The sequence below is a fragment of the Catharus ustulatus genome, chromosome 2 (assembly GCF_009819885.2).
Source record: "Catharus ustulatus isolate bCatUst1 chromosome 2, bCatUst1.pri.v2, whole genome shotgun sequence".
Classification (NCBI taxonomy): Eukaryota; Metazoa; Chordata; class Aves; order Passeriformes; family Turdidae; genus Catharus; species Catharus ustulatus.
The window spans coordinates 49,418,387-49,526,264 of NC_046222.1; the positions used below are offsets into that span (position 1 = coordinate 49,418,387).

A 107,878-nucleotide genomic window follows, 5' to 3' on the forward strand; every position below is an offset into this window, starting at 1 on the left:
TAACTCAGTGGGAACACATTTGAGGACAATTATATTTTACTGCATCTCATGCAAAAAGTCTGAGGTTATCTGCACAGCAGGTCATCAGGCAGGCTCTGGCTGGGCTTTATCTAAATGAGGCACAAATGTTCTTAGTACTTGCTCTAGAATTTTTTATAGTAACTTAAAGCATGCAAGTGGAAAAGAACAGATGTTGCTGTTGCCATCACAGCTTTCTGATTATATATATATATATATATATAAAATAAGTTTTGTCACCAGAAGAAGAATTGCTAGAATTCAAACTTCCACATTTTAGCTGCAACTTCTTCCCACAGACTCTGAAGTGAAGCTAACTCCCAAGTAAATATTTGTCTTAATTGCTGAATAATAAAATGGTGTGTTTTCATTTCACTGTAATTTGTTTAAAAGACTATGGCATAGTATAAATTTGGCCTGTCTTACTATATTTGAACTTAAATCTGTTGCAAGGTCACGTTGCAAAGAAATACAACCATGTCTATTCGAAGGGTACTATATGTAAAACTGTCCTGAGTAATCTGCACCATATTTTTTTTTAGCTCTTTGAAATTCACTTTTTGAGAAAAAAACCTGCTGCATTCAAAACCATATGCAAAGATTTCTGTTCATTTTTTGGGTTAAGGCACCAGCACTAATACATGGGAAGAGCCTTCATGGGCACTGACATGTTAAAAGAAAGATCCCCAAGCCTTTTTTTTCTAGCACCCCACAAAACCAAGTGCAGGAAGGAAGCAGGTTTCAGCAAAGAAACATATGTAAGTGTGGATCTCATAATATCTTCAGGTCCAGCTGGCAAAGTTTCTGGGTGAGCACCGCAATCCAATTTCAGCCTTTTTTTTCACTTAGAACAAGTATTTCAAAATGTGATTATGAAAAACATCATCTTCACTCACACCGTACATCCATCTTGTTGGTTTACGGGCCTGAACACAGCAAGTACCCACAAAAATGGGTATGTTAAGAAACACAAAAGGCTTACTCATTTGAGGGGAAGGGGATGCATCCAGGCCTGCATTTGGAAGTCTGCTCCTTGTGTTTAAGTTGAGCATTCAGAATTACCTGTTTAAAAAAATCTGAGCAGCAATGGCTGGCTTAAACATCAAGAGAAATATACAAGCAGCTTTTCCCACTGACTTCCCCATGCATTTTCTTTCAGCTGGATCATTACAGATGTCAGTGTGCACTTCCAGCTCTTAACTAGTTTAGGTCATCTCCCATTGCTATGGGAAAGCACAAGCAATGAAGTTCACTATGCAGGGCACAATTTGGCTGAGCATAGCACACTTTGCCTTACTGCTGAGCTATATACACAAGGCATTTGAAATGTCAAAAGATGTAATTTAAAATTAAAACCACAAACCTGGGCTTTGCAGAAGTGGCCACAAAGTTATGAAATCACAAAACCTAGTTACTAGTGGGCTTCACAACACTGATGATAAATAAAAATATGGAGGTAACAATAGTAGTAGGAACAAATACATCCTTAAAAGAAGGTTTTTTTACATTGTTGTTAAAATGCCTAGTGTTTAGCCCCTTGTTTGTTTCTCATATATTACAGATCCATGACAAAGTTTGTGCCCATTGTCAAAGAATATCCTTGGATCTATCCTAATCATCAGGTAATGCCCCTAATCAGCAGCACAGGATAAAGTATTGTGAAGACATTCATAGCAAATCAGTTCTGAAACATACTGAGTCTTTATTTCCTTCCATATACCCAGCAGTCTTGTCATCCTTGATGAGAGCAAGCAAGCAGAAATTATCAGTGCTACAAACATCAGGATCGTCTTTCTTCGGGTGGTTTTTAAAAAGTTCTTCTCCCAGATCAGCTTCATTCCACAGATGAATTGAAGTAATGCAAATCATGGATTGCATATGCTGGTCAGAGCTGACCTTAATCAAGTCAGATTCTTCCCCTTCTAGTGGGGACTGATGACATGAAGACAAAAATCCATCTCTGGTCCACACAATTTCTTTATCCCTTCCAGCAAGGATTTCTCTTTCTTTTTGAAGAAGTTATTGGTCAAAACCCATTGTCAACTGACTGTGTACAAGAAGCATGGATCCAGACCGCTTCAATATATTTACATTACTATTTATTAATTTTCTAAGTCCAGTTATATGAATAAAAAGCATGAGACCTATGTAACACAGCCAGCAGTCACCATGTACTGTCTCAACTCTAATTTTGTACATTCACATTATCTCTGTGCGAAAATAAAAATGTATTTTTTACACAGAGAAATAAGCATATTGGAAATACAAAGGAGAGTCTTCCAGGTGAAGAAATGTGTGAAAAAGCAATACAAAAGCTCTACACTGAAGAGCAAACATGCAATATATTGCTCTGACTGAAATTAATCAATCTGAGATGCCCTGGGCTCCTCTTGTTTCCACTTGTGTGCAATAAATGCACATATCTTTACAGTCCATTTCATACTCTGTTCATGTTTCTATAGGACAGAATAAAATTTCCCTGTTCCAATCTGGAACATGGTAAGGCCTTGTGGGATGTTCTCCTGCCATTTGGCAATGTAATAGAAAAAAAGACAGGAAGGATTAGGGTCCACTATATTCTGCAATAGCTGGTTAATCACATGGGATATCTGCACCTGATTTTAATGGGTGGTCTGTGCTCAGTGCTCCAGAAGGAAGGAGAAAATTCTCCTTGCTGACACATCCTGAACAAAAAATCCCTCCCTATCCAAAATTTGGCCATCAATATAAGGTTAAGAAAAATGAAATGTTACAATGACCTGCATGATTCCATTACTACTTCAAACATAACCAAGAAACAGAGGTCGAATACTGCTGTTCCTGACTAACAGCAAGTTGTCTTTGTCAGAAGAGAGACTGCTCTTCATCAGCAATGCTGACACTTGGCAACATGGACTTCAGAGCAGCCTTGACAAACTTCTTTCTTATCCAAGTCAAAGGCTGCATTCCTGGCTCAAGGGAACCCAAGGTTCTGCCTCCGAAACGGGAGATTCGCTGAGCTCAAGTAAGCTTGACTGTATCTCCAAGGTCCTCCTCTGGAGTGAGTCTCCCTCTGTGCTGATGTCCTTCCAGGTCCTTGGCCCCTCACTTTTTAAAGGGAGTGAGTTTGTTGAAGGTATGCCAGAAGAGGGACGGCTTCCTCTTGGGCTCTGCCAGGGCAAAGACCTGCTGCTGCGGGATGCTGGTAGGCACGGTGATGTGTCGCTGGTGAAGGGGATGCAGGGTTTGGTGTGGAGGAGGCATGGGACACCCATTATAGCTCACACCTGCAGAAGAACAGTTGGACAAAGCACTGAGTCAGCCAGGGATATTTAAGCACAGAGCCAGGGGACATGGTCAATTTTGCCATGATCTTGAATGGCAGAACTACTAAGGGTCACTTTTTCAGATGCTTGACTTTTTAATTGCTGCACTGATTTGGGTTAAGAAGACAGCAGTACCAGTAAAAATAATATTAACAGAATTACCAAAAACAAGCAGCAGTTTCACACAGTTGGACTATATTGTTTGCATAAGTAAATACTGGTATTTCAAAGGAATGACTCCAAACAGCAGATACTAGTACTTCAGTCCACTCTCAGAATAAGACTGGTTAAAATACTGCTACCAACAAAAATGTTGCTTCTTCCATTTGAAATATATTTTTCTGGGTTAATGTTGTTAAGACTTTGAGCTTTGCACATTCAGAACAGAATCTCCTAATCACAAACTTAAGCCACTTCCCTGAAAATTCAGACAGTTTCTAGGGGTATCTATTGCTTGATAAAGAGAAAATGCTTTAAGAATATTAATCCCAGGGAACAGAAGACAATCTAACATCAACTCCTTCACTCCCAAACTTGGACTTAAATCTTGTTCCCCTTCTCTCTCAGCACACTAAAGATTTACCCGAGTTTGACTTTCAAATGGACAAAATCTGTTCTGATTTGTTTCTGTTGTGATTATTTTCTGAGAGAGGAAATGAATAAAAAAGCCATTTCCACATAAAGAAGCTTCTGGTCCATCCTTCCTTCCAGAGGAATCCCAGAAGAAGTCATTTTGACTGTTATTGCAAATAATATAACAATGTGACTTGCAAAAAGAATTTTAGGACATTTTAAAGAAGAATTGGTAAAGAAGAACAAGCTCTTTGAGTAAAAGCAAAGGAAGGAATTGTAACACTCATCTCTAATTTAACCTGTGCATCCAATTCCTCACAACCTTGCCTTACCTTTTGAGTTTTTTTCTCTAATATACAGAATACTGACTTGTCTGTTTGAAGAAGCTCAAGGAGCTGACAGATTTAGTAGTTTACAGAGATACTGGAATTTAATATTAAAATACAGATTCATGGCAATTATTGAGCTCCATGTAAACCACAAAAAATGTTTTTAAAAGACTGAAGAACTCAGCCACAGTCAGACTGTGCTATCTTCTAACGAGAAGAACAATGGAACACAGTAAGAAGGTAACACAATTCTGAACACCCACCTTTCATTTTTCCTTGCCTTGACTTACGGGCATTCTGCATGGCTTGTTTCTTCTGGTTTTCTGAGATTTCCATACCTACATCAAAGTGTAAATTAGGACACTAGTACAAAATTACCGTATCTAATACCTGATTACATTAAATGAAAACAAATAAGTAAACTGTGTCCTAAACAATTTTTAGTAAATCTTAGTAGCAATACACCTGAAGCTTTTAGAAGTATGTTTTATACTGTCACATGAATTTAAAGAGGGTTTTCCACTGGGATAATGATAGACAAGTCCAGATAACAAGAGATGTAAAAAAAAAAAAAGTAAATTAACATTTCTGAAATCTACAAGTCATCAAGTGATAGATCACAAATGCAGAATCCCTTTATTTTTCACTCGCTCTGAGCTAACCTGGGTAACAAACTGGAGTCACTGCTGTTTCGGTAGCATAAATTTTGGTATCTTTCCCTTCACTCAGAGGAGAGTATCACAAAATCTGGCAGGTGCTGAAGAAGGCTATGATGGGGTTTTGGCTGCATCATTCTGGGGCTGGATCCCTCACTTGGGTTTCTCATGTGCCTGCTGACATACTTGTGTGACTTACATGAAGCACATGGGTACTCCTATGCTATTTACTGTCGTGTGACAGGTGTATGGCTGAGCTGTGGTGAGTAGAGATGACAGACATCTGCTAGAAGGTGGCACCAGAGACTGGTGCTGTCTGGAGCCCGGGTAGAGGCATTCCAGTTTCCTCGCCCTGTGCACAACACAGCTGAGATACATGGAAATGTCACATTTGCACAACGTGACAACAGGGTGCACATGCTGTTTCATTTCATGCTGTGCATAAGGCTGCACTCATTTCATACATATGCACAGAGAGAGCACAGAAGTTGTGGCTCAAAGCCAGAATGAAATGTCTGCTTTGGTTCCATTTTGCATCTTCCCTCACTTCTCTATACTTGTAAAACTCCCTTTGTTTTTCCTCCTGAACTTATGAAGAAGTTATTACAAATCAGCCTCTTAACTTAAAACATCCATAATTTCTGGGTAGCAGAAGTTTTGTTTTATTTTATTCTGCAGGGTGGTTCTTTTTTTTTTCTTTTTTTTTCCTTTATAGAAACAAGGAAACAGATTTTAGAAAACGAAAGCAATTTCATCAAGAGAGATCACTCCACTTTCTTAGGGTTACTATTAGTGGTTTGGAGAAGGATTTTCTGGCTGTGGCCTTTTCTCTCATATATTCATAAAAGCTAAGAAAAGCTAGATATGGTTTGGGAGACAATGACTCACACCAAAGTGTCTTTGAAAATAGAAGTAAAATGCCATTTGCAGTTTTGAATTGAAAGTGTATTATTTGTTCTCTGAGTGGTCAGATTAGAGGCTTTGTGTATAGTCCAGCAAGATAGCTTACACAATCAACAAGATAAATTTAAACCTGAGGTTGAGAATAGTGGTGTTTTTCCACTGGTTTTGGTTAAAGGAAATATTCAATTATACCAAAAAAAAGAAGAAATTTTAGAAAAGAAACAGTCTTCTGGTTAATGGAGAAAACATTCATGCCACTGTGACTCATAAGACCAATGGACATTAGGTATTACAACTCAACTATCTTTCCTCTGGTTCATCATACCTGTCCCAAAACAGGAACATCAGAATAGTGAGTTCGAACACTTGAAAAGCAACTTTACAGAAGGTTGAATGTTACACGGGTAGAAAAGAATGCATGTGCCTATGGGCCATTATCAAACATACAGTTTCTCTTCTAACTGGTTTGGGTTTTTTCCCCCCACTACATTGCACTGTGCCTGAAGACCTTATGAAATTCTTGCACTGAGCAACCATGAGAATTTGTGACCCAGCCCCAAAATAAGGGTTAGTGCTATTATGACAAATCTCACTGCCAGTACCACTAGCTTTGAATGGTTAGTCTTTTGAATATCATATGTTGATTTTCATGAGGTCCCAGCAGAAGAAATAGTTTGCAGTTTCCTCATGCTTGGGGATTTCTGCAGCAGTGTCACTTAGGAGGAATGGTAACACCAAGACAGACCTGTGGCTGCCCAGGGCAGAACCTCAAGCACTTCCTGAGAAATAGCATTTAACTTGCTCAACATACTTTCCCAGCGCTCCATGAAGTAACCACCCAGGAGGCAGTGCAGAGCTCAAGAATGCTTCTTCTTAGAAAGGATGGAAATGGAAGTGTTCATTTGTTCACTTTTTATCTTCTTTATCTCAGTCCTGCTCACAAAAGTGCAGGAGCTGTGATTTACTCAGTAGCATCCTTCTTTCTTCTTGCCACTGTATTATGGTTCTCATTGTACACTGGACTGGAGTTGTTCTGTAACTTTGTTGTAAGAGGGGCTCTGTGGACAATTATGATCCAATCCTCAGCTCTATTACCCTCTGCTCACCTTCACCCTTTTGCACTATTTTCGAGTTCTGTTTAGGTGAATTAGGGAAAGAAGCTTCCTCCCATCCCCATGAGCACAAGGTGACAGAGCAAGCTCCACACAGAGCAAGGCATGCAAGTCATCAGTATTGTCCCACAAACACCGACTGTAATGTCACATTCAGTGTGACATTCAGCACTGGAGAAGAGTCAGGTTTGCATAGTCTGAGAGAAGTTTAGCTGTGGCTCCTTCACTGTTTACTCTAAACTCAAGAAGACTGGGATTAATTGCAACAGTTGGTGCAATGTAGAAGGATTAAAACTGATTTTTAAATTGAGAATGAATTGGCAAACTTTGAAGAATTTTCTTCTGCTTATGGACTATCTAAAATACATATGGAAGGGGCCTTATTTTCATCATACTTATAGCAGTATCAAATGAGAGAAAGCCACTAAGATCAAAAGGGTTACATTTGTAATGTAAGGGTTATTCCTGTCTTCCTACTATTCTAATTAAGTGTTTTACATGAACATGACTTGGCATCTTGTTTAAGTTTTAATAATTTCTGAATTGTATCATCCACTTCACTGCACTTCCAGTGTTAACCAGATGTCAATCCAAAGCCTTAGTCTCAAGAGTGTTGCAAAGGAGAAGTTCTCATGCAGCTGACATACACAGATGCACTAATACGACTTTTCAGAAATACTAAAAAGAGTTTTCATTTTTAATTAGTGTTGCTGCTCTCTTTTTATATGTTTTGTGAATAGAATTTTCCTGGAGCTTTTGTCACTGATCTTAAAGGAAGTATGAAACTATGGAAAACCAAAAAAGCAACCCTAACTATACATTGACACAGAAGACACACTGACCTTAGAGTGCCCCACAGGCTGAAGGTCTAAAACTGGTCCTAGGATTTACTACCTTTTTTCCTGCTCACTCAAGGTTTGGCTTCATTTCTCTGTGCCAGTGCCAGAGCACTTACTGCCCCAGTGGTGCTGTTGCTGGGTCTGTAGTTAATGACACCATACAACTGCATGGGCCTCCTGGACACGGGAGGTGCTACTATATGACACAGACACTATAAATCTACAATTACTGCTGCTTGGCTTTGTAAAAAAAGTGTCCTTTATAAATAGATATTTTTGACCAATTGTTCCTGCAAAAGTGCTAGGATTTTAGATGGATTTTTATTATTGGTTGGTCTTTGTGAATTGCATCTTGTTGTATCTCATCTCTCATTCTGCTCCATAATGCAACAGAATCATATGAGTGACACTACCTGCCATGGACCTTTGGCCCACAGTGACAGGGCAAACACACCTGAATAGGCTTCACTTACACAGCTAAACATCGTGTCAGGGACACCAGCTCAAGAAGACAGAGTGCATGTCTGTACAAAACAAAGAACTGCAAAAGCAAGTTTGTTTTAACCACTGTTCAGAAATTGTTCTGCTCACCCATTTCTTTGTCTTCTCGAACTCGTCTCCTTTCACTTTCACATGCCTCCATCCATCTCTTTTTATCCTCCTGTTTTTTTGCACAGAACAAATGAATCTCTTCTGTTGTTCTGTTTATTATCTTAAAAGCATTCTTGACATTGATGTTAAAATCTTTGTCTTTGCCATCTTCGGTGTCCACAATTTCCATCTCGTCCATGTCAATACGATCCTTGTAGTACAAGATGTCCCTTCTCAGCAAGTCCTTCTTACAGAAGACAAGCTGATGATCAAAAAGGAAGAAAGTCCTCTGCTGGCTTTTGCCTTGTTTTGATATTTTGGTCAGTTCTCCAGAGTGGATCAGCTCTGAGCTCCTGGCTAGCACATCTGGTCCCTAGGAAGGCAGATATAGAGATACAGAGATATGTAGTAAGTAAATAATATTTTAAGATCTCACTGTGTGTCTACCCAATCTCACTATGCAATCAAGTCATAAGTTCACTCACTTTTCTTGTATTTTTATTATTAGATTTGAAATGTCACACAATGTAAATAATATCATAGAGGTAAATTCAATCAATGTGGTTCTGCCCTACTTTATTTCTGCATAAACAGAAGGAAAGATTTAAGTCAATGGAACAGGCTCCTGTTCTGACAGAACTACCAAGATTCCAAATGAGATTCAACAGGCCTAGCATTTTTAAAAGCTCCATTTTTTCATCTCATCTCAAAGGCAAGTGTCCATGTTAATACATGCTGCTCTCCCTGAACTATAAACAAGGTTAATCAGTAACAGAAACATTGCAAATGAAGCAACTGGACTTTTAACTGAGCAACGACCACTTGAAAAGTAGACACCATAAACAACCACCTAGGCAGAAAGGCATACCCTGCAGGGGACATCAAGTATTGTACACAGTACCTTTGCCCAGGAAAGGCACAGGCTGACACTCACCTCCCAGTCTACGATAGAGACTTGCCAACGTGCAATCTTGTCTATGCTTTCTAGTCTCCGTTTTCGCTCGTTGATGAGGCATGCCACGTTCTTCATGGCCTCATATGCAGCTTTTATGTTGCTATAATCACTGGGAAATGTAAGTACATTTCAAGGATCACTTATACAATGGACATGATGCAATCACAAACCATGGAAATGATGCAACCACAGTGCCTGCAGTATTAGCCCACATTATCCACTTATCCCTCTACTAAGGTACTTAAATAAGAGAAACCTAATTCCCACTATTCCAAACCCCACACAGCAGCCTGTACAATTCAGTGCTGCTGTACTGCTGGGCTCATCCAGGAGCAAATTATTAGACTGGTGGAAGGATGCAGAAGAGGTAGATTAATGAACCGCAACACTGTGTCTACTGAAAACAATGGTAGAATGCTCACTGACCTCAGTGATAGCTGTATTTCACCAAAGATCTGTGTTTTTAAGCAAGATTTTAGTGGGATTTTTTGGGAAAGGCGTTCCTTTAATCATATTTAACAGTTGTATTTTCTCCTTCTTGTTCCCAATGACTGGGTCAATGAACATAAATGGAGAATGCTAGGTGGACAGGAAAATAAACCAAAAGCAACCCCACACAGGGTGAGAGAGGAACTTAAGAACAGGAGCACCAGAGAGAATAATTAAAGGAGACAATATGAAGAAAGCATCCCATTTCCACAGGACAAATGTGTTAGAGCCATGATGGCCATCTTTCTCTTCCTGCTTTGGGATTAATGTAATCAACTCAGGCCAATCCTCCTGTCCTCCTTCCAATGCCCTGCTCCCCTCCTTCTTTCCTGAGCTGCCAACATGCTTATGAATCTCCCCAAGCTTGAAGGCAGGCTTTTTTTCTCCTCTGAATAGCATCCATCACTCCTTCACCTTCTTCAAATGGAGTCTCTCACAAAAGAGGAGGGAAGAGACATATTTCTTGCCTAAGGAGTCCCAGAAGAGGAGCTGTTTTTCCTCCTTTATCAGAAGGCCTCTTGCAGAAAAGGGAGTCAAAGGAGAAAACAGCATGAACCAGAAATAAATCCTGCTAAGGGGTTAGCACTGCTGTCCTTTTTATCTGTTTCTGTCTCAGCTCCAATTTTCATTGGCTGCTGCTGATGGATGTACTTTCCTTCTTAATGTGTGCATTCTCTCCTCTCTTTATTTATATCTGTGGAAACTCTATTCTGTCACACTGAATACAGAAAGTGAGACTAACAATAACAGGATCCTACTATGGTCAGAGAGAGGTCCCACAGGGTGACCACATGATATCCATACTGCTACACTTGCCCTTCCTTATCTCAGTTCCTTTTTTCTCTGTTGGCATTTATTACACACTTGCTACACAACTTGTGGCCTTCACAGTAGGCTTTGCATATTGGAACTTCAAGTTTTTACAGAAACAAAATGCAACCAAAGCCCCCCAGCTGGCTGGAGCTTTCCCAAGGCTCCATGTGTAGGTCTGCCTGTTTGTGAGCATCTCTGAACAGTGGGTGCCTCTCTGTGCTTGAAGGCACTTGTGGATCCTGTGCCACACAAGAGGAAAACAGGTACTATGGGTGGAAGGTGGCAGGACCTCGCTGTCACTTTATCTGCACGTTTAATAGCTCACAGAATAATCTTTCTAAAATTAGCAGCAGTGAAAGAGAAAGTCTTTCTAGTAATTGTTATTGCAACACTTCCCAGGTAGTCACAGAACTGAATAGAGGCATTTCACCTCTAAACTTCAGTACTTCACACACCTCGTATTTTGCCCCTGGAAAAAATCCAGTGGTCTCCAAGGGGAGTTTTCTCAAGGTTAAAGTACTGACTTTGACCAAGGAAGCATTGCCTCAGGCTTCATGTGGACTTTGAGCACAGGGGTCACAATGGAATATTTTCTTGCAATTATACAAGATAAAAAGACAGACACTTATAGATAAAATCTTAATTTAGTCAAAGATGTAATCAGCGCAGGGGTATACCAGAAATGTTAATAATCTGCAATTTCAATTTTTATTTATGCCAGCTGGAAATCTAATATCTAGATTTTACTGCAAACTAAGGTAATGTTAATTACTAAGTTTCTAAAACAAATTACCTCAGGTTGTATTTTTTTTCCAAGGCACCCACAACTTTTATGGGCCTTCCCCTCTTCTTTGGATTTCCCTCTCCTTGATTTTTTTGGCCCACTGGCCTTTTTTTCACTCTAAATTACACATCCCTCTCTGCATCTTATTTAAATACCATCTCCTTTTCCTTCTCCCTCTTTGACTTAGTCCTCATTGCGTCTTGCATCCTCTCAGTCCCCTGCTGCATTTTCAGATACTGTTTTTGTGACTGACTGTGATGGTTCCAAGACGCCCTGTTTATAGTGGTCCATGGCAGTTTTATTCCTGATCTCAAAAGCTTCAATGTTGTGTCACCCAGAAAACTTGATTAATTAGGTGTTAACGGCTGTTATAGAATTTGTTATTTTAGTCCTCTCACCTGTGCTCCTGAGTGGTGTATTTGAGCAACTCTGCAAGCTGCAGAGGATATTTGCAGATTTTCTGAACAGGCGTGAGAAGAAAACCATCAATAGCAATGTCAATCATCTGCTGCAGCAAGCGACAGGCCTCAAAGAAGTGGCGGTATTTGCCCTGCTTCATCAGTTTGGAGAGCTCAATGCAGGCACTGGGATGATTGTTGCAATACTCTGAATAAATAGCAAAGCCTTCTTGCTATTTAAAAAAAAAAATTTTACAACTTTAGTAAAGTATTTGTCTATAAAGGAGAAAAGCTATTTTTGTGACATCTATTATATGTAATTAGATTAAGTAATCCATTTTTTCTATATTGCTTCTAGTCTGATCAGCCTTGAAACTATGCAGAAATCTACTTTGTAGCTGTCCTCAAACTACGTACCCTTCTTTGTCAGAACACAGAAATAAAGGTTTTTTCTTGAGTTAGGACAATCAAACCCACTTTAAGAAGTATTTTTCTTTGGGGAAGACAGCTATAGGCTTTGCACATCTCTATCAAGAACTCCCAGCCTATTTCCCCACTACCTACCTTCCTTAATATCTTTATGAAGTTTTTGCATGCTGAATATGAGGTCACTGCAAGTAATCCATCTCATCTGTGATCATTACAGTTTTGACAAGGCAACTTACAATTGTTTATAAAATGACATAATTACTAAAGATGAGGAGAAATCTAAAACAAATATTTAATTAATTGCAAGTTACTTTACATTCTAAAATGCTGACAGTTTTGTATGTAAGAAGCACTTGTTAGTAAAATCCCCCCCTAATATGGTAACTTGGCTTTTTATTATGATATTTTGCTAATTTCATAAATAAAATCAACTTTTTCAACCTACGTGTTGAAGAAAACATGACCCTATTTCACTTAGATGAGGTTCCTCTTTGTTGTACTGTTTCTCAAGATCCTTCAGAAACTTCCTTTGGAACTTGTAAATATCTTCAATATTTCCAAAAATGGTGCTTAACTGAGCGGTGGTGAACATTCCTGTATGTTTGCGACACTGCCGAATGTAACCCTGAAATGAAATAAAAGCACTCCTTAGGCTCAGGATGTGAGGCAGTCCTACCCTGAACAAAATCATTTGAGCTGGCAAGACCCCTGAGGTCTCCAGGCAAGGGAGTGGTTTCCCAGCCACACACACATAAAAGCACAAGTTCAGATCTGAGCCTGAGATGTTCACATGTCGATTCCTGGGGTCCTGTCTTGGGGTACCCCAAATGAACCAGGGAACCTCCCGAGTGCAAAGGCCACTCACATCTCCCTGTTAGGAATACATTGCAGGGACTGACCTCCAGGAACAGCTGCTGTGCTCACAGTGTCACAGCAGTTGTGGCACCAGGGCTCAGAGAGTGCAAAGGTTAACTGATGTGATAGGGGCTATCTGCCAGGCTCCTCGATTTGGCTGCTGTCAGGCAGCTTTGGGAGCTCCTGCAAACAGTGTTGGGAGCAAACAGCTGAAATAGCCTTGCAGTTGCTCTGGTGAGGTTTACCAGGAAGCAACACTGACTGTTGCTGGCACTGTTAGGAATATTCCTGTCTCCTCCACAGCCATCTGCTCTGAGAGCTGCGCAGTGGCTATGCTGCAAGCCAGCTACCGCATTTCCTACTGCACAACAAGGAGAGCTAATTCCTGTGCAGCTCCTGTAATGTGGTCTGCAGACACTTCTTGAATGTAGAACATGTTTTATGGCTATACTCTAGCTTCATGATCCTGGCCAGCCTGAGTGATTCATTCTAGGGCTGAGCTTGCAAATTTGGGTTACTATCTGTGTAGCTTTTCTGGCTTAGTCTTACTTGAGTGTATTTTCAGCCTTATGTTTTACTTGCACCACCCTACAGATTGACTCTGAGGACAGCAGACTATCTCTACCTCACATCTTGAGCATGGCCCATTGCTTGCTTCTCTTCTTGGGAAATGTGTGCTTGCTCTCTTGTACTAAACTCAGAGGCTTGCCAGATATTAAAAAACAGGTAGAGGATATATGTATTAGAGAAAATCAATTACAGTAGTTTCACGAATACAAGCCGCACGGATTATAAGCCGCACCCCCGGTGCCTCGACAATGTTGCTGTCTTTGTCAATAGATAAGCCGCACCCCGAATATTAGCCGCACTTTCGTTCGTCGCGAGAATCCGTGCGCAGCTTTCACAAACTGGCCAATTAGTAACAGGATCGCGGCATAGCGGGCTTTACTGGCTCGGGGCGGGGCCAGGCAGGCTCGGCCCGCTCATGGTTGCCGACGGGGCCGGCCGGGTGGTGCTGCAGCCGCCGCCGGGCTCACTGGCCCCCCTCTCCCGTCAGCACCGCCCCGCCGCTGCGTTTACGTACTCGCCCTGCCGGCGGGCCAGCCACTGCCGCCGCTGGCAGGCATGCCGGCCGCGTCGCCGCTGCGTTGTTTACGTAGTCGCCCTGCCGGCGGGCCAGGCACTGCCGCCGCTGGCAGGCATGCCAGCCGCGTCGCCGCTGCGTTGTTCACGTACTCGCCCTGCCGGTGGGCCAGGCACTGCCGCCGCTGGCAGGCATGCCGGCCGCGTCGCCGCTGCGTTGTTTACGTAGTCGCCCTGCCGGCGGGCCAGGCACTGCCGCCGCTGGCAGGCATGCCGGTCGCGTCGCCGCTGCGTTGTTTACGTAGTCGCCCTGCCGGCGGGCCAGGCACTGCCGCCGCTGGCAGGCATGCCGGCCGCGTCGCCGCTGCGTTGTTTACGTAGTCGCCCTGCCGGCGGGCCAGGCACTGCCGCCGCTGGCAGGCATGCCGGCCGCGTCGCCGCTGCGTTGTTTACGTAGTCGCCCTGCCGGCGGGCCAGGCACTGCCGCCGCTGGCAGGCATGCCGGCCGCGTCGCCGCTGCGTTGTTTACGTAGTCGCCCTGCCGGCGGGCCAGGCACTGCCGCCGCTGGCAGGCATGCCGGCCGCGTCGCCGCTGCGTTGTTTACGTACTCGCCCGCCGGCGGGCCAGGCACTGCCGCCGCTGCCAGGCTCGCCGGCCGCCCCCTCCCGTCTGCACCGCCGCCGCGTTTCCTCGCCCTGACCGGCACTGCAGGCCCCCGCACCGCCGGGCTCCCCTACGCTGCTGGCCCCGATTCTGCTGGGCTTCCCCCGCTGCCAGGCAGCCCCACCCACCGGCCTTCCTGCTTCTGCCATGCTCCCCTGCACTGCTAGCCCCAGTTCTCCCCGGCTCCCGCGCCCTGCTGGCCCGGGCTCTGCCGCCCCCCTGCCCCGCCCTGCTGGCTCAGGCTCTGCCGCCCGCCCCCCACACTGCTGGCCCCGCCTCTGCCAGGCTTTCCCACCTCAGCCGGGGCCGGCCGGGCTCCAGCTTGGCTTGGGGCTGCCGCGGGCTCTCACTTCCGTGTTGGCAGCTTTTAGAATTTTGTTAATGTATTAGCCGCCCCGGAATATTGGCCGCACTTCCGGGTTTCCACCAAAATTTTGGTCAAATTGGTGCGGCTTGTATTCGTGAAATTACTGTAATTAATATATGCCTAATTCTTAACAGGTCAGTAAAATATGAGTATCATGTCCTAGAACTCAGCTAACCATGGCAGCAGCATAGCAGAGCATACAAATTCTTCCCTGATCTTTAATGCACACAATCAATTTTACCAGCTTAAGTAAATAATGAACATAAATGACAAAATTTACATTTAATGTTTTAAAATTAGCCAGTTAGTAACCAATTTTTGTCCCTTCTCTCCCTTTTTTCTCTCTTCAAGGCCTGATCTAAAAATAAAAATAAATCAAAACCTACTGCTGCCTTGTCTACTTTGCTGTGAATGAAATAATGTAATGGTAAGTGGTGGATGAAAGGATGGCAGCATGACAAATACAAGGACAGACCTAGCAAACTAAGGCTAACAAAGAATATTTTTGTAGGTTGCTTAGCACCATTCCAGATGCAAACCACAGACAAGTCAAATACAGGTCAAATGCATCACAACTCATGTCAGAAGAGGCAAACTTCAGTGAAAAATATTAAGAAGCTTCTTGCCCAAGTGTAAGCCTTCAACAAATACTGAGAAAAAAAGCAGAAAACCACCCCCATTTTATGATTCAAACCAGCAAGGTAGATCTAAAATGCACTTAGATTTCTTCATAACTCCTAAGTATCCAGTAAAAAGTTCCTCACTTGAGGAAACAGGGAAAAAAAACATTTAGCAAATACTCTTTCCAAGTTACTTCCACAAAGTTTTGTCACTTAACTGTAAATTATTTTACTACAGTTACTCAAAGTTTTCTATACAGGGGCAAAAAACCTCTAAATAAACTAGATTTCCTTCTCTCATTTATTATGGAAATAGCAGTCAGAGAGGCACTTTTTTGCTGTCAAAAATGGAAGTTTTTTAAAAGAAAGGAAGCAATGGCTCATGGCAGTCATCAGAGAGGAAAGCCGTAAGAGGAAACGAAAAATCTGACTGACAGCATCAGAAGAGCAATTGGGAATATTTTGATGTGAGAAACCACCGTGGTTTTCAACTTATATGGAATGACTTGCTCTCATTAGGTCAGCAGAATGTCCTCAGGTTAAAACACGTACCTCACAGATGTCCTTGAGATGCTTGATATAGACTCGTTCTGTTTTCATAATTTCCTGTATAACGTTGGTTCTCATCTGATCCCTGTTTTCAGCTATTTTCTGGCGATGCTTGCTAATATCTGAATCTTGCTCTTCGTCCTGGATATTACTACCATTTTCTGGCACTTCTTCCTGATTAACTCGCAGCTGCAGCCAGAACAAACAAAGCAATTAGAGTGAAGCAGATAGTTTTACGAACTGTGGTAAAACCGTTACAAACTTCTCATATCTAAAAGAAGAGTGGATACAGACATGTTTTCATTCATATCTTACAGAGAGGGCTTCACAACAGGATTTATCTCATTGTACTCATATATACTCATGTATATTCAAATGTTGAGATTTCTGTCTGGTTAAATACATGACTTTCTTGTCACAGTATTTGAGAGAGACCATGTTGTACTGTCCATGTACTTTTCAGGTTAAGCTTATTTCTGACTCTTACTAATAGTTAATGTGTTTGGCCAAGTTAACATAGGGGTAAAAATTACAAAAGTAGGCAATCAACCACTTTTAAATAGTTTCCCTGTGCCCCATCTCTATGATGTAGATAGCAGCACCTCCTTTTTTGACTTCTGTCTGATTGCCCATGTTGTCTAGAGATCTAGGAAGCGGAAAGGGAGGAACCACCTGCTGCACTTTGTGTATGTAGTACTTCATACAGTGTGGCCCAAGTTTCACTACAGGTTCTCAAAACGTAGTTTAAATTATTTTCTAAAACATATTTCAGTTTTTTACCATCTGAGAATTACAGTGTCATTAATCTGGGTGAGTTCTGACTGCAGAGTTCAGACTGTGAACCAGATTTCTACACAATGTCATTGATGATAAATTAAACCCTATTTTACCAAGAAATCCCTGCAGCACAGCTCTCCCCAGTCCTTACAAGAACAGTTGTGTCCTCTCTGACTTTCTGGTTGAGCTTTTTGCTCTTGCAATCTCTGCTTGAGAAATTCCTTTGGTTACAAAGGGATCAAATGAAGAAGACAGAGTGAAAGTTGTTAGAGGAGCAAAGGGATCTTAGGGCGTCATTCTCTACTGCTTTTTCCCTTGTGAACTCCTCAAGGGTTACACCACTGATGTTCAGCTATAAACATGCTGAGGATCAGGTATGAAATGTAATGCTATGACAACTGTTGCACTCAGCTAGGAATCTTGCAACGGTGCAAAAGCAAGAAGCAGAAGAGTTACTCACCCTGACAAAGCTAGCTGGAAACCAGGCTTCCTTGTCCTCATTCCTTCCCCACCACCAGTCTTTGTTGGAAGCTTCCAGAACTCTAATGACATCTCCAGCTTTGAAGCCCAGCTCTTGATCATCCATAGTGACGTGGTCCCAGAGAGCCTCTGCATAGACGATGGTGCCATCACTTATCAGCTACGACAGGAAGCAAATGAGATTGTGGAGAACAGAAGATAAACTACGAAGTGTTTATAAACTACAAAGAGATCAACATAGCTCACTAGATTGCCTATTATTACTCCTGTTGCAGGATAAAACTAAAATTTCAGATTTTCAGAAATCTATGCATATACTCATTAGTGAAAACAATTAGAATCCTGCCCCAGAGCAGTTACATAGGGTGACAGTTCAGTCTGTGATGATTTAAAATGCAGAGGTAAAATTAAACCTCCTCAAACTGTCCCCTTTCCCCCACTCCCTTCCAATAGTGGAGGAAACACTAGCAGAGGTTATAGAAGGAATCACAATTTACTGAAAAACTGCAATAACCATAACAATGCTAGTAAAAGAGTGTCCAAAAGAAAGTTTTACCCATAAAAAGGTATTCACCACTGATCAAACAAACATGCCTCGCAAAGAAAGTAGCTACTGCCATTTGAGTTTCTTATAATTATGAAATGTCAGACTGTGGAAAACATCTCTCTGCATTTCCCATCCCTGTCCTGCCATCCCTGTCCCATCATTCCAGCAAGGCAAAGCCCCGGACATTACCTCATTAATTGCTAGCTGTTCCCCTCCAGGCTGCAGGTACCTGGGAGCAGCTTGGCACAGCTCCTCGTAGCTGTAATCTTCCTCACTGCCATTGTCATCTACTAAGGCTGAAGATTCAGTCCCACCATCTGCAGCAACTAAAACAAAAGTGCAACAGCTGTTTGCTTCATCATTTTTATGATTCAAAGAAAGACAACAATGCAAGAGGAATTGCTGAGAAATTGCCTTTGTTGTCATGAATAAAACAATAACAGCAGAAGTGGAGGACAGCAGGGCTCTCAGGAAAACTACCTTTCCGTCATTAAATACATTTTACTCTTCTTTAGAATTTTCTCATTTAGCAGCTGATAAAACGGAGAAACTTTTGTATACAAAAAAACCCAGATCTAAAACAACTCCTTACTTATTTTTTACCAGAGGAAACCATAAATGACCTCTATCAGAAGGAAGCCCCTGATGCCATTTCCCAGGCAGCAGATGAGAGAGCCCCAGCAGCCCCCAGTAGTCAGTGGAGACACTGTCATGCCCAGGCCAGGTGCCCTCACACTGTCACATCCCCTACAGGGACATAGGATCCCAGAGGTTCCCTGGGAGCAGCGGACAGCCTATGCACAGCCCCAGCTCTGTGCTGGCTGCTGCCACCTCTCCCATGCATGAGGAGGCTCTGGCAGCAGCAAGGCTCAAGGAGACGGGGAGTCCAGACTGGACACGGTAGAATGGCTCTACAAAAAACCTGTTCTTATTGTCCCAAATCACAATTTCTTGGTTTGACAACTGTACATTTTCAGACCAAAGAGGCAGCTTTGTATAGAAAGAGAGGTCAGGACTAAATTGAGCTTTGTCTTTATTATAAGTCAGGAGAAACACTGTTACTGTATAAACTGTAAAACTCATTTGGGGTACATCCCTGGGTGACAAATCCTTTTGGCAATCACCTCTCCACTGGCAGAGGAAGAGGACTGGGGGCTGCCCTCAGGAACAAGTCTGACTGACCCCCTCTGCTCAGTGCTGGACCCTGTCCAACTGGGTTTGCCTTTGAAAGCTGCCTGTAATATTCAAACCACCCAGGATCAAGAAGCATTCATGACCAGTGGCCCCGAGCTTGAGTGCACTCTCTGGTTGTTAATTTATTCCTAAAGATTTATTCTTATGGCAAGTCCAAGCTGTGAACTAGAGACTCTGAAGATCACACAATGCTCAAAAACATATTAAAAAGCTAAAAGTCAAATTCAGGATAGGTTGCTAGCACTGAACTTCTTTGCTAAAGGCTGGTGTGTGCCAGCTAAGTTGCCACACAGTCAACAGAGCAGCTCTTACTCCTGAGTGCCTGGGAAGGAACATTTAACCAGAATTATTGAACCTGCCAATTCCAACAAGCAGCAAGGCTGAGCAGCAGGATCCTGACACTGATTCTCTACTCTGCTTCAGACCTGATACTGCTGCCTGTCTGCTGAGCTTTGGGCTCTGGATGGGTCAGAGTTGCAAAGAGATGACTTGGCTTTACTCCACGCACCTACTATCACCAGGCACTCTGCTGCCATCTGCTATTTACCTTATAGGGAGAAATATTCAACCCCCTCCTCAGGGCACACATACCATCACCAGCATCTTCACTCATCTGAGCATTACTTTGCCAGAGAGATCAAAGCAGATCATCACATAGATTCACTAAAAAACCTGCAAGATTTTTCTTTCAATTAAAAATGGAAAAAGATGGCATAGTCTTGATACAAAAGAACACGGCTATTTAACCATTCTGTTCTACTCCCTAGCGTTTTAAATATATATTCTCATTAACAGTATAATCTGCCTAATCAGGAAGGATGCAGAACCCCTATTTTAAAAAATCAAGATTTTTTTCCCTACAAACTCATTAATCTGAGCACTGACAAACTTTTAAAATACATCTTGAGAAACTTACTGAAAACACTGTATTTTAAAAATCTGCAAATAAATATTTCATTAAATCAATTTTTGTTTTATAAAGCAACATCCAAAACATTAATCCCAGTGATCCTTTATACACTTCTACTGTACTATCCATAGTGCCTGTGGGGTTGTTCCAAGTGATAATGGCACATCAAAATAATCTAATTCATTTGACTCCAGACAAAAAATAACTACAATTTTAGGACAGCAAGCTATTTGTTACTCTGTACCAAATCAACAAGCTTACTAGGGTAGAATCAAGTAAAATCTTGCATTCTGCATCTCTTCCTCTATTGTATAGAGACAGAAAAAGCACTTCTGTGTGCACACACAGAGGGAGGGGTGTGCTTTCCCGGTTGCACCAGTGGGATGCAAAAAACTTAAAAGAGAGCCTGGGATTGATGCAAATCTCCCAGCAGCTTTTCACCAATACTGCAGGTTCCCATGGATGACACAGAGTAAGTGTCATCAGAGTCAGGCCCCCTGGCTGCCACTGTTTCCCAGTTCAATCCAAAAACACTGCAAAAAAAAGCAAGAGCGAGCATGTTCTACTCACACATACCCATCTGAAGGCTTTCCAGACTGCAGAAATGTGCCATTGCCCCCCTGGCTACCATGCTGCCGTCAGACCTCTAACAGGTGACGATGCTCAGTCCTGCAGGGCTGGTGCAGGATCACAGGAGGCTCTGAGCTGCCCAGAGCTCGGAGAACAGGCTGTCAGCTGCCTTCAGCTCCGGCGGTACCTCCGAGGCCGAGCCCGGCTGGGAAGTGCCAGCAGTGCGCTCAGGCGCTCAGCCGAGCTCCCGGCTCTCTGACATCATGGGGTGCCCTTAGGGAGGAAGTTCCAGAAAAGAAACAAAAACCTGGCTGCTTGGCCCTGGCCGCGCTGCGCCTGCAGCCGCCCAGACCGCTCCCGCAGAGCCTGAACATCGAGAACACAGTAAGCCAGGGAGTGCATTTGTTTTTCATTAGAGCAGCTAAATGCGATTTCAATCTACATTCAAATGACTGCAATCCAGAGGGAGAGACGATTTGGATGGGAGCTGGGAGTTCCTTGTATTACAACACTCTTCAGAGTATCGGTCTTTGTCATACTATACCAGTTAAAATTCCAGTAGAAGTAAACAATTAAGGTATTTTTTGCACAATTTCTCTTGCTTCACGGGCAAACGCTGTATCATTTTTTAGGGCACAAGCAGCACAAGCATTAAGGATGCAGCAGACTGCTCCTAAGAAAACAGGGGAGGAGGCAGACATTTTCTCCCTGAAACGACAAACTTAATTCAGCTGCTCTATGAAATAGGGAATGAAGCAGGGAAGCACTCAAACCATCCACCTTTCTCTGGGTCTGACCCAGCCAGAGCACAGCCTCGTTCATTCACCATTTCATCTCCTCCTGCAGTGAAGCTGGATCAGTCTGTGTACTGGAAGCAAAGGCAGAAGCTGTACCCATCAGGAGAGTGCAAAGCCTGCTGCAACCTATGTCTGTACACAGCACTACACCTACAGTTCAGAAAGCCCCAAAAACTTACTGGCTTCTTCTTTACCTGAAAACTGTTGCTCAGCTGAGCCTGTCCTGCAACTAGGGACTGCCTCCTCCAGGGATGTGTTCACAAAACCCTGGAGGCATTTCTACACACAGCAACTTCTCAACACCCACTAAAATCACATGGTTTTCCCCAGCACTGCCTCAGACAGAGAAGGAAAGGCCAAACATTGCCCTAGAATATTAATGCCATCTTCCAGCAAAAATCCTATTTGTGCTGTGCTGCACAGGAGATTGACAGAAATTATCTTCTGAATCTCTCAAAGTTCCCTATTATTTCTTGCTGCAAGGACTCCAGTTGGATAGCACAATAAAAACAAGGTACTATATAAGATGTTCATGCACAGCATTTTTCACGGCATAAACCATTTTAAAAAAGCAAGCTGGCAAACAGAAGTGACACTGATGGCACTTCAGTGCTGATGATCCTGGGACTTGCAAGTGAAAATTTCACACTTTTAATCAGCCAGAGCACAAGCTTTTTGCTATGTCAAGCCCCTGCCCACTGGGGAAAACCAGTTCAACTGCCAAAGGAAAACCAGATCAAATTCCATACAGCTCTTTTATAAGACACTTTAAAAACAACCTCTGAAAAACCTGAAACTTCGATCTGATTTTTGCAGAAAGGAACAGACTGTGTGCTTTTGCCCAATGACTAACCCAATGCCACTGTGGGATGCTGCTCAGATGGAGGGGGGTGTGCTCTCCCTCTCCACATGGGCACATCTGGCAAACTGAACCACCACGTAAGTACTCATTTGGGGTGATGTGGTAGTGGCTTCGTTTCCTTGTAGATCAGCCAAGGATAGAGGAGGCACAGGCTGTCCTTTGTAGTGGCAGTCCACAGTGACCTTGTCCAAATGCATGCTGAGTTGGCTTAGCCACTGCACAGGGCATTCTGAAAAGACTGTGGGTAGCACTTACTAAAACACTAAAAACTAGTTTATCCACCTCAAGAAAATTCAGTTCTAGAAACACTCTGGTATCATAGAACCCTCCATCCTGGGGCAGACCACAGGTCACCCCCAACCATTTCTCTGACAGCAGCCAATAGCAACTGCCCAGGGAGGAACATAAAAATAGATGAGGCATGTGATGGCATTTTTCTTGATGTACTTTTCTAAAATCCAGTTATCTGCAGATCAGTCAGATCTCTCCTGGGGCAGAAATTGTATCTTTGTGTTTAATGAACTGTAAATGTAATGTAAATGTCTGTTAAGATTGCAATATCTCTTCCAATGGCAATATCCAGTTCAAAGTCCATCCTTCTGTAAGCACATCAGGCTCTTTTCCTCCTCCACACGCATTACCTAGGTTTTATCAACACCTGATGCCAGTGCAGTGCCTCATGTCTACTTTTACTACTGTGAATAATTCAGCACACCAGCAAGAATTACCACTTCACTTTATACCTCCCTACCCACATCATTTGTACAAGACACTGAACATCTGATTCCATTAATGAGCTTTCTCTTTAAGAAAACCAACCAGTCTCCTGAGTCATTCCTGAGTTGTGCTCCACACAGGCCAAATTCTAGTCCCACAGAAAAACATGCAAAAAAAAATAGTTTTTAAGATGCTTATAAAAATTTCTCTGCAGGGACAAATAGGCAACCTGTTTAATATAATTGAAAACATGCAATCCTTCAAGCACAAGAGTAGCAATGTAAGTCGCAAGGGCAGTTTCCCTTGTGTTGTCTGATTCTTACTCTTTTTCCTACAGATGATGATTCGCTGTCTTGTAACACCTGTTTTTCTAAAAATTTACATCTTCATTTTTATCTACCATTGTTATAAGAAGCGTGTAACATATTAGGTTTTAGCAAGTAACTAAAATAAAATACCATAGGTTTTCAGTGCTTGGGTTTAGAATTACTTTTTATAATAAAGGGCTTTTGTCCTATCAAATTTCACTGGGCATGAGCAAACAAAAAACTCTCACATGTTCAAAGACAAGGAAGTGCCTTGTGATTTAAGAGAAGAAAGGAAAGAGATCAGTATGTGTGACATTAGTCACTTTAATATTTTCTTCTGGAGCTACTTAACAGATCTTTGCAACTGCTTTCAAAATGTGAAGTCCATGATATTCCCCACTTGCCTTCAGAGTTTTGATTTCAGAAACTTTTCCTGCTCCACTTCTGTGTTTATTGTAAAGTCTCATAAAAGTCACATCCAACATAATCAAGGTTGCTTTGGTTTCATTGTCCTGAAAAGTGGCAGAAATCTTGGTTTGTGTACTTGTCATACTGATACTTATGTTTAGGAGACCAGTTATGCGAAACCTAAATACGTGGAGAGATATTGCTCTCAGGCAGTCGTCTAGGTAACTAATACTATTTCATGTGGTTTCCAAACGTGAATTGGAAAGGATAACTAAAAACAGAAAAAATCATTCTTAGTCTGTCACAATAAAATAAACATTTTTTTCCACAAACTGTGTTATGGCAGACCTGTTATTCTGTGAGTGGTCCTTCTGGAATCAGGGACTGAGACACCACATAATCTCAGCAAGAGCCACAGCATTCAAGGTCTAATTTACCTCAGTGCCTAATCAGGATCATTAAGTGTACTAAGAAGCATATGGCAGAAGACACTCCAGACACAGATTTTAAAGTAGTTCCCAACATTTTACTACAATATAAATTAAAATAAAAATACAAATGGAGTATATATAATTGCCTTGGTTAGAGAGAAGAGGTGGTGAAGCTTTTAGCGCTTTTTATTCCATACCACCCACATCATCACTGGGGGTGTGGTTTCAGTAGGAGCAGCCAGACACTGGAAATTGAAGTTTGCCATCTTGTTGGATCTCTCCAGGGAGAAGATATTGGGATCAGCCAAATGGACCCAGCCCCTCTCCGTCACTGTCAGCCCCTTTCCCATTCCCTCAGGTTGCAGTTTTAAGACACGTTGCTGAAGGACAGCAACAACAAGTCTTAGATGCCACTCCAAGGGAACAAAAAGCAAGACAGGCAGCAGCACAGAGCCAAGCCCAGCCCAGCTACACAGAGCCCAAGCTCCAGAAGACCCCAACTGGAGCAGCATTGGTGTTGGAGACAGCTGTATGGGACTGAGCCAAGCTGGGTGGAGCAGCATCAGTGCCACGGGCAGCTGTGCAGAATTGAACCAGCAAAGCGGAGTGGTCTGAGGCAGCAGTGTCACAACTCAACGATCAAGGTTCCAAGGGGTTTGCTTGCCCTACTCCTTTATTGTTTTCCAGCTGGAGTGAGGGTGAACATTAAGCAGTGGAAGCTCTCCTTGACATACTGCCTTTGTGTCCCAAATGCCACATGGCCCAGATGCAGAACAGTAATTATGCTACCTTTGTGTGGAGACCACAGTAGGCACTGTCTTCAGGAAATGCTGTAGTTTTTTTCCACAGTGGTAAATGCCCTTTTTTGTAGATAGGACACCTTCTTTTTGCATATTTTTTGCTATTGCTGTTGTCATTTTTAGTAAATTGTTATAATTTCTCCTTATTGTCCCTCCATTACTGGAAGGGGCAGTGGGGAAGAGAGTGGCTTATTTGGAGTTTAGTTCCCTAAGCCTGCTGTCTAAACCAGCACAATAATGTATCTCAGAATCACTTCCTTCTGAGTCGGAGGGACCCACTAAGATCATCAAGTCCAACCCTTAAGTGAATGGCCCATACGGGGATCAAATCCACAACCTAGGCATTATCAACACCATGCTCCAACCAAGAGAGCTCATCTCAGTGGTGAAGTCTCTCTTATTGCCATAGCTGGAAATTCTCAAGTCTGCTTCTTGAAGTGCACCTCCTGAAAAAAACCTGTCATGTTCTATTCAAAACAGGAGAATTCAGTTTTAACATGTTCTTACATAAACTAATTTGTAGTTAAAGCATTTTTGGCAGAATTTGGATATCAATGCAGCTAAAACTTAGGTAAGAACCATAGAAGCTAAGTACCAACTTGTAAACATACACATAATTTTAATAAACATTGAAAATGCTATTTCCTATGTTTCCTACTTCAATCATGGGAAGCCTTGATACAGAAGGTTCAGGGTGAAGGTTCTCAACAGTGCTTTGTTCACTATTAACAGTGAAAGATACAAAGTGAGAATTTTGCTTTTATTTCCAACTCTTGCCAGTGTCTGAAGGAACACAAATAATGTTAACACAGGTTCTTTTGGTCCCACCTGTGAAGAAATGTCCCACTACTATTGGACTAGTTAATAGACTACTTCTGTTAACTCCAGATAGCATTGCATGCTAAGAATGAAAAATTACAGCAAAATTACACAGCACACATCAGTGAGCCTGTTAAAGCATAGTGCTTCCAAAGAGGCAAATTTACCAAGAACCTGTCCCTCATGTACCAGAGATCTGGTTGGGCTACACTCACCAGCAAGCCATTTAATTATTTAAGGTTTGCCTATCTAAGTAAAGCCGAATGCATGGCAAACAGAAAATCAAAAATACATGTGTGGTGTGGTTTGGGCTCAGGTACGAACCCAAGCATATTAGAACTTGTTTCCTTCATAATCTATTGACTTCAGGCAAGTATATGAACAAGACAGTGGAGAATACAGGCATGTAAGTGTTTCCGAACAATAAACCATACCAATGTCAAAGAGTAGATGTGAAAAAAAAAAAGTTTTACATGAGAACAGCAGTTACTGGTAAGAAACTCACAAAACGAAACAACTTAGCTGGGTATGACTGTCACTGAATTGGTTGCACCCTTTTGTCCTCCATACTATAATTCTTGCTTAGCCTGGGCTCTGGCTTTCTGATCTACAAAGTTAAAACACTCATCTTACCATTAGATGTTCTCATCTGCCGCCTCCGTCCCACCCGGTCCAGGCCGATGGGGGTACTTTGTGAGAAGGTGAGTGGCCGGAACCTGGCTGAAACAGCCTTGTACGGGGGCACCTTGTGTGCTGGAACGGGTGGCCGTGTCACAGGCTACCAAGGAAACAGGAAAATCCAGTATTAGTAAAGCCACTGGCAAGTCCAACTGAGCAAATTTCAGCTATGCAGTAAGGTTTCTCCAGATAGCCCAGGTAATTACACGGGCAGTAAAATCCCCTATGTTGAAGCGACATTGCTTAAACACTGCATACCATGTCCACCAGCATCACAGAACAAGTTTTATTACATTACAGTTCTTTGTTACATTAAAAACTCCCTAGCCTTCTGTTGTGGTCAGACATGCTCTGTAATTTTCATCTTGTACACTTTTTTTTGAAGACAATCAGAAGGTGGGGACACCTCTCCTATGAAGACTGGGTTGAGAGAGCTGGGGTTGTTCAGCCTGGAGAAGAGAAGGCTCCAGGGAGATCTCACTATGACCTTTCAGTACCAAAGGGGGCCTACAAGAAAGCTGGAGAGGGACTTTTTAAATAGCATGTAGTGATAGGACATGAGGGAATAGCTTTCAACTGAAGAAAGGTCAATTTAGATTAATGAAAAGGCTTTCTAAGATGAAGATGGTAAAACACTGGAACAGGTTTTCCACAGAGGTGGTGGATTTCTGCTTTCATCAATTAAATGTATTGCTTATCAGTAAATAAACAGGACAATAATAATTGTCTAAATGATGCTCTGTTTTGAGTTGCCAAGAGTCTCCCAAGAAAGAGGCAATACTAAGTTTATTGCAACTTTATCTCAAAGCTATTTTCTTTGGATAAATCATTCATTTGTTAAATTATGATTGGAAAATCTACCCCTGTTTTATTTGCAAATTGACTCTGATTTTATGTCATCCCTGAACAACTCCACATTAGCCAGGCTGAATGATCTTGCATAAGCATTCAACATTCAATAGGCAGCACATGAACTTCAGATAAACTCATCTTTAGATCTGCTCTTATTGTTCAGTTGTTACTGTTCCTCTATCAAGTAATCTGAAACATCAGGGATGGTTTTTTAATGAACTATCTCTTGACACTCTGTTATGAAACCCATGACAGTATTGTTTGAAAATGTTTTCTCACACCTAAGCTGTCAGACCAAAACGAAATACAGCAACAAAGGAATTAGCTTTGTACTTTTCAAATATTCCCATGGGGTTTCAAAGCTTCAAAGAAAAGAAATCACCAGTGTGAAGAGCAGTCTTTGATAGTCCCACATAAACTACTTCTAGTGCATATACTTCTAGCTTAATTATTCATTTTTCACATTCCAGCTAAAAGTTTATTTTTTATTACAACTGCCAAAAACTCCAATGTGTACGGAATACAATTCATCCACAACCTCTTTAAACCTCATTTCCTAAGTGCTTTATCAGTATACCAGGATTCTTCAACAAAAAACGTCTGATTTGTTGTATCAAATAGGTAATAGAAGTAATGGCAACTATTACATGCAAATAACTGGCTGAGTAAGCAAAACAGGTTATTTATTTCTGGGAAACTAAAATTTTCTTGTAAGGCTTCAGTCCAAATCCTTTCCCTGGACAGACATGGATGTGCTTGTACTCAGTGGCAGTCCTGGGAAGGCCATAATTTGGTTTAATAATATGCCCTTGTTAGGAATGATCCATAGATTTGGTCTTGACCACAGTGATTCAGCAGCGTGCTAATTCAACCCCAGCCAAGCTCTCACGGCAGCACTGGAGCATGGAAAGAGTCAACTCAAACAGCTGCCTTGATGTATGTTCTTTCACCATTAAACTGATGCAAACAAGGTTGGAAAAGAGATCAATTTGATTTCAACACTAAATGAAGGGCCTGGAGAGTGTTTAATCCCTTACAGAGTACAGCAATTTGCCAGTACTTACTATCCCGTGAAATCCATCTGTTATTCTCGAGTAAGATGGCCTAGAATTTATAACAGTGATTTTCCTCTTTTTTTTTCCTTCCAAGTTAAGAGACAGAATTAATTTTAAAATATCTTAATTGCATAGGATTTGAATCAAAGGCCTTTGCCTGGGTAAAAGGTTCACTGCCTTCAGTTGGGTTTTTATATCAAGATGCATTTTTTCATCAGGGACTTATAAAGAAAAAGTATGCAATACACAGTAACAGTGTTCATGTTACAAAATATTTTTCACAGGAAACTGAAAATCCTGCCATTGTTTCAGCACTTTTCCATCACTAAACTTCCCAGAAGGAGATGAAGTGGCTTGAGAAAAGACTAACAGGACTCAAATTTAATTAATAACCACCAGAATCAAATTTTTTGAGAATGCAAATGCTAATTCTTTTTTCTGTTGCATGATCAGCTTGACAATTGTTTTAAGTAGAACTCCTCCAGCTTTCCTGGAAAGTAGAAAATACCTGATGAGTGCAGCCTTACAAAAGCCTGTGAGCCCAAAGCTCTGCAGCCAAGTGCAAGATGGGGCCACAACCACCAACACAACAATAAGTTCCCCTACGCATTGTACTTGCTCAGCACTACCTCCAGAGAAAAAAATTTACCTTCCAGAAGTTTTAAATTTCTCACTCTTTTACTTTAACCAACAGAGATGGCAAATATAGGTACTACTTGAGTACACACTGCTTGCATATAGGTTTCCTACCTTCGTTTCATCTTCATTTCAATTTAGTAGTACATGGACAGACATTGTATTCATATTGTTAGTTTTCTCAAATTCTTAATTTCATTAATTTCTCAATTTATTACCAACTTTATCAAGCAATGTCATCATTAGTTTTAAGTATCTTTGCCATGCCAAAACCAAGATTTTGAATACTACTTTTAATGCCACATTTTTGAACAGGTCTGCTTTTGGATAATTCAAAATTATCAATAAATAATGTGTTATCATTATGTTTGATTGCACTACTCTGTTCCTCAGACCCAACACTGTATAAGGAGACTAAACACACATCTGTCTTACGCACAAATAGACCAACATGACACATAATGACCATGCCAAGAAAGAAATCAGATTAATTTACAATACAGAAAAGAATATCCCAAAGTCAGTATCAGATTTGTTCCATGCTGTATTCTTAGCAAGAAGACAAAGTTATTAGTGACCAGGAAAGCAGTATTCTAAGTACACGATGTCAGCTTGACAAAAGGGAAGGAAGAGAAGGAAGGATCCATTCTATTTTCTAGGCTGAAGACAAAGACAAGGAAGTGAAAAGGTCTTTTGCAGTTGGCAGAGCACATCTGTTTATCTTACTTGTGTCAGCAGATTTTCTCTCTCTTCCACTTGATCATCTCCATAGAAATTGACCCCACCTATTACAGAGATGGGTCTCCTTTTCCTCCCTCTGTGGTAGCCCACAGTATTGCTTTGGATCACAGACCCAACGGATGCCAGTCCTGGCTGATTTTCTCCATCTGTGCAGTCTATCCTCTGAGACTCCACTGCAACTGAGTCTTCTGGTATAGAGAAACTTCGGACTGACATTTGGCCATAGTCTGAGAGAGGTCTGGGCCGGGATCTTCTTCCAGAGCCCCATTTCCTGGGTGTGACTTTCTGTGAGTCTGCCTTTTCTTCATCCTGGGACACGGACTTCTTCCAGTGGTCATCAGAAACAACCTTTTTAAATGTGAACAAGTCAAATAAGCCACAGAATTTTCTGACAGTTAATCATTTTTGAGTTTGTCTTATGGTAGATCAACTTAACATGTCTAAAACAGAAGGAGTTACCATAAATACAACAAATGCAATTGACAATTCAGGAAGAGATAACTTTGCAAAGCAGAGACATCATGATGCTTGTGATAATTAAGGTAAACAGCGAACAATCAGTGCCTCTTTGGCAAACACTAAAAACTCACCTATTACCTCAGCAGTTCCAATCACAAACACTTAATTCATGGAATAGCATCTTGGAAAGATTGCCCTGTGCTCACAGGACTTATTTCTATGAACAAGTTGGATATTACAGGTAACACCAGTAAAAGTAACAGAACTGTGGTTTTGAACCTTTTACCAAGGCTTGTAGCAACAGGACAAGGGCAACAATTTTAAACTGAAAGAAGTGGGTTTAGATTACGTATTATGAAGACATCCTTGACCATGAGGGTGATGAGGCACCAGAACAGGTTGCCTAGGGAAACTGTGGATGTTTCAACCCTGGTATTGTTCAAGGCCAAGTTGGATGGGGCTCTGGACAACGTGGTCGAGTCCCTGTCCATGACTGGTGGGTTGGAACTGGATTATCTTTAAGGTCCCTTCCAAGCCAACCTATTTAATGGTATTTCTCTGTTTCACCTCTGTTCAGTGATGAAAACGAACAGCAAGGCTGCACTTTGACTGCTTGCAGATCCATGTAACTGTAAGCTGACACCAGACTGCGCAGTCACACTCCCTCCTACCACTCACTCCCACAATCCCACTTGGTCAGATCTAGAGATTCTGCAACCAGAAGTGAATTAGGTGAGCAAGCTTGTCCAGTTTGAAAGGGAGAAGCTCACTTCCCATATGCGCTGGGTTAAAGTCATACAGATTATATCGGAGATATATCATAGCACAAACATAGGAAAAAGTGATGGGTTTAGATAGGAAGCTTGGAAAATGAGCATGTTGTTCCTATTTAACAGCACATCTGGCTCACAGAGGTTAATATCTTCAAATATCACAACTACAGTGGTATTACAGGTTTGGAAGTAAAATAACCTCAGCTGAAATACTTGGCAGAGGGAACATTTTTAAGCATGTCAATGCATTTGAAGTAATACTGTTGCAATTTTTTCTAGCAAAACTCTTGCAATTTTTCAGAAAAAAAAAATCTGTACACAAAAATTTATGTTCACTTCCCCTCAAATTTCTGATTTCTTGGTGTTTTGTGGCTTTTCCCAGCTCCTTTATAAAAATAGAAAAGAAAGAGTGAAAGCTTGTAAGTATTCCAAAAAAAGAAAAGCATCATTTTGTCTCTCTCTAACTGTATTTTGTTCATCTGTTCCAGACCACATGAAGGCATTCCAGATATTGCATAACCAAAGCAAACATGCAGTGCAGAAGCAGCCTTTTACCATGATATCTGTGACAGAGGATTTCTCTTCTGTCACCTTTTGTCCACCTGCCATTTTCAGCAAGGCCACTACAAATCCAATGAGTCTTTTTTAAGCCACATGATACAGTGGGCAGATGTTGCTTTTTGTTTGAAAGACAGCTTAAGATTAATTCCATGGTATGAAAATGCTTCATTCGATAAGGAGAGTTACTAAACAGTCAATATTTTAACATGATTACTGCAATTATGAAAAAAAAATCATACATTTCTCTACATTCAATTATTTATTTCACTTACAGCATTAAATTTATTCTAAATAGAATACTTGAAAAAAAAATGGTTTCTATGGCATGACATCTGTCACTCAAGCAAGAACTTCAGGATCTCTACAGATTTGTGTTCAGGATCTTTAACAGTGCATTTAAATAAGTAGAGAGTCACTGCCCAGCTGGTGCATTAACACAGCTTCAGCAAAGCTGTCCCTTAAGCACAGCCCCTCCAAGTCTGAGCAGCAAAGTCACAAGTTAAATAAGGTTCTTACCTCAGAATCAGACACAGGTAAAGTGTCTCCACATATGCAGTGACTGAGAAAGGAGCTCATGAGAGTCATTTTATGTTTTTGTTTCGCAAAGTCTTGTCCCTAAGAGCTACAAATGTGAGCGCAGTCTCTGCATAACCAGTCAGGCAAAGTTCATACCATGATCCTGTACTTTTAGACTGAGGGAAGGACACGTCACACGTCATCTCATAATCTGCTGCTTACACCCTTATCTTGAGCAATAACATTTGCAGAGGACTGCTTTCGTTCTGCAGAACTCCACCTACAGTAGCGATCCAAGCGACAGTCAGATTAATCTTCTGTACAACAAACAATGCTGAAGGATGTGGGGTTTTAGTCTTAGACCTGTAAACTGCACTGAATACTACTAAAAGAGAAAACATAATCCTGTCACTACAAAAAACAGAGGAAACCAGACTGATAATCTCACATTCCTCTAAGGGGCCTGCTCAAGCAGGACCTGATCAAGTGACCACTTACAGCAGGAATAAAAATATCCAGTACACAACTCATAGGCTCCAGTACTGCAGTCACTTAAGTGTGCAGTACTTAAGTGTGATTCTTGACATCAAGGAAAAAATTCTGAGGAAACCATTGTATTACACCTGTGACTGGCTTTATACTGGTGCACCGCTGCTGACCTCAAATTACCTTCTCCTAATGAACCTTTTGTAAGTGAAAGCATATTTAGCTATATAATTAGTACTGGGAACATCTACAGATGTGTAGAGATATACATGGCACTTCACGTAGGATGAAAATCAAAATCTCATACACTGGTTCATGCACTGTAAGTGCTGGTCAAAAATTGAAAGCCATTTTGATACTTCTGAGAGGTTAAGGTCTAAGATTAGTTCACATTGGATTTTCTGAAATTCTTGCTAGTATAGCACAGGATCACCAATACTAGCAAACAAGATTATTAATCTTGCCTTTTAGGTTGTAACCTCAGGTTTCTTCTGAGACTGCAAATGTAAACAGCTCTGCTTGTTTGTGCTGATGCAAATGAATTAATTTTACCAGGATAACTAAATTCCTACAACAGCAAATTAGTTAAGCCATTGTATTTCAACTGCTTTTCTTATTCCTGACAGCAGTGTACCTCCAAATACAACCATTTAAAATGAACATTTACCTCAATCCAGGTTACACTTTTTTGCTATTGTTCTCTTCCATTACATCACTCTTAGCTGCAGATTTCCGCATTTAAATTTCAATTCTGCATAGGAGCTGCCTGTACATTATCTAGATAATAAAACTGTCATCATAGCCAGGAGAAATCTAGAATAAAATTTTATTGCCTGAAGATAAGCACCCAGAGCGATTTCAAATGTCCAAAGGAATCGAAGATATCTCCACGTGCCATGTATCAGGCATGTATGACACAAGGACCTATGGGAGGCCTGGGCCATCTAGAAGCATCCCCTGGGGACAAAGGGAAGCCTGTCAGGACATCTCCAGCAATGTTGGGTCTTTTTTATTCCAAGAATCAAGTTGAGCCCCTAAACAAGAGCATGAGCCAAGCCTACTGAGTGACCAGCCAGGCAGCACTACAGGCAGGAGCTTGGGGTTAATCTGGATTGCAGGTAGGTTTGGATGGAGCTACAACCATGTTCCCCAGTGCTGTCATCCCCATCTCCTGCTCCAGAAATGTGCAGTTTCACCACGAGGTGTTTTCCAGCTGTGTGCAGCTGTCTTTGACAGTTCGCTTCACTAGACAGCTATTTTTAGCTGGGCTCAACTCCAGGTGCCAAGTTCAGGTGTGCTGTTAATGCTGTGTTCCCCAGGACCCTCTGACCACACCCAAGAGGCTGCAGCGGAACTCTCCCAGGTAAACAACTACACCACAGAGTCTGTGCTCAGCCAGACCAAACCCCTCCCGTGTCTGGGCCCAGACTGATTACCCAATCCAGGCACAGCAACTTCAAGGACTTGATCATGATCTCACTCAGCTCGGCTCTGATCCAGCCCTGTTCCTTTTAATGGCACATGACTGCTATTGGCATTCTCTGTACCCATTAATAACCAAGGTGAGCAATATCATCATCGAGTGTTTAATCACTGAAATCTTAGCTTAGTCTTTAGAGCCCAATTCTCCAGCTATTACTCAGATCACCGTGTACCTTTGATAAATTCAGCACGCGGAACGGATTTCAGATGAAGTGCTGCCCAAGGAGCACAAGATTTGATTTGTACAGTACTGATAAAGTGTTGCTTATGTGGATGCAACTTTTATCAGTGATATGGCAAAGAAATTGCATGACAGGACTTTTGCTGGCGCCGTTACACCAACCATACATAACCTTTCATCCTCTATACCTGACCCCATTCTCGGCTGCAGAGAAAGCCCAAACTGACCCAAGAGGACCTGCTGGTTCAGCTTCCTGCTGTTGGGACACTTCTGAGGGTTGACCATGGTCAATGTGTTTAGTCAATAAACTCAGTAATTAAAATCCCCGCTTCATAAACGTCTTGATGATTCTGTACATTGCTGAGGCTCTCTGACCACTAATCTGCATTTCCAACCCCCACTGTTACCTACTTGGATATTTAAAATTTTATATTTATGTTCCAAATGCAATACTGTTTCATAGCATGCACATACAGACAAGTACAAAGGTACAAGGGGACACTTCTCTCTGGAAAGGTTTTCACTGCCTGGTAATCTGCTAGGAAGTCACAAGTAGGTGACTTTTGGACAAAGACCCCCAGTCTTCCTCTTCTCCGGGGAAAAGAGCATCCTGACTCCACTTCTGTTATCTCTGTATGTTGGAACTGCCTGGCTAAAATGTAATTTTGCTAACTGCTGCTGCCTTTTGCTAACCCAGAGAAAACAGAGAGTCAAAATCTAATAATGTCTTTACAAAAATGCATATTGATTTCCAAATGCAATTTATTAAAAGGTGTGATAAATTAAACAGATGATGATTCTCACTGAAAATCAGTTAAGAGGAAAACCTGAGTAGGCTGAGAAGTTTCAGAACAACATATTCTCAGTGAAAAATTTTGATGGGTAAACAGTCATGTTCTTCTGTAAATGACAAGGCTTGAAACTATCAAAATACTTGTGCTAGGTCATGTAGGTATCTTTACATTTGATCAAGATACATGTCTGCATATATTTAGAGGTCTATATAAAAATGTACAAATTTCTTGCATTAGCAATGGCAGCTATAAAACATATTATAATTGGTGGCTATTAAACTGCTATTATTTCTGTATTAGACGGTAACTACCAAATCTTAGGAACTCAGTAGTAATATTAGAATTGGCTTTTCAGTTTATACAAGCCATAAAACATAAAAAAGGCCAAGGGTTTGTGACCTAGTAGCTACAAATTATTTTACCACCTTGACCTAACAGAGTAAAAGTCTGGACATGTCTCCACCCAGGTACATGATAAAAGGTTAACCACTGCACTTCTTCTTCTTGATAAATAGTTGAAGTTCATTTACCATCAATACTAAATGAGGCCAAAAGCTTGTTTTATGTTCCATGGGCATGACCAATACTTGGTTTTTTTTTGCAAACTATTGCGACAGACACAGGGATTATGAAACTCTGGATAAATGAAGCATACCACAGAAAATTTATTTATTGCTTTCTTACTAGATTTTAATAAAAAGATTCTGAGGTCTTAAGAGAGCCCAGTTATCCCCTATTGATCCAACAGTGACAATTTCCAACAGTAATAACACAGCAATAGCTACCATGGAAATGACTGTTTTTACTGTAGAAAAAAGCATGTTTTCAGTAATAGCATCTTCAATCACAAACAAACCAGAATTATTAAACCAGTCCAATTCAAGAAAATTTCCATCTATTGCTTTCTAATTAAATGCAAATTGCACTATATTCTTTTTCTTTACATGTCTCTACCTTCTCTGCCACTAACATCTTTTCTTTTTAATTGGCCTTTGAGAAGATCCCACATAAATTCATTGATTATCTACCCCTAGAATACCAAGAGCAATTTGACTAGTGGTCTGCAAGACACCGAAATACAGTCCATGAAACAACTGCAAAACAAACCTGCTTAAATTACACCTACACAGACAAGCAAACCAGAATCAACCAAAGGATTACAATCATGACCAACATTTAAAATAAGTTTTAGCTGCTTGGAGAATAACTTGCCTTTTATTTTTCCCTTCCCCCAAAAAAATTGTGCGGAGCCACAGTTTGAAAAATTGCCAAGTACTGCTTCTGAGGGGCACTCCCTTAAGGAATACCACTGCACTACACCAGTATAAGCTCACGGAACAGATGCAAGAAAAATGATATTACTGTGCCCTGTGGCACAGCAAAAGCAACCCCCATTAGCAACACGAATTGCTGTGGTAAAACAATCACTTTAGAAGTTTTAGAAATCAGGAAAAAACATTTATATAATTCTCCTCTTGGGATCTGTGGACACTAAAGCAACTGTGGTGTTATAACTAACAAATACACCTATAAAACCACATTAGGAGATCAGGCTATATAGATATAAAGAAAATTCAGCCACCTATTTTCTAATGCCTGTTAATGCAGGTTTGCTTCATTTAACCTGATCCTCGAAAGTCTGCTTATCACAATCAACAATAAAGCATAAAGCTTTCCCTCTCAGCAATATGCCTCACCAAGATTAGAGAGTTCACCTTGGTAATATCCTTGTTTCACAGATAAAGACCAGATACAAAGCAGTTAAGTCATGCAGAAGCATAGGGCAGGACTGGAAATGACAAGCAGATCTCGTGATTTTCAAATCTGATCTTCAGCCTCGAGGATTTCCTTCCTCCTCTCCTCTAGTTCATTTCCAAAACCAAACCAGCTAACATATTTTCGAATGGCAGAGGGGAGGAGTTTGCAGGGAAATGTACTTCCTTTGCAGAAATAATCTTATCATCCATATAAAAATGCAGATGTGCTAAAACCAGAAACCTGTTTCCTCTAGTTTTCTGGTGACTTCATACCTGGGGATGGCTGAATGACGCTCCCATACTGTCCCTTCTTTCCTTCAATATCTGAATTGGAACAGCAAGTATGTAGTATATAGTAAAGGGGTATTAATATTGTCTGCTTCTTTTAGATGTATAGATATTAATAAATCCTAAATAAATCCCCAAGTATTTTCTGAATTGACTCAGAACACCCCAGAACAAGTAACAAGTCTAAAAAAAATAAAATAGTAATTTCCCTTTATTTGGCAAAATGAGAAACTTTTTTCTTCTTTCAGGCTCTTTTCGTAATATCCACAGGAAAATCTCAAAAGCCAGATGATAACCACAAGCTGGAAGTGGAACTTTATGCTAACAAAGCAAAACATAAAAAGCTATAAGCCTCTGCCTCTCTTCAGAGTCTCTCCAAAATGAGGTCCTTTGCTTCCTCACTCTCTCCACCCTTCCAGAGCAAAGCCTAATCGTCCCTGCCCAAACTCTGCCCTCAGCAAGTCCCAGCAGCAGCCACAAACCCCAGCCTGTAAGGAGTGGAGTTGCCTTGGGCAACTCTACCTCTGCCAACTAGCACTTCCTAGAGCATGGGGTGGGAGAAAGGCTGCTTCCCCCAGCACTTGGCTGGTCTCCCAGCCTGCCACAATATCCTGGCACCACAAGCAACACAGCAGCCTCCAGGTGCCAGAAAGGGAAAATGCAGGTGGCTCAGGGGGAACTCTGCAGCTGTTTCTGTTCACTTTGGAAATCTCAACCACCTAGCATTGAGACGGATTATCAGTGCCAACAACTCAACACTGCACTTGCTGTAAGAAACCAAATCACATGGCCAGAGGTGCTGTTCCACTTTCTGGGGTACTATTTATTACTCCTGATCCCAGGGTGAGCAACACCTGGGTATAACTTGGTGCCACTGGACAGTTACAGCAGAGTCAAACATGAGATGCTCTGGAAAGGCAGAGGTGCACAAATGCAATAAAGAAAGGGTGCAGCTTAACCCAGGCTAACTGCAGTGAAGTCCATCTGAGCTCTCCCTGTCACAATCCAAAGCAGTAACTCCTATATTATCCTACCATTTTCAATAATGGCCAATTTTATTAAGAAGTGCAGAGTTACTTGGTCTAAAATTCAACCCGATCCAGAATTCAGATTACTTGTTTTTCTTCCCCCAAATAGCAGATACAGCAACAAATGATTACGGGCTGCACCAAATCGATGATATCTCTGCTGCTGAGAGGTGAAAGGGGTCTTGCTGGGACAGGAAGATATTCCTGTCATTTGAGGACTCCCTGATGCATTATTGCAGCAATGGATTCTGCAATTTAGGTTTGTAGCAATGTGCAAGCGGTTTCTAGTTTAGCTCTGGGCAAATGCACCTGGAAGTCACTCACTGAGTGACTGTGGGGACATTGTGTGAATGCATCTTGACTTGTGCAGAGCAGCTCAGAGTTTAGTGCAAATCCAGGGTTGCTTGGTCTAACTGAAACCTCAGTTTTCTATAAGATGCTATTGAGAGCCTGTGATGGGGTTTTGCTGCTCTGTGGTCAGCAAGACCAGAGAGCCTCCAGAGTGATGAGCCCTCACTCCAAATTACAAGCCCCTTAGGAGTAAAACCAGTTTAAGAAATTCCCCCCTCTACTTCACCTAATTATCCTTCACAGTTTATCACATTTACAGTTATACACGTTAGGTTGATTAAGCTACACTCCAAATTGCATGTGGATGAACCAGGGGTGAGTAAATCCAAAGGGAAGAGTTCAGAGAGCTGAAAGCAGCTAGCTCCCAGCAGGTGTGCTCATGCCCAGCCCCACAGCACTCTGGAACTTGAAGCAGGTACTACAGATGAGCACCCTCAGATCCTGCCTGCAGCTTGCTCCTTGTGGGCACTGAACATGACCACATCCAGCTACCACCCTTTGGTCCTTCACTGTGAGGACACTTTTAGAAGCTAGAAATGGTAAGGATAAACAATGAGGACATATCTGAGTCCTCTGTATACCACCCATAAAGCTCTTCTTCCTCTTCATCTTTATAACCTGTCCTCCAAGTTAAGCCCTGTGTGCTCAATAGTCAGAGCCCAGAGATCTGTCCAGGACAAACCAGCTCAACTCTGCCAATCTGAGCACTAGCGACTTTATGATGTGGACTAGCTGGGACCAGCGACTTTTGTATGGCATGAACATAAATGAGTTGACAGACAGGTCTTAGAACATTTAAAATATTGTCTGCAAATAAACTGTGACTCAACCATAATTATAGCAGAGTTACCTCTTCACTGTAATTTATCATTCACTTATGGTCATGCAGATAAGGTACTCAAGTAATAAAAAGTCTGGTGTACTGTGAAGCCAGATGCCAGCAAGGCAACCTAAATACCAGATGACCTTAGAGTTTGTGAAAGAGTAAGTGAAATGCCAAGTAACTTGATTTTTACTTTTTTGTAACAAATTCAGAAGAGTGTTTTGTTTAGGCAGCCTTAGTGGCTGACACATGCCAGTCCAAAACAAACTAGGTTTTTTTTATTGCATTGACATGAGGCTCTTCCTTCATGAAAGCAAAGACTATGTGAAACACTCCAAGCAAGTACAAGCTTGTACTTAATCATCTCTTCATGCTATTTAAAAGCAACATACTGAATATAAATGACAGTAGCATGAAGCACACAGTGGCAAAGCATGGGATGTCACAGGTGAGCTTTGGTGACTCACACCTCTGTAGTTTCAGAAGTGCTGAGGCACGGATCCAGGATGCACTTCATTAACTCTTCCCAGGGAAGCAACCTCTGTAAGCACCAAAACCCAAGAAATCTCCCCTGCTCCAGTCCAAATCTTGCATTTTGGTGAAATCAACAAAGTAACAAAAGTGACAGGATCTCAAGACTCAATCACATAATAAAAAAACAACAAACCCAAAACATCAATTCTGATGAACAATTAGATATCCTTGCATAAATACTGCAAAATCAGCTTTACAGTGTGTTTCCCCACAAGGTAGAAATATTTAATTTGCATATTGGGGAAAATATATAGAGATGATCCAAATTCCAGAGACTTCATTTCTGATGATTAGATGAGTGAGTAAGGGAATAAACTACACTTGCTTCCAGCTACAACAGTCAGTCCTGAAAAGAGAGCCTGGTTGGTTAGAACCTTCTAGGCTTTGTACTGAAACATGTCTTCAGGTTTTAGTGGCTGTACTGGAATACATACTAGCTTATACTTCTAATCTGTACAGAAAGGCAGACCCATGAAACGTGGAAACAATGCAGACTTGTCCATCAAGACAGTATATTTAAGGTTCAGACAAAATTTTGAAAATGTGTTATGTCCATGGCTCCACACTACATCTCAAATGATTATTGAGAGCGAACTAAGCACCCAGCCATCACAGAACAACTTGCTGGGCAGGTACAGTTCTGTAACGCAGAAGGTGTAAGGTAAAAATGAATTGTAGTCAAAAGTTCAAACCCCAGTGACCTCATTGTGTGAGTATGTGGCATTTATAAAAGTGCCTACAGGCTGAATAAACTCCAATTAAAAAATAACCTGGCATAAGTATCTTTGGTGCCAAGCTAGCTCCATGCTGAGGGAAGCATGCTGTAAAGCAGGAAATTAAATCCTTCAAAGAAACGGTAGGAAGAAACCATACCACTCTACCTGTTTTGCAGTCACTGAGTGCCACAGCTTTAGGGCTATGTATGAGATGAGAAGCAGGCAGGGAAAAGAGAAACAGACTTTATATCCCTTGCATAGTAAGATAAAAGCAGACCTTGTCCTGCACAGCTCCTGCTTCCAACCCACAGCTACCATCTCCAAAAACTTTGTTTTCTTCCATCAGAAGAGAGGTCTGTCTGGATGCAGCAACACCATGTGAGTGGCCACAGCTGTTTTCACGAAGCACAGGGGCTCCAGGCAGTGGCACAGCAGAGTGAGGGCTTACAGCCAAGGGTCTTGTTCCCTGGTCACCACTTCCTCCATCTTCTGCCAGGATCCATCCCATATTGCCTGCCTGCCCACTACACAAACCCAGAGCTGCCACCAGTGCACACTCTGTATTTTAGACAACAGAAGCAAGCACTAAAAGACACTCACAATTACCCTGAAATATGTTATAATATAAAGAGAAAGCTTAAATTACATGTTAGATAATAACAGAATGTGGTGTTAAAACTAAAAACTGCAGTAGCTTTCATCCACCCAATGTACACACATTCATATAAAAACTGTACTGGTTTGTTGGGAGCCAAGGGGAAGGACCAGATTAATTTCTTCAGGGTCATGATGGCAGCTCACCACTAGATGGTAGATGAGTAGCATTAATTCCACCTCTCATTCTATTCCTGAGAAATACAACTGGCATCCATCCACACTACAACTCTCACCTCTTCTGGCAGTATGAAAGCTTCTCCTTGCATGTGAGTTTTGGAAAATATAGATGGTTGGAGCAGTTATAGAGCTCCAGAAGGGGAATAACCTCCAAGCCCAGACATTTATACACAATGAGTTTAGTTTTTCTCTCTTACCATTGCTGCACACAGAGCAGTAAACAAAATTGCTTTTCTCCAGCAGAAGGACAATACTGATAAGCTCTGCAACCATTTACAGTTACTTTGCAAAAACTGTGCCAAGCTTTTAAAAGTAGGACAGCTTCATAGACATTTTAAAACTTCACAGCATTAGAGGCTGAAGCTTGTGCAGCTGAAACATTGCCTTGCCTATCTCATACCAAGGTCTAAGATACTTTAGTCAAACTGAGGCGGCTTAAAAGATATGTCAGTTTTATTTTGTGAATGACCTGCATATTTATACAGATCCAGATGGATTTTTGCCCCAGTGAGCTGGGGCTGAGATAAGCCTCACTGCTTTAGACAGGTGCAGGGTATGTCTGACAGCTCTTCACCAAGGCTGCCAAATCATTGCAACTTCTCTGGTGTCAACTCACACCATATGTGAATTTACTTCAGAGGTGCTGCAATACATCTATCTACCCATTCACTGAGAGTATAAAGTCACTCACTAGGTGCAGTGCAAACAACAATGTCTTCACCAAAACAACAGCAGCAACACTCTCAGCCCAGCATCTAAAGTACTGCTGTCTGCAGTTGGCAAGCAAAAGAATAAGCAACCCTCAGCATGGTCATCATTGTACAAGGAAAACATTGGATTCAACTGAATGCTTAAACTTCTGTACTGTGTCTTTCACACCACACTGCTCTACAAATATTACCATGTTCTGCAAAGTTACCACAGGCAAAGGGTTTTACAGTAAGTCAACACTACTTCAGAATACACTGACTCTTTAAAAAAAGTCCTTTCAGTTGTGCAGGAAACACAGCCAGACCCTGCTCACGCTGGTAAAATCTGACACGGCAACGTGACAAAGTGGTGTATCTTCAGGGTGAAATGAGTTGCCCTTGAAAACATACATGAATAGTTTTGCTGCCAAAACTTCCTTTGATATTAATGTGCAAAGAAAAAATAATTGTATATTAGCATCCAAAGAGAATATTTAAAGGAAATAATTGCTGTCAGCATATTTTAGCAATAACAAGCTGCAGCAGCTATTACTTTGCATTGTTTGCATTGTTTTGCATCAATAAAGACAAAACCCAATAGGAAATATACATTGCTTCTGAAGGATTTTGCTTTCTTTCTTACCTCTTCCTTTTTTTCTTCAGTACCAGAGGCTAAATTGAGGCTTAGCTGAGAGTGGCTGCTTATGCCACTGTCTTCATTTCCATCATCATAGTAGACAGTTTGCACAGAGTCCTGGAAGCAAACAGGATTCCTGCCCAGCTTCAGCCCTGGTACCTCAACTCTCTCCTCACTCTCTGATGAGCTCAGTGACAACGTGCTGTGATGGTTTGGACACTGGAAATTCATACTGCACTTGACCTTCCCTGCAGTTGGACTTTGAGGCTTTGGAGTAGTTGGCCTGACTGGAACATGAAGGTTTTCGGCTTCATCCACACACTGCTGGGTAGCTTTTGGCTCATCCGAGTCTGAATAGAAGACTTCATTGGAAAATGGACTAATGTCATTCAGAGTAGGTGAAAAGCTATCAGAATCAGGGATACCTGATGATGTCCTGACGCTTTTATCTTCAGTGACAGCTACATTCATTTCAGCCTCTTTATCCTGAGCAATCACAGGGCTTTGCAGGCAAGGTGTTCCTGGCAAGGAAGAGTCTGGACTGGATATCGAGGAGGTGCATCTCTTCCTATCGTGATCTGTGCTGCTGGAAACCCTGCGGGAGTAGTCATCATGCAGCCTGTTTGACCTTGTTCTCTGGGACAGCTCACTGGGAGAAGGAGCTGTGCTCTTGGGGCCGTCCTTCTTCCTTGCAACATCTGTAACGTTACTGACAAGTTTCAAAACTCGGTCAAAATCCTTTGCTCTGATAGGGCTCTTCCATCGCTTGGATCTCCTCTCAGGGTTTCCACCGCTTTTGTCGGAGTCGGCAGAAGCAACACTCACAGTCCTTGCTGGCACCTGTTTTTCATTTGCAACCTTCAGATCAGCAAGGTTTGAGGTGGACTTCCGCTTGAATGAGCTTTTTTTCAGAAAGTTTAAATTATCTGAACTTCTGCTTCTCCAATAAATGATCCTGTTGTTTTCAGAGTCCTTCACCAAAATCTCACAGATCTTTGGCTCTGGAATGACAGGTGATGCTGGCCTAACACAGTTGTGGCGACTCTGAACTTTATCTGTGTCTAGCAAGTTTATGCGGCCAGCACCGTAAGCTCGCCTGATGCTGCGTGAGCGGTGAGTGTTCCTCAGGAAGGACTCATCACTCTCCTCCACATCAGAGCAGTCAGAAGCCAAACCATCCATTGCACTCTGGAAATCATGTAGAGACCCTGAATAGGAATACCTGTTAGTCTGAACTCGCACCACTGCTCCGTTTGAACCATGTTTGCCTATGCTGTTCTCATTTAAGATGTCTGAGCATTCGCTTGTTTGAATTCCTTGTTGAACTGAAGATTTCAACTTCTTGAAGGATCCCATCTTTCTGATGGAAGAAAAGGCATTCCACGTAGATGAGTTGCCCATCAAAACCAGAGAACGAGGCCTGTCAGAGCTGGAATTTGCCCGTTTCCGAGGGGTGGTGAAAAAGCGCATGATTTTGGAAGGGCTGAGCTTATCCTCTTGAACTTCCTCCTCAAGACTGTTGCTGGTGCTGTGTTCCCCATTATGAGTGGCACAGGTAGTCTGGTTTTGGGGGTCTTTATTATCCATAACTATACAAGTAACGGTGGTGCCATTTCCACAGCCATTCGGAAATGTTGTCATGCTCTCGACGCTGTAGGCATGGAGGCGGAGGCTGGGGTAGCTCAAAGCAACACTGCTGTCTCCACCAGCTGACCTTGCTGCCTCCCCTTCATCTGCTGCACCTTGGTTTGCCTTGCCTTCACATTGACTGGGTGAGCTGAGCTCCTCAGGCGGTGCTGCCTGCATCAGGAAAACAAAAGCCACCATTAAAAAAAATTTTCTTACAAAGTTCCCAACTAAAAGAAGTTTCAGCTAGGTTGTAGGAAATAAAGACACACACAAAACGAAGGAGTTCTGTGGTGAACAAAGGTGTGTGGCAGGGGTGCAGAGAAGGCATTTGTAACTCCCTCAGAGTGTAATTGCATTCGTTAGCAATTTAAGAAACCAGAATAATTTCAATATGCACTTGTTTCTCTAATGCTAATTAGCTAATAAATTCAGTATGACTAGCACAGCTACCTTACAATAGTAAATACAATCCTCATACGCAACAGAAAGAAATTCCCAGTAACAGCAATCCAGTCTTCCTTCTCAGGTGCTCAGCACTAAGCCCCAACACACATGGGAGGTTTTTATCTAAAACATGTTCACCAAATGACACCCAATTTTCAAGTAGGAGTCAAGGAAGAGGAAAATGGCATAATTTTTCCTTGACTTGCTTCTGTTGGAAGGCTGTGGGACACTTGACTGACTTGTCTGTCCCCTGGCACAAAGAATCCAAAAAAATTACATCAAGTGCACAGCAAAGTCTTTTTGCTACAAAGAAAGAAAACAAGAACTAAAAGCAGTACACCCAGAAGCCACCCTTTGCTGTGGTGACAGCAAGATGAAAACTTAAATTTGAAAGTGACTGGAGTGTTTGGGACATGCTATAAGGGATCTCCTCCTCGGTTGCGCCTGAGAGATCCAGCAGACCGTTTGGAGATCCACAAACTCCAGTGCCTGGGAAAGATGGGGGGGGACTACTGCCCATGTGTCTCCTGCCCCAGCCTGAGGTCTTTGCCAGGCAGGCAGGCATCTTCCCCACCACGGTAAACAATGTCCCAAAACCCACTGGGATGCCCAGTCTGAAGTGGCTCCGCCTTAAAAACAAAGCTCAAGACACGATTCTTCCAGCAAGGGGCAATGGGATCTTCGAAAACTTGCCACTGTCGGCGGGGTTATGGGGGATTTCCCCCTCGCCCCGAAACAAGGAGAGAACGGATACAGCTGTGCTTTGGGGAAGGCGGCAGCCCCGGACCCTTCTTTGTCTCTTTGCCATCGCAAGGGCCGCGGGGGCTCGGAGGGCAGCGGGGACGGGGAGTTTGGGCGAGGCGGAGGCGCAGCGGCAGGAGGTGCAGGAGCCGGCCGGGGGTTCCATCGCGGGCACATCCAGCCCCCACCTCCACGTGAAACGCGGCAGCTGCGGAGCCCGTCCGTGCCCGCTGGCTTCCAGGCTGCTCCCTCCTGAGCGCACTCTGAAAGTTTTGCGAGCCTCTGCTCCGCCGCGGATAAAAGGATTTGCTTGCGCTTCAGCGAGACGCCTGGAACATCCCCCGCCGCAGTTTTTAATCCCCGCTATTGACGGGGCCGCGGCGGAGGCAGCCGGGCAGCGGGGCAGGGCAGAGCCGGGCCGAGCCCCGCCGCGGCACCGGGCCGGACAAAAGCCCGGGCACCCAGCCCCGGGCCAGCCCTCGCGCCCTGGGACCGCTCGCAACTTTCCACGCGGAAAGAAAACACGGAACCATAAACGAGCACAAGACACTGCTCTCGGCAGGGAAGTTCCCATAGAAAGCGGCTCTGAGAGAAACTGCACCTGAGCGGGCAGAAGGGGCACGGCGGGGGGAGGACACGCGGGAGAACAAACGCAGCGAGATGAGATTAAAAACACAGCTCGCAGCGTGGAGCCTGCACCAGTTTCCCCGGGAGGCGGCCCCGGAGCAGCGCCCTTACCTGGGGAGAGCCGGGGCTCCCCGCCGCCGCCGCGCGTCCCGGCCGGTGCCCGCTCCGGCATCGCTATGGCAGCGGCGCCCGGCGCGGCGCGGCGGGGCGGGGCGGGGCGCGCACCCCCGGCTACCCCCGGCTATCCCCGCCGGGGTCCGACCCAACCCGACCCGCTCCGCCCGCACCAGTGGCCCCCGCCGGGTCCCGCTCGCGGAAGGAGCCTGCCTGCCCTCCTTCCTTCCCCCCGCCGGAGGAACAAACGGCCGCGCGGGGATGGTCACGTTTAGGACCTTAAAAGTCTCCTCGATGGTGCCCCGCCCCGCCTCTCCTGGGTCTGCATGCCCTGCTCACGAGTGCAGTTTGCACGGCCCATTGACCAAACCGACGCTTGGTTCCCAGGGTCTCTTTCTGTCCAAAACCTGGACAACTTTTTGGCTTGCTGCTATTCCTCAGACTTAACAGCAGGGACAACATTTTATGCACAATCTGAACAAAGTTCATATGCTACAAGGAAAATTTTGTGAGACAGTGTCTTAAAGCCCTGTGTCATGGCTGCTGGCAAAGACCTGTATGAACTGGTAGTCCTTGCTCAGAAAGTTTATTGTCCAAAAAATATTTCTACACTTGGACTGGAACTGTAGATATCATTTCAATAGTTTTACTGTAGCTCAGATAAGATACAAAAAGAAATTGGGCAAGACAAACTGCATGGCAGAGCAGATGCCCTAAAGGACTAGCAAAGGCCATCAGCCCCACTGCCTCTCCTCCGAGACTGGTGTGACTGCACTTGCAGTGTAATTACTTCTCTGGAGAGCAGTACAGACACACTCTCAAATGCAAGGTGTAGTTAGGGGATGAGGCAAACAAATGGGCTTAAGGGATGCAGGTCAAATGAGGTAGCAAATAACTGGGAGTGACCACAGAACTCTCCAGCAGTCAGCAGCAGCAGGCACAGCCTGCCACCAGCCCTGCTCTTGCAGGAAGAGCACCCCATGGAAGCAGTGAGTTTGGAATAACGACTCAAGTGAGGGGGCAAAGTGGTTGCTTTACAGTGCTAAGCATGGGAAGCAAAGGAGAAATAAATGCAGATTGAGACTGGAAATGCTGACACTGTATGGAGAGGGTCCATATGGACCGTGGTTGGTGATCTGTGTTAGCTTGGGACTGGCCTGGTGAAGTTCCAATGTCTGTAGTATCTTCTTCAGACTTTGGGAAAGGGGTGTTTCTGAAAGGGAACTCAGTGAAGTTGATTAAAAGGCAAGAGAAGCACCTTAGTGGCAACATTATGAGGAAAATTTAATTTATATGAGACAAGCAGTGTGTCAGTAGTTAAAAGCCACTTTGAACAGGTCTTACAGACTTATCTCATAGCCTCTCTGGTATCTATAAGGGTTTGTGCTGGTCACTTAGAGACTTCTAACAGTATTATTCAGCTCTGAGTTTCAATGAATTTGTGTTCCTATGTTCCTTTACGTTCCTTTCCAGAGATATCCCTGGTACATGCATCGCATTCCTTTTGAGTATACTTTTTAATCCTGCTCAGAGAAGGGAACCTTCAGTTCCTCACGTGTCCTCTATCTACCAGCTGGACAAAAAGACAAAGCAGAGAAAACTGCTGAGCTGAATTGTTCCACTAATTTGGGTCTTTCCTTTATGCAGCCAACAGTGTTTCTGAAACTTAAGAAATCCTGATAACTGAGATCTGAAACCATCTTTTAAATGTATTTGAAGTTCATCAACAGATTAAACAGGCTTGGAGAGCTAGAAATGATCAATTGGCAGATTAACAAAGTGCTCATAAAAACTTAATTTTCTTAGAAAGCCAGGCTAAAATCTACTTTAGATAATAAGGTAAGAAATTACATTGCATGTCAAATGTTGCTACATTTAAGGAAGAAAATACCTAGAAAATTGCAGTTGCAGATATAATAGTATCTAGTCAATTAGAATCGATAATTTATCAAGTTTCTAGAACTGAATAGTTTTAATCTTCCAGACTTGTTCATCATAGCTTTTGTGCTGGTAGTGCAGTAAAACCCTCTTCTAAATCTTGCAGGTTCACTGATTCAGTCAGCCCTTCCATATGTGCTTACTATTCAGAGAAGCTTGGATGCAGAACGCTAAAGAGTGCATCTGAGAACAGGATTAACTTCCTGTACTGGAGATCAATAACTGACAAAAATCTTTCCTTAATCTGAATTTTTTTTTTTTTTGAAAGCTGATAAATGTATATAGTATTCAGGTGCCATCACACTGAGGTCTAGTAAAATGATGCAAAACAGAATTAATCAACAGAACTGCCATGAGAAAAAAGGCAAACCCCTTTTCCAGCTGTAAACTTATACCCCTTTTAGTTTCATACAAGATGTAGTGTTTCCTCAAAGCTACAAACCAAAGTTTTAGGAGATGAGTCCTTCCTACATTAAGGTTTTTCTACAATTCTAAAAAAGCAAGATGAAAGTACTATTACCATTTGCCACTGAAAACCCTTGCTAATGCAAATGAGCACTTGCATGGGTATTTCTGGAAGACTGAGCTATGTACTCTGTTATTTACAGTCTAATATTTTGCCTCCAGATGAACAACAAAAGCTGCAGTGAACAGAGGGGCAGTGCCAGCAGTACATGTTATGGATGACCAAGTACAGCAATTTATGAGGGAAGGAACTTCCAGAAGAAATTCCAGATTGGCACATGCGTGAGATTTCTAATAGTGATTTGACATCACAGCACAACAAAAATGAAATGCTTGTTTTAGAAGCTCTAAGTCTGTTCTTTAAAAGAGGTTTAATGCACATGTGACAAGGAGTGAGAAGGATTATTCCAAGTGTAATACAGGTGGGAAAGGATTACAAAAAATGTGACATGGGAGAATGAATATAGAGTTTTGAAGATAAAGGAACAACCTTCCCCCAGCTTTTAGTTGGTAGTGATACATCTCTTAGATTTTTCAGAATAGCAAAGGGCACATTTATATAATGAAGTCGCACACACAAATCTGAAAAGTCTGAATAGGAATGATTCTATCTACTTAGTTTAGAAACCCTCTTTTCCACTCCTGCAACAGTTTTCTTTCATGTTTCTTTTATAAATATTTTCTAAAAGTCTACTTCAAGGTAGTGATTTTTTTTTAAAAGGACTCTTGAAAGAGAGTGAAGACAAAAAAAGCCAAAAGGAATAATTTCAGTAAAATACAAAAGCACTTGCCCTACTTCCACATCTGCTGGGCAAGATGGCAAAGGAAATGCCTCTCTAAGACATACCCTAAATTAATGAATGACCCAATTTAATTTTTAAGATGCAGGATTACTGAGAAAAAGGGATCATATTGCTTTAAATGACAGTGTCTTTTCCAGGCTACAGTACAAAGCTATGGCTCCAGTTGTGCAACTTGCACCTTCTTTGTAGATCCCAGGCAAAGTCTCTTCTGCAAGCAATTAACCTCCAAAGAAACTTTACATAGTAGCAAGTCCCACAGGGGGAATTAAGGTGAGTCATGCATCTATTGAAGTTAAAGGCAACTCCCCCACCAACTTCACTGGGAGAAGGATCAAGATCTCAATTTTTTTAGTTCAGAAATGAGTGAAGAGTGGTATGTTTGTGCATACAAGCTCAAAGTAACATAGGTGGCTAATTATTTTCATCTTGAGTTTCTTATATAAACTACGTAAAATTAGTGTAGGATTTTCCCATTTTTGTTTATCTGCAAGCAAATTAATAATAATAAATTGAATCGGATTTTCCAAAACCAAGACCTTTGTCGACTTGGCACTGAAAAAGTCCAAGATGACAAAATGAATCACATTGCTAAAAAAACACTGAAAGGACAGCCTGAGTTAAATTGCTGTATTAACTTCCTGATTTGACCGGTGAAACTCCCATTCCTCACATGCAGGAGGCTGGTGTGCAGCTTCCTAAAGGCCCTTCCTCTTGCATTTACTTTGCTGCTGATAAAAGCAATTACTGACCCAAGCGAGAAAAGTTTTTCACAGTTTGGTATAAATCACAACGCGCAACAAACTGTTTTCCCCTCTAATCTTCTTTTAAATGTGCTTTGCCCAGGCCGAGCTTGCTCAGCTCTCTAAACACAGGGACCTAATTTAGGGAGAGCACAATAGCCCAGTGGAGTGACGCCATCAATGAAAAATGACCCTTGTGTACCAGGTTACCATTATCCCATCTCCGAGTTGCTCTTACTCACCCACCTACACCACTACAGCTGCATGCAACTTAATGATGGCTTCAGCCTTTCAGGCTACTAGAATGCTATTTATAAACCCACGGGGTCTGACTGCGATGCTATTCTTCTTCCCCATCCTCAAGAGGCATTATTCAGACAGCATGACATGGAGAGATGGCTGGTACTACAGAAGAGCAGTTTCCAATAAACAGATCATTGTGTTTTAACATAAAGAAGACTTCCAGTTACCAATTAGGAAGGCTGAATTCCACCTTTATTTTGTGTCTCACAAAGTATAAGAAGTAGGAAGAGAAAGGACTGTGGAGATGAAATAGAAATAGGAAGGAAAAGAAATTAGTCAATAATTTATTTCTTCTTTTTTTTTTTCTGCACTATATATTTTTAATTTTCTTCTTATCTTGAAAAATGTTTGATTTTCTGTTAGATGGATATACATTAAAGTGATATGGACTAGTTGGGAAGAACGAGGAAGATGTCAGAGTTGGAGTTGTCCCACTCTACAGCCTTCTGCTTTCTCTTTCTGCTCTGCTCTAGCTGCTGTCTTTTGTCCTTTCCCATGTCACACTCACTGCAGAGTCTGATGGCCCTACGGCCATTCTGTACTTGTTTTCCTTGCTCAAAATAATAGCATGTAAATGTGACTATTAGCAGCTCCTCTTTATCAACCTTCTTCCCCACCCGTTTAATTACCCTGCCATCCCCTCTTCTCTATTCAAAACTGTTCTTCCAGAATTACCTGAGGATATGAGGGCACCTTGTTATGCGATGCGACCAGGGGCGAGGGTGGGGGGGGGGGGCAGGAAAAGGGATGGAAAAATAATATACGTGGAGAAAGGATCTTAAGGAGTCGATGGCTGAGGACCATCTTCAGACCATCTTCAGTGGGTGATTGAATGATTCAGATCAGGGGCTGGAGTGAGAGGAAGGAGCATTTTATGTGTAAGTGATAGCAAGGGCCCCGTGCATGGATTTATTTGATTTTGGAGAGATTATGGCTGGGCTCAGGGAGGAATCACAAGCAGCACTCAGTGCTCACTTAAATCATTGAGCTCTGCTGAAGGGAGGGCAGGTACAGTAGCTCTGCAGAGACACGGTGTCATCAGATACTAGAAAAGTGAAGCAGGTAGTGGACTGTGTTGAATGATGCATCATCAGTAGAAATTATGCAAAGATACATAAGAGCATCTTGCTTCTGATGTTTATTATAACAAAATAACAGGTCAGCAGAATGATTGGCCAGTGTGACACTACAGAAATACCTACCTGAGTACAGTGTGGTTGCTGACTTTGGGTACCTTCCTGCTGGCCAGAGCAAAAATCCCTGAACATTTACAGCTTTTGATACACTCATGAGAGCAGAACAGTGAATATTTCAGAAAAATTAAGAAAAAAAGAAACAGATTGCACTTGGTGGGAAGGATTGTGGCATCCTGTTATTAGGAGCTTCCTAGGTGGTATTGATTCATGGCCTTCAAGAACCACACAGTGCTTGGAGTTTATTTCTCGTTTAGTACCAGTACTTTACTTTCTTTAGTCTCTCTCTACAATGACTAACTTGTTATTTTTGTTACAGTCTGAAGTAAATTAACATTCATGGCCATATTTCTTATGCCAGATGATTGAATATCTCCACCGTGTTTCTCTTTCAGACAAAAAAAAATCATCTTGCTAATTCTACCTTTAGTTTGTAATTTTCTACTTTTTGTTTGAATTTAGTCTATCAAGAATGCCTTGTATCAGAAAATATAGGAAATAATAATCCAAGAAAAGCAGGTGACAAGGCTACAACAACATTTATGTGCTAGGTATTTTCAATAACATTTGTTCTCTGAATTTAACCTGCCAGAAAACTTCAAAGCAATTATAAACCTCAATTTTATACAGTAGTTTCACGAATACAAGCCGCACGGATTATAAGCCGCACCCCCGGTGCCTCAACAATGTTGCTGTCTTTGTCAATAGATAAGCCGCACCCCGAATATTAGCCGCAATTTCGTTCGTCGCGAGAATCCGTGCGCAGCTTTCACAAATTGGCCAATTAGTAACAGGATTGCGGCATAGCGGGCTTTACTGGCTCGGGGCGGGGCCAGGAAGGCTCGGCCCGCTCATGGTTGCCGACGGGGCCGGGTGGCCCAGCTCAGCGCCACGGCTCGGCGGGGCTGGCCGGGTGGTGCTGCCGCCGCCGCCGGGCTCGCTGGCCCCCCTCTCCCGTCAGCACCGCCCCGCTGCCGCGTTCGCTCGCCCGGCTGGCAGGGCTGCCGCCGCCGAGCTCGCCGCTCGCCCCGCTGCCGCTTTCGCTCGCCCCGCTGCCGCTTTCGCTCGCCCTGCGCCGCGCCTCGCGAGCACCGCGCCCGCCCCGCGCCGCGCCCGCCCCGCCCCGCGGCGCTTTCGCGAGCGGCGCTTCTTTCGCGAGCGGCGCTTCGGCTCGCCGAGCGGCGCTTCTTTCACGAGCGGCGCTTCTTTCGCGAGCGGCGCTTCGGCTCGCCGAGCGGCGCTTCTTTCGCGAGCGGCGCTTCTTTCGCGAGCGGCGCTTCGGCTCGCCGAGCGGCGCTTCTTTCGCGAGCGGCGCTTCTTTCGCGAGCGGCGCTTCGGCTCGCCGAGCGGCGCTTCTTTCGCGAGCGCCGCTTTCGCTCGCCGAGCGGCGCTTCTTTCGCGAGCGCCGCTTTCGCTCGCCCTGCCGGCAGGGCTGCCGCCGCCGCCACCAGGCTCGCCGGCCGCCCCCTCCCGTCTGCACCGCCGCCGCGTTTCCTCGCCCTGGCCGGCACTGCAGGCCCCCGCACCGCCGGGCTCCCCCACGCTGCTGGCCCCGATTCTGCTGGGCTTCCCCCGCTGCCAGGCAGCCCCACCCGCCGGCCTTCCTGCTTCTGCCATGCTCCCCTGCACTGCTAGCCCCAGTTCTCCCGGGCTCCCCCGCCATGCTGGCTCAGGCTCTGCCGCCCTCCCTGCCCCGCCCTGCTGGCTCAGGCTCAGCCGCCCGCCCCCCACACTGCTGGCCCCGCCTCTGCCAGGCTTTCCCACCTCTGCCGGGGCCGGCCGGGCTCCAGCTTGGCTTGGGGCTGCCGCGGGCTCTCACTTCCGTGTTGGCAGCTTTTAGAATTTTGTTAATAGATTAGCCGCCCCGGAATATTAGCCGCACTTCCGGGTTTCCACCAAAATTTTGGTCAAATTGGTGCGGCTTGTATTCGTGAAATTACTGTAGTTATCATTCTGTTTTTCTGCTGTTGTAGTAACTAATTATTTCCTTCATTATTAATATTAAACTCAAAAATATTTTTAAAGCATGGATGATCACATTAAGCAAGCTATTTATTTATTCAGAAAAGAAGTTACCTAATTTTGAAGACACAGAAAACACACGATGTCACTCACTTGAAAATTTGCCTGGACAGGGAATCAGACACAAATCTATAAATTTTGGACTAGCTTACTTGTCCTGTTTTAAAAAAACCCATGTATATTAAACTTTTATCTGCATTATACTCAAGGAGATCTCTTGTAGTCTTATGTTTTTTGTAATATTTTGGTTGTTTCTAGGAATCAATGCAAATAACACATATTGACTGCCTCTCTAAGATATGACAGCTGCACAAGTGAGTCACATTTTGATGGGAAATCAAAATTATTTCAAGCATTTCAGTCAAAATCAAGGTTATTATTTTTAATATCAGAACACTGTAATCATGCAACTGTCTTCCTATCAGAACAGCAAGGAAGAAATTCTAGCTTTAGTAGCCTGAGATGGAGTTAGTTATGTATATCTATGGTACCAAATTACATAACTGCCTGAAGTGGGGGAAGTGGAACCAGTGCTCCAAGAGACTTTTATGGTCATTGACTCAGACACCCATATTCCTATAACTAGTGGTAAAACAACTCTGATTCTTCTACCACCAAAAATAATGGTAAATTATCTGAAAAAAAGGAAACACCCATTTCAGGCAGAAGAGATATCTTTATGACATCTTCCTTCCCTTGGGCTGGAGAAGACAGATTCTGGATTTTGTTTCTCTCTGACCTTGGCAGTTCAGCATACTTTTCTCAGCTTAAGTGCCATATGTGTAAAATATGTGATGATAGGAGTAGTGCCTTATAACCCATGGGTCTGCAAGGACCAATCCATCAATGCTCCTCTGGCACTTTGATGCTTACAGTGATGATAGCTATAAAAAGTGTACAATAAGAAAAATAATCCATTATCCACCCTTGCAGAGGACAAACCCTAAATTTCATTTTTTGAAAGGAGTTCAGATTCAAGTGCCTGTTTCAAGATTCAATTGACTATTTTGATGATGGTCCATTAATCTTCTAAACTGGAGTTTGCAGATTTGGCTAGTAATTGATGTAAGAGCACAGGATAGCTCTGAACCTGAAAGATTGCCTTTAGCCTTACTAAAAAAGTCAATTTATGTTGATGAGCTGTCTTTGCTTTGGTTTCCGTCAGTGACACTGTCCTTTTTAAAAAGACCTTACACTTCAGGTTCAGAAAATAAATTGAGGAAAACCTTACTAGCCATTCCCTTAACATGCTGGGCACATAATTAAACTACTAAGTTTGAAATATGAACCATGTTTCTAGTTCCAGTATGCAGCTTGCACAAATTCTGTCCTAGGGTCTGTGTTTTATCTAAGCAATACTGAATACCTGAGCCGGATCTCTTCCCACCTCTTGCCTTCCATTACATAATTCAGCAAACTTTGTTTCTATGCCAGGAGAGGAATTTTTGTCTTGTTACCCCACACTGACCCAGAGATGCTGTTCTCCCCATAGATCACTTGATCCTGTCCCCATCATCTCCTTTCATCTACTTGGCTTCTAATGATGAATTGGTGGCTCCTGCCAATCTAAGAGCATGCTACCACCTAAAGGGAGAGATGCTGGACAAGCCTTCTGCTTTTCCCACCAGGCTGTGAGCTGAAGCAGCTCCCCTGGCTGCACCCGAGCTGTTGCTGGGCAGGAGGTGGAAGGAAGCATCCAAGGACGGGGGGGAAGCTCAGGACTGAGAGTGGAAATGCTTTCCACAAGCAACAGGACTCCTGAAATGGGTCCAGGGGTCCAGACTTGAATTTTTTCTCACGAGCTGCTTAAGAGTGCTGTGAATTGGAAAGGACTGGGGAAATATGCAGTTGCCCTCAGCAATTCCCCACGTGCTGTGTTTCTGCCACAGGGTGCCAGAATGTGTGGGTGGGAGGTGGGAGTGTGAGTGGTGGTGCTGGGTGGGTGCTTGTAGCAAACTCACACAGACAAAAATAATCGAATTCTGTGGCAGCATCGCAAACAGGAAATATTTTTCACTGTGTTCTCTGGAAAAGCAGAGAAATACTTTCTCCAGAAAACAGTTAATTTAATTTTTTATAATGCACTGTTGTGTCAGACTCAGAGATTATAATCAATCATTAAGGTAAATAGAGATTTTAACCTGCTTTGCATTCAGTCTCTAGGTCTGTTTCAATTCCAGCCTCACCACAAAATAGTACAAATATAATCATAATGCACAGCAATCAGGATTGCTGTGTACCTCAAAACAGCCATTTGTAGAATAACTCCGTAAGGATGCTGTCTAACTCTTTTTTTATGCAGCAAAAATCTTGGCCAGCCAATTTATACTCAAGTAGTTTATTCAGTCTCATTGGTAGGATGAAAAGATGAACACTGCATAGAGGCTAACATTTAGAATTGTGCTGGAATCAGTTGGTTTAAAGCCTGTTTTCACCAGTCTCTGCAGCAGCAGGGAACAGGGCCTCCCTGTCTGTGCCTGCAGCCAAACCATATGCAGCATATGTTCAGCTGAGGCACTGCTGACACCCCCTGTCAGCATCTGGTAATTTTCCTAGCAGCGACAAGACTTACATGAAAGTTTTAACTCTGAAAGTCCTGAAGAGCCACAGACAGTACATTCCAGAATAATTGTTTTAACCGAAGAGCCAGAGGTGCGCCTTTGTAACCAGCCAATTTCAGCAGGCTGTAGTATCATCTTTATACTTCACTGTACCAGGTCAAGAGAAGATGCTTCATTTGTGAGAAATCCTGCTATTGTTCAGCTCATAAGCAGCTCCTGTTCAATATTCAGCCCTAAAAGTCACAGATACTGCTGCCTGAGAAGCACTGAAATAAGTCATCCTGCTCCATGCACAATATTCTGTCTTGATTTCCAACACTTAATCAAAATACATCATACAAAATAAAACACTTGAAAATTATTCAAATTGACTATTCCATCTTTCACTGTTCTTAAGGCTAAGAAACCCTTCCTAAAGTTTACAGTAAGACACCATGACTTCTACTAGATCATTCAGTATTCCAATGAAGCATATTCTCTTTTCTCTCTTCAGAGTCTTGCTTCTCTCATTCCCTAGAGCACCAAAGCTATACCACTGTTACCAGTAGAAACCAACAAGCAATTTTCAGCCAAATCTCATTTTACTGGAACCTCTAAGCTTTTGAGAGCTTATTAGTTCAGATTTAACTTGGTATTAAATGAGAGAGAGTGAAATCCAGGCTTTATAGCAAGTATTAAACAGCTTTGCTAACACATAGTAATGAAAAGCAATTAGCATACGACCAAGTACAGGCTCATTTCACCTAAACCAGGAACTGTTTTTCCCAGGGAGGATATCGGGCACTTGTGACTACTTTCTGCTGCAGTATTCTTACATGGAATCATGTGGTGCTTTCATCCTATGCAGAGAGTTTTGGAAAATACTTCACTGGCATCAGCAACCCACTTTTGTTCCCATAAACTTCTACCTATTTCCTGACTTCCCTTAATGGGTAAACAACTCTTTAACTTTTAAGTTGTTAGCTTAGCTAATTATGCTTAAAGTTACAGAGAACCGTCTCTAATTTACCAAAGACTCCTAAAAGTTCAGTTTTGTTTGGGGTTTTTGCTTATTCCCCAGAAAAGCACAGCAGCTAACTTGACAGCCGTTACTCCAAGAAAACTGGCAGTCAGCAAGTTGCTTAATCCTCAGTTTACTTGCATGCTGATTTCATACCACAAGTTCAGTTAGAGTGCATTGCTAGAGCTGTGATCTTACAAACATTTTAAGTAGGTGAGTCTCTGCTGTTGCACGCTTAAAATCACACTGATCTCAAGAGATAATCTACAATAAATGTGTGTGCACCTGATCATTAAACTGGGGTACTAAGGGCAAAGGCCAACAGTGTGATTGCTAATTTCAAAGGATACATTTAGTAACACACAGGTGTATTTGAATTAAAGTGAGACTGCTTCAACAGTTCCCGGAGCAGAACTGTGCCTTGGGCTTTGGTCAGCCTTAAGTATAAGTCTGAAAGCAAAATTTAGGTTTAATTTGTAGTTCTGAATTACCACCGTTTGTAGGTGATACTAGGACCAAAATCAAAGAGTATCTCCTTCCCTGCCAGTAGGAAAGGCAGGAGCTGCCATTTTGGAAGTAATTTTCCTTGTTTGTAGATAGAGTTAAACCACATTACTTTAAGTTTTCATGTCCTGTCTTTTTCCTTGCAAACAATTGAGGATTATGGTTTTCATCTGCATACAAAACAGTGAGAAAAGCTTTTTAGAAACAGTATGTTACTTTTTCAATGCCAAATACATTACACAGACCAGTGTACTGTCTTCTCCTGAAAAATGTTTCATAGAAAGAGTAAAAATTAATACTGCAGTTTGCACAGGCTACTCCATATCTCTCTTGGCTTCCCAAAATATAAGCAACAAATCAATTTAGTACCCTTCAGCAATGTCTACCTTTCAAAATTTCTGAGTGTCAGTGGAGGACAGCACTCCAGCCCAGTGCCATCAGTGATGACACACTGATACACACAGCCACCAGTGGCTCAGCTCTGGAAGGTGGGTCCAGGAAGCTGGACTAATGCCTGGGAATTTGCCCCCCCACCAGTGCTGCTGCCAGTGGGATCCCCTTGAAGTCACAGACTACAAGCAGCCAGTGCATGGTCCCGTGAGCTCTGCAGTAAATAATGCCCAAATGGCCTTTGGTAGATGAACTGCACAGATTATCGGCAACTCTAAAAACCATATACACATTAACAGAGGAACAAACCATACTGCAGTCAACATACAAAACTTTAGATATTTTGATATTGGTCTCAGTAATTTCTGTTACACTTAACTGGAAAAGCTAATAAAACTGTAATTATAAAAAGTGATTAATTACTGCCATATATACCTAAATGGTTATGTCTTCCAGCAGCCACTAACTACAAGGTCTACTCTTCTGGATAATATTTAATCTGAATGTATGAAAATCCATTGCACAAAATATTGTCCAGTTACAGTACAAACCTTGTTCCAGGAAACCTGCTTGGTTTTTGAAAGAGCCTGTGTTGCCTGGATTCTGGGCTCAGTTCTGCTGAGCCCCCTGTAAGCCCTTAAACGCCTCTGGGAGGAAAACGGACTCAGCATGATCCAGACACAGTCAGTACTGTGTGGGATTGAGCCTTAAGTTAATGTATAACCTATGGCTGCACAGCAGTGTGTGAAATCAGCAAGTTAAACATACACTTGGAATAACTGTAACACAGAAGGAAGAATATTTACAGACCATTTAATTAAAATCTTTGTCTTGAAGAGTCTCGTATGCATCACTCCTAAATATTTACCAATCAAAGGAAAAGTTTGGGAGTGTGCTGGTGAAAGTAAATTAAGTAGTTGAGGCAGAAATAATCTAAAGTTGCAAACCAAAGCCTTCTAATTAAATATCATGCAGACTGTGATCTGGTTATTATCAGCTGGAATCTAGCCTGAGCTGCACCTGACAGTGAGGACAAAATGGATGACCCAGAATAGTACACGCTGAATACACATGCATGAAAGTGAAAATAACAAGGAACCTCAAAACTTTATCACCCAGCTCTTGTGCTGGCAGGTGTCAGCAGCAGACCAAATGCCAAAATCATACCTGGGGAACTGAAGCAGATGAAGAGGCAGAACACAGAAGTACGATTTTGTCTTTGAGAGCTGCGAAGTGGCACAGGAAGGCAACCAACTGTGCAGCAAACACTGCTGGTGGGGAGCAGAGTTATCCCAGTGGCAGAACAATGTGGAACACCAGATAGATGCCTGCCAGAAATGCGCCACGGGCATGCGCCTCCCTGCTTTTCCTGCCCGCTGTTCAGTGGGGGTGCAGCTGCACTTTCCCAGAGATCCACAGGTATCCCGAGAGCCAGGGATCACAATCAGAAATACAGAGTGCCCCTGGCTTTATGCTCTCCAGTCAGAAGGACCTGTACAGCTCTCTTCTGTATATCCCTGTATAGAAGACACTATTCTATATTACAGAAGATCTGCTGGAATGTGATTCAATCTTCCATTTTCCTCCACTGAAGATATAATTGACTTAAAATTTCATATTTTTCTGAGTTAGAAAGATGTGAAGAATAACTGCAATTGTGAATGCAGGAGAACACTAATTCAAAGAGAAATTAATTTCTGTCTTACAGTTCTCATAGTTATTCCATGAATAATCAAAATGAGAATCTTTAATGGCAATATATTAATTTCTTAAAAGTGGAAATGCCAACAGATTTCCTTAATAATAGGTTTACATATCCAACATAATTTTCAAAACCTAATTAATAATTTATAATGAAGTACGAGGCTCCATATTATGTCTCATGCAATATTCTAAAACTCATACATTATGGAATTCCCTATTATTAGTTAAATTCATTTTAGCTGAATGCTCTGCTGGGATCCCCGTACCAAGAAAGTTAACTGTATGAGAGGATAAATGTAGAACTACAACTCCACGTCTGACTTATGCGCAAGGCCTTCACCAAAAAAGGAGGAAGCAAACTTCACCTTTTAGAGGAGAAAACTTAGAGCCATTGATATTCTCATGCAAGACTGGGCTTTTACAATTTTAAGCCTTCTGAGTCAGACACAAGGTCCACAAAAGTTAAGGGGACTTTCCTCTGCTTCTATAAATATTGTAAGTAAAGATTCTCAAAAGGGCTACGTCCAAGCAATTTTTCTTGGTCTCAGGTCACTGACCAGGGTTTTCCTCTAGAGTGTTTCCATGTAAATATTCATTTTGGTTATGGTGCTGGAAGGGGAGGAAAAGAAGAAAATACTAAATATTTCTTTGTGGTTTGAAATTTTTGGAGAAACTGAAATGCAAATAGTACTACATGCTCAAATTGATCTCCATTCAATCTGCAACTCACAGAATAGCAGGTTGGGTTGAGGTTGGAAGACACCTCTGGATGCCATCCAGTCCGGCCCTCCTCACAGAAGGGTGGAGGTTGGAAGACACCTGTGGAGGTCACATTGGTCTAACCCCCCCGGCTCAAAGCTGCTCTGTCAGCTAGAGCAGGCAAGCAGAGCTGCGTCCTGTTAAGTTTTAAATACAGTACAGTAATTTCACAATTACAAGCCGCACCGTTTTGACCAAAATTTTGCTCCCAGACCGGAAATGCGGCTTACACTAAGGAGCGGCCAATATGTGAATAATTTTCTGACATTTCCAACCGCAGAAGTGCAAACCGAGTCAGTGCAAACTGCCAAGTAGAGCACCTGCCAGTAAAACTCGGCATTTACGCGATTGTTACAAATTGGTTACTCTGTTTGCACGGCGGGTGGACCTGCTCTGTGCAGGCAGCACAGCGGGGGGGAGAGGCAGGGGGCTCCCTCCTGCTGGCCTCACAGCTCAGGGGGAGGCGGGGGGCTCTCGTCCCTGCGTGCCACCGCCGCGGGAGCGGGGGGCTCCATCCCCACCTCCCACCACCGCCGCGGGTGCCGGCAGGCTCCATGCCCCCCTGCCACCGCGGCGCAGCGCCGGGCCGTGGTGACCGAGCCAGTGGCAGCGGCGGCGGCCGGCCCTGAGCGGCCCCACCGAGTGGCAGCGCTGAGCTGGGCCACCTGGCCCCGTTGGAAGCCCCGAGCCCTCATGGCCCGAGCCAAGCCAGTAAACCCTGCCCTGCTGCGATTCTGTTACTATTTGGCAACTTTGTTGCATGCGGGTCCTCACTGCGAACGACAGAGCGGCTTATAATTGGGTGCAGCTTGTGTATTGACAAAGAACGAAATGTTTGCCAACACCCAGAGATGCGGCTTATAGTCAGTGCAGCTTGTAATTGTGAAATTACTGTAATTTCACGATTATAAGCCTCACCTGATTATAAGCCGCACTTCAGGGTGTTGGCAACTTTTTGTTCTTTGTCCATATATAAGACACACCTGATTATAAGCTGCACTTTGGGTTCGGATCAAAATTTTAGTCAAAATGGTGCGGCTTATAATAATGAAATTACTGTAATACTTTGAAGTCTACAAGGATGGAAATTCCAGAACATCTGTGGGCAGCCTGTTCCAGTATTTCAGCAATTTCAGAAATTTCCTGTATTTCAGTTTGTGCAGATTGTCTCTTGCCCTTTCACAGGACAATGAGAAGAGTCTGGCTCTGTTCTCATTATCCTCTTTACTGCTTCACTCCCATCAGGTATTTATGCACATTGATAAGACCCTCTCAGCATCTTCTTCTCCAGGATGAGTGATCCCAGCTGTCTCAGCCTCTCATCATGTGTCAGATGCTCTAGTTAGTGTAACAGGTACTACTCCTACTTTTGTATCCCTGCAAATATGCTGAGAGTGCACTGTCCAATCAAGAATGGAGGTGTTAACCAGTACTGGCCACAGCACTGGTGTCTGAGGCACAGCACTAATGCCTGGCTTCCAGATGGACTTCATGCCATTGATCTCATATCTTAGAACCCAGTGGTTCTCCCAGTTTTACATCCCCTGACTATCTGCTTGCCTAGTCCAGGCCTCATAAGTTTGCCTGGAAGCATTTTACCAGAAACAGTGTCAAAAGTCTTGCTAAGACCCACTGCTCCCCCCTTGTCCTTGGAGCTGGTCATTTTGTTGCTGGGAGTCTATCAGCTTGACCAGGCATGATTTCCCTTTTGCAAATCCACGCTGACTACTCCAAATAATTTTCAATTTCTTCCATAAATGGCTTCCAGGAAGATTTGATCCAACTCCTTCCCAGGGACTGAGCTGAGGCTGTTTAGCTTATACTTTCCAGTTCCAGTTCTCCCAGTTCCTCACTCCTATTCACAGAGGCCACCCTGTAGCCCCCATAGACCAAACTCTGCCATGTAAACTCACTACACTCTTGTATTTTTCTGTCTGATGTTTAAGTTATCAGGAGCTCCTTGTTCATCCATGCAGGGCTCCTGCCCTCCTTGCTTGATTTCCTGCTTGCAGGGCTGGAGCATTCAAGAGGTGATTCTTGCAAGTCAGCTACCTATCTTCACTCCAAGATTTTATACCAAAGAAATCTTCCAAGGATATTCCTTAAGAGGGCAAAGCCTCCTGCCTTGAACCCCACGGCTGTGATTCTGCTATTTGTTTCCTCCTTCTCCTCCTTCCTCTGTTTGTTTACTCATCACTGTGGGTCACTGCAGCTAAAGCTGCTTCCAGCTTTCACATGCTCAGCCATGTATTTCTTGTTTGTAAGCTCAGGGAGGTCCAGCAGAGTGCTGTTTCTCACTGGCCTCTCAGTCACCAGGGTTAGGAGGTTGTTCTCAAAGCACTCCAGAAACCTCCTGGATTGCTTGCACCCTGCAGTGTTGTCTCTCTGGCAAATTGGGAATGGTGTAAGTTGCCCCTGACAACCAGGATTTCCATCATGAGATGATAGTTCAACTGAGGCTAGTCCTGCACTCTCATAATTTGCAGAGCTAGCCTGAGGTGATATCATGTAGAACAGGATAAGATATACAGAGGCTCTTTTTCCCATGGTTTTCCTCAGTTTATTTCTTCATAGCTTCCAGGGGATAAAGAGGAAGCTCCTCAAAGTCTGGGGTCTTTTCTAGGGTCAGGAAAAGGGGAGGAGAAACTTTGGCTTCTTGCCAATAGGCTAGCTGAGGGTCAGTCCATAGGTTTTACAGGGGTTACAGGAACATACCATTCTTAAAGTATCTGGGTGCAGGGTTACAGCAATGAGATGGTTTAGCATCTGGTAATATTCATGAGGCTGCAGAATTTCTGTCTTTGATTGCTCCTGGTCAGAAATCTGTTACATTTTCACAGGACCATTTCCTCTCTGGAAACTACCATTGCATTTTACAACCACTGCCAGTAGTCTCAACCAAAGCTAAGAAGTCTTAAGAAGGCTTGGACACTAAACACACAGTAATATTTTCATACTGGTGACCTGAGTTTGTCCATGTTAATAAAACAACATAACTTTCTCATGCTGTATATGCTCCGCGAGTACAAGAGGTGTCTTTCAGGACTTTTGTCCTCTACTTTTTGCTGTCTCAAAGCCCAGTTGAAAAATGTGGAAACATGGAATATACAGTAAACCTACCAATAGTTCATGCCAAATCTACTATAGTCAGAACACAGAAAAACAGCAACAAAATAAATTAAAAAAAAAAAAAAAAGACAAAAGTAGGCATGTCTGCATGTTGCTATATCAGTTACATTAAGGCTTCTCAATCTTAACAGCCCCACACAATACAAAGCAGGCCCTGAAAGAAGGGCAATTCGCCCTGCAAATATTTAGGTTAGCAACTGCAAAGTAATCCAGGCACAGCACTATTCATAAGACCAATTCATCACCAGGTCATACAAGGCAATTAGGCTTGGACCCTAGATGCAGAGGGGAGCAGATTAACAACCACCAAGATGTTTTAAGTGATCCTGGTTTATTTTTAACAATATTTTAAAGCCTCTGAGAAGATTAATTCCTCAGCCCAAGCCTCAGCATTCTCTTGCTGCTGCCAAGGTAAAATGATGTACTAATTGAGTTGTCAGCTCAGGAATTTTCTTAGTAGGACTTGGGAGTAACACTGTCTTGATCCTGCTAATGTCGGTTCACAAGAAACACTGCTTTCTTCTGCCCTGAAAGTCTGACTTCTTTGCAACAGGATGAAAAAGTTCCTACAATCTTCTCTCTTCCTCCATCCCTTTTTCATGCCCTCATGTAGAAAGGACACAATAGATTACATCCATAAAAGCAAAACCTGCTCATGTGTGTTCTTCAATCATGAAACCCTGTTTCATCGGGAAGATTGTAAAACCTTCAACAAGTACATTATCTCTTCAGTATTAAAGGATAATACCAAAACAAGACAGTTTCTAACACTGAGGATAAAATCCATCTGATAGTATAAAATACGATAAATATATCTATTGAGAAACATAGCAGATAAGATGTCAACATTTAAAATTAAAATAAAAAGATACATTGGAAATAAATAATGAAATATCCAGGGCAAAATCTTAAGCCATATTTCTGAATCTCATTCTCAATATAAAGTTCTTAGGAAGGACCTGCTGCACTAAATTGAACCAAAGGCCATCTAATTAACTCTCTTTCTCCAAGCGGCTTAAGGAGGAGAAAGAAACAAGATGAACACAGGAAAATTTTCGCTTTCCCATCTTCTGGGAGTCTATAGTTTAGAGTCCTCCTAAATCACAGGTTGCATTCAGAATACATTGTTTTCTAGTCCTCTTGGGGCAGTTTTCCAAAAATTGTTTTGCTTCCTCTCTATTTGCATTAATTCTTTGGATTTTATATCCTCATATGTCACTGAGTTAATCATAATTAGTTGCCATAATTAATTGGTACCCCAAGTGAAACATATTCCTTTGGGTTTGATTTTAATCTCCTGCCCAGATGATGTTGTGTCTATCCGAAAACCTAGCTGTGCTGCAGAGTGCTGAGATCTGGGTGCCTCCAGCCTCCCAAATATGGGTGTTGAAAGAGGTGAAATAACAAACAGGAAGGATGGGTCTCCAGGAGAAAATGAGAAAAGGGAGCACAGCTGGCAAGACAACATATAGGCAGATATGCAAGTTAGGTTGCTGGACTATTGCCTAAATATTTAAATGGTGGTCATACTTGCTTCTTGTACCATTAGGAGGGGATTCCTGGTTTTTAAAATCTCAGTGACTGTCATACACAAATCATAAAAAAAAAATTAATTCCTTAAAAACATGATGTTCTCAATCTTTTGTTTTCTAGCTTCTCTACATGTTTCTTGTATTTTATGCTGTCGTTCAGGTTTCAAAGTAAAATATTTAACTCAGTTTTTTTACAAGATGAAAAGTCAAAGCCCTACTGTTCCCCAAAATTTGCTTGTTCTCTCTCAACAACCAGTGCACCAGGAAGTGTAAATTCCGTGTTAACCTTTCCTCCAGTGTGTTCCACAAGTGTGTGACAATGAGGTATTTAGCAAACTTGACCATTTTCTTCCTGGATAGCTAAGCTGTTCCATCAGCAACATAAAAATATTTTAACAGCACAGCAACAAGCCATGCAATGTGCCAAGGAGCCACAGAGCCCTTGGTTCATTGTTGGGAGGTTACTTTTAATTACAAGGTCCTGATTAACACACTGGAACAAGGCAATAGCTTACTTCAAACAGTTCCAAATCATTGTACTTAAAAATGCTGACCCTTGTCATAAGCAAGGACGAGTGACGAAAACAAAAGAAAAACTGTTTTGGCTCTGAGTGGATTCCAAGTTCCACGACAGAACTTTGCAGAAACCCAGTAATCTATAAAAGCCATCTTTCAAACATTAATTTTGTAGTACCATAAACAGCCAAACTCTTCCCATTAGTAGCCCATATCTCAAACTGACAGTATCATTCAGAACTTATTTTTAAACAAGGTTTCTGTACAGGATTTTCCTTTTTAAATCTTGCATTGACTATTTCTAGTTGGTGCAACTTGGCATAATTTCATCCTCTTTCTCCTCCTCCTCCTCATTATCATTATCATATCATTATTATTATTATTTAAACCCAGTCTTTTTAGTTTGTTAATAGACTAAAGCATTTTACTCATACATTTTGCCCAGAGGCAGCATTATCTGTTTCTTAGAAAACATATTCTGGGTGTAATTCAGTCTCTGCAGTAATATTAATGCAGGGGCAGATCCTGGCTTCATTTGAAGCTCTTAGCTCTTAGTTCTTCCATATGGAAGCAAGACATGGAATTACCATAATTAAGACCTAGTTGAAAATACAAGAGAATAAGGAAGTGCACTCCCCATCATAACAATGTTAGGCATTGTAGAAATGAATCCAGAAGCTTTTGTAGAGGAGTTTCCTTCCTTAGAAAGAAGGAAACAACTGACAAAATGTGGGCTAATCTGAGCAGCTGCACTGCTGCCTCAAGAGGGTACCTAGGTGAGTTGCTGAACATCTGAACTTTGAACATTACAACAGACTCTTATTTTCTGCTGCTGCACGTGCATGAAAGACTCCTTTATTTTCTCATCCCAGGAAACGGAAGCTATGAAAGAGAACACCTTCGAATACGTAAGCTGTGCTGGCAAGATTAATCTAGAGCCATAGAATACAAATGAAATAGAAACCACTGGGATGATTAATTTGTGAAAATTTCTACCCTTAATTTAATAGGAAAACAGATTATAAATCTGGCCAAGATAAATGATCAATTACTTATTAAAGCTAACAGGGTGCAGCTGATAGGGCCTAGTAGATAAGTCAAAGTCACTTTTAGCTGGACTACAATGGGTGAGTCCAAATAGGATGGTTTGGGTGAATGAAAGAAATGAGTTGGTTTTAAGTAAGACAGCTGGTTCTTGCACACAAATTAACTCTTACTTGATGTACCTGTGCAGTGGGAAGTTGGCCTCCCAATGGCAGTGCTGGTAGCCAGGAGCAAATACAGAAAAAAACCAAAAAAGCCAAAAAACCCACCCAAAACGAAACAAATAATAAAAAACACCCCCCACCAAAAAAAAACAAAAAACACAAAAAAAAACCAACCAAAACAAAACAAAAAAATGGAAATGCCAAATATGGTGTTCTGACTGTCTAACAAAAGTTCCAGATGAGATCAATGAGCCTTGCCTTGGAGCCAAGCAGCAGTGGTCCCTGCACTCTGACTGCAGGTCAGGCACTTCCAGCTGAGTCAGGTACAAAGGACAGATGTGACACAGAGACATCTCAGACTTAAGTGATACTGTTCAAGTGCTAACACACAGCTTGGAGGAAGCTGTGTGTATTAGTAGGGATTGAATTTGCCCCTGGTTGGACCCAGGATAAAGAGCTGCTTACACAGTAGATACAGCCTTTCCTGCAGTTCTTGTGTGCTGAGTACCCCTCAACTCTCCTGCTGAACCTCGGCTCAATGGCTGTTAGACCAAAGAACTAATCAAACCAAGCTCTTCGTTACTATTGTCTTCATTTATGGTCAACCTACTTAAGATTCAAAATATTCTCATAAAACATGCACAAATTTAATCAAATTCAAAATCAAAAGTTGCTGGGAACACGTGGTGAAGCAATACTGAGAAAGTTGATTGTTTCAAGGATTAAGTGTCCTGAACAGAGATCTTAGAACAAAGATGGATTTTGAGAAAGATTTTGCTTTTCATTAGCAAGAAGCATAACATTCTTCTTCTCTTCCATTTCCCCTCCAGGAAGACAAAGAAGGGAAAGAGACATGATGTAATGCCTCAGACATAAAATTCTTCGTAATGATATAGCTGCTTGCTTTGTTAACTGGTCACTCTGTGCCAACAGTATAAGTACATAGAGATTTAGGAGGTTCTCTCTGTTCAACAGACTGGCTGCTGAAACTCGCAGTGCACTTGGAGTAGCTTAAATTGTGTGACAAGTAACTCTTCTTATCACAGTAATGTGTATTATTATCTTTGTCATGGCTTCAAGTAATGACACTTTGGATAGAAAAAGTAAGCCATATTTTGTGTTCCTATTGAATCACTGCTTTGACTAATTCAGACTCATAAACAATTTTCCTTCTGTTTAAAATAAACAACTTCTCCAGAACTACATACCTACATATAATGTTAATACTTTGAGAACAATAGCAAAATCAAATTATCAAAAGACAAATAATACAAAGGATGTCTCTCTCCCAGAACAGAGTACTAACCAAATAAGGCATTAGCAAGGATGGTTAAATACAGACTGATAACTGTATGACTACAGAACAGAAAATGTGATACTTGTATTTGCAAAGGAGAAGGTTTGCCTGGGAAATTAACTGACTCTTTAGTCTGACTCTGAACTTTTTAAGATTTTACAGTCAAATCAGAAGGCGGGATCTCCTGAGATGTGGGGAGCTCTATTCTAAGTGAAGAGGAATCGTGTACCATAAAGAAGTTGATGACAGTAGAAAGGAGTGGAAGCTGTGCACAGTGAAAAGAAGAAGTTTAGGCAATTTGAGGGACAGTCAGGGAACTAGGAACAGGAAAAAGTGATGTGATGGTCCTTATGAATGTGGCAGTCAGGGTAAACAACACTGAGGCCCAGAGAGATCATTCACTGAGCCTATAATTAAAGCAGCCCTTTGCCTCTACAGGGATGCAGAACTGTCGTTCCCTGATCACAATGGCCCTTTCTCCCGGTCTTGAAGTTCCGACAGGTCTGTTCTGTATGGAGCTACAGACCAGGAATCACTGACAGAAAACACAGTTATTGTAGAGTAACAAGTTTTTGCAGAGAAATAAACATTGTAGAGATAATGAATTCTGCATCACAGACAGTTTTTCTCCCTGCTTCTCCTGATACAGACTGTTCCCTGATGGGGAGAACTCAGCAGCTTTCTCTTGATTTTTTCCTCCATGGGCTTTTTCCTTCTGTGATTCTTAGTCATTCATCATCACCTTTTCTCTAGAGAAAGGCTTGTAATTTTCCTCAGCCTGATAGATTCTCATCCTGGCATTTTCATCCGAAATGAGACCCTCAAAGCTTAATTATTTGCTTCTGATTTTTGTTTTTGTTTTTAGAGGAAGGGCAAAAAGTATTTGGGCTTTTTACCTCTTGGATTCCTTTATACAAGATCAGTATGTATGGCCCAAAGGATGTTTGGTCTGCTTTTTCCCCAAAATTCACAGGCAAAGGATACAAATACAGCTGCAAAGATCTTCCAGTCTCTGCCTCACCCATCACAGAGCTGCTCAAATGGACACTCTTAAAGCTGTGAGATCCGAAGTCACACCTCTCCTCACGCATGTAGGGTTTAACACGTAGGAGCTATTTAAAGTCTTCCAGGAAGGTCAAAGGGAAGACTTACAATCAATATAACATAATACCCTTCATGTTCTCATTACCTACCTACCACATCTGGTACCAGTGTTTTGTCGTGAAGATCGTATGTGTGTGTTTGTCCTTGTGTGTACATGGTAATCTATCAGAGCATTCTTAGATTAATGCAGTGTAAGAAGACCCTGACATGAGCCAGGTTCACTCCTTGACTACACACTTGTCTCAGCATTTCACAATTCTACAATGTGCTAGGGAAGAACAATTTCATGCAGGAAAAAATCTCTCTTTCTTTTAATAAGTGGTTCCAGACACAAAATCTCTATATAGAATGGTAAACCTGTCACAACTAGAAAAAAAATCTCTTAATCATCAGATTCAAACTTGTGTGCTTTTTCTTTTTGCTTCGCTTTTCTAATTGGTCAGTTGTGCCAGATAATTTGCTTAAATCTAAAACAGACCAGAAACCATTTCAATGGCTAGTCTGTGCAATTTGAGTTACTAGTTTTACATGATGGGGATTTACATTGTCTTGGCTAGTCTTTGAATATTGGCTTATAAAACTGGATCTCTCTCTATCTGTTGTGCAAAACAAACTGATTTCCTTGAAGATGGGGTTGCTTTTGACAGTTGCAGAAAAGGGTATTGAGCCTGCCCCCTACTAAATCAATTCATTACACGACTGCCATTCAAAAGCTGTCCACGCTTCACGAACATACGAGGATTGCTGCTGCTGCTCTATACTGCCACAGGAGCTCAGCTACAGCTGTAATTCTCATCTAGTTGGGAAGCTTGTTAAAATCCTCTAATTAAAACCCTCCATGGCCTTATTCAAGTCTTTCTCGCAGCCCTTGACCTTTTCCCCTCAGCTGGGACACATACAGGTATGGCAGTCTGCTATATCACAGCAGTCAGGAAAAGCATTATGTTGTCCATCTCCTAGATTTTCCCATCAATACTTATGTCTTCCACACTTACTGTTGTGTTGAATAGATTACAATGACACTGTACCATGAAACGTAAAACTTCTGGATCACCTATCTGCTGATCTATTTTTACATGGTTATTATTTTCTTTAAGAAAAAGAAAAGTTCCAGTATTTTAAATTATTAATTGGGCAGGGAATAGACAAAATACTGCATCACAAATCAGAAATATTTCTGATACAGTCACATTAAAAGGTTCAAATGATCATAAATAATTTCCCTTTATCCCCTTCCCTTTAAGTATTGGGTATAAAAAACCATCATGCAACTCATTAAGAGGTACCAACTTCTTTCTGACTAACAGCCTTAGTTTATCAGAGCTCCTTCATGAATTCTTGGAAATTAATTCTGCTTATGTTCTTCTAGGACTCTGAAAACTCTGAAAACAGAATATGCAGAGATAGAGCATCAAGGACTGGCAAACCACTCTGTTCCTTTTGTGTTGGAATCTAAAGGACAGTTATATTTAAAAGACAAAAACTGCAGGAGAAACAGTGACTGAAACAGATACAGTAAATAGACAATGTTCTTTTCAAACCTCGTGGGACAACATGTTGGTATTCTATGAGAGGAAAAACAAAAACGTGTAATTAAATATGTGATTGTCTCGGAAGATTTATAACCCCTCAGAGAACAGATGACATGTAATGCCACCATCAGGAATGACATTGCAGACTGGAAGAAAGGCAACAAGTCACTCACAACTTTGGTATTTTGATTGTTATTCATTCAAGATTTGCTTGCTGATTGTACTAATCAACAAGAAGGACAAAGGAAAGGATTTATAATGTCTACAAGGAAATCTTCATTTCCCTGAGAAGTGTATCAAATTGGTGCTCCATGTCTTCAGGAATTATGCCCACCAATTTGTTTCACCTAAGGGCATGAAAGAAGATGTCAAGGAAAAACTAACTTGGTTTTACACTCCTTTATGAGCCTTACCTGCTCAAACAATACATTCTTCCATCCAGAAATGTGGTCTGGTTAGAAAAGGAGGAATTAGACCATTTGCCAAGGATTTCTGCATAACCCATGACTGAGCCCACCAGAAGCTGCAGTGAGCCAGTGAGATTCTCAGGCATGCTGCTGCCATGCATGTGCACATCCTGTACATAGGATGTGGGGACCCCATCATGTCCACGAGGCAAAATCCCTGTCCATAGGCAGGAACACATGGACAAGCTCCAAGAGCTTCCCGGGATTCCCATATCTCCAATGAGGAATTTAGTTCAGAGCGTGGCAAGTGTCTACACCACACAGTGCAGTCATGATTTTATATCTACCACATCATTGTCCTGGAGAAACTGGCTGTTCATGGCATGGCCACGTGCTCTGTTTACTGGGTAGAAGCTAGATGGCTGAGGCCAGAGTGTGGTGGTGAGTGTGTATCCATCTGGCAGGTGGTTAACAGCAGTGTTTCCAAGGGCTCCCTATTGGGGCCAGGTCTGTTTAATATCTTCATTGGCTGTTTGGATGAAGGGATACTCAGGGTTTATCTTAGAAGAACTTTATACTAATTTCAGGCAGCATCAAAGAACTCAATCCCAGAGCTCTTATCTATGTTATTAACTGCAGTGAGGCAAACTGGAAGCCTGCCAAGGTGAGCGGGAATTCAGAGAGCTTTGGATGAGATCCCATAAGAGCAAAAGGAGTGGCACTCAAAGTAGACCACTGGCCATGACAGTAAAGTGAGCCAGGCTCACTCTACTACTAATACTGTTGTAGTACATAACACACAAGGTGTACCTCTTTCTGGAGTGCACACTTCCATGCGATGATTTAGGGGACGAACAGCTGGGGGAGGAAATGTCTGGAGGGACTGACAGCCGTGGCACATAGCATGGAGCAAGCACTGCATCTGGGGGAATGTAGGGTCTCACCCAGTGCTTCCAATCGCCTTGCAAATCCCCACAGGTTGAAGAGCTTTAAGGTAGTACCGTAACTCTACTGTTATGTTTTCACATGTATTCAAACCCCTACACAACAAAATTATTCTAATTTTAGGATTTAGCTTTATAACCATTTAGAAAACTTAATTTGTTTCTCAATCACACCTCAAGGCCCAAGCTCAGGGCACACAGCTGTCAAAAATATTCAAGAGGAAATGTGAAGGGAAGGGAAGAAAAGCAACCCTTCTCATGTTAAACTCTGTACAGGCAGGGGAATCATTGAGCACTTCTACAGCCACTTGCGCGGAGTAAATACTCGGAGCTCTGCATGAATTCTGCACACTGTGCCTGGCAGTCTTTCTCCTTTGCAGGACATCATTGTGGAACCTGTGGCATTCCTTAGGAAACTAGTTGTGACAGGGTGCTCTCAGGTAAGTCTTGGGGAAAACAACAGTTGCCAAAGTGGTGACAGAGCTGGAAGGAGGTGGCACAGACTGGCCAATATGAGCATGAAATCAGAAGCAGGATCCAGGTAGGAGAGCAGGAGTGGGCAGGGGTGACCATCACATCCTGAGTGGCTGAGGAGAGCAAGGGTGGGGAGGAGAGCTCTGCAAAGACCGACAGAGTGGCCTCCAAGTGGTGATCTGGAGAGGCAAGAGAGAGCCATCAAGGAGAAGCTGGGCCTTCCCAAATGATTCCTGTTCCTATTCCTATTCCTATTCCTATTCCTATTCCTATTCCTATTCCTATTCCTATTCCTATTCCTATTCCTATTCCTATTCCTATTCCTATTCCTCTCTCTTGGCAGTGAAGGAAAACTTAGGGAAATATGCAGATTAAACAAAGGAGTGAAGAGCTACAGTAGCAAAGAGCTACAGCAATGTGAAAAGACGGGTAGAAAAAAAAATTCATTGAAACAGATTATCCTTTTTTTTTTAAGAGTGAAAAAACCAAACAGCCCCAGAAACTTTCAGCTTACAGGACCATCCAGCACATACACAGCTCACCTGAGGTCTGTGGCCTTGGCAGCATTGTTTTATTTTCACTGACATAAACCATTCATGAACCATTTCTCCAACATATTAAGCATAAACAAGCTTTCCTTTCTCATAGGTATTTCTTCGTGCCAGTGTGATTTCATCTCCTAAACCAAATATTTTTATGCATGGAACCACTGAAGGAAAACAAGTCTGAGACTTCCCACTAATTACTGCATTTCCCAGGAGTTCTCCTGCAGTGTCTGGAGCCAGGGTCCCCTGCCACACGTTTTGTTTTGTGCAGTCTTTCCATTTTACGACTTTGGAAGCAACTGGTGGTGTTTATTGATCTTTCCACACAGCTGTTCTTTTCCTACAGGAGCTCTGAGATGATTATTCTTTGGTCTGATACATGAGGCCCCATTTTCTCTTTCAGGGAATTGAGGAGGCAGAAGCTTTTTAAGACAGAGTTTGTGGGTGTAAAGGAAGCAGACAATGCTAACACAGGCTTCACTTTCACAGTAAAAAATGTGCTTGTGTGATGAATTTCAAAATCCCGAGCTAACTATCCCAATGAGACTAGCTGTGATACATAAGGATAGGGCGGGGTATTGCCAGAGATCTGTGCTGGAAAAGGAGGTGTGAGCCATGGGCAGCTCTACAGGGGAAGGACGATGGAGCATCTACACAAAACAACTCCAGCTACACATGGGCGGCTTCCAGCACATCTCCTCATGTCCCAGACAACACTTGAATCCCCCTCAGCAATTTACACTATTCCTCAGCCATCCTAACTAATTTCTAGCATTGGGAGATCAGACATGAACAGGAATGACCTGACTCATGCAATGACAAAAACCACAAGCGCTCACGTCCCCCAGATAACCCCAAACAGGGGATAGCATCGCTCGAGCGTGGATTACATTTCAGACTTTCTCGCGGACCGCAGTTCCGTGGGACACGAGCCGCAGAGCCCCACGGCTGCGGCCGAGGCTCTCCTGCCGGGGGTGTGCCTGGCAGAGCCCCCGCTCCCATCTGGGTGTCCCCAGAGCCATCCCCGGGACACGGTCACTCTCGGAGCACCGGGATGCTGGTGAGCACTCGTAACCCGGCGAGGGAGCGGGGAAAGAACACGAAAGGGAACTCGTGGGAGCAAATACCTGCCTTACCGCTCTGCCGACTCCCCAGAAAGCGCAGCAGACGCTTGCACGCACAAAGCCTTCCCAAAAACCGCACCAGGATCTCCGCTCAGCCCGAAGAAAAGCAGGGGAGCTCTCATCCTCTCCGGCCCGCCCCTGCGAGCAGCCGGGTCTCCCTCGGCGAGGATTCCCAGCCCTCCAAGCGCCCCGGGATTCCCGAAGGCGCCGCCGCTCCCGGAGCCCTTCCCCTGCCTGCTCCGCTCTGCTCGGGGGAGGAGCAGCTGGAGGGTGTCCGCACAACACGCTCCATAAATTTTCCCCCAGTCTTCTGCAGACCTAAGTCCTGGAGAAGAATGCCTAAATCCCGTCGTTTGTTGACATAGTAACCACATTTAAGTTTTTGCCCCCCTCAGAAGCCCTCCGCATAAAACAATTCACTATGTGAAAAATATATCCAGCGTTCAGCGGGCTGGTTTGTGTGGTTTTATTTGTCCGAGGAAGAAATAAAGAGACTGGACGTTTATATACTTGACTTCCCACCCAGACCAAGGGGTTGCTTCGTTACAGCAGATGGTATTAAGGACTTCCACGAGTCTTTGAAGGAAATGTAATACCAAGTATAAGGGGGAAAAAATTATTTAGATAAACAGCTCATTTCTAATACGTAAGTGAAGAAAATTTTAGGAGCTTTTCAGGAAGTCACAAAATGTTTTGTATTCTCCCTTTAACTTGTTCACATATATTTATCCGATTTCTCCAAAGATGCTTAAACATTGCAAAAGTTCCCAACTAAATTTGCAAATCCATAACAGATACTGTGAGAAAGAGCAGAGGGTCAGAAACAAGTAAAGCCTGTGGAAGACTTTGCTTTCCCAGTTCTATGGAGATGAGCCCTATGGAGATGAGCTCTTTAGTCTCCGGGCAGTGGAGAGAAGAAAGATAAAAGAGAATTGTGCTGCAGGGATCACGTGGGGTTTAATGGGTTTTAATGCATCCCCTCATCCAAACTACTACCACCCTACACAGACCTGCATGCAGATTTCTAGCCCTTTTACTGGTAATTTAGGCTATAGGAGCAGCCCGGCAGGCTTGTGCAAACCATGCTACCCTGCAGGGCTTTTTTGACCCCAGTTGCAAAAGGATGGGGGTGGGGGTGAAATAACAAAACCCGAACCTCGGTAGCTGGAGTTGAAAAGAGTCTTACAAGCAACGCTTCAGCGTTTTAACTCAATGATGCCTTAAAAACTACCTAATTTACAAATATCTTTCGGGGTCTAATTGTGTATTATTTACTACAGACAACTTTCTCTCTGGTCAGGGTTAAATGTGTGCTTAAACTCGCAAGCAGCAGAGCACATAAAAAGTGAGAGAGTGAGCATTTTCCTCCAGCCTTGGAATTCATTACAAGTGACCATAACCTTTCCCTCAACACCCGGGCAGCTTCATTTTCTTCACATCACGTTCATTCTCTTCTTTATTCCTCCCCTCCAAAAACAAAACAAAACAAACAAAATATTAAAAGAAACAAAAAATATCAGAAAAGTTCTTAATCTACATCTTTTTACTGTGCTGTAGTTGAGAATAATTTCCTGAGCTGTCATTTAAATAAGAAAAGGGAAGAGAGAAAGAAAGGAGAAGCTTAGATGTGCATTCACAGCTTTGGAAGTCACACCCTTTGATGACGTTTCATTACGCTTCTTAAGAATAGATTCTGAAATACAGTCTCAGCATCAGTACGTATTTCTCAAATTATCACCAGCTCGTGTCCTGACCCCATACCAACTATATAGGTGCTATTTTAAATGTTTTATATGTTTTAAGGAACTGGTGGGTATTATGAAGCTTGTAAAGCTCTGGCACAAATTCCATGCTGCTGTGTATTTCACTGTGCATGCAAAGACAAAATATTTTCAGTAGACAAGGTTTGTTAAAGTTTTTAATATATTTCGAAGTCAGGTCTAAATGGGTCACCAATAGCCCGTACTCTGGCTCCATGGATGATTCAGTGAAACCCCTGGAACTACTGGAAGTTTTGTAGCTCTGGTGTTCTAAGGTGGTGTGAGGGAGCTACACTTCTGGCCAGATCTTCTTTGGGCTTGCTGTTGAGCTCAGTTTGCACATGAGCAGCTGGTGACCATGAGCTGTAAGGCTCATCTTTTCCTTGCATCCCTTGCCCCAGTCTGTGTTTGCCTTGCACTGCAACTGTGCTGGGGCAACTGAGGCAGCCGTTTCAGTGGACTGATCCACTTGAAAACTAATGCACCCAAAAGCCATCATTTTCCATTTCATCAGCTTGTTAGGCTGACCTGGCTACAGTTGTACAGCTGCTGGATGCAGTCCGGGCAGATGGGTGGGCAGTGCAGTGGGACAGCAGAACAGCAGTCCCCAGTTGCTCTAGGTTATATGTATTATTAAAATCCCATCTAAGCTTGTTTGTGCCTGTGCTCTCCCAGTCTAACAGGATAACACTCTTTCCTTGTCCTACAGGTTGTAAACCGCTGGGTATAGAAAATCAGAGTTTTCACAAACTCAAAAACTCAACTTCGAATAATGTATCATCATCTAGCAAAAACCGATAAAATATACAAGAAGTGATTTATTTGGGTACATTGTGCATACAAAACAGATATTCCAATGTTAGCAAAATTATAAGTACTAAAATCACTCTTCTTTTTGTAAACTGAGCCCAGATCCACGAAATAAGCTATTAACTGGGGTTAAGGGTGGGGTGTGAAGTCGTGTATATTCCATATTATTTTTCAATATCGTTTGTACCAAGTCTGTTTAGCTTTGTTTTTCTGAATTTTTTTTAGCCAAAATGTGAAAATAACCTGCTTTACTTTTTACTTTAAAAATTTATAGTAATTAGATTGCCTTATCACCACATAGATAGCCAAGAATTGTAGCAATTTGACATCATCCACAGGATTTCATACGATAACAGAAAGTTGCACAAGCGCGCTTACTAGACCTGCTATTGAAGAGGAACCTCTACACTGATGAGATGGCAGAAAAGTCCTACAACCTTTAGTAAGGGTGTTTTAGAAAGCAAGGAGTGAATGAATCCAAGAAATGGGCTCTGGCCCAGAGCAATGAACACAAAGCATTAGCAGCTGCTTAGTGCTATGTTTGCAAATGCTCTGGTTCCTGTAGAAACACCTAATCCTTCCTGAATTCTGGCCAGCATTTATGGTTAAGTGCAGACAGTAAAAGGCTGTTCTCATTACCTCCTTCTTATCTGTATGGTCCGTTTTGTGTGACAATGGATTTTCGGCTAGAATTTTAAAGCTTAATTATTCTGGCCACGAAATTGGCTTCTATTTACATTGCAATGTGTGCCTAAAACCTATTTGCTGGGGGATGCATGGTGGAGTGGGAAGTTTGGGTATTGCCTTAGCCATAGTGAACAAGACAATACAAGGAAAGCCCAGGAACCCACAAAGCCCTTCATGCAAATCATAAACTTTCTATAGGCATTCTTGAAATATCCTATAGAACGTGATACTGATTTATGTCCAGCAATGGAAGTCTCAAATATCCTTTCAACAGTATCTGGAGGGATTAGCAGATTGTCTAGCTGGGGCTGAGAACTCTCTCCCATTTTAGGATTGACCTCCTAGGTGCTCCGACCATAAACAGAGTTTCACAGAATCATTTCCTTGGAGTCCCACTCAGTCCAGCAAGACAGCCCACAAAAAGCCACAAAATACTGAGGCAAACAGAAAAGACCAAACCCAGAATAAAAGAATGCGGGAAATAAACAAGGTTTGTGGTCCCCTCTTTAAAAAGCTAAAGATTAAATTAATGTTTTTTGAAGGGTTGCCCCTTACCCAAAGCAGATCAATGAACTGAGTTCATTTGCTGTTTCACTTGCTCAAACTTTCTAAACTGTGCATGTACCCCTGTTCAATATGGTGTTCTGGAAAGTATCTCAGCATTATCTTATTTTTGATCTTTATTGAATGTGGGCCCTAAATACCACAGTTGTGGATATATCAGCTACAGCAAACAGATGGCTGACAAGGTAGGCATCCTATATTCAAATGGAGATGCAAGTGCTATGTGTTTGCTGCCTAGAGTTCTTGATGATGAAGCTGTGCCACTCACAGCAGCAGCTGGTGATGAACCAGCTGTCCTCTTTATACTGGACCTGGGCTTGGTCTGACTTCACCATTACCTGATCTATCTCACTCAATGAGCAGCAAAATCTGAATTTTCTTCCTGTGGGATGCTGTAATACAAAAGCAAAGCTCTGTATTAACTCCTTTACCAGCTTACCACTGATTCAAGACGAGCATCAGAGACGCTCCAAGGGAAACATCAAGAGTGCACCCAAGTGGAAAAGGAAGAGGGGTTGCCTAGCACTTTTTGCCAGTAGTTATCTTTCAGCCTAGTTCAAATAAACTGCCTCACTGTACCCTTGGGACACAACTAGAGATGTTGTCCAGGCCAGAGATTAACAGGGTAAAGAGGTTATTTCTTTATCCCTCTCGCACTTCCATGAAGATTACTGCCTCCTCAAACCTGCCAACAGGGTGGCACCTTTTGTATCCCCTCAGTCTCAACATGATCTGGAAAACAAAAATCTCCTGTGAAAATCCCGGAGGCTAGTAGAGATCATTTTCTCAGAACTGTGCCAGGGAGTGATGAAATGAGCAATTATATCACTGCATCAGAGGGTAAGGTTTCACCAGGTGCATGCTTCAGTTAATGCCTTATTACCACTGAAACAGGGCAGAGTCTCCTCTCTCCCTTCTGGGCAGTTGTCTTTGCACCGACCTCATGCCAACTCCACTGTTCCTCTGACAATTTGATGAACCAGTTCAGTTCACTTAATTGTAAGAAAATGCTTTTATTTTCACTGTTTTTTATAGCCTGTGAGATGAACCAGCTCACACAGGAGTGACAGAGCATTCAGAGCATGCAGTCAGGAACCAGGACTGTGCTTGGGCTGGAGTGCATTTTGATGGGAAGGAAGGGGAAGAAGGGCTCAGTGTAAAATAACATCTTCACATGGGTCAGCTGCAGCGTCCCCTTTAATAGCTGTTATTGCTATTTCCTAGCTGAGCCTGAGATCTGTCCCAGCACATACTTTACAAGCCTTGGTGAGGATAGATGGATGGTTTGCATAATGCTGAAGACCTTTCATCTCCTCTCAAGGAAAAGCTCTTTCTTGACACAAGAAAGTGTTAATTTGTTTAAAGCTGCTGTGCAGCTCCTTTGCCCTTCAGGACCCTGGGAGCATTGAGTCACCAAGCCATCCATTCAGATGATGCAATACTTGTACCTGGACACACTGCCAGAGGACAGTAGGAGAAAAGTCAGGAAAACCAGTGGAAGATTAAATGCTCTCTTTCCATCGGGCCTTGTTACATTAATTTGAATTCCTGCCTTCTGATTTACCAAGTTACCTTGGTGATTCTTGACTGCTTTGCTTGCAAGCCTACACCAGCTCCACTCCAGCCCAGGTACAGATGCTGACATCATCTTCCCCCTCCCGCTGGCACTTGCCTGCTAATGAAATACAACTGCACAGAGGAGGAAGGAAATTCAAGGAGTGTCAAATGCCAGCCTGAGTGCCAGCATACCATAGCAGGCTGGTGCAGTCACCCCTGACTTTGCTTCAGAAGGATTTGGAGAATGTCGCTTCTTTTTGTGTTATATTTTGTAGCAAATACTTGTAGGGTGACATTCTGCCTCCTCCCCTGCTGGCTTTTGTGCTGTGCAGGTTTCTGTAGCTGGTCATGTTTCAAACAGGGCTGAACACTTGTGGGAGTGATTTCAAATTACTTTATAAATGTTCTGCAGGAAGGCATGCCATTTTGAAGAGGTAACTTGCCTTCTAAAAAGGAAAATTATTTTTAAAGTCTCCCAGCAATTGTGTTCAAATCTCTTGCAATAGCAAGTTGAAAGACCTGCATCCTACCTTGACTGACAATTTTGGATTTCCTCTTCTAGCCATGAATCTTCTGGATAAGAAATGCTCAGAGAAGCAGGACTAGGAAGCTGTATGCTTTCCCAAGCACAGCCTTCTTCTGACACACCATCAATCAATCAATCAATATTGGAACATTGTTTTTAAATGGGCAATATATCTGACTGTAGCCCAAGCTGTGATACCAACTCCCCCAGTAACCTGATCACTGAATGAAGTTAAAATCTGGCTGCCACAGAAAGAAGGCCTTTGCTATGCTCCTCACCGATTTCCCTCTCTTTCCATCCCCATTTCCACAATCTTCCCTCTCCCTATTTACTTGTCCTGACTTAATTCTCTGCCATTCTTGTGAGTTGAATTGGTTTATTCTTATTCTGTTACTGGAGCAGTGCCAGAGCTGGCAACAAAGCAAGCAGCAAAGATACTTGGTGAAGAAAAGTGAGAGAAAGAATGGGTGAAGAAACTGGATTTCACTCTTGCCCAAAATGCAGTCTAGTCAACAGCCTGAAGGCAGGGCAGGGCTTGATACAGTGCAGGTAGCAAATTGTGCTGTGCCTGTGTCTGCAGAGGATGCTGCAGTCTGAGGTGCTCCCAGAGAGTCACTGTTTTCCCAGCCTGGTTATATACAGGTTCAAACCAATGTGAGAGCAAAGAGCTGACCATCGTCCACTTCCATGTTCTAGGCAGTTTTGGCATGAGCTTCAGCACTTTCCAGTCATGCTGCACTGAGTGTTCAAGTAACCACAGGAGGAAAAGGTGGTGTGTGGCTGTGGGAAGCATCTAATTTGTCCATTTAAGTCCCCTTAAAGAAGTCCTCTCTTCTACAAATCTAGTTGCACTTCTTGGCAAAGCACGTGATAAGCCTGGCTTCTCAGGCCCCTGGGAATACTAGTCAGGAAAGCAAACCCTCACAGAACCTGCAGCTCCTGTGGACCTCAGCTGGTGGCTACTGTCATGCTTCCCAGAACTTGCCACATGACCTGCTTGACTTGGAATTTCCAGTTAGCTGTACTATCTCATACTGGAGGGCTGATTAGCTCATCTTCTTGCTACAGTGGTCCCATCCCAAAACAAGGACTGAGGAAAGTGACTCCCAAGTACAGAGAGTTGGCCCTTTCCCCGGTGCCATATGGGAATATACAGAAAGCCTTTGAGGAGCCAGCTCAAAAGACCTTGCGGCGTCTGTGCTGAGGTCCTGACAAGATGACTTCATATTTCCTGCCCCAAGGCTTTTTGAGCAATATGTATGTAAAAGCTGAAGCTGAGCATATTTTAAAACTCATTACTCCTATATGTAATCAGTGCATTATTAGATTTCCAGCAATGCAAAGGGACTAATAGTTAATTTGGAAGCTACCTGGAAGCAACTTTTTCTTTTATGTTCACCAGTGTTTTTCCATGTTGCTCCATGTAACTAAATTAAGTGTTCTGATAACAGTGCTAAGAGCAGTGGAAAAGCCAACATATTAAATAAACTTGGCCACCTGTAATATTTTACATGCCCTCTCTTGCTCACAGCCTATGGGTTTAAATGCCTGGCAGCTGAAGCTATGGCAGAGTGGAGAGTCCTTGGAATTCACTCTTCCTTGCTTCATCTGAATCTGAATTTATCGACCTTTACTCTTGTCTGTTCACCAGGGAAAGAAACACAGAGCTTTTTGTACAGCTGATTTGCAGCCCAGATGGTTGGAAGCCTATTGGGACCAAAGGAGAAGAGTTGTTTAGAACTACCCTGAAAAATCTTTGAACCTCAGGACTGCAGGAAGACTTCAGTACAACAGCAGGGTACTGCCACCATCCAGTCCAGCCACTACACTGCTAGAATGGCAAGAAAATCAGGAGAATTTTTGGGGTTTTGGTTTCTTTGGTTTTGCGGAGGGGGTGGGTTTTGATTTTGTTTGTTTGGTGGTGTTTTTTTTTTTTTTTTTTGTTTTTTTTTTTTTTTTTGTTGCCAGGACAACATTATTCTGAACATATCTTCTTCAGTGATAGATATTATGGAGTTATAGCCATGTTTTCTTCTCCAGCCCCAGCTGTCAGTCTGTCAACTGGAGATGAGAAGGTGGCTTCCCAAAATGTTTGTTCCTGGAGCCTAGCAAAGCAAGGCAACATCTGTGACCAGATAACCCAGAATAGGGCCACAATTCATCTGCTGGCACTTAAGGGCAGGAGCAGGTATGGGGAACAAAGTGGTTCTTTGTTCAGAACAGAAATGTGTTTACTCTGACATGTGTGACACACTGTGGGTGTTGTATTTACCATTTGTTCCTGTACTGACATCCCACTGCATGAGTGTACTCAGCAAGTCCAAAATCAAATTAAACAGACTGTGTTATTTAGAAACATTTACTCCTACGTGGAGGTACTTGATTACTTTGTTGACAAGTGCTGTGGAAATGTAAGTCTATTAAGGAAGGTGAGCAGAACCGCTTAGAGATCGTAAAGGTTTAGTAGAGGGTTAACCTCTGCAGTGTTTGGTAACATCACCGATGTGAAGACACTATTGCTGTTGGTCCTCTGGAAATTCACCCTCTGTAGCTCCCTAATGTCAGCAAAGCCACTGTGATCTGTAGAGCATATCCCATCAGGGTTTTATCTTCTACTCCCCTGTGAGTGGTTCACACTGCCTGCTTATCCCTGCTCACAAAAACATGGTTCAGCCTACCCTCCACAAAGCTTGCTTCAGACTTTTGCTGGAATAGTTCTCTGAGCTTCAGGGGCCCCAGTGACCCTTGCACCCTGTTCTGCTAAGTAAAAGTCATGGCTCCTGCAGTCGATCACATTGGGCTTCAAATTTAGTTGTCAGTGAGTCAAATACAGTGGCTGTTGGATCATAATCACACTGGTGCTACAACCAGCAGCCAAATGTCACTTAACACAAGACTTGAACCTCCTACAAGCATGATTTCCTCTATTTGTAGAAGGGTAAAGAGCTCAGCATGTACTCTATAAAAAGTCACAGGAAGCTATACAGAAAACAGTGGTTTTATGGAGAACATGCTACTGTCAGAGGGAAAAACAGCATGATTTTTGGAAGAACATTTTTAAAAACCCTAAACTTAGTGCCATTTACTTTGGCTTTCTTGGCATACCTTGGGGTGTTTACCAGTGGGGACGAGAATTTGCACTGTTCAGATGTCTCAGAGAAGTGGCTGCATTAATCAAACCACCAAAGTGTGATTACAGCAATAGCTGCCCCAGAGACTTGTGTTTTGGTTTTGATTTTAAGTAAACAAATAGCCATCCAAGTAGGAGGAGGATGACTCAGTTAAAATCACACAGATCTGTTATATATAGCAAACATTAAATATGCTTAAGATTAATCTGATACTTTAAACAGGATAGTTTAAATTATCACCTTCATAGGTTCTAATTTAACAACTACAATAAAGCTAATGTATATATTTTTAGAAGTACCCCTGCTTCTTTTAAACTAGGCCAAATGGCCGATTTCAAAATAAAATATTATTACTTTAGTCACAAATAGCCTGGATTTCTTACTAATATTTGCTTATTTCAGAAAATTTAATATTTGCTTATACCTAGAAAATAAAAGAGTGCAGAATTCGCCAGCTAAAATCCTTCCTGTTTGTACAGGAACTCCAGTCCTCTGAGCTATATTGGATCACTAGGCTTTTCTGTGGGATGAAGGATTTCTGACAATGCCTAGTCTTCAGACATATGCAAACTATTCTTCAGGCACAGAGTAACCCATTCTTGAAATGTGCTTTTTCCTCACCTACCCTTACTCACAGGGCAGTGTAGTTGGTCAAAGCATACAACAGCTCAAAGAAAGGACAGTCATGGAGTAATTTCCTTTTGCTAAGAATTTCACATAAGACTCTTTCTCACTATTTTACATCAGTGCATAGGCACATGTTTCAAGTCTGGTTATTTACACCAACAAATGACAGAAACAGAGTGATGTGCATTGGAATACACTTCTGCAATCATGACTACATTTCCAGAAACTGAACTTCACCAGCAGTTCCCTAGGAAATAAGAGGCAAAGCACACTGAAACTTTGTTCCTTCTACCTGTCCTAGCCTGCTTCATGCTTTCCTTAGTTTGTTCCCTCTGCAGTGTTTCAGGGGGACGGAGGGACATTTGCAAGGAGCAGAAGTTACACTTCTTTGCTCTTGCCTCCATCAGTGCTGCAGGCACCATTTGCACAGTGAACCAAGGGAGTGCTTGGGGCTCAGAGGACAGCTGTGTTTGCCCTCTTTCCCTTCCTTATGCAGGCATATAGTCACCTCTATGCAAAAAGCATCCTCAGAGTCTTCAGGAACATACAGTCAGCTAAGCTGGAGAGAAAATAGCAGGGAAGGAAAACAAGGCTTGCCTCAGACAGGGACGAACACCAGTGCCACCTCAGTCACAGGGAGACATTAATTCCCAAATGCAGGTTTCCTTTCCCAAATGCTGGGAGAGGGCCCCTGGACAAATGAGGTCAAGCCTGGGGCAGTGAAAGGAGGATATAGGTCTTTTAATGTGTAATGAGGCAGAACCTAAAAATCTACTGAAGACAAAGGAAAAGCAACAGGTCAATGGGAAGTGTCAGATGCAGCCCTGAATCTGTAGATACTATGAAAGGGACAAAGTACGTTCAAGACCCAGACATACCAGGGACTCCATTAGCTGAATCCCAGTTTTCTTTGCAATTTAGCAGAATTCCAAACCATAGTGTACTGCGTCACTCTGGACATAGGGTCAAGAGAAGCACCCCACTTGTCTGTGAGTCTCTTTTTGTACTATGGTCCTGGAGGTAGAAGAGGTGTTCAAAACTGCCTTGGATAAGAGGGAAGGCTTTGGTCTTCCTCCTGAGCTCTCAGATCACACCCATTCCCGCCTGGGTGTCACCTGTGCCCTCAGTGCTGACTGGGACAGCAGTCAGAAGAGGGTAGGGGCAAGTGAGTGAGGATTAACAATTCTTTGGCATTTCTGATAAATCCAGGTCTGCCTAATTATGATGTAAGACATTAGAGGTGGAAAACCTACATCTAGATGGTAGCATGCTGAAAGACCATGACTGGCTCAGGAGAGGAATTTGAACTGGAAATCACCTGGGAGATCAGAACCAAAACCCACAGTTGCCTTGCAGCCTTCTCCAGAGTCTGGAGCTAGGCAGAAGCTGACTTCAGCATTAGTAAAATAAGTGTAGATAGTTATTTACTGCTTCATTGGCGATTTACATATTATTTTCTGATCCAAAATAAGTTAATAGAGCTGGTATGGTTCTTTGGTATCCCATTATAAATCCAGACAATTAATGTTATAAATGGAAAAGGTAAGTGACATCAGTCCTTTCATCTTTGCTTCACATCATCTTTTAATTCTCACTAACAAAAAACCCTGTTTTCTATTTTGTCATATTTCTTAGAGAATCAATAAAGACAGGGGTGTCAGAATTCATCAAAATGCTGGGCACAAAGCCAGCTTTTCACAAACAATAAGCAACAGCAATAAATAATGATTGAATATAGCACTTGTGAGAAGTATCAGACTTGGTTGTGCCAGAAAATCAAATTCTTTATCTTAGAAAGCAAAGATAATACAAGTAGTTGCAGCTCAAATATCTTCCTGCTATCTCAGAGTGGCATCCATTGGGCAAATCATCCATTGGGCATCCAGTGGGCAAATCATTACAGCTGCCTGCAAGGTATGATGTGGAATGAGAACAAACTGTTATTTCTGACATCTGCAGGTCAGACAGCTTTTCATGTGGTCTTGATTACAAAGTGGCTTGGAAAGGCCCCTTCTAAGCTCAGTGACACTGAGAGGACGTGCTGATATGGTCACTGGCCTGTCACTGATGAGTGGACATCTTTCTGAAGTGATCCACTGCTCACATTTCCACCTCACCTGCTGAAGTGCAACCAGCCATTGCACACTGCAAGCCTACACCCCAGGGATGTGATGTTCATCTTGTGTCACCTCCAGCAAACACTCCAAGAAACCCATGCGAAATCCAGCAACAATTGGAAAAAGATTAAAGAGAAGGATTGAAAGGCATTCCCTCATCTTTTCCTTTGTCCTGGAGCCAGGTGACGGTATGAAAAGGGCTGTTGCTCAGGCTGCTGTGGCTTGAGCCAGCCAGTCCCGTAACACTGAGTTATTTTAATTATCCAGTTCTTTGTGGATTGTTTTAGATTTTTAGTCTTATTACTCCTACTGATGTAGGAAGTTCTGAGGAAAGGGTGAAAACACTCTCTGTAATGCAGTCTATCTGATTCTCAGCAGCCTGGAGACATAAATTTTGGGGAACACCTGCAATATCTCAGCCAGAACAAGCTGTCCTAGAAGTGAACTTAGGAGCTGCCAGAGGGGACTGAGAATCCCAGCTGAGTAAGCCAGGCAGAAAACATTCATATGTGGAACAGCCCTTCCAGGGCCAGGATAGATACAAACCACACATCTCTTCCTAATAGCCAGGTGCCAAAAATACTTGCACTCCTCACATTTACTGGCAAATCATGATCCTGCTTAATATTGGCACCTAATGATAATGTACCACAGCTATTTGTGACACTCCAAAACCACATTGGGTCTCTGCTTCTGTCTGCAACTGCTGCATCTGTTAGATGTGAAGATATAAGAGGAAACATAAAAATACTTTCTTCTTCTTCTCCTTAAAACAGTTTTTATTACACCCCACATTTCCAGAGGGAATGTGGCTACAGAGAAACACAACATCAAAGTCCTACGGGGATTGTAGACAGCTAGCATATGGAGAGTTGGCTTTCTTACTCTGAATAGAAAATAGCTTAAATTAACTAATCAATTAAAGATGCTTTGGTTAGACATAGTAGCTCAGATATCAAAAGTAATAAAGATCTTCTTGCCTGTGCTCAGGAGGGATGATATTCTAAATGTCTAATTCTAAGTTGAGTGAAATTACCTGATTATACACAGTGCAGCAGCAGACTTCTGGGCAAATCATTACAGCTGCCGACAAGGTATGATGTGGAATGAGAACAAACTGTTATTTCTGACATCTGCAGGTCAGACAGCTTTTCATGTGGTCTTGATTACAAAGGAGCAGATTCCCCCCTTGCATACTTAGCATTAGGTAACAGACAATAATGAGAGCTTTGCACCCCTGTGCCCTAGCCTTCCTCAGAACAAGCTGTACAGGATGAGAGATTAGTATACTGCAAAAAGCTTGCCTTTTTGGAGCAGGCATGGGTAGCAATATGGTTGCAATTTTGTTTCAGGAGATAGTCTATTACACATGCAGCAATATTTCAAATGCAGACAGCTCTGCAGCTCGGGTCTTCTGAACTGCCTCTGAGACAGCATTGTGACATGGACTACATAATTACTATAATTTCAAGAGAAAACAAAATGTGAAACCTCTATCTTACTATTGCTGAGCTTCCCCAATGCAGTTTGACTTTTCACATTTCTCAAGCAAGTGGAAAAAATGCTTATGGCCTCAGAAAGTCAGAACACACCAGTATAAGCTCCCTGCTAAAACTGTGAAGGTGGGATCATGGGAAGCTGGTCACAGAGCAGCCTGGAGCCTGCAGATTGTGTCTTCAAGCTGCAGTCCATTCACCACGGCACCTGGCTCAGGGGCAGATCCCAAAGTGTGGCAGAGCTCAGCAGCTTCTCTGCTGCTCACTGCTTCTGACCCAAGAGGCAGCAGGCTGCTGGACCACAGATCATCTGTATCTGGCATACAGGACCAGAGGATAGGAGAGGCTGCAGTGGAGCTATAAATGCATGGATTCAGCAGTGGGAAAGCAGCGACAGTTGCATGTGCCTCACAGTTAGCACATAGTATTCAGCAAATCCTCTGAGGTCTTTTATAGTCCTGTAAGTCCACAGTAAAAGGCACAATAGAAAAAATGTGATGTTAAAATGTGTTATGCAAACTGATGACAAACATACCAAGAGACTGGGACTGCAACTCCAAAGGATGCCTACTTGACCAGAAGTGGGATTATATAGGTGGGGAAGGGAAACACATCTTCCTGTACACCAGTACAAAGAGCAAGTGCAGTCTGGCTTTCTGCGAAAAACACAAACCCATTGCACAGAAGTCAAGGAGAAGGAGTTAAATGTTCTGATGTGAGGGTCTCTGACACTACCTTTGCTGCTAAACTCTGGCACTTCAGACCCTTCAGTGAATCTTTAATTCTGAAATTACCTGACTTTTATTGAGACATCTCATGGTTATGGGATGCAGACTTCAAAGCTTACAGTGAGCTGTTCAAGTCTTGGAGAAGAAAAAACTATGAAATCCAGCATTGTCAAATCAGCTATTCTAAAAACAACCAAGATACTAAGTGCATATTTGTCCGTAGGAAAAGTTGATTTTTTCAAGGCAATATATATTTAGTGCATACAGTTTGCTTCTCCCAGGTTGACTTTATGCACTTATAATTTTTTTTTTTTTTTTTTTTTTTTTTTGAGACCCTGGAGAGTTCCCTCAGGCATTAAGATAGTACAGAATGGGCAGCTGAGATCTTTCTTTGGGATTCTAGGAATCTAAATGATATGGACTCTGCATGACACACATCTCTGTGAGATTTACCTCTGGGATATTTCAAGAACTCAGAGGACTGGCTCTAAAGCAACCATGATGCTCTCCAAGGCTAACTAGGGGCTACTGCAGCCCTGGTGAAACTCAATTCTTCACCATCTGCAGGGATAGAAGATAGACAGTGATGCCCCTTTACACCTGTGGCACAGCTTTTTACTACCCTAAATCTTGTCTGTCAACTACGTTTATTTAGGATCCACCATCAGCTTCTTCCCTTGTGCCTTCTGAACAGTTTTCTGATTTATTGAGTCATTGAGAGTTTGTATCAGGGGTTAAGTACTGAGGTCTGTGTTCCAAGTGTTTGTTTCACAGGGATTAATTTAAAATGCAGTGCACTGACAGGTGTTTTTGATTCCCTCCTTGGATAAGATTTAAATGGTAGTTTGGGAAAGGTGTGTACCTCCAGGCAGCTCAAAGCAATTGTTATTTTGTCTTGAAGCAAAACATCCTATCACCTCAAGTCATGTGTGCATTAAACAAGGAGCCATTTAATAATATCTCTGGGTGAACCGGATATCCCTGTCTGAAGTCTACCTGGCTGGATATACAACAGTTGAAAGGGAGAAATTCCCTGTGCTGCCAGAACTACAGCACCTAGATGAGGGGAGTAACATCTAAAACTAAAGACGCCTCTTTGTCCTTTTCACACAGACAGCAGGCTGTTACCAAAACACAGTGGATGGAAAAAATCTGATACCAGATATCTGATGGAGTCACAGGTGCTAAACAGGTGCATAATGTAGCAGCTTGTGCAGACAGCAAGGGAAGGGAATGGACGCAGCCAAAGGTGTCACCACACAGCCAAGACGTGGCCAGGGAGAGGGGCCCACTGGGGGACACTGGAAACTGGGGTTATGCCCTCCAGACATGCTCACAGCCTGCGGGGAAAATTTGTCTTCATACAGGAGGGACAGCTCCAAAGATCCCAAAGCAGAAATGTGAGGACAGCCAGGGAGCTCTGTGCATCTTTCATTGATCAGTGAGTCCCTTTCTGCTCTCCTCTCTTCACACCATCACAGCCTCCCTCTCATTACATCTAGAGCTGCTCTCTCCTCTGCTGGACCCCTCCATGCTATTCCTGCTTCACTTATCTCTCTAGTATCATGTCCCCTAAGTAAGGCAACTTGGGTATTTTTTTGCTTCAAATTCATTGTGATCTGCGCCCTTTAATACTGCCTCTCTTGCTCATGGCATGAGCTTCATTTCAGGTAGCATCTGATGTTCCCTGTCAATAGGGAGAAAAAGACATTTCTAGGAGGAAATTCTTTTTTATGATATCCAGCAGACATCCGGTTGCCTTTGGTTTTCTAAACCCATGAGGCTGAGCATTCTCAGTTTGCATGCCTAGAGCAGAAGAACCCTTCAAGTTTACTGTTTCATTAGTCTCATGACAAATATGCTTAATAACACAGTTCTGTTACACAGCAGTGTGCGAAACTTTAACTAGACTTCCTTTTTTCCAAAGCACTATTGCAAGCACTTCAACCCACCAGTCCTTATGGTGGTCAGTTACCTCTGTCCCTAGCAGGGCCATTGCACAGACATGCAGTGATGAAAAGCGTCACAAAGCCACAGAGAGAGAGCAAAAGGAAGAAATCTGACTGCACATCTTAATGACTCCACAGTTTCCAAGTCTCTGCTCCCAGTACTGATACATTTTTACTCAATGATTTTTCCATGCAGACTTTGTAATGGAAAAGAATCCCAGAGCCCAGGTTCCTCACTTTTTCTTCCTTTTCTCAGGGTTTCTGAAGTCTTCAGTCTTTTCTACACAATACCAGAACTGGGCAGAATTTCTTAATCTTTCTATTTTGTGCGGTACAGCTACAGAGGATAATTTGTACTTCTTCAACCACAGTAATTTCACGATTATAAGCTGCACCATTTTGGCTAAAATTTTGGTCCGAACCCAAAGTGCGGCTTATAATCAGGTGTGGCTTATATATGGACAAAGAATGAAAAGTTGCTGTTTTAGTTTGGAGGACAGGTGTCTGCTGAGAAAGGCAGGAACTTCTCCTTGAAATGGAGAATGTAAACCCCCTCCCTCCAAATTATTAGAATTTTGAAATCAAGGGGCTTTCAGGCAAAAATATGGGAATTAGGAATAACAGTTCTTTTCTAGGGAAGTTAAAATAGAAATACAGTACTACAAAGAAACAAACTCCAAACCTGACAAAGTCAGAGTACAACCTGACACCCCGTCAGGCAGGGTGTTGGTAGCAGTCCCATTAATGGTGGCTGCATCCTCCTGCAGTGACAGATGTGATTCAGTTGGAGCAGTGCTCCTGCAGAAGGTGCAGTTTCCCTCCAGAGGTCCAGTGGTGATGTGGAGAAATCTGGTTTTCGTCTGGAGTCCAGTGGAGAAAGGGGCTCCCTTAGTGTCCCAAAACCTCTGTTTTTATTTGGTAAGAAATGTTGGGCTCTTCCTGCTGGCTGGAGCAACTTCCAATGGGTTGCAGTAATTTTATCAGTCCCACAGTGGGACTCAATGGGCCATTAGCAGAAAATGACTCTCTGGAGGAAGGATGGGTTGTGAAAGATAAAGAACAATACCACGCCAGGTTTCAATGGCTGGCCCATTAGCAGAATATCTGCCGTTGAGATAAGGATCACTGCCCCCACCCTCAACAGATGGTGATAGAATAGATACCTTTTATCACACTCTGTATTGTAACATGCGGCTTATAATCAGGTGCGGCTTATAATCGTGAAATTACTGTACCTATGGGGGACTGCAGAGAAGGCAGGGACAGATTATTCTCAAACATACACAGTAGAAGCAAAACAAATGCATACAATTTGCAGTGTACATTCTGACTCAATGTAGAAAAAAATGTTTTTTATGAGGATTTGGGTTGCACAGAAGCGGCAGAACCTCCACATTTGAAGACTTCCAAAAGCTGACAGGACAAGGCACTGAATAACCTGCTTTTATGGGAGGTGCTTCAAGCAGGAGGCTGGGTTATGGACCTCCGGATGTCCCAGAGGTCACTTCCAGCTTTCCTGATTCTTTAGAAATACTCCTGTTCATACTCCCATTCCCATTCAGGAGGAACGTTTCCCAGAAGACTCTCAGTGAGAAGTTCCAGCGGCTGTGGGAGTATCTGTGTTATGCAAACAGGGTAGGACAGATGCCTTCAAATTAAGTGCTCAGAAGCCACACCAGGTACCAGGAACCATTTAATTGTGGGACTGTAACACCGGCTAATTTGCATTGCTTCTTTTTAAATACTGCTGCTCAGCTGGCTTCTTTTTTTCCCTTCTGGTAGCAAGCACAAACTACATCAGTACCAGAGTGGTTTACAGCATGAAGTCAACTACTTTACAGTGATCATGTATTACTGATAAAAGGCATAGGAGTAAATCTAGAACCTGTAGGCCAGTCAATCTAAGCTCTCCTGCTTTTTGGGAAGATGCTGTATTTATGACAAGACTGAAACTAGTTGTTTCTTGCCTCAGAGACAACTTCAGTTCTTTGTAGATTTTGAATTAACCAGAAAATATCTATGATCATTGCTAGAAGCCCATTTCATTCCACCTCTCCTGCTGAGCTTGCCACCCCTGGCCTCAAGCAAGGCTACCTGAGAATCATAGGAGCTCACTAGAAGATGCTATTAGAGAGATTTCTCTATACTACTGTCATGTGTCAAACAGCCAGTTAGGACTATTTTACAGCTCTAACATTGCTTGCACTTCTTTACTGCCAAGTATCAAAGTAAAAATTAGAGAGGGAAGCAATGGCAAATTAGTCTACATAGGGTTCTTTCTAATTCTCGTTGTTTAAGTGTGGTTTCTTCAAAAAACAAGCACAGTCAGATTTCTGAGGATAATTCATGCTGGCCTTGCTTATTTAAATTGATTAGAAGAGAAATATTGTCGTTATCTTCAATGGAAGTAAAACTAAACAGCCTTGGAAATCCCACCTGTAACAAAGTAGACCCAGCAGATTTGTTAATTTATGACTGGGCCAGAGCAGAACTGAGAGAAGAGTTTCTGTGTATAGTTACTGGGTAAGTATGTCAAGAAACGTATTTGCACTAATTAGATTTACTCAATTATGTTTTTATATTTAGGCAGACTTTTATGTCAGAAAATTATGTATGCATCTTAAATTGGATATTATTTGTTTCTTTTCACTATGACTTTCACATTGTCTAGGTATTAGGCATCAGACATAAGTCTTCATGTCATTTGTGTGATATTTACTGTGAGATTTTCCTGAGCTAAGTGTGTTGCATCCTGGAGCAGTACAGGGAATAACAGCAGTAAACAATGAAATGTTTATAAATATTCTAGATGGACTAATTGATGATTGTATTAATTTGATGAAGGTTGGACAACTGCAGGCAGACAAAAAAGCTGGTTGATACTCTATGAACATTGCAATTTTTCTTACACTTGTAGACAGGAGGTTTGAATCTATTACTGGTTATCAGCTTATAATTAATTTTTTATTAGTTTCATTAATTAGTACTGAATTCATCCAATATACTACTGAAATGAGATAATTCACAAGTCTGGAAGGAAAACAGCTTGGTATTTTTTAACTAGCAACTGAGAGATAAATTTAATTGTATATTACAGATACTCTACTAATTCCATGACAAACTTGCAGAATTGAATCATCTCCACAGGGAAGCTATCACCAGTGCATCAGATATAGTTCAGAATTACCTTCTTTTGTGAAGAAAACTGCTACAAAATTCCCTCCTGCAAAGCCTTTGTGAAAAGTTATGTAAAAAATGCAATTATGTAGGCCCTCTCCCTTCACCAGGAGCTTCACCCTATTCATTTTAGAATATGCATCCTGCTAAGAGTTTCAGCAAGGCTTGAAGTTGTGTCTCTGCTCCATGTATTTGTGTGTTCCCCATTGGATCTGTATCTGAATTTTGTTTCAAGTACTTTTAAGGGTATTTATGTTTTCCCTTCAAACTAATATAAAAAACTGCCAAAAAATGTCTTAAGAAAGGTTGAGATGCAAGATTTAGTTCTGTTCAAAGTATTTCATGTCAAGGAATAATTTCACTGTTTCTTACCCTCCAAACTGTATTCTTCAAAGAATTATCTATGGATTATTAAAGTGGGATCAATCCTGCACAGAAAAATGAATTATAAAAAGTACTTCTCAATCCCTATCCTTATTCTTGCTAAATGTGACAGCTCTCCACATGTCAATTTAGCTCAAGAAGTATTAAAATAATGATTTTCTACTTTTATAGATTCCCTAAATCTCTTGGTATTTGTTCTGAAAACAATGCACTTCCATGTGTCAGAATGGCATTGGCATCCTTTCACATAACAGGGTTACAAATAGGATCAGTAAATACATGAGTGCTGTAAATAAGTCATGCTGTTTTGGTAAGAAGTCAGTCATGGGATCTACAATATTTACTTTCTATGCACGAAACTTGGTGTGCACAGCCTCTCGTTGGTTCAGCCCAGAATATAAAGGAATTTATGTTTTACGTTGCTTACAAGAAGTTATAATAATGACAAGTAAGAATGAAGAAAATCCTTTAGCCTGAGCTCACTCAGAGTCAATCAGATATGTAGACAACAAATGGGACAATGTCAAAGCTTTATGACAAAATATAATATTTACAAAATTTCAGGCTGTTTTGGGTTCCATCTGGGTGGCATTTGGCAGTGTAACTCAGATCAGTCAGTACTTTGCCAATATATTGCCAAAACCCATTTATGAGTAAAGTGGTTATCACAAGCAATTATCACCTTCTTAAACCCTTGAAAGGAGAGTTCCAGCCACAATTTGAAGATCTTTCCATGTAATTAAAGACTTATGCATATTCTTTCAGTGCAGGCAGTAATTAATATCCCAAATTAAGCAGTGTTTAGATATGTATTACATGCAAGTGAGCTAGCTGATAATCCGATTAGTTAAGCAGTGGTTTTCCTCTGTGGTTTACAGATCCCTAAGGATCAAGGATCTACTTCTAAAGAATTTGGAAAGGACAGCTGTGGGAGCATCTCATATTACACTAAACCAATACAATTCCAAAGCAATTACTGCAATGAGCTTCCTGACTGTTGCCTCTGTGAGCTCTGCTGCTTTTCAGGTGACAGAAGCAGACAAGCAGCTGGGGAGCTGTAGGGCACATCAGTTCAGTTCCCTTTCCCACCTGGAAAGAAAATTAACTTTCCAATGGAAACAACTTCTCTATATGACTAAAAAAAAACAAACCAAAAAACAACAGCAAAAAAAAAAACTAAAATAAAACAAACAAGAAAAAAAAGACAAAAAACCAACCAACAAACCAACAACAGCAACAACAGCAATAAAAAAAAACCTCAAAAAACCACTCAAACACTAGGAAATAGAGCTAGAGAAAAAGAAAAGTGGGATTTGGTTAGACTCTTAAGAAAAAAGTCTGTACTTACTGCAGGTTAGATGTAATTAAGGTGAAATTATACCCATGCTACTCTTAACAGACATATGTGTTCCCTAAAGAAGATTTGCTCTGCTCTGTGGAAAATTTTGATATTCTCCAAGACAGAATAGTTACAAAGCACTTTGTACCGAGCCTTCTCCTGTCTCAGGTGGTCTGTAACAATTAAAAAATCAGAAAACTAGGAGAACTAGAATAACTAGTGTGTTATTACTATAGTAATTTTACTACAAAAATACTTAGCAAAAATGCAAAATGTGCCTTTGACTGCCACAAAAATACGTTTTTCTCATCATCTCCTTGGAGGTATACCAGTGCTTTGCAAGGTCACATGCCCAGTTCTGAGCAACAATATCCTGCAAAGCAATTTAGCACTGCAGAACCTGAAAGCACATCAGAGATTCATCAGACTGCAAGGCCAACCATTCTGCCAAATAAGCTTTATCCCAGGTGAACAAACAGCACATATCGCAGCAAAGAGCAAATGATGATAATCAAAGGCCTGAATAAAACCTTTCCACCCTTCACAAAATTTATTGTAAGCATTTGTTGTAAGAGGAAATATAGACCAAATACTAAGACTTTGCAAGACTTTAGTTTAAATACTAGAAATCTGTATCCAGTGGCACACTGGATAAAATCTTGTTATTTCATAATGACGCTTGTGAAAGCCCACTTGTACTAACAAAGAACAAATTATGAATACTTGAAATGGGAGTCTTAAACATCAATGGAGTCTCAAACAATGGGAGTTGAGATGCAAATTCTTAAATCTCAGATATTTGTTTATACACTTTGGAGAGATGGGTGGAAATGTTCACCAACCCACATACAGAATTTTTGGAGATATTTTTGGAGACCTTGGATAGAGTGTAGTTTCTCATTCAAAAAGAGCTTTTCACTTCTAGAAAATTTCAGACTCTTGGGCCTCCTTTTGTATACATAGGAAAACAACAGTGGTTTGGTAGGAAACTGAAAATCTTGTTTGCCACTCAAGTGACCTTCAGGTTAGAATGAGTTGTGGGGGCTTGAGCTGCATCCTGTTCTTCATACAGTCAAAGAAGTTTGTAATGGAATTGGTCATCCTTTGCTTTGATTCCTCCTTTTTATGCTGAATTTGGGTCACTGTAATGCTGTATGACAGAAAAGTTCTGAATGACTGAATAAGAGACATGTTTGTTAACAACTTTGCCACAAATTCAAATTTGCACAAGGAGAAAGGATCAAACATGGGAAAGTCAGGGTTACAGTGCAAATGCACAGATGAGAAGGCCAGTGTCCCTCTCTTTTCCTCCCACACATGACAAATCTCTCACTTTGTTCTCAGACACCGACTGACCCCTCCACTTCTTGTTCTTTAACATGTTCCCATTAGGGGTATCCCCTCATCTTTGAAGTTTTAATTTGTTCTTTCTTTTCAAACTGTATTCTTCTTACACAATGTGGTAGTATTGTATCCTGTGGAAGTTGTGGAATTTATGCACTTGAACACACGTGGGGCTTTAACTATCATTTACAAGAATAGTCTTTTGCACCATAATTTATTCCAGCTTCCAGACTGCCTTTCATTGGCATTGGAGCTGCTTGAAGGCCTTCCATCACTAAAGTTGTGTAAAAAGTCTTTTCTATAAATAATTATTAGCTCTTCTGTTTCCTTGCTGTCCCTCCATCCAATTCTAAATGACATCTCTTGAAAACTCAGTTCCTGGAGAAGACTGGTCTATATCATTGTTAAACATAAGGGTTATAAAACTACGTATATTAAAACAAAAACTTACATTCTGAAAAACACCACAGACATGCTGATATGTGCTAAAAACACAAAATTACTTGTGTGAATAAACCAATATATATTCCTGGAACTGATACCTTGCTGCTACCATTCCTTGAGGGTCAAAGGTTTAATATAATGCAATAGAAAGTTTTACCTGTTTGCTATGAAAGAGCACCTGAAGCGTGTTCAGACTATGTGCTTCTACTTGATCATGACTATATTCATAAAAACTCATTTACTCATGATGGGAAGGTTTATGTAGGGAACAACTATTGAATTCAGTACTTCTGAGATAGTAAATGTAACTATTCTCTGCCTTTGGCTACTCTGTGAGCTGTTATAACTCAGGTTGCAGCTCCTTTTTCCCCTTAGATGTTTCCCCTCTCCCTTCCCCCTTTCCCCATATGTATTTTAAGCTGAGATTGGTGAGCACTCCAGTGGTATCGTAATGCCATGATGATGTAAGCACTTGTTATCCTTGTTCTCTCCCATCCTTGCTGGGACATACCTAGATTTATGATAGCCATGTCTTTGCCTACAAAACCAAGTCAGCTGGGAAGCATTCAAGCAGCCTATGGCAATACTCCTGTTACTGCACTGCTGTGCAGAAGATGGCTTTTAAAGGCAGCAAAGGCAGCATGAAAAATTGGTTATTGCTGTAATGTTGGACCTTGGCAGAAATGAAAGTCCTAACCAAAATGACATTCCCCATCACCAGGGAATTCTCTAAGTAGCAAAACAAAACACCTTAGTAATGCACAACTTATACACCAAAGAGTCAAGTACACCTTCACCCTCCATAGACATCTTTTTACAGACACCATTAGTCCCTATGTACCACAAATATTCAAGGACTACTGGTTTACTGAGATCATGTCTTGAAATGTAGAGTTAGGAAGCTTGAAATCAAAGTATGATATTGTTTACGTCCAGAAATTATGTGTTGTTGATGATGTTTTTATATACATTTAAAATAAATCACTTTTAAAAATCAAATTTCTGTAAAAACCACCAATTGCTGAATCAGTTTGATTTAATGGAGGAGAAAATAGCACCCTTTTTTCCATGGATTCCAGCTTCACATCACCTCCATTATCTAAATTTTCTAGATTAGTCTGCATAATCTTCTAGTAGGCAAATTCACACAGCCCCCAAGCTGGAGTGAGATGAGCACTTCCTGGCTCCACAGGGAGAAGAGAGAAGAAAGATAGTGAGGATAGAATGGGAGAGATACTTTGCTGTTCCTACACATCTTAAAAACAGCAGCAGCTGTCTCAGGAAAATGGCACAAGGGATCCAGCCATAGAGAATCAAGTGAATAAAAAAAGACCCTAAAATCCAAACACACTAAGTGAGAATTGCCAGCTACAGACATTTGGTGAGAAACTTGGAGTAAAAAATTTCTCCATTGTTTCCTAGGAACAGTTACTGGCTTTGTGCACAGTGTTTGTGTGTGACCTTAAAGATCAGCAGGCTTTGGGACTGCAAGGAACATGCCCAAGACCAGAATATACAAATGTTTCCCAGAACCTTAAGCACAGAAAGAGCTATAAGATAATCAGATCTATTGGAGAATTCCAGTCTTCTAAGGAGCTACCCAGAAATCCATCTAGAGGGTATTCAGATGAACTTATCCCAGAGTACCTCCTCATCATTCTCAGAAGACAGGCAGGTTCAAACGAAACATGACCCAAGCAGAAATGCACTATTTAAATATGAAAAATCAACAATTATTTCCTTCCTTGCAGTGTGTCAGACTGAAAGATTTTGTCTGCTCCCCTTGGAAAGGAGCCTGCAAAATTCTCCAAAAAGAATGTTCTTGATAATAATCCATATTTAATGAAACTGTACAGTGGTTACATAACCAATGCTTATTTCATAAAGAATCTAATTTAGACTTCATAAAGTACATAGTGCTTTTGTTGGAAAGCTTGAACATGTTTTACTAGGTCTGAACCAATAGTCTTATTGGCAAGAGATAAATGCTTCAGACAATTTGGTGCTAATATTTCAAGTCTCTATAGAAAAAAAGAAAACCAAATGTACCAAGAGAAATACTGAACAAAATTAATCTTGGATGTTCTTCTCCTTTGGATAGTTCTGAACAGTAGATTAATTCAATATTTTAATCACTCAACTCTGTACATTTGTTTCAGACAGTAAATCAGTCAACATAGATCACTAGTGGACTCATTTTTTAAAAAGACAAACAGTACTGGATAAGCAATCAAAATCAGCCTTTTACTGCATATAATTCATGTTCCACAAAGGTGGGCTAAATTCTCATCAACCAGGAGCTAACCAGGAGAAAAATAGTAAAAGGAAACACTACTACAGAACCACAAATATTTCACAATATATTACATAGAAAAGATATTTTTGGCTGTGAGCCAATGCTCAGAGAGGATATGTGGAGGTCGCTAGTCACTATATCTTGGAAATTAATTTTTCTTGTTCCACATGGCTGGCTGTCTTGCAGAGCTGGTTTTTAGATGCTTACTGCTTGGATGAATATCTGAGATAGAGCAGAATTTATCATTTGTGGAGCTAGCTGTAAATAAAGTAAATAAAGGTCACACTGTGTGTAGTCAGATATGCAGCCAAATGAGATATGGCTAAGTCTAGGGAAGACCTATATGAGCACAGAATCAGGTGCTGAGATCAGCCTAGCATAATTTATGCCAGTCAGTAAGTCTTCCATCTAAAAGTATCTGGTTTGGATTTTCAGCACATAAACCTGCAAGTTTAGAGTGCCTTGATTTAGTGGGCCACTAAGAGCTACAAACCTAAATCAAGTCTCACAACATACCAATCCCAACTGAGTCAGAGATTCCTGTATTGTCCCCCTCACCTGGCAAAAACATATCTATGATTTAGCATGGAGACAAAAAATCAGGGCCTCACATGGATATGGACATGTGTGGCTTTCATCTGAGTTCAGGATAATGCACAGAAAACAATCTGTAATGATCAAACTCATGTTGTGGTGGCATTAGGGAAGTGCCATAGCAGGCAGTGCTGCAGCACATCGTGTGCAGGCTGCAGAGAGGGCACTTCCTTATCTCTGTCATTTATCAGCAAAGAAGTTATACAGATTATATGTACACAATTAAAGTCACACTTACAGCGAGTTACAGCTCAGCAGAACAAGAACAGAAGTGCTGCTGGCAAGTGGGGAAGCATAAGCAGACCAGTGAAGTTCCCTTGCATTGAAGATATGCAGCCACAATCAGTAAGCCATCCTGCAGGTTGGATCTCCTGGAGAGGATTTTTGCAGAAGCTAAACTCTCCCAAAGCCTCTCCCACCACCCCAGGGGTAGGGAAACTTCTTTTGCATCTCAGTAGCCACCTCCAGCTCTACTAATACCAATAGATCTCAAAATTTTTGTAAGCCCCAGTTTATCATCTTGAAACACAGAAGACTAAGAGGGCATGAGAAAAGAGCAGCGTTGTTTAGATAGTGAAAAAGACTGAGAGACTGGAAGACTTAACCATTTTGTGTAATGGTTTTAGTGGAAGAAAATACCAAGAAGTAGTGCACCTGTGCATCTCCTGAATGCATAAGTATGAGAACCAACACTTTTGCTTTATGGATTTTGCACCTGGAATGTCAGGACACTGTAATCATCCTCCAGAAATGGGATCCTGTCTGTGTTGTAAAGCTTTGTGGCTATGCTTTCAGTTTTTTTCCAAATGCAGACATTTGCATGCAAATACATGAATCACCAGATTGAACAGATATCTGTATGATGTCATGACTGATGTAATTTTTCATTTTATTTAATAGCTATATTTTTTTTTAATAAAAAGACTGTGAAAAATACTTTGGTTTTACCAAGAACAAGCAACAAAATATAAAATGCTAATTTCCATACAGTTTTAATCCTACAGGCATATGTATATTTTGACTAACTGAATTTTCCATACTCAGAAGTGTCTCCCAAAAATATATTTAAAAACAGCTTCCAGGCAACACCTGAAAAATCATTATGCATTTGAACTGCATATGCAGTTGTGTCTTCCAGTGCCAGATCCTCCCTGTGAAGCAAACATTTTTTCAGACTGTTATTTTGCTTCTGGATTGCTCATATGTACTGAAGTATGGGGACAAAAAGACTTTGCATATGTTTGATAGGAAAACATTATAAATTTAGACTAGTGCCTTGTCAGTCACAGGGTAACATGTTGCCCCAGGGATGGACTGGGGTTTTGTTGCATTTTTAATGAACAACAAAATAATTTACAAATGTCCTGGGAAGACTTGGGATGAAAATTATATTGAATTAGAAAAACCACAAAAAATAAGCTCAAAACCATTGGAGAAAATGCCTTGCAGTAAGTGACTCAAAAGATCAAATTATTTAGTTTATTGGAAAGGAGTTAGAGCCTTTATTTAGCAGCAGAAGCATAAGAATCAATGTCTCAAAGCTGAGACTAGGCAAATGCAAAATAAGATTATTTTGATGTCTAAAATAGGATGCAACAAAATTTAAGTACGTAAGACAAAAAAAAAAAAGTTTCTGCATCTTTGAGCTTCCTGCTCAACCTAAAATTTTTCCAGATGTCATTGGTGGCCTATCTGCAGCTGCTGGATTTGCCAGAAATGGAAATGTGGGATTTAGTTGTGGGCCTAATCCATTGGTCCACTGTTGTTGAAAGGGAAGTTCTCACCTGCTTTCCAGATTAAAGTGCTCCTTTCCACCCCTTCAATTTCTCAGACATTTCTACCAGACAATTTAATTAATTTCTACAGTAAGAAGTTATTTGGGGTGTCTCATCTCATCTCATCTCATCTCATCTCATCTCATCTCATCTCATCTCATCTCATCTCATCTCATCTCATCTCATCTCACCTCATGGATTAGTGAGTTTATGGGTCTACAATCTGCCCAATAAGTGGTGGGTTTGTTATGAAGTCAGTAATGGAAGCAAGTGATCTTCTGCCTCTCTGTGATATTCATCTATTAGATCATGTAACCTGTCTCCTGAAACTCTTCTCACCTTAATTGTTTAAGACAGCTAATTGCATCCCTTGGCCAAGTAGAATTCACATTCATATATTGTACCTCTTGTACAATCCTCATTACCACAAGGTTGCAGAAGAGAGAGGTAGGGAGATCCTCCTAATGCAGCTAGGCTGCTGTTCCAGGACCTCAGGAGCTGTGGGATGTGAGAGGAGCAGCCTGAGGGTATCTAATTCTCTGATTCCAGAAACTTGGTTCCCTCACTTGAGATGGGCTATGAGTTACTTTGGATGCTCAAAGTATAAAACCACAAATAATCTGGAGGGTAGAGAAAGGGAACCCCAAACCCCTTCCTGAGGTAAGCACTGTAGCTGTTGGACTGCCAAGACATGCTCCTTCACGCTCGTTTTCTTTCTGCCCCAGGTCTCAGGTACACACAGAGGCTTTGGTATCAGGATTTCCTATCGGAAGAAAATTTCAGGCCTGTAAAATTCAGGGACTGCATGCCTCAGCTTAGCACTGCTAACAGTGCAGTTGCACTGCCTATAAAGCTGCTCAGACACGTCTAAGCCAGCTTAAAATGTACTCACGCAGGTGCTGGCAAAGCTCTGCTGCCAGCACGGCACTCAGGGCATGCTCGTTTGCCTTGCTGAGACCACTCTGCTGTGCTCCTGCACACTCCTTGCACACAGTCGATGTTTCTTGCATTCCTCCAAAACCCTTCTGTGCCAGCCTTGCATTCTTCCAAGTAGCATTCTCTGCTGAGAGAATAGGCAGAGACACAGCGGGCAGGAGGCAGGCTTGTTACCCTAGTACATGGTGCTTCTTATTTCTCTGATTTCTGTACACCCACCAATGTAGACTGTTAAAGAAATTGAAATTGTGTTTCCAGTTTTCAGAGGACCTTCTTTTTTTCTACTTTTCTTGAAAATCAGCTGTACTGTGCACCTCACTGCCTAGCACTTTCCCTCAAAAGCTAGATTAACCAGCCACTGTGTGCAAGAGCTACACATTATAAACAAGGTAGATAGAGGAAAATACCACCAAAAGGGCTCTGCAGCTTCACTGGGTTTGGCTGGAGAGTTTCTCTCTGCTACACTGAGCAGGAAGAGCAGACGCTTTGCATGTCAGGAGGGATCTGAAAAGGCTGTTTGGGCTCTGAGAAGAATCCCAACATAGTCCTTGCTTCTGCTCTGCTACTGTGCTATGATACTAACAGGATCAGAGAACCCAAATCTGCAATCTTGGAATCTGGATTCTTGCTGCACTATTCTGTTCTTTCTCTCCTGTCACCAGAGATTATCGTCCTGCTCTTACTCCTATTGAACTGATCTCAGCTGTGACACATGATTCTCATTGTCACTTCCTCTTTTTAGAACTGAATCTTATAAGCAGTAATGTTTTATATTGAACGGAATATTTTATTTTACATTGAAATAATTTTTAAAACAGAAGAGTGCACCACTTTGGCGATATACTTTTATTGTGAGGAAAACAAAAATTTGGATCTGAGAATATTGGCAGGATTGATTTAGCTTTTTATTTTCATATTTCCTATTAATCTTGTTCTTGTCTTTAATCTTTCGTTAAATCTGGTAACATGCACTGAAGGCTGTTTGTACAGAAGCCTTCTCCTTGTAAATCATGCCTATCTTAGGGTTTTTACTGGAGGCAAAGATAATAAAAACAACATACAAAAATGCTGAGGGACAATTTCCTCAAAGTGGGAGGGAAGCATATTTCCTTGGCATTTTCCAGAATGTTCCAACATATGAGACTATTTATGACAAAGTAAACAAAAAAGCCAATCTTGTGAAGAATGCAGAATCATCCTTAATTAATTTAACTCCTACAGTGAGTTCATAAAAGTCAGGATGTTGAATTGCTGTATGTTAATAGAGACTGATTGGTTTTATTATTTTTTCCAGGGGAGTAAAGTAAGGTTTCTGAAATTTACAGCAGCAGCAAATTACAAACATGCTGGGAAGAAATGATATGGAACGTGAAGCAAGACACTAGTCACTACCTCGGAACTCAGTGGATGTGATAGATCTGTCTAAGCCTTGCTTTGCCAGGACATAGATATGAAGGAAGAAAGGGACACTGAGGGCTCAGAGTTGGGTCCTCGTGCCTCCGCATATGGCTATGATGGGAAGGGCCATCGTCCTGTCCCACACCACAAAGCCATGGTTGTCCATAGGATGATTCCCTCAGCAGTTGTTTGGGATGTAGGTCCCAGACCTTTCATAGCCCATGACCAAGCAGGAGAACACTTCACCCAAAGCCAGTGGAAGTTTTCCTCAAAACAGTGAAGGGGCAGGCAGGTTTGCAGGACAAACACATGCACACCCAAGCAAATCTCTGAAGAATTCAGTTTATGCTGATGCATGTGCTGGAATACCACAAGACTTAGCCTTAGTGGTCTGGCAGCCCTGAAAATTCTCAGGTTCCTAAGGAGCAGAAAGACTATACTGAGACACAATGATTTCTTCTATCTTTTCATCTGTAGGGAAGACATTTGCAATTTCAGCTGGCACATCTTCTAGTAGGGAACAGAGCTGGAATCTAGAAAGCTCAGTTCTCAGGAAATAAGTAGAAACAGTTCTAATTATACTTACTGCCTATTCCCTGAACCACAGATCTATAGGAAGAAAGCAGTCTTGGCAAAACCCCTGGAGCAATACATTAGGCTACCATAAGAGATGTGCCTGAGGGAGCGCGAGTGAAACAATCCCCATCCATGCCCTGCCAGAACCAGCCCTGCTGGCACATCACCGTCTGTGCCTCTGCAGGGTGGAAGGCAGCAGGCTCGCCACACCTCTGAGGATCGCTGCAGGACTCCCAGTGATTATGCTGTAAGGGAAGAAAGCCAAAGCCCGGCTCCTTCTTCCTCCTGTGAAGCTCAACGGCACTTGAATAAATGTGAGGGAATGTTACCCTTGTTTAGCTAGTGTGGCAAGCACTTGTTCATCGAGCACACTGCAGGTATCAGCGCTGGGAGTCTCTCTGTTTCCATGAACAGTGTTTCCAGGGGCATGTAGTCAGAATGGTTCCCCATGTCCTCCCTCCCTTATGACCCTACAGCACAGAGCTGCACAGACGCTGTACACAGCAGTGGCTGTGCTTTAGTATTAGCCCTTCTGTAATGTCAAGATTAAATTATCAGTGTTTCAAGAACTCCTCTGGGAATGATTTTATCTCCTGCACTTTACAGGCTGAGTCAAATAAGATTATTCAATTTAATCCACCCAGTTCACCAAAGTTGCTCCCAAATAGCGTTTTGGACAGTATAATTTTACCTAGAGTGCTTCATTAGTCCACTCCAATGTAAGGCCAAAGAAAGTTGTGCTGGTTCAGTGGTTAGCCCTGGAGCAGAAATGAGCACCCAGGAAGGCAAGAAGGGACCATTTCTTTCATCTGACAGTGATAGGTTTCAGTAGTTCAAAGTTCTCTTGACAACTGCACAAAACCCAAAGAGTCAGCATTGCATAGAATCTGTAAATTTAAATTCCTTTATGGTAGTGGTGCTGTGAGAATAGTGTGGCACATGAATGCTGCACATCTGAGTACTGCCTTATCCAATACGACAATAAACTAAAGCTCAGCTGACACCAAAATGAATCTTTATGACATAATTTTTGATGCTGATTCCTTGTGGAATCTTATGTTGACTTATTTTGCGAACAGACTGACACCATGTAATTTTCAAACACATCATTAAGGTACTTTTTGTAACACTACTATATCCTTATAACTACAAAGCAGAACTGGCAGATAGCCTGCAAAAATCCCACAGAAGTAAAACCCAAGCTCCTAAAAATATCCAAAAATTGTGTAACTGCAAAACTCCCCAAAAACCCCAATCAAACCTCCTAAAATGTAATACAAAGCTTACATAACTGGAACTCAAATTATCTCCTTAGCAATTTACTGTCAATATAAAAAGAGAGAACTTAAACAAAGACATGTAAACTTAGAAATGCTGTAGGTGAGCAATATCATTTCTCTTTCAAGAGAAGATGATTAAGGCTGCATGAAAGATGAAGTATGAAAAATGCATTGGAATGCCTGTTAAAAGAGGCTGTCAGAAAATCTGGTGTGTCTTGGATTATGTTCACTCAAGAACTGTCAAGGGCAAGAACTTTAATGGCATAAAAGCACTTAGAAAAAAAGCAGAAGTTCTGGGCTTTGAGAGCAAAATACTCCACCAGGGTGTCTATTAGCACTGGGTGGGGCTCAAAGGGTTTGTCTCATCCCTCCAAATATGATTGCATAAAGAACAGCTTAATCGCTGAATATTCTTCCACAATGCATTTTAAAGCAGCATTTACACTCCTGAGGTTTTTCTATTGTTGTTTACTATCTATATATACAAATTTTAAAATTAGAATTTTTAAAATGCCGTTATTAAAGTGATTAATGATTGAACTATAGCTAGCTGCTGGAGGAAGCCTTCATCATACACGAGTGAAACTCAAGGCTCAAAACAATTCTCCTAGAGTTCAAATAGTCTGGCACTTTTTCAGTGGAAGTGAGATACTTGTATTTTCCTGTAGTGTTGCTATAACATGCGGAAAGACACTCTCACCTGTACCATAATCATATTTTAGTGCCCCAGCTGTAACTATCAGGAATTGCTTACAAGTATAATAGCATGTGAGGAAAGTATCATCACCTGCAAGTCCTCAAATGGTCTTTCATCCTTCCTAAATTGAAGAAACACTTCTGATTTTATGAATCATTAAAACTGATTAAATTAGTTAACTACATTAAAACTAATTTTCCTTCATGTAGTTTGCTTTAAAAAATCTTATTTGCTTATATTTCTTAATATTTTCAATTTTTTTTCCCATGGAAGTTTACTTGGAAAAAAAAAGATTAACTATCCTAAGATTATAACTGAGTTCACTTCTTGGTGAAAGTTACTGTCACATTCATGAAATACTAACTTAAAGGGGCAGGAACCCAAAATGTGACGTTTGTTTCCCTACAATGTACAGCCAATGTATGTTAATGGTCATTATTTTACTTTTCCACTGAAGCAATCTATAATAACAATACTCAATACAAGTCCATCATCTTGGGCACATGTTTTCAGTTATCTGCAGAAAGAGCAGATAGACATTCACCTCTTGATCTTGCAGCTATGCTAGCCCTTTTCCATTAAAACTTTCCAGAGCTCCTGCCAAAAGCAATTGTGCAGTTGAAGGTGAACAGAGTTTATCACTTTTACTTGGGTAATAGAAATTATATACATTTTTCACAGCCTGGGAAACAAAACCTGGGAGTTTATCTACCTTTCTATGAACTGTTAAGATACCAGTTTCCCCCCAGTATATCCTCACCACCCCTAGCAATAGTGAAAAGTTGAAGTGGACCATGTATATTTTAGCAATTGTCTTTGTGAATACTGGGTTTCCCAACCTGCCTTAGTACACATCAGTAACTAAACTACCAGTGGACCACTTGTAGTATCTGCGACATTTAATAAGTAAACACTGGACAGAAAATATCTTACCAAATTTTGAGTTCTTTCTGAAGTGATGGAGGACATATTTTTCCAACTCTTGAGTCAAAATTAAACGTTCTTTTTTCTGTGGGAAACTCACACTCAGATTCTCTCCTGCTCCTCAAACTCATGAAGAGCACAATTCTAATACATCAATTGTATGAAAAGTCAACTTTGTCATGGAAAAGGA

At 42.0% G+C, this 107,878-nt stretch overlaps 1 protein-coding gene across 6 annotated transcripts; it reads right to left on the bottom strand.

Moving 5' to 3' along the window:
• Positions 1–389: 389 nt before the first annotated feature.
• Positions 390–74,788, bottom strand: SPATA13 (spermatogenesis associated 13). Of its 6 annotated transcripts, none has more exons than XM_033052678.2 (13): positions 74,585–74,788; positions 42,830–44,623; positions 29,900–30,262; positions 26,586–26,730; positions 18,326–18,462; positions 17,570–17,749; positions 16,336–16,521; positions 12,640–12,819; positions 11,766–11,998; positions 9,261–9,390; positions 8,327–8,699; positions 4,489–4,563; positions 390–3,284 (listed from the first exon to the last, which is right to left on the bottom strand). In XM_033052678.2, the coding sequence occupies exons 2-13, from the start codon at positions 44,462–44,464 to the stop codon at positions 3,103–3,105; spliced, it is 3,819 nt and encodes a 1,272-aa protein (XP_032908569.1). In that variant the 5' UTR covers positions 44,465–44,623; positions 74,585–74,788; the 3' UTR covers positions 390–3,102. The 6 variants fall into 6 exon arrangements, with proteins under 6 accessions (XP_032908569.1, XP_032908568.1, XP_032908572.1 ...); XM_033052677.2 differs by having other exon boundaries at positions 74,576–74,788; XM_033052681.1 differs by having other exon boundaries at positions 42,830–44,619; positions 74,576–74,639.
• Positions 74,789–107,878: the final 33,090 nt, after the last annotated feature.

Bases quoted from the DNA above. Each gene is read 5' to 3' on its own strand.
- SPATA13 (XM_033052678.2), bottom strand. From the start codon at position 44,464: ATGACAACATTTCCGAATGGCTGTGGAAATGGCACCACCGTTACTTGT. The intron at 26,731-29,899 runs GTAAGATAAACA...TTTCCTTGGTAG, and splicing joins GAGAAAATCTGCTGACACAA to CCTGTGACACGGCCACCCGT. The intron at 18,463-26,585 runs GTAAGATGAGTG...CTTTTGTTTTAG, and splicing joins GCAGATGAGAACATCTAATG to TTGCTGCAGATGGTGGGACT.